The sequence below is a fragment of the Leptodactylus fuscus genome, chromosome 1 (genome assembly GCF_031893055.1).
Source record: "Leptodactylus fuscus isolate aLepFus1 chromosome 1, aLepFus1.hap2, whole genome shotgun sequence".
Classification (NCBI taxonomy): Eukaryota; Metazoa; Chordata; class Amphibia; order Anura; family Leptodactylidae; genus Leptodactylus; species Leptodactylus fuscus.
Genome location: NC_134265.1, coordinates 167,671,467 through 167,794,189, shown reverse-complemented (window position 1 = coordinate 167,794,189; position 122,723 = coordinate 167,671,467). Strand labels below are relative to the sequence as shown.

At 42.7% G+C, this 122,723-nt stretch overlaps 1 protein-coding gene across 1 annotated transcript; it reads right to left on the bottom strand.

The window, feature by feature from the left end:
• Nucleotides 1–29,208: 29,208 nt before the first annotated feature.
• Nucleotides 29,209–92,823, bottom strand: MOB3B (MOB kinase activator 3B). Its single transcript, XM_075279692.1, has 4 exons — nt 92,572–92,823; nt 84,383–84,913; nt 54,641–54,843; nt 29,209–29,761 (listed from the first exon to the last, which is right to left on the bottom strand). The coding sequence occupies exons 2-4, from the start codon at nt 84,798–84,800 to the stop codon at nt 29,732–29,734; spliced, it is 651 nt and encodes a 216-aa protein (XP_075135793.1). The 5' UTR covers nt 84,801–84,913; nt 92,572–92,823; the 3' UTR covers nt 29,209–29,731.
• Nucleotides 92,824–122,723: the final 29,900 nt, after the last annotated feature.

The window sequence follows — 122,723 nt, the reverse complement described above, 5'->3', positions numbered from 1 at the left end:
ATTGTACAATGTCCCCTCCAAATATGCAAAAATAGTATTCAGTTGTACTAAAAATAGAAGCGGCCATTGTGAGAGCTCAGATATGCTGATATTGTCCAGTTTCTTCTTCCCCTGTTCACAGTTGTCTTCTTACTCTGTTATGGATTGCGAATAAGGTCTGATGCTGTTTCCCTGTACATAGCAAGACTGCAGACTTCATAAATGCGGAAGGAGGCAAAAGTAGAGCCCACCATGCAGGTAGCACCAAGTACATACCACCAGTTAAACAGACCATAAGACATGCCCTTAACAATGCTGTATAGTCCAAAAGACATCATGATAACTAATGAGATGATCTGTAGACAGAGTGGAGGACCTCTGCTCAAACTCTGCATTGTGTCTTGGCAGCCTCAGGTATCCTTCAGATGGGAAAGAAGACACTTGAATTAACCTGCACCTGCTGCGTTCTAATGAAATTAGGTGACTCAGACCAAAGCAGACACATTTATAGTGAAATGTGTCCTAAAAGAAATAATGAAATGGTTGTGTAATCTAAAGAGCTGGAACAGCAACTCATTTTATCCTTGGATAATCCTTACTGCTTAAGAAGGTAGTTAAACTTCTTTAGCATATGCTACAAAGAAAACATTGGTTCCATCATCTTTTCATGATATGGTGATTTTATTGCTTTCTTAATAGGAAATACTGTATGAGTAGAATAGAAATCGCTATGTTAATAATTTCATATGCATCTTAATGGAGTGCTAAAATCTACTGGCATGTACGTAACAGGCTGATGACTTAATCGGCTTCTTACTAAATTGGCCTTCCAGTCTACAGTGTGTCTTCAAGATTCGAGGACTAAAATTGTAAGATCCGTTGACTATATAGACCCATCTGAGTGAATACTAAGTATACTAGAATTCTAGGTACACACTAGTGTATATGGACAATGTACTGACAACAGATACATGCTGGGTGCGGGCCTGAGGTTACGTGGCCACGTCACCTGGCGTGTGATGGAGTGGGGGGCGGGGTCTGCATTCCGGGCCTGCTAGCAGAAGTACCATAAGTACTTCTGCAGTTTGAAATGATATTTCTGAATTACCGTAATGACTCGAGTATAAGCCGAGGCGGACTTTTTCAGCACAAAAACTGTGAAAAAAAAGTACACCCGGCTCTGCAAAAAAAGACACGCTAAGCATCTCCGTACACGGAAATATAAAAAGTCAGACTATACTTCCTAAAACTAGTCTATGCCCCCCCCCCCAATGCGTGGTCAGACCATGATTTGGTAATGATAAACTTAGTCTTCCATCACCCATCTATTCAATGCTCTAACACTAATCCCTCCTGACTGACTCTGGTATCCTATGATGAACCACAGATGTTCTTACCCATTTCTTTGCTCTGAACAGATCATTGGACATGGACCCAGCTATTAACTGGGCGGCCCGCAAGGCCACAGTCAGAAGTTCCCTTATAGCGCAGGCCTCTCGCTTAAAAAGAGAAAGGACCAAAGTTCAGTCAGATTTACAGAATAACCTCCTTAACTTGAAACTGCTAACCAGCATCAATTTTCCTGGTACCTAGTGAAATGCATTAGGGATGTTAAATAAAGTTTGACTCCATCCTAGCTCACCGGACTGAAAATTGCCGTACTCAGGAGAAATGTTTTTGCTACACAAATAAACTTGACAAGCTATTAGCCTCTAAACTACGAGCACGTCAGCGGTTAAACTTGGTTTATGAAATATAGGAACCTAGGGGTGTTATGACCTCTAATCCTAAATCCATATATACGCTATTCCACCACTTTTACCAAAAACTCTACTCAGCCCCAGTGCCGCACCTCCCATGAGGCGACCTGAAGTGACCGCTTCAGGCGGCGCTATGCCAGGACTAGGGGGAGGGCGGCATTTTTGCTGACCTGGCTTAGGGTCACCATCACTGAGTGGTGGATTGGGGAGGTCGCTGGAGCAGCGCTGCTCTAGCGGCCACCCCTCACGCTCAGGCAGAGAGCAGGTCCTCTCCGTGCCTGCTCTCTGCCTGCTAAAGGCGATCGCTCCGCTTGACCCCGCCCCCTCCGCTCGGCCCCCTCCGGTGGGGGGACGGCTTTCTGACGTCAGCTTCAGGCGGCCGAAAGCCATGGTTCACCCCTGCTCAGCCCCCACTATGGCCCCCCCCCAGAGATTGCTTCCTTTCTCCATTCTCTAACCTCCTTTCTGTTTCATCTTCCCAGGCTGCGCTCCTTAATGGCTCCATCACTACAGAGGCGTTAGGTGCTGCCATTATCATCCTCAAAACAAAAATTAAAGAACATCCTCTTGCCCCATCTCCTTCAAATGTTTAATCTTGTCTTGCAGGGTGGTAAATTCCCCCAGGACATGCTCAGCGCTACCATCACAGTTGCAAAGAGTTGGAGTTGGTGGAGGTACTCTTTATGTTTCAGTCCGTGCATGGATAGATGGAGATGTACAGTTATATGGCATACAAACATAAAGTATATAGTATATTATTCTGGGCACACTCATGGTAATATGTATAACCACATGAAGTCACAGCTTCTCAGGCTTATGCTACTTTCATTTACATTACTTCAAGAGAGTTAATTAATCCCAATGCATTTGTAAGAATATTAACTTCACATTAGTTAATGAATGTTCTGTCCTAAGTACATTACTTTTCCACAAGTTATCCTCTGTCATACCAATTCATCAAAGCTTTAAGATGGCAATTTAAATTGGAACAAGGTTAATGAGTCAATCATCATAATGTGAAGCAAAGACGTCAGTAAATTGAGTTATCAACCAAAGAAGCTGAGAAGAAGCTCTCAATAACCTCTACTTTGGGATACTTCAGATAAAATATGAGGAAATTCCTTAATATACTGATATACTAGTAGTAATGAAATCACACCAATATTTGAACTTTATCAAAATGTAATTTCCAAGTCCCAAGGTACATATGTGCTATTAAATATATCCAAATACATGGAATTTGTAATTTGGGGGTAAATTATTTAGGGTGTATTTAGGAAGAGATTGTGTATTACAGGAGATATATCTATATATACAATACATATATAGATATTGTACGCTGATCAGGCCTACAACACTCCTAATAACAGAGTGATTACAAGGACATTACTGCTACCACTGCTTATACCATACCGCCGGCCCTTGACAAAGCCCTATTGGGCGAAACACGCGTCGGGTCGTGGGCACGGCGGTATGGTATAAGCAGTGGTAGCAGTAATGTCCTTGTAATCACTCTGTTATTAGGAGTAGTTTGGCCTATGTAGTCACTCTTTCATTATGGCTATACTTGTGTTTTATATTATGGAATGTGCTGGAATGATTGTGGGGTTGATATAATGTGGGATTGTGTCTCACCCTTTATGTTATTCCACCCATGTATTCATTGCTGCATATATATATTCATTTGGTACAGACAACTCCCTATTGTCATCTTCTTTTGTAACACTTACTGCAATATTTGCTGCAATACCTACCGTTACCATCTTGTGCCCATTTAGGTATTCCATTCCCTTTATATATATTTTTATATGTATTTGTCTTGTTATATGTTTTTTATTCAATAAAATTTTGTATTGTGTGGTAAATTAGTTATGCCTGGTGGTTTTCTATATTTTATGTATTAAATTACACCAGATGTTCTACCTATTTGTGGTAGTATATGTGACATTAATAATAATAATAAAAAAAAAATTATTTATATAGCGCCAACATATTCCACAGCGCTGTACAATTTGTAGGGTTCAAATACAGACAGATACATTACAAAGAAAGACATTTCACACAATGGGACTGAGGGCCCTGCTCGCAAGAGCTTACAATCTATGAGGTAGAGGGGGCGGCATTGCTTATGCAGAGGTCAAACACTTTTGTAATAGAGGTGACTGTCATTACATAAACATAAGACTTTATGAGCCGTCAACAGTCGTGTCCTTTAACATGTGGATGGAGCTTGGACCTATAAAGTTAGCATGAGATGACATCATATCATGTGGGGACATATGGGAGTGGGGACAGAGGAGGGTTAAGGGTTTATGTTAGAAATTGTGATAGGCTTGTCTGAAAAGATGTGTCTTTAGTTTGCGTTTGAAACTGTAGAAATTGGGAGTTAATCTGATTTCCGGGGTAGTGGGACAGGTAGAGGTTGGTAGTGGGACCTGTCATTCCACCCCCCTCCAGTTCACACTTTGGGGATGTTCCGGCAGCGACTCAGCTGCAGAGTCTCCTCGTCAAGGAAGCTTAAGAAGTTGTTCCAGCAGCAGACTTTGGCAGAGCTTGGCTGGAGAGCCAACAGAGAGGTCGGTTTTTGGAGCTGTGTCCTGAATTATTCAACTGGCTTTTGATTTCTGTGATTCTAGGTGAGGTAACCTATTCTATGTTTAGTTAGAGCCTAGCCGGGCAGGTATTTATTTTTGTATTGTTTCCTTTTGTTGCTGCACCATTTTGTTTTGAGTGAATATAAACTCTACCTTTGTTTGGACTAAAGAAACTGGACTTTTGTGTCTATGCCACCCCACCTAGCAACCCCAGACCCTGACAATATATATGTTTTTCTTTTTCCAAAAGGTATAGTAAGTGTTAAAAGTCAGAAGTAAGCAGTAGAAGTGACCCCCAAGTCACTACCATTTCAATGCTGTCTGGGTCCCAGCAGCTTCTACAGTTCCTGACTCTTAGCAGGGTCATATGACTGCTGTGTTATAGCGGAGTTTAGCCACATCATGGCAGCCCTGCAGCTAGCTGCTGGAAGGGCCTGCTGTCATAACACATAATGACCCCAATGTGATCCCTGAGACCCAATCACTGGTCACTGATGTCAGGCAGAAGCACCAAAGAGAACAGGGAGCTGCATCTAAATCTAGGGAAGGCGAATAACTATTATTTATGTTTTATCACCCCTCCTGGGCCTCCTTATTATACATACTGTGTGGAGAGACCACTATGGGACATTATTCTGTATGACAGAGTGATTTTCCACAAAAACCACAGGCAGTTATCCAATATAAATACATGCAAAAACGCACCATATGAACACAGCTTTACATCAAAGTGAAATTACCAGTGGACTAGGACTGGATTCAGCTATAGTTGCATCCAGATGCATAATACGTCACTACCCTGAGGGTGTTGCTACATTGTGCTCCTGCACATATACATTTACCACTATTTGGGGGCTGCACGTGTATTTTCATTGAATCTAATTGAAAAGCACAGATGCATGCCAGGAAATAGCAGTAAACACACGTGTCCAGTAGCATTTCTGTGTTATGGTTTGTGGTATATGACTTTAGTATAGGGGTCGTCTGCCTTACAATTATTACGTGGCACTCCAAGTACCTCATCTTTGATTTTTTTTTTTTTAAATTTAAATCAGCATGCCAAACAAAAGCGTCCTAGCGTATTGATTAGAGATGAGCGAACAGTGTTCTATCGAACTCATGTTCGATCGGATATTAGGCTGTTCGGCATGTTCGAATCGAATCGAACACCGCGTGGTAAAGTGCGCCATTACTCGATTCCCCTCCCACCTTCCCTGGCGCCTTTTTTGCTCCAATAACAGCGCAGGGTAGGTGGGACAGGAACTACGACACCGGTGACGTTGAAAAAAGTAGGAAAAACCCATTGGCTGCCGAAAACATGTGACCTCTAATTTAAAAGAACAGCGCCGCCCAGCTTCGCGTCATTCTGAGCTTGCAATTCACCGGGGACGGAGGTTTCCGTCCAGTTAGCTAGGGGTTAGATTCTGGGTAGGCAGGGACAGGCTAGATAGGAAGGAGAAGACAACCAACAGCTCTTATAAGAGCTAAATTCCAGGGAGAAGCTTGTCAGTGTAACGTGGCACTAACGGGCTCAATCGCCGCAACCCAGCTTTCCCAGGATCCTGAATGGAATACACTGTCAGTGTATTCCCGTATACCCGATATATACCCCGATACCCGTTCCAACGGTGTGCCCCCCCACCTTCACCCCAGAAATACCCTGCAAGTCCCCTAGCAATAGAATTGGGGCTATATACACCCACAATTTTTACTACTGGTATACAGTGCCATTGTCTGACTGGGAATTCAAAGAATATATTGGGGTTATAAATACCCTCATTTCTTGCTACTGCCATATAGTGCCAGTTTCTGACTGGTAATTCAAAGAATATATTGGGGTTACGTGCACCCACAATTTTTACTACTGGTATACAGTGCCATTGTCTGACTGGGAATTCAAAGAATATATTGGGAATACAAATACCCTCATTTCTTGCTACTGCCATATAGTGCCAGTTTCTGACTGGTAATTCAAAGAATATATTGTGGTTACGTGCACCCACAATTTTTACTACTGGTATACAGTGCCATTGTCTGACTGGGAATTCAAAGAATATATTGGGGTTATAAATACCCTCATTTCTTGCTACTGCCATATAGTGCCAGTTTCTGACTGGGAATTCAAAGAATATATTGGGGTTACGTGCACCCACAATTTTTACTACTGGTATACAGTGCCATTGTCTGACTGGGAATTCAAAGAATATATTGGGGTTATAAATACCCTCATTTCTTGCTACTGCCATATAGTGCCAGTTTCTGACTGGTAATTCAAAGAATATATTGGGGTTACGTGCACCCACAATTTTTACTACTGGTATACAGTGCCATTGTCTGACTGGGAATTCAAAGAATATATTGGGGTTATAAATACCCTCATTTCTTGCTACTGCCATATAGTGCCAGTTTCTGACTGGGAATTCAAAGAATATATTGGGGTTACGTGCACCCACAATTTTTACTACTGGTATACAGTGCCATTGTCTGACTGGGAATTCAAAGAATATATTGGGGTTATAAATACCCTCATTTCTTGCTACTGCCATATAGTGCCAGTTTCTGACTGGTAATTCAAAGAATATATTGTGGTTACGTGCACCCACAATTTTTACTACTGGTATACAGTGCCATTGTCTGACTGGGAATTCAAAGAATATATTGGGGTTATAAATACCCTCATTTCTTGCTACTGCCATATAGTGCCAGTTTCTGACTGGGAATTCAAAGAATATATTGTGGTTACGTGCACCCACAATTTTTACTACTGGTATACAGTGCCATTGTCTGACTGGGAATTCAAAGAATATATTGGGGTTATAAATACCCTCATTTCTTGCTACTGCCATATAGTGCCAGTTTCTGACTGGGAATTCAAAGAATATATTGGGGTTACGTGCACCCACAATTTTTACTACTGGTATACAGTGCCATTGTCTGACTGGGAATTCAAAGAATATATTGGGGTTATAAATACCCTCATTTCTTGCTACTGCCATATAGTGCCAGTTTCTGACTGGTAATTCAAAGAATATATTGTGGTTACGTGCACCCACAATTTTTACTACTGGTATACAGTGCCATTGTCTGACTGGGAATTCAAAGAATATATTGGGGTTATAAATACCCTCATTTCTTGCTACTGCCATATAGTGCCAGTTTCTGACTGGGAATTCAAAGAATATATTGGGGTTACGTGCACCCACAATTTTTACTACTGGTATACAGTGCCATTGTCTGACTGGGAATTCAAAGAATATATTGGGGTTATAAATACCCTCATTTCTTGCTACTGCCATATAGTGCCAGTTTCTGACTGGGAATTCAAAGAATATATTGGGGTTACGTGCACCCACAATTTTTACTACTGGTATACAGTGCCATTGTCTGACTGGGAATTCAAAGAATATATTGGGGTTATAAATACCCTCATTTCTTGCTACTGGTATATAGTGCCATTGTCTGACTGGGAATTCAAAGAATATATTGGGGTTACGTGCACCCATAATTTTTACTACTGGTATACAGTGCCATTGTCTGACTGGGAATTCAAAGAATATATTGGGAATACAAATACCCTCATTTCTTGCTACTGCCATATAGTGCCAGTTTCTGACTGGTAATTCAAAGAATATATTGTGGTTACGTGCACCCACAATTTTTACTACTGGTATACAGTGCCATTGTCTGACTGGGAATTCAAAGAATATATTGGGAATACAAATACCCTCATTTCTTGCTACTGCCATATAGTGCCAGTGTCTGACTGGGAATTCAAAGAATATATTGGGGTTACGTGCACCCACAATTTTTACTACTGGTATACAGTGCCATTGTCTGACTGGGAATTCAAAGAATATATTGGGGTTATAAATACCCTCATTTCTTGCTACTGCCATATAGTGCCAGTTTCTGACTGGTAATTCAAAGAATATATTGTGGTTACGTGCACCCACAATTTTACTACTGGTATACAGTGCCATTGTCTGACTGGGAATTCAAAGAATATATTGGGGTTATAAATACCCTCATTTCTTGCTACTGCCATATAGTGCCAGTTTCTGACTGGTAATTCAAAGAATATATTGTGGTTACGTGCACCCACAATTTTTACTACTGGTATACAGTGCCATTGTCTGACTGGGAATTCAAAGAATATATTGGGGTTATAAATACCCTCATTTCTTGCTACTGCCATATAGTGCCAGTTTCTGACTGGGAATTCAAAGAATATATTGGGGTTACGTGCACCCACAATTTTTACTACTGGTATACAGTGCCATTGTCTGACTGGGAATTCAAAGAATATATTGGGGTTATAAATACCCTCATTTCTTGCTACTGCCATATAGTGCCAGTGTCTGACTGGGAATTCAAAGAATATATTGGGGTTACGTGCACCCACAATTTTTACTACTGGTATACAGTGCCAATTTCTAACTAGGAATTCAAAATGCGCAAGGCTCCCGGAAAGGGACGTGGACGAGGCCGTGGGCGAGGTCGGGGGAATGGTTCTGGGGAGCAAGGTAGCAGTGAAGCCACAGGGCGTCCCGTGCCTACTCCTGTGGGGCAGCAAGCATTGCGCCACTCCACAGTGCCAGGGTTGCTTGCCACATTAACTAAACTGCAGGGTACAAACCTTAGTAGGCCCGAGAACCAGGAACAGGTCTTGCAATGGCTGTCAGAGAACGCTTACAGCACATTGTCCAGCAGCCAGTCAGACTCTGCCTCCTCTCCTCCTATTACCCAACAGTCTTGTCTTCCTTCCTCCCAAAATTCCGAAGCTTTACAGAACAATAACCCAAACTGTCCCTGCTCCCCAGAGCTGTTCTCCGCTCCTTTCATTGTCCCTCAACCTGCCTCTCCACGTCACGATTCCACGAACCTAACAGAGGAGCATCTGTGTCCAGATGCTCAAACACTAGAGTCTCCTCCATCTCCGTTCGATTTGGTGGTGGATGACCAGCAACCCACCCTCATCGACGATGATGTGACGCAGTTGCCATCAGGGCATCCAGTTGACCGGCGCATTGTGCGGGAGGAGGAGATGAGACAGGAGTTGGAAGAGGAAGTGGTGGATGATGAGGACACTGACCCGACCTGGACAGGGGGGATGTCAAGCGGGGAAAGTAGTGTGGATGTTGAGGCAGGTGCAGCACCAAAAAGGGTAGCTAGAGGCAGAGGCAGAGGTCAGCAGCTTAGGCGAAGCCAGGCCACACCCGGAATCTCCCAAGATGTTCCAGTTCGTACCCAGCCCCGAAAAACTCCCACCTCGAGGGCACGTTTCTCGAAGGTGTGGAGTTTTTTCAAGGAATGCACCGAGGACAGATATAGTGTTGTCTGCACAATTTGCCTCTCGAAATTGATTAGGGGCTCTGAGAAGAGCAACCTGTCCACCACTTCAATGCGCCGTCATTTGGAATCCAAGCACTGGAATCAGTGGCAGGCAGCAACGGCAGGACAAAGGCCGCCTGCCGTTCACGCCACTGCCACTGCCTCTGCCACTGCCTCTGCCTCTGCCACTGCCACTGCTGACTGTGCTGGCGATGCACTCCAGAGGACGAGCCAGGACACCACTTCATCTGCCTCCGCCACTTTGTTGACTTCTACCTCATCCTCCCCTGGTCCTGTCTTATCTCCTTCTCCTGCACCATCAAAGGCACCATCAGGCGTTTCTTTACAACAACCCACCATCTCTCAGACATTGGAGCGGCGGCAGAAATACACTGCTAACCACCCACACGCGCAAGCCTTGAACGCCAACATCGCTAAACTGCTGGCCCAGGAGATGTTGGCGTTCCGGCTTGTTGAAACTCCCGCCTTCCTGGACCTGATGGCAACTGCGGCACCTCGCTATGCCGTCCCTAGCCGTCACTACTTCTCCCGGTGTGCCGTCCCCGCCTTGCACCAGCACGTGTCACTCAACATCAGGCGGGCCCTTAGTTCCGCGCTTTGCACAAAGGTCCACTTGACCACCGACGCGTGGACAAGTGCATGCGGACAGGGACGCTACATTTCACTGACGGCACACTGGGTGAATGTAGTTGAGGCTGGGACTGCTTCCCAAACTGGCCCGGTGTACCTCGTCTCCCCGCCTAACATTCCTGGCAGGGACACGAGAAGAACACCCCCCTCCTCCTCCTCCTCTACCGCCTCCTCCTCCGCCACCGCCTCCTCCTCCGCCACCGCCTCCTCCTCCGCTGTTAGATTGACCCCAGCTACGAGGTGGAAACGTTGCAGCACTGGCGTTGGTAGACGTCAGCAGGCTGTGCTGAAGCTGATCAGCTTGGGGGACAGACAGCACACTGCCTCCGAGGTGAGGGATGCCCTCCTCGATGAGACGGCAATATGGTTTGAGCCGCTGCACCTGGGCCCAGGCATGGTCGTTTGTGATAACGGCCGGAACCTGGTAGCAGCTCTGGAGCTTGCCGGACTCCAACATGTTCCATGCCTGGCCCACGTCTTCAACCTAGTGGTGCAACGTTTCCTAAAGAGCTACCCCAATGTTCCAGAGCTACTGGTGAAAGTGCGGCGCATGTGCGCCCACTTTCGCAAGTCGACAGTAGCCGCTGCTAGCTTAAAATCTCTCCAGCAACGCCTGCATGTGCCACAACACCGGCTTTTGTGCGACGTCCCCACACGCTGGAACTCAACGTTTCAGATGTTGAATAGAGTGGTTGAGCAGCAGAGACCTTTGATGGAATACCAGCTACAAAACCCTAGGGTGCCACAAAGTCAGCTGCCTCAGTTTCACATCCATGAGTGGCCATGGATGAGAGACCTTTGTGACATCCTACGGGTCTTTGAGGAGTCCACAAGGAGGGTGAGCTCTGAGGATGCGATGGTGAGCCTTACAATCCCGCTCTTGTGTGTTCTGAGAGAATCCCTGATTGACATCAGGGATAACTCAGATCACACAGAGGAGTTAGGGATAGCATCCGATCCGTCACAGCTGGAGAGTAGGTCCACACATCTGTCCGCTTCACTGCGTTTAATGGAGGAGGAGGAGGAGGAGGAGGAGGAAGAAGAGTTGTCCGATGATGTGATGGTGATACAGGAGGCTTCCGGGCAACTTCGAATCGTCCCATTGTTGCAGCGCGGATGGGTAGACATGGAGGATGAGGAGGAAATGGAGATTGAACTTTCCGGTGGGGCCAGAGGAGTCATGCCAACTAACACTGTGGCAGACATGGCTGAGTTCATGTTGGGGTGCTTTACAACCGACAAGCGTATTGTCAAAATCATGGAGGACAACCAGTACTGGATCTTTGCTATCCTTGACCCCCGGTATAAAAACAACATCTCGTCTTTTATTCCGGTAGAGGGGAGGGCCAATCGCATCAATGCTTGCCACAGGCAATTGGTGCAGAATATGATGGAGATGTTTCCAGTATGTGACGTTGGCGGCAGGGAGGGCAGTTCCTCCAGTAGGCAACCAAGTTCTCACCGGTCCACACAAACGAGGGGCACACTGTCTAAGGTCTGGGACACCTTGATGGCACCCCCTCGCCAAAGTGCCGCCACGGAGGGTCCTAGTGTCACCAGGCGTGAGAAGTATAGGCGCATGTTGCGGGAATACCTTTCCGACCACAGCCCTGTCCTCTCCGACCCCTCTGCGCCCTACACGTATTGGGTGTCGAAGTTGGACCTGTGGCTTGAACTTGCCCTATATGCCTTGGAGGTGCTGTCCTGTCCTGCCGCCAGCGTCCTATCTGAGAGGGTGTTCAGTGCAGCCGGTGGCATCATCACTGACAAGCGCACCCGTCTGTCAGCTGAGAGTGCCGACCGGCTCACTTTGATAAAAATGAACCACCACTGGGTAGAGCCGTCATTTTTGTGCCCACCTGTGTAAAGCACCCCAACATGAAACTCCATGTCTGTACTCAACCTCTCCAATTCCTCCGCATCCTCATACTCATCCACCATAAGCGTTGCACAATTCTGCTAATACTAGGCTCCCTCCACCCTGATTTCCACCAACTCTGCTGGTTAGAGGCTCCCTCCACCATGAATTTGCCCAAACTGGGCTGTTTAGAGGCTCCCTCCACCATGAATTGGTCCAAACTGGGGTTTTTAGAGGCTCCCTCCACCATGAATTGGTCCAAACTGGGCTGTTTAGCGGCTCCCTCCACCATTAATTGGTCCAAACTGGGCTGGTTAGAGGCTCCCTCCACCATGAATTGGTCCAAACTGGGTTTTTTAGAGGCTCCCTCCACCATGAATTTGCCCAAACTGGGCTGTTTAGAGGCTCCCTCCACCATGAATTGGTCCAAACTGGGCTGGTTAGAGGCTCCCTCCACCATGAATTTCCCAAAACTTGGCTGTTTAGAGGCTCCCTCCACCATTAATTGGTCCAAACTGGGCTGGTTAGAGGCTCCCTCCACCATGAATTGGTCCAAACTTGGCTGTTTAGAGGCTCCCTCCACCATTAATTTGTCCAAACTGGGCTGGTTAGAGGCTCCCTCCACCATGAATTTGCCCAAACTGGGCTATTTAGAGGCTCCCTCCACCATGAATTGGTCCAAACTGGGGTTTTTAGAGGCTCCCTCCACCATGAATTGGTCCAAACTTGGCTGTTTAGAGGCTCCCTCCACCATTAATTGGTCCAAACTGGGCTGGTTAGAGGCTCCCTCCACCATGAATTTGCCCACACTGGGCTGGTTAGAGGCTCCCTCCACCATGAATTTCCCAAAACTTGGCTGTTTAGAGGCTCCCTCCACCATTAATTGGTCCAAACTGGGCTGGTTAGAGGCTCCCTCCACCATGAATTAGTCCAAACTTGGCTGTTTAGAGGCTCCCTCCACCATTAATTGGTCCAAACTGGGCTGGTTAGAGGCTCCCTCCACCATGAATTTGCCCAAACTGGGCTGTTTAGAGGCTCCCTCCACCATGAATTGGTCCAAACTGGGTTTTTTAGAGGCTCCCTCCACCATGAATTTGCCCACACTGGGCTGGTTAGAGGCTCCCTCCACCATGAATTGGTCCAAACTGGGTTTTTTAGAGGCTCCCTCCACCATGAATTTGCCCACACTGGGCTGGTTAGAGGCTCCCTCCACCATGAATTTCCCAAAACTTGGCTGTTTAGAGGCTCCCTCCATTAATTGGTCCAAACTGGGCTGGTTAGAGGCTCCCTCCACCATGAATTGGTCCAAACTTGGCTGTTTAGAGGCTCCCTCCACCATTAATTGGTCCAAACTGGGCTGGTTAGAGGCTCCCTCCACCATGAATTTGCCCAAACTGGGCTGTTTAGAGGCTCCCTCCACCATGAATTGGTCCAAACTGGGTTTTTTAGAGGCTCCCTCCACCATGAATTGGTCCAAACTGGGCTGTTTAGAGGCTCCCTCCACCATGAATTTGCCCAAACTGGGCTGGTTAGAGGCTCCCTCCACCATGAATTGGTCCAAACTGGGCTGGTTAGAGGCTCCCTCCACCATGAATTTGCCCAAACTGGGCTGTTTAGAGGCTCCCTCCACCATGAATTGGTCCAAACTGGGTTTTTTAGAGGCTCCCTCCACCATGAATTGGTCCAAACTGGGCTGTTTAGAGGCTCCCTCCACCATGAATTTGCCCAAACTGGGCTGGTTAGAGGCTCCCTCCACCATGAATTTGCCCACACTGGGCTGGTTAGAGGCTCCCTCCACCATGAATTGGTCCAAACTGGGTTTTTTAGAGGCTCCCTCCACCATGAATTTGCCCACACTGGGCTGGTTAGAGGCTCCCTCCACCATGAATTTCCCAAAACTTGGCTGTTTAGAGGCTCCCTCCACCATTAATTGGTCCAAACTGGGCTGGTTAGAGGCTCCCTCCACCATGAATTGGTCCAAACTTGGCTGTTTAGAGGCTCCCTCCACCATTAATTGGTCCAAACTGGGCTGGTTAGAGGCTCCCTCCACCATGAATTTACCCAAACTGGGCTGTTTAGAGGCTCCCTCCACCATGAATTGGTCCAAACTGGGGTTTTTAGAGGCTCCCTCCACCATGAATTGGTCCAAACTTGGCTGTTTAGAGGCTCCCTCCACCATTAATTGGTCCAAACTGGGCTGGTTAGAGGCTCCCTCCACCATGAATTGGTCCAAACTGGGTTTTTTAGAGGCTCCCTCCACCATGAATTGGTCCAAACTGGGGTTTTTAGAGGCTCCCTCCACCATGAATTGGTCCAAACTGGGCTGTTTAGCGGCTCCCTCCACCATTAATTGGTCCAAACTGGGCTGGTTAGAGGCTCCCTCCACCATGAATGTGCCCAAACTGGGCTGTTTAGAGGCTCCCTCCACCATGAATTTGCCCAAACTGGGCTGGTTAGAGGCTCCCTCCACCATGAATTGGTCCAAACTGGGGTTTTTAGAGGCTCCCTCCACCATGAATTGGTCCAAACTTGGCTGTTTAGAGGCTCCCTCCACCATTAATTGGTCCAAACTGGGCTGGTTAGAGGCTCCCTCCACCATGAATTGGTCCAAACTGGGTTTTTTAGAGGCTCCCTCCACCATGAATTTGCCCAAACTGGGCTGTTTAGAGGCTCCCTCCACCATGAATTGGTCCAAACTGGGCTGGTTAGAGGCTCCCTCCACCATGAATTTCCCAAAACTTGGCTGTTTAGAGGCTCCCTCCACCATTAATTGGTCCAAACTGGGCTGGTTAGAGGCTCCCTCCACCATGAATTGGTCCAAACTTGGCTGTTTAGAGGCTCCCTCCACCATTAATTGGTCCAAACTGGGCTGGTTAGAGGCTCCCTCCACCATGAATTTGCCCAAACTGGGCTGTTTAGAGGCTCCCTCCACCATGAATTGGTCCAAACTGGGGTTTTTAGAGGCTCCCTCCACCATGAATTGGTCCAAACTTGGCTGTTTAGAGGCTCCCTCCACCATTAATTGGTCCAAACTGGGCTGGTTAGAGGCTCCCTCCACCATGAATTTGCCCACACTGGGCTGGTTAGAGGCTCCCTCCACCATGAATTTCCCAAAACTTGGCTGTTTAGAGGCTCCCTCCACCATTAATTGGTCCAAACTGGGCTGGTTAGAGGCTCCCTCCACCATGAATTGGTCCAAACTTGGCTGTTTAGAGGCTCCCTCCACCATTAATTGGTCCAAACTGGGCTGGTTAGAGGCTCCCTCCACCATGAATTTGCCCAAACTGGGCTGTTTAGAGGCTCCCTCCACCATGAATTGGTCCAAACTGGGTTTTTTAGAGGCTCCCTCCACCATGAATTTGCCCACACTGGGCTGGTTAGAGGCTCCCTCCACCATGAATTGGTCCAAACTGGGTTTTTTAGAGGCTCCCTCCACCATGAATTTGCCCACACTGGGCTGGTTAGAGGCTCCCTCCACCATGAATTTCCCAAAACTTGGCTGTTTAGAGGCTCCCTCCACCATTAATTGGTCCAAACTGGGCTGGTTAGAGGCTCCCTCCACCATGAATTGGTCCAAACTTGGCTGTTTAGAGGCTCCCTCCACCATTAATTGGTCCAAACTGGGCTGGTTAGAGGCTCCCTCCACCATGAATTTGCCCAAACTGGGCTGTTTAGAGGCTCCCTCCACCATGAATTTGCCCAAACTGGGCTGTTTAGAGGCTCCCTCCACCATGAATTTGCCCAAACTGGGCTGGTTAGAGGCTCCCTCCACCATGAATTTGCCCACACTGGGCTGGTTAGAGGCTCCCTCCACCATGAATTGGTCCAAACTGGGTTTTTTAGAGGCTCCCTCCACCATGAATTTGCCCACACTGGGCTGGTTAGAGGCTCCCTCCACCATGAATTTCCCAAAACTTGGCTGTTTAGAGGCTCCCTCCACCATTAGTTGGTCCAAACTGGGCTGGTTAGAGGCTCCCTCCACCATGAATTGGTCCAAACTTGGCTGTTTAGAGGCTCCCTCCACCATTAATTGGTCCAAACTGGGCTGGTTAGAGGCTCCCTCCACCATGAATTTGCCCAAACTGGGCTGTTTAGAGGCTCCCTCCACCATGAATTGGTCCAAACTGGGGTTTTTAGAGGCTCCCTCCACCATGAATTGGTCCAAACTTGGCTGTTTAGAGGCTCCCTCCACCATTAATTGGTCCAAACTGGGCTGGTTAGAGGCTCCCTCCACCATGAATTTGCCCAAACTGGGCTGGTTAGAGGCTCCCTCCACCATGAATTGGTCCAAACTTGGCTGTTTAGAGGCTCCCTCCACCATTAATTGGTCCAAACTGGGCTGGTTAGAGGCTCCCTCCACCATGAATTTGCCCAAACTGGGCTGTTTAGAGGCTCCCTCCACCATGAATTGGTCCAAACTGGGGTTTTTAGAGGCTCCCTCCACCATGAATTGGTCCAAACTTGGCTGTTTAGAGGCTCCCTCCACCATTAATTGGTCCAAACTGGGCTGGTTAGAGGCTCCCTCCACCATGAATTTGCCCAAACTGGGCTGGTTAGAGGCTCCCTCCACCATGAATTTGCCCACACTGGGCTGGTTAGAGGCTCCCTCCACCATGAATTGGTCCAAACTGGGCTGTTTAGCGGCTCCCTCCACCATTAATTGGTCCAAACTGGGCTGGTTAGAGGCTCCCTCCACCATGAATGTGCCCAAACTGGGCTGTTTAGAGGCTCCCTCCACCATGAATTTGCCCAAACTGGGCTGGTTAGAGGCTCCCTCCACCATGAATTGGTCCAAACTGGGGTTTTTAGAGGCTCCCTCCACCATGAATTGGTCCAAACTTGGCTGTTTAGAGGCTCCCTCCACCATTAATTGGTCCAAACTGGGCTGGTTAGAGGCTCCCTCCACCATGAATTGGTCCCAACTTGGCTGTTTAGAGGCTCCCTCCACCATTAATTGGTCCAAACTGGGCTGGTTAGAGGCTCCCTCCACCATGAATTTGCCCAAACTGGGCTGTTTAGAGGCTCCCTCCACCATGAATTGGTCCAAACTGGTTTTTTTAGAGGCTCCCTCCACCATGAATTTGCCCACACTGGGCTGGTTAGAAGCTCCCTCCACCATGAATTGGTCCAAACTGGGGTTTTTAGAGGCTCCCTCCACCATGAATTGGTCCAAACTGGGGTTTTTAGAGGCTCCCTCCACCATGAATTTGCCCAAACTGGGGTGTTTAGAGGCTCCCTCCACCATGAATTTGCCCAAACTCTGCTGGTTAGAGGCTCAATCCATCCTGATTTTCAAAACAAATGTTGGTGCCAACCTCAACTTACTACAAGGGCCAAATTCACTGCTGGTGACAAGCTCTCCTCACTGCAAGTGCCAAATACACATGTTTCAAGGTGTTTTCCTACTGTCAGAGAGGTGGTATTGAGTGTGTAAAGTGTGTAGTTGTTAGGCAGTGATGTTGGGGTAATAGAGGGTCTTTGGTGTGTTAGATGCCCCCAGACATGCTTCCCCTGCTGTCCCAGTGTCATTCCAGAGGTGTTGGCATCATTTCCTGGGGTGCCATAGTGGACTTGGTGACCCTCCAGACACGGATTTGGGTTTCCCCCTTAACGAGTATCTGTTCCCCATAGACTATAATGGGGTTCGAAACCCGTTCGAACACACGAACATTGAGCGGCTGTTCGAATCGAATTTCGAACCTCGAACATTTTAGTGTTCGCTCATCTCTAGTATTGATCACTAATTCAATACACTGTAAAGCTAGTGCATTATTGTATTGAGAAATTTCTGTACTTCTATTACAGGCTGCCTAGCGCAGACTTCGTTCAAGACATGCTTGAACCTAATTGAGAGCATGGCCAGAAGGTTTCAGGCAGTGTGGAAAACCAAATGTAAAGTTAAAGAATAATAAAAAATACTGCATATCTAACCTACATGGCTTGCACATTCCAGTGAGCGCCCTCTATTGGTTTGCAATACAGAGGCAGCATCTGACTTCCTAATTACATCATGGAAGACAGATTTGCATATTCTTCCCATGATCCTTTGCAAAGTGGAGTGCTAAAGGCTTAATAAGTCTCCACACACCTATATGGTGGTCTCTCCCTAAGGAGTGACAATATCCCCTTAACCTTATCTAACCTACTAAATAGTTGCAAGTCAAATTTATGTATGAGATAGCTAAGAATTCCACCAATGTTTGTGATTAACCCCACTTAACCCCTTGCTGTATGGCCGCTCCCATTCATTCCTATGGGAGCGAGGTATTCGAAACTCTAGTTTCGAATACTATTCGCTCATATCTATTTGTGATGACAAAACCTTATTAACTCCTTGAGGGTTTTTTTTCTTTTTTTTTTTTTCACCATCTTCCAAAATCCATAAATTTTATGGTGGCTTGTATTTTATGGGTCAAATATTTTTTTAGGGCTGACATTTAATGTTCCATCTAATGTATTGCAAAAAATAATGGGTGGGGTGGGAAAAAAATGCAATTTCACCATTGTATCATGGGTTTTATTTTTACACTATTCACTGTGTAGTAAAAATTGCATTTCACCTTTATTTTGAGGATCAGTATGATTACAGCCAAAATGTTTTCCTTTCCATCTCCATATTCTGCTGCCCATAACTTTTTTCCTATCTATGGAGCTATAAAAGGACTTGTTATTGAACTCAGTATCTGATGGGTAGGAGAATATTCAAGACTCTGACAGCTAGTCCTGGGGCTTGGCGGTGTCATACAGTTGAGATGTGATGCCAAAGGCACACCTCCTGTGCCCGCAGCATGAATGTATCTCTGCTTAAGCCATTGATTCTGAATTACTTCTCCTACCAATACTCCTTTCCACTTTGGTGCTAGAGACGTTTATGAAGCAAAAGACATCCTTTCTACTTGGAAGGGTTTTGGTACTGAGGAGGGATCTTGGAACTCAGCAAAGAATATTGAGGCTCCTGTCATCTTCAAGACAATCTTGCTTCATTTGAGACCAAAGAAAAGGGGACAAAATAATGGGGGTTGGGGGGTGAAGGAATGTAACACCAGTCTACAATCACCATTGTACTACTAATCCCAGCAAGCACTCTCCCCTTTTTACCTTGGTTTCTTGCAGTGCAGTTTGTGCTTCTCTGTCTCAGTATCCAAGGAATATGTTATGCACCCCTCTAAATGGCTTGTGGACAGGATAAACCAATGGTCAATAAGATGTAAAGTCCCCAACACTCATCATTCTTTCTTGTACGGTATTTTATTAAAGAATCATAAATAAATAGTAGTTCTTGCAATATTATATAGATTAGGGGATTAGTGGTACAGATGGCAAATATGAGTCGAATGTTTCAGTCCTTTATAGGACCTTTATCTGTTATACAAAACACAACTACACAACCCATACAGGATGCAGTCATTTTTCATTTTTTTTATTCCCTGCATTCCAAAAGCCATAACGTTTTCTTTTTTTCATTTGCGTAGTTCTATGAGGGCTTATGTTTTGCTTGACAAGTTGTACTTCCAAATGGTACCATTGATTATTCTGTACAATGTACTGGGAAGCAGTGCCACCATTTTCTTACAGCTTTTGATTTTAAGGCTTCTACTGTGCGGTAAAGATACAATGTTAGCTTTATTCTTCGGGTTGGTGCAATCAAGGTAATATCACATTTATATAGTATTTTTTCATGTTTTAAAAACTTTTCAAGAATTTTAAATTGAGAAAAACAAAACAATTCAGATGCCATTGAAGTTCAGACTTTCAACTTTATTTCAGTTTGTTGAACAAAATGATTGCATATAAATGTGAAGCATTTTATACTGATTAATCCTTTCATTTCAGGGGTTGAAAAGTAATTGGACAAATTAAATAATTGTAAATGAAATATTAATTTCTAATACTTGTTTGAAAACCTTTTGTTGGCAATGACTGCCTGAATTCATGAACCAGATACCACAATGTTTCCTCCTTTTCAAGCCTTAACTACTATCATGGTGTATATCATACACCGTCCAATCTTTGTTCCCCCATAATTCCACATCCCAGTATCTGACAAGAAGCTCCACCCACATACCTTTCAACCAATAGAAACAGAAAGTGTGGTGTTTATTTGGTGGAGATTTGTTCAGTGCTTTGTTAGTTATGATGACATGAAGATCCACCGGTGCCTCAGAGACTTTTTTTTAATGATTATGGACATGCTGCATAACTAATCAACTCATTTAATTAATCAATTAATTGTCTTGCAAACATTAAGACCTCATTTTTTTGAGAGCAGAAAAATAAGAGTTATGGGCTTTGGAAGGGGGTAAGTCCAAAACAAAAATCCAAAAATGCCCATGGCGGCAAGGGGTTAATATGTATTGTATTATATAATTGTATTATGAAATAGTTCTGAAGAAAACAGTGGCATTATCGCTCCTCATTCCAAAAGTCCAACATCATATATATATATATATATATATATATATATATATATATATATATATATATATATATCTGGTCACATAAGGATCTTCAGGGTGGTGCTCAACATCCCAAAAAAAGACAAAATAGCATACATTTTATAGAGGAAAAAAAGTGGGGGGCACTCACCCAATTGATGATCTTTTTCTTAAAAAATTCTTTAAACTTTTATTGAAGCATAGTATTTAAAAACAGAGCCAGAAGGGAGAAGTGACATACAATGGCGTTGGCAACAGCCGTTTCGCACCAATACAGGTGCTTTCTCAAGCCTAGTATATGACTCATACTAGGCTTGAGAAAGCACCTATGCCAACGCCATTGTATGTCACTTCTCCCTTCTGGCTCTGTTTTTAAATACTATGTTTCAATAAAAGTTTAAAGAATTTTTTAAGAAAAAGATCATCAATTGGGTGAGTGCCCCCCACTTTTTTCTCTATAAAGTTTATGCTATTGTATTATGAAACACCGACCAATCAGTTTGGCTGCATTTGGCTGGATTTCAGCACACAGTATGTCTCCAAATACATCAGAATTAATTTGGTTGCTCCTGTCCTATGTCACATCATCAATAAACACTAGTGACTCAGTGCCACTGGCAGCCATGCACCCCCAAGCCATCACACTGCCTCCACCATGTTTTACAGATGATGTGCTATGCTTTGGGTCATGAGCTGCACCACACCTTCGCCATACTTTTTTCTTTACATCATTCTGGTAGAGGTTGATTTTGGTTTTATCTATCCAAAGAATGTTCTTCCAGATCTGTTCTCGCTTTTTTAGATTTTTTTTAGCAAAGTCCAATCTAGTCTTTTTATTCTTGAGGCTTATGAGTGGCTTGCATGGTGCAGTGAACCCTCTGTATTTACTTTCATGCAATCTTCTCTTTATGGTAGATTTGGATATTGATACGCCTACATCCTGAATAGTGTTGCTCACTTGGTTGGCTGTTGTGAAGGGGTTTCTCATCACCATGGAAATTATTCTGCGATCATCTACCACTGTTGTCTTCTGTGGGCGCCCAAGACTTTTTACATTGATGAGTTCACCAATGTTTTCTACAAGACATCTCACAATTTTTGACTTTTCGGAGTCCGTCAAATCTCTCTTCTGACCCACTTTGCCAAAGGAAAGGAAGTTTCCTAATAATTAAGCACACATTATATAGGGTGTTGATGTCATTAGACCACACCCCTCCTCATTATAGAGAAGCAAATCACCTGATTTACATAATTGGTAGTTGGCTTTCAAGCCTATACAGCTTGGAGTAGGACAACATGTATAAAAAGGATGATGTGATCAAAATACTCATTTTCCTAATAATTCTGCACACAGTGTACTGTGTGAAGGGGCCACTAGGTACATTGTATTGTGTGGACGGGCCACTCTAGGACATTATACTAGTTAAAGGGTCCACTGTGGATCATTATACTGTGTGGAGGGGCACTCTGGGACATTATACTGTATGTAGGCCAATATGGGGCATTATTCTTAAAAGAGTTTTCCAATTAGATAAACTCTGAGGAAACTAAGTCAGAAGTAACATACACAACCTCAGTGGTTGCTGGGGAGGAACTGATGAAGTTACTCACATGTCACCGGTCCCTTTCCAGCAACTGCTGAGGCCGCTGATGGCCTCAATGGTAATGTGGGGCACAGGGCTTCCGGGGTCTGATGCATGATGTGCAATGGAACAGGTTTTGGCAGCACAGGTGAGTTTTTATTTTTTATCTTACACCTGCCCATGGCTCACCCATTCCTCTGAGTTTCTAACTTTGGGGGCGTGAGGTTTCAAAGCGCCAATTCAATGTCTGACTTAGGCAGTAGATAAATCTGAATTGGCCCTCATAAGAAGAATATTTTTAGGCTGAGGCCCCATGTCACAGAAGTGTAGCACAAAAAAAACCCGCTGCATTTTACAGTACCAGCAAAAAGAATTTTGGTTAATCCCATCTACACATTGCAAAAAAAAAAAAAAAAGCTGTGGAAAAGCTGCATTTATGAAAAACTCATCATAATTTTAGTTTCTGAAACAGAAGTGTATATAGGCTTAAGGGAAGAAAAAACATTAAAAACACAATGCGTTTTTTAGTTGCAATTCACTACTGGGGCTTTAACCTTAGGCTAAGGCCCAATGTAGAAGGACACAGCAAATAAGCGATGTGGGAAAAACCAGAGCGGCAATGCATTACAGTTTTTCTGCCATTGCTTTTCACAGAAAGTCCGCAGAGGTTTCCTCTGCGGACCATCTGCTTCCATTATATCTTTAGGGAAACTGTCAATGTTTCCATAGGTACAGGGTTAGGCAGGCCGGTATGGATGAGTTGAATGTGGTGCCACGCAAGGTGGGAATAACCTTGATGGATAAAGAAAGGGGGTTTCTGCTCGTCAGGAGCCGCCATTTTAGTAGCAATGGAGATGTGGTCGATAGAGCATCGTGTGCTCGTGTACAAAACCTTTATTGAAACGGACCGTTCTGTCATTCAAACACAGAGACTTTTCCGGAATCATTTCAATGTTGGCCATCATGGTCGTGTTCTGAAGTTTGACACGATAATGAAGTGGGTGAATAACTTTCAACGAACCAGGTTCTTCAAGTGGTTCACGTGAAATGCTTCAGAGGAGTATGGACAACTTCTCACAACGTCTACAGGAGTGTATCGACAAAAACAGATGCCGATTAACAGATGTAATTTTTCATACGTAGTCAATGTTTTAATTTATTTTTTTCTTTTGTTTTTCTTTGATTTTTGTAATGGCACCATCCAAGCTACACATTGAAAAAATAAAATTTGAGTTTCGTTGAAAAATGAGTGTGTAACTATTATTTCAAATCATCCATACCCCCCTGCCTAAGGGAGCGTTCACACTAGCGTCGGTATCCGCTGCTAATGTCCGTGCAAAATCTTGTGCGGACATTAGCATCGGACACTAGCTGTGTCTGTGACATTTTGCATTGATATAAATGGAGATTGTGTGCGTTCTTTTACAGTTCGTGTCTGTCCTTAACTGTCCGTTCCCAAAGATGTCCGACTTTTCAAGCGGACAGCAAAACCCGACATGTAGGTTTTTTCTGTCCGCTTGAAAAGTCGGACATCTTTGGGAACGGACAGTTAAGGACAGACACGGACAGTAAAAGAACGCAGCCGATGTCCATTTAAATCAATGCAGAATGTCACGGACACAGTGACGGTCTGCTGCTAATCTCCGCACAAGATTTAGAGTGGACATTAGCAGTGGACACTACCTGTCGGACACTGACGCTAGTGTGAACGCTCCCTAACCCTGTATAATTGACAAATTTGCAAAATAACGGCTTTGGAAATTGCAGTGTGTCCGCTGTGTGTATTTTTTCGCAATGTGTGAATGGGATTTGCTAGGCTATAAAACAGTGTTGTTGTTTTTTTGCTATTTGTTGCAGAAATTTCTGCTACTGTCCTATTTATCTGAACAGAACTCACACATTTCACCTCTATCTAGCAACTAATTTTCAGTCACAAAAATGTACACAACAAATTTGTGACATGCAATTTATTGTGGAACTTCACTATTATCACTGTTTTCATGTTTTCTTCAGACACACAGCAGTCCCATTGATGGCTTACAACATATGTGAGTTACAAATACTTGAAGCCACATGCTTCATTAATTTATTTTATTGGTTATAAATCTTTCTTTTTCATCTCATCACTGTCATGTTAACCATTAGTCACCAAATTTTTATTAATCTAACAATCTCTCTATAATCAAGTTCTAAATAGAAACATTTACTAACATCTAATTAAAGAAATGTACTGCAAAAAAATGCTTGACCGAACATATACCATTTCATTAGAAATCCTACTTTGCATGTAAAGCTACAAATTGCAGCAGCCAGGCTAAGAATTATTTACAGCAATTTCTCATGGGAAAATAAAATAATTAACAAAATGTGACATGGCATCAAGATAATAAATAACAATTTCATTGTATTTGTTCAGAAGATTAGGAAAAAGAATAGCATACCTAGGCCACTAATCTCCATTTGGTTAAGCACTGACACACTTTGTCCATGTCAGATTGGATTAGTGGAGGAAGTCACTCCATGTAAAATTGGTGAAATGATTTCCTTTAATAAATGCAGCGGGGCTGAGCAATTTGCATGGATTGCCGCTCAGTTTATGTTGTCTTGTGTACAAGATCTGTTAAAAATTGTTTCGGGTTATTAGTCATTCTAGGGAGGCTGCTACACTGCTCACACTAAAATAAAGAAATGTGCATTATGCTGGAATTGTGGAAAATAATTGTAGATAAATCTAGTTCTGAAATCAAATTTTGCTACACATCTGAAAATTGCACAGTTTTTCTTAAATATACATTTAGAAAATCATTCAGTTTATTCTGGTACTACAAAAGACAATTATTCGGTGGCAATCATATTATTTTGTATATGAATTATCTTAGTTTATATGAAATATAGACTTACTAATCACACTCTAATAAAGAAAAGACTGAAGGACATTTCATACACTGAGGTATATTTATAGAAGGTGGCTCTGACTAGTGTTTGTTCTGTTTGTATAATAGTCAAACATATACATATGTATAATGGCTCTGTTCCATATGGTCGTAAAGGGGTTGCAAGGGGCTGGATACAGATAAATCCATATACTGTATAATGGCAATAGAGGCTGAGCTGCAGTAAGAGTGTATACAGTGTACAGAGCTATCTGCTTCCAACACTGTGTACTGTGTCGTACAGGGATTAGCTGAAGCCCCAAACAGCTGATCCAAGTGGGATTCTGGCTGTCTCCTCCACACTGATCAGATAGTTATGGCCTATTTCAAGGATAGGTTATAAAAAAGAAAAATGGAAAACACTGCATACTGTACTCATTGTACTGCTGTATTTCTCTATTTTCATAAGGAGGTATGCAGAAGATTACCTCTGTTAGATTCTGGTGAACTTGGAAGCAAGTGGTCAATTTACATGCAGCACTACAGCAGAGTAAGTGAAGTATTACACAGTACCCAATGACATCAAAGGGCAGTCTGTGGAATATATATGGACATGGTGGGTTCTCAAGAACAAAAGTCACTCTTTAGGGGCTGTTCACACATAAGAATCTGACTTTTAAGCAGGCCGAAAAAATAAGCATCCTACTCATTCTTCTGGGGAGTTCCACCTGAGAACTCCCATTGAAATGAATGGGAGGCAGAAAATACCCCTTTTCCGTTGGCACAGAATTTGTCAAAATCCACTTGTGGAATTCAGCCCTGTCCAATAAAGTCAAAATAGGCAGAATACAATGGCACTCTTCTCCAAATTCATTGTCAAATTCTGTTTCAAATACAACATCAAAATCCTTGTCTATTATTGATAAGCAGAAAAAAATTTGCTTAAAATTCCTGAAACAGAAATGTTCTGCATGAAAAATTTAGTGTTGATCCTATGTGTGAACACCCCCTTAGAGCTCAAAAGAAGACCAACACTCAATGACACATCTCTCTCCATAAGGCTGAGACCCCACATTGCAGAAACACAGCTTTTTTTGTTGCAGATTTTGACACGGTTGTTTGAGCCAAAGCCAAGAATGGCTACAAATAGGAAGGGAAATATATAGGATGCTCTTATATTTCTACCATTTGCTCAATCCACTTCTGGCTTTGGCTCAAAAAACCGCAACAAAATCTGTAACAAAAAAAAGCTGTGTTTCCGCAACGGGGGTATTCCCATCTCAAGGATCATATCTATACTGGTAGCTTATGTAAATTCAAGAGGTTTCCTAAATATATTGCTTTAGCAATTCTGGTTTGTTTGCCTGCTATGTTAGATTATTCTTCCCACTGTTTACACAGCGTTTCTTTGGTGCATGGCCTATAGCTGATAAGACAGGACAGAGGAAGAGTCAGTGCTCTCTGGGGGGGTGGTTAAAAATCCTCCCATTGATTTCAATGTGTTACGCGCGTAAAACGAAACCCATTGAAGTCAATGGGATTCTGTTTCGCAGGGCTGATTCTTACGCAAGTTATCGTGCCAGAATCAGCGCCGCGTTACTCCATGTGAATGCCCCCTAACCTTGCGTTTTACATTACCTGAAAAGTGAATGAGATTCTAACTAATCCTATCCACGCACTGCAGAAAAAAATTTGCAGTGGAAAAAGCTGTGATTTCAAAACCGCTCACATTTTCGAAAAACACAGAATGTCAATTATACCTATGGAAATGTTCGCAGACTTTCTGTGAAAAACACTGCAGGAAAAAAACGTGATGTGTTTCCACTGTGGTTTTATTTCACCGCATGTTTTGGCTGCGGATTGCTATGTGCGGCCAGCGCCGCACCTCCCATGAGGCGACCTGAAGCGACCGCTTCAGGCGGCGCTATGCCAGGGCCACGGGGAGGGCGGCATTTTTGCTGACCTAAGCCAGTCCAGGACAAGCTGTCCAGGACTGGCTTAGGGTCACCACCACTGAGCAGTGGATTGGGGAGGCCGCTGGAGCAGCGCTGCTCCAGCAGCCGCCCCTCACGCTCAGGCAGAGAGCAGGTCCTCTCCCTACCTGCTCTCAGTCTGCTAAAGACGCTCGGTCCTGCTTCCTCCGCTCGGCCCCGCCCCCGCTTTCTGATGTCCGCCTCAGGCAGCAGAAAGCCATGGTTCACCCCTGTGTGCGGCCTTATCCTAAGAGCTCATTGGTAAACTGATTTCCTGGCCAGACGACCCTTTTACATTGTACACAATGCAGTAATCTTTCCTCACAGCTACTTATCAGTAAAATCAGTTTCTGAAGGTCTGACAGGTCATACAATGTGTACACTGATTAGTCAGTGTATGGCCCAATTCACATATACAACAGTCCTATGAATTTGGTTCATATAATATACAAACAACCGTGACTGAATTTTTATAATTGTACCCTGCTGGCTACATTATGCTTTCCATGTATCTTTTTTTGAAGAGGAGAACTTAGATTACAGTACAAATAAAGAAATATATTATCCTGAATATATAAAAATTCCATATCTCTATGGGATCTAGTTCCAGTTGTTAATAAAAAAGAACAAATGTAAGATGTGGAATCTACAACATAAGCATGTGGTGTGGAATAAGACTTGCGCTACACATCAAAGTTACCATTATTTTCCTTAAAAAGTTAATGACATGTTAATGATGTTTGTTTGTTTTTTTTAACAATTTAAGGCTCTATTCAGATAACGTTTTTTACATCCGTTTAATAGATGCAAAAACACAGATTCAAAAAAATGGCTGAAAACCAATGCAAATGGATAGCCTGCTTTTGTGGTCTGGTTTTTTGGACAGACACAAAAGTATGGTGTTCTACGTTTCCGTATCCTTCAAAAAGACAACGGACAGCGACGGATCTGGGTTTTTTGCTTCTCATTTATGTCTATGTAAACAGATGGCCATCATAAAAAAACCTGATCTGAATAGAGCCTAATAGATAGTAAGAAGCAGTAAATGTACCCTGAGTGCCCTTGTTTCTTATATAGAAAATATAGTAGTAAGCTCTTTTGAGTTATATTACCGGTATAGATTCAATACAAAAGATGTATTAAAACGCTCTAAAAGAAAACTATCTTAGTTTCCCATAGCAACCAATCACAGTGGAGCTTTCATTTTGTATTCTACTCCTGGAAAATAAAATCTGAATTGCGATAGGTTGCTACAGGGAACTGAGACAGCTTTGCTATTAGACCGTTTTAATAAATCTGCTCCATTATGTCTAGAAATGCATAGCAATTGTTCTCTTTGGTTTATTTTGCCTCACTTGTTTCAATGTCATGGTAATGAAAAGCAGAACACATACCAAGGCTGGCCAGTATCATGTAAGAGGTTGTCTCTTCTGTTCTAGTTATACTGAACACAAGGCATTCATTTCATGGTATACTGAATAATACCGCAAAAGTGTCTTTTCATAGGAGGTGGAGGAATATACAAACCATTCATTTCTATCTAATCACAATGTATCTGACCTCTGATTTATTGTGTTCAATCACAATGGGCTTGTGTTTTATCAATCCTTCTTTATGTCATGGCACGAACTTCACACTATTCATGGCTATCCTTATTTTTATACCAGCATATCTGATTTAGGCTAAGGCCCCATGCAGCAAATCACTGCAAAAAACTGCAGAAAAGACCGTGGCAGAAATATACTGCGGTTTTGTCTGCAGTGTTTTTCCTATACAGAAAACACCAGTGGTATCCCAGTTATTACAAGTTAGCCCCTATCCACAAAATGGGAAATATCAGTCTTTACTGGCAGGGGCCAAAATAATGGAAGAACAGGTCCTGTGTACCATTTATCTAACTGGGGCCTTAGCATAAATCTGTTCTTAATCTTTCTACATGAAATAACCAAAGACAAAAGGCATAGCCACTGAAAGCACAGCAAGAATTCACAAATAATTACAAAACATTGCGGATCAGGCATTAAACCTATTGATTTGTGGACTAGAATTTTACACTATATACTTCTATTTGTATTAATGACCCTTTAGTCTATGTTGTATATATAAGACTGGCTTGTATTGTATGGTGGGTCTCATCAGTCTGTTGTTACAGTTTCGTCCATGGTGTTTTTAATAAATACATATTTGTCAATTCTTGGTTTACATTCAGTGGCTATGTCATGTATGGTTTTAAAAGTATGATCTGTCTTTCCCAGGCTGTATTTATTTATTACATTATTGGTGGTGGTGCACATTCACATTGCCAACACATACAACTGTAAGAGAAATTGTCAATTTGTAAATCTAGCTTAAGAATATGAGTTCCCTTAAAGACTTGTCATCTTCAATTAGTAGTAATTCATTAATAACACCAAAAACGTTTGGGTCATCCAAAAATTCTACTGATGCTCTGTGGCAAGCATTCTTTTTGATACATATTAATAGAACATCCCATTCACAAGGACAAGTTTTGCTTGATTTTCCAGTTACATCAACTTCAGAACTTGACTAGCAGCATCGTTGAAGCTTGGCCCATAAGAGACAGGAACAGAACCTCAATCCAATTGGCCATTCACATATGTTAACATTTGCCAAGTGTTAACTGGACAAAGCAGGTGGACGTTTGTGTCGCCTTGTCTTCTTGATCTTCTCACTTCACTGGCACATTCGTGATGTCATCTCTTTCTGAAAAAGTAATTAAATGATAACATTGTAATTTAAGATGATATTGAATTGATTTCTATATCAGGCCTTGTACACATTAGTGTAGCTGCATTTGTCATTATTCTGTTGTTCCTTATATACATAACCCCATTAACAATCATCATAACTGACTGAATAGGATAATGTCCACCTCCTGGTGACCCAGAAGAGTAGCATCTATTAACCAATAACTCATTGGGAAAGTGTCCTCCTGGTAGGTTAGAAGTCACTTGTCCATTTCCTGCTGATAATGGATCAAGGATCTATATCAAAGATATTGGTGGATAGATTTCATGTCGCAGTGCGAATGCATGCTGTGATTTATACAATATGCAAATTATCATTTTTGTCATATTGTGGAATACCTAAGCATATAACAGTGAAGTCTAGATATGAAGGTCTTTCCCAAGCTGTTATTTATTTGCCACAGCTTTTTTTATTGTGGATATAACATCCAATGTAATAACTGATATGTCACCGGATGAGACGGATTAGGTACATCTTAGCACATTTAATGATCTATGGATCTCTGGCGTATCAAGGTGAAAATCCACTGTAGATATCCATGGGTCAGCATTAGATTTATACTGTGGATTGCACAATAAATTGTTCCACATGACAACGCTGTATGAACATACCCTTACAGTGTAGACTGATCCCTAGTGATCTACTAGAACAGACAAAGTAGCCAGGACCATTGAGAAGAAAAACGTTCTATTTATTATTATCGCTATGACTGTATTATGGCAAAACAGTGCTCTGATCGCAAACAAATAGGACAGTGATTTGTTGTACACTGACAATGGTAGAATAGTGAAGCAAAAGTAAGTGAAACAACATTTTGTTCTGTTTCTTAGTGGAAATAGTTTTTTTCCTTTACTGTCACTCATGTGAGTGGACTGGGTGGTATAAGTTCCCCTCTTTTCTGGACAACCCTTTGATTTTGAAACAGAACCTTTCTACCTTTGCACAGCATTTTCAGGAAAATCCACTAGGTGTCAGCAGAGCAATACTGTAATGCCACCATACGCCACACAGCAAACAAATAAGACACCAATTTATCTTCATAACAGTTAGCTGCAACATGTACAATTGTGTTCTGCAGAACAACAACAAACCAATACAATACTGGTTCACGTTGTTCTTTACTCTTCATTACTTGGGGAACAGCCATTGATACAGACATAAGAACCACATACGATAAACGTAAGAACCTCTCCCACCACCCTATTGATGCTTGGAATTATATTAAGTCTCCCTAGTTTGCTTTTCTTTTTTGTTCTGTTAATTGAATTGGTTATGTCAGTGTTATACAGAATAACAGTGAGTCAGAGCTGAACGTGGATTTGAGTCAAACACCCCAAACCCACTTGGATCCTCTTTGCTTTATGTATCTCTTCTACATATTTCTATAGCTTTTTGTATTCCATTCAATAAGAATTTTAAAAGAAAAGAAATTATATTGAGTCCCTTGTGTATTTGAGATATTGCAGCAGCTAGTTTAGATACTTTACTGAAGTTTTAAAAACCAGAAAAAAAGCTTAAGTGACAGCCTAAAAGGCTGAAATACAACAAAAAATAAGATTTCTAAAATGCCGCTTTACTAGAGACACCTGCCCTTTCATGATTGGAGCATCTCTGTATTGAATTTAGAAGTGTAATGTGTCCTTGGTACATCCTTGGTACTGGGTTACCTGTGGATGATACTGCTTTATGCCATGACAGACCACTGCATCTGAAGGTCCAGGGCCCTACTCAATAGATGTATTTAAATGGGCTCTATCAGCACAATTATGCTGTATGAGCCCCACATATGCTTGAATAGCCTTTAAAAAGGCTATTCAGGCACTGCTAATCTGATTTTAAACCCCCTGTCCATTTTCAAATAAAACTATAAAACCATATATGTAAATCATATCTGAATGTGCACGCTGGGCGGTCGTGCACGATCCGACGTCATCTTCGGTCCCGCCTTCCTCTTCTTTCTTCTTCCAGTGATGTCCTCCTGTCCTGGCTCTTCTCCGTCTTCATCTTCTGTTCTTCCGGTGGGTTGTGATCAAATCCTGCGTGTGCGCAGTAGCGCTTCATCCGGAGCACTACTGCACACGCACCGACGCCATTTTTATTGTAGTTCTAAGTATCCCTTAGAACTACGCAAGCATGTGCAGTACGCTCGCGAACTTCTTCACACTGGAAGTAAAGAAGATTAAGGCGGAGAAGAGCCAGGACTGGAGGACGTCGCTGGAAGAAGAAAGAAGAGGAAGGCGGGACCGAAGATGAAGTCGGATGAAGGTATAATTTACACATATGGTTTTATAGTTTTATTTTAAAACGGGTGGGGGGTTTAAAATAAGATTACCGGTGCCTGAATAGCCTTTTTAAAGGCTATTCATGCATATGTGGGGCTCATACAGCATAATTTTGCTGATAGATCCCTTTAATAAAATGAGCATTCAGTGTATATTCAGCTTTATAAGAATATGAACTTTGTTCTATATTATGCTAGAATTTAGCATCTAGAATATAACTTTCTAGCCACCAGACCCAGAAAGCATCTAGAACACAATAACAGCATCATCCAAACTCATATAAGGAAATATAGTAAACCTATATAATAGCTGAAATCTCCATATATGCACCTGAAACCAGATTCTACTCAATCAATCTTTTATGACAGATGTCTGAAAATCAATTGTTGGCTGGAATTGCTGTCGGGCCGTGTAGTCTTCAGCATGTTATCACTGTCATACTTGTAAAGAATTGTACAGCAATAATAACAGTGGCTTGGTAATGGATAGACTGTATGTAGAATGTAGAAAGGATGAGGGAATGTATATAACAATGTCTTGGCTGAAGAGAATAAGGTTCTCATTTGTTGGAGAAAATAGTCATGTTTTAAGGATCTGTTCATTTCATAAGCAGCAAAAATCTGATAGTAAGCTTCTGGGACTGCAGTGAATACCCCAGGAAATATGCTTATTTATTAACAGAATGCAGGCTGTTGTTTAGGAGAGGAGACATAGACATCGGAAAACAATATTACCGGTATGTCAAATTTATTTTTATGACTTTCCTACTTAGATAGAAGAGGACTTTTTCATCAGTGAAAGACATTTTTAGAATAGCTGTTTGTATTTTGGTTTCCCCATATTTTATATTTTATGAGGACATTTTGTGCCCAAGCTGTGTTCTCCGTTCACTCAATGACTTAACACTTACATCCTCTATTATCAGAACCTCTCATGCTCGTATACAAGACTTCTCCCGAGTTGCAGCACTTCTCTGGAATGCTTTATCCTGGACAATCAGATTAACTCCCAATTTCTACAGTTTCAAGCACAAACTAAAGACACATCTTTTCAGACCGGCCTATCACAATTCCTAATGTAAACCCTTCCGTACCATCATTAGAATCCCTCCACTGTTCACGCTCCCATATTACCCCACATGATATGATGCTCTTTCAGACTAACTTTATATATCCAGGCACCATCTGCACGACTGTTTTATGTTTGTGTAATAACAGTGAACTCTATTACAAAATTGTCTTGACCACTGTATAAGCAATGCTACCTCTGATGCCACCCCTGCTACCTCTTGTGTCACCCCCTCTACCTCATAGATTGTAAGCTCCGGTGAGCAGGGCCCTCAGATCCATTGTGGGAAGTGGCTATCTCTTTGTAAAGTATCTTTTTGTCTGTATTTGAGCCCTACAAATGCTGCGGAATATGTTGGCTCTATATAAATAAAATGTATTATTATTATTGGTAAATAGCATTATGGTGAAATATCTTTTACCTCACTTCTGAAGTCCTTAGAGAGTTCCACAAACTTCTATAAAATGTTGTTAAAACTGTTGCACAAATCGAAATCAGCTATAACAGCATGATAAGGTATCACTAAGATCTAAGGCCTCCTAAAGTATTAATGCAAACCAGAAATGAATAGCGAGTAATTGTATGTGTAAATCATAGCACTGGGTATGAAAAGTCACTATATAACCTCAATACCAGACGTGTCTGACGGAAATTGTGTATAGCTTCGCAAATCAATTTTGTTTAGGACAAGTGCCACTTTCTCACTGTTAATCTTTTCTAGTGATTTAGGTAGTGAGCTAAACGCATGAATAAAAGCATCACACCCCAGTACCGCATGATATCCCAGAACTTATGTCTAAGAAAATCGATTGTGACACAAGGCAACATAAGCCCAGCCATAAATTGTTCACCTCAAAGCTGTTTTATTTTTACTTACTACTCTTCATATTCAATGGTGCAGAAAGCTTCGACCTATAAATGGATAGAATTACACATAAAGGGATACTACAACACAGAAAATACACAAAAAATTAAAACTGAGAAATACTGCATCTTCTTTATGTGTCTTACAAGGGCAACCATGTACCTCTGGTCCTCCTGTTAACCCTGTGTCTGGCTGCAGCAGGAGCCTCCCCCCAGCAGTGGATTAGACCCGAACTTTGGCCATGTAATCTCCGGTAAAGTTCATATTAACAACCCAAGTTTTTTTATGTCATTACATTTTTTCATCTTAAGTTACACATCAGAGCAAGTGTTAGGGAAAAGATGTGCTAAAAAGAACAAAAAGCTAATAATCAGTACATTTATATGACTGCATCTATTGAACGACAGTCTTGTAAATAAAGTCATTGTCAAGCTTAGGCCTAAGGCTCAGAACATTTGCAGACCAATGACACACAGTGCACAACCAGGGCCATGGAGTCGGTAAGCTAAAATTATGACTCCTATATTTTTCCACAACCCAACTCCTGGTCTGACTCCTTTATAAATGACTTATACCTGTGGTCAGACAGAAACTAAAAATAAACTTGTCTAATTTGCGAAAACATTTTTCCAGGCAAAAAAAATGTTTTTTAAAAAGTGTCTGTTAGCGCTATTAATGGGTTAATAAATGCACCCATATACCTTTAGCAGTGTTTTGAGTGATTTCTGGGTGCCTGTGGGAGCTCCTGGTATCTCCTGCATTTATTTACATGCTTCTGCTTCCTGTTACGTAACTTCCTCACTAACCCCTCTAACCTCACTCCCTCCCTTCCACACTCCCCTCCTCCCATACTCCCTCACCCTGTCTCTCTACCTACCCCACTCTTCCCTTCCTACTCAGCTCAACTCCTGACCCATATTATATACTTACTCTCAATGCTTCTTCTTGTGAGACCAACTGACCCTCCTCCTCTTGTACTGATTCAGTCTGTGCATGTTTTTCTCCTCCAGCGATGATCCACCTCTACTGCACATGCGTGGATGCTCAGTAGAGGTGAATTACCGTCAGAGGCACGCACAGTAGAGAATAGCATTCACCCTGCAGAATCATTACAGAGGGAGGAACCGTCTCGACGGAAGAAGCCTGGAGGGTAAGTATAATGGGGTGGATCGGGGAGGCATAGTAGTGACAATTCGTTTCCGGAAATGGATTGTCACTGGATAATCAGAAAATGTAACTATGGCTAACTGTCCATTTTTTGTAAAATCATGCTATTTAGAAAGTAAGAGGGTGTTTAGATTAATGTAGGGATTTCTAGTTATCCCGGACAACACCTTTAAATAAAAGTCTTAAAAATCTTGAATAATGTAAGTAAAGATAATGAATATATTTACTTTCAAGTTACAATGAGAAACTTTTTTCCACCCAAAACTGGCCCTGACTCAAATTCTGACTGTATGACTACACAGCCCTGGGGCAAACACCATTAAAAAGTTTCCCAGGGGACGAATTTCCTTCTGTAAGGTTGAAATCCAGAGGAAGAACCTAAAGCAATAATGCACATGCTGTTTAAACTTTGTGCTGCACGTCTTAGTTGCAGTGTGTGTTTGAGATTTCTTTAGTGCCTGGGCTACAATATAACTTTTTGTAGCATTACTAATTGAATTTTACTCCTAAGTGACACTTGTCCATATGACCTCAATGACTTGTATGCAATCTTGTAGGCCTCAGTTAAAATAAATAAGTGGCCCTACAAAATGTTGCGCTGTTGACCTAGCTTTAATCTTAACCACAATGCTGGCAATGTAGATCACAGCAGTCTAGCTGCCAGGCAAGGTTGCAATATCAATTCACTGTGATCATGCCCCATATGGACCTCACCAAAGAATTTTGTTGTTTTTTTTTTGCTCTGATTTTGAGACATTTTCTAAGTTAAAAAAAGAGTAATATTCTATCTTCAAGTAAATTCAGTCCTTAAAATACTATATATTCAATGTCATCTTAAAATTGTGAAAATCTGCCTTAGGCTAAGCCCCCACAGGACGATCCGCAGCGTTAAAGCACTGCGTGAAAAAACGCAGCAGGAATGCATCGCAGTTCTTCCCACAGTAGATATAATTGACATGCTGCAATTTCCAAAACTGTGGCTTTTACCGCAAAGTGGGCATGGGATTTGCATGAATCCCATCTACTTTGCTGTTACTGTATAATGCTGTGATTTTTACCAGCGGCGTTTTGGGCCTGTGGGGCCTTACCTTGGAAAGCATTCATTTTGGCACATTCAGTGTCTAATTTTTATGCCAGCAAAAAATTTTGTATGAAATTATACCAAGATTACTTTTTTTTTAGCACATTCAGCTAGCAATATCTAGAGATCCAAAAGAAAGAAACCTTGAGCTATATGGACAATTTTTAGTAATAAATACACAGCAAAAAGTCAGGCTGAAAATACAGATAAAGGTGAATAAATCCTTGCCAAGAAGCTCCAGCTCCTACAGGAGGAAGAGGCAGGCCCCTGTTGGCTGGTCCAACCAAATCAGTAGGATCGGCCGTCTTTTATCTTATACACTATGTACCAGTTATTTTCTTTTAGGTGAATATTCTTCTAAAAGTATCGTTAATACCCTGTCCTTGAGATTGTTTCCTCAATGTTTCCTTTTCTTGCAAGCTGTCGTTAAAATATTTTATTTATATAGCTACTTCAGTGATCTTATGTGCAATTCTGACTTTGAACGTTCCAATGGGAGATTTAATCATTCATATTGAAAAAAATAAGGGAACATAATCATAAATAATGGGTCATTAATAAATGATCAATCCGCTGGTCTACACCCGCACTTTTGGTATTCGGAATCTCTGCTTCCCACCCTATCTGGCATGCTGCTTTTTACTCCTCATTAAACTGACTGATATAAGCCCAATAGTTCTGCAGCCGGCTGTGGTGTTTTAGAGCTCTGGCTTTGATCTCCAGTTTCTTCAAGCATGCAATGAATTATGACTGCAGTGATAAGCACTTAACACAGAACTGAGTGACTGGGTTGCACAACACATAACTTAAACCAGCATGGCTCCATTATACTTTCATTCAGTATTCAGAAATTGCCTATTTGTGAGAAGAAGGGGAAAAGAGCAAGGAAATGTCTCTGGTCATACGTGATTAAAAGTTCTTTTTTTGTTGCTGAGAACAATGTCAATTATATGAATTAGCTGTAATGGAAACAGGAACAATGGACAGCAAAAGATACATTTAAAGCTGAAACTGGTATAACCTTTTTTCTCATGCATGATTTATATCTTCTATATATTAAAAAAAATGTATTGCCAGGATTGACCCTTTTTAAGGGAGCACATCTAAAGGCCACCCTAGGACATAGAGACGGAGTGCCCAAACTGCAACCCAAAACCTACTAAATTATCGCACCGGATTCCCCGTTAGTGAGTGATCAGGGCCACGGTGCATGTGCCAACAGAGAGGGCTCTGAGTGCCCTCTCTGGCACACGTTCCATAGGTTTGCCATCAAGGTCCTAGGGCATTGCCTATACTACCCAACACATAGTGGCTGAGGAGTGGAGGCAAATTGAGTGAAAACTGCCCCAACAAATAAATGTAGGTTTTCAGTAAACAGCAGGTTTACCCACAAAACCATATGGCTGGTAAGCAATTATTTATTTTTTATATATATATATATATATATATATATATATATATAGTAAGCCGATGGCTGGTCAGGTAATGGAGGGGGTGTAGACTACTAAGGTGGGTGAGTTGAGAAAACTCCATAAAGAACGTTTCTCAGCAGATAACTATTGTCTGCTGAGGTTTATTTCAGAGTTCTGGTTATTGGGCTGGATTTTTAGGAATGGCAGGTAGGATTGGTAGTGGGACCTGTCATTCCACCCCCCTCCAGTCCACACTTTGAGGATGTTCCGGCAGCGACTCAGCTGCAGAGAGTCTCCTCGTCAAGGAGGCTTAAGAAGTCAACTCCAGCAGCAACACTTTGGCAAAGCTTGGCTGGAGAGTGAAAGAGAGAGGTCATATTTTTGGAGCTGTGTCCTGAATGACAAAAATATGACCTCTCTGTCAGCTCTCCAGCCAAGCTCTGCCCAAGTGTCGCTGCTGGAGCTGGCTTCTTAACCCTAACCAAAGTGTGGACTGGAGGGGAGTGGATTGACAGGTCCCACTACCAACCTACCTGCCATTCCTAAAAATCCAGCCCAGTACTGAGCATTTACCAAAATGCTCAGCAGACGAAAGTTGTCTGCTAAGAACAAACATTCCTGGAGTTTTCTCATCCCCTCCATTACCTGACCAGCCATCGGCTTACACTTTATATATCAAAGTTGCAATTTAATGGCTTCCACAGAGATCACAAAACCACAGAATATTGCATAGGCTATGTGCATATTTATATCAGAAGTTCAGTTAAACCTCTCTGTTGCATATTACATTAAAAAAAAATCCTTTATACATAACTATTTACTCCAGCAAAATGCCAAACATCGTAATGGATTATAGTCAATGGGTCCTAAAGGATCTGTTTGTGTCTGCAATAGAAGGGATTTGTCCCAGTTAGGATTTATGTTTCTGTATCTATAACGGAAACAGAAAAATGGTAATCCCGACAGAGTTGTGAACATAAGACTATATTCAGTCAACACTTATTGGCACTACAAAATGATGTACAAGAATGTCATATCGGCAATTCCAAAGTAATTCCTGACAGTCTAGCTGGGCTGTGAGCAAACCCCCCTGAGAATACTCTGTCCTGTACTGTCAGAGGGGACTTTCCATACCGCCCAGCTATGACGCGAACCTGTGAAGAACGCCCCCCAATACTAGTCTATGGACGAGTACAGTCAGGGGGGTTGTTCCTCACAGCCCAGCTAGACTGTCAGGTATGCCCTTCTGACAGTGGGTTGAGATCATCGTCGCTATAACCTCAAGGATATATCCAGCCCTGTGGCAAATAACGGGAAAGCTGACAGGTCCACTTTAAAAGGGTTTTCTCATCTCCCTGTTTCAGCAGCTTTGCCTGCTGTCTCTTCTTCTCACTTCCTGTATTTTACCCTCCCCGCCTCCCAGCTCAGACACTATGAAGTATCACAATACTTATGATAACTAGAAATCTAATATAAATGCAAATCAGATAACATGCAGATGCTTGTAGAGAATGGGCCTCAGTGTTATCTGTGTGTTTACATATAAAGATAACAGACAGGACTTTATCAGCAAACTGCAATTAGCTGATCTGATTGTCCTGCCTGCGAGGCTGTAGATAACAGTGAGTGAAGTCACTTGTCTTATCACACAGGTCCGGCGCTATGGAAACGCTGTGTAAACAATGAGAGGAATAATTTCACATAGCAGGAAAACAAAGCAGCATTGCAAAAGCAATATATCTAGGAAAAGTCTTCAATTTACATAAGCTACCAGTATAGACAGGATCCTTGAGATGGGTATACCCCGTTAATGCTCTGTTGACATGTACATGGTGGTTTCTGTTTGTAACAAAAACAACGATGCAGTGCATGTCCGTCATATGACAGACACCACAACACCTGACTATCCTACTGTTTAACAATGTGAATTGACAGGTTCCACTATGCTTTTGCCATAAATGTTTATAAGGAGAATTCCGACAGCCCAATCTTTCTGGCTTTCTTCCTGCTACAGAAAAAGAGATCTACACTTATGGTCAACAGATTGTATCATCTGCAGGTTGTGGAAACAGAATCCTATTGTTCATAGTCTGTATAATGCATCTAGGTACAATTGTAATATTCTGACATTAAAATCCAGAATATTATACCTGTGTCCAAAAGTAAATCTGTGTTACGGATGTCAAAACATGATGATACAGACATCTGTTTCATCATTTTATCTGAAGTAGGAGTATGTTGCCCTCTTCTACACCGATAGCTTCCTTCCTACTTTTCTTTCATTCTTTCCTTTCTTATCTCCTACTACTCTTTCCAGACTAAGCACCCCCATTCTACCAGCTACATACCATCACAATACATTTTCTGTCTACTCTTTAAGTAGTTACAAGTTTTGTGTAGCTAAAAAAGACATATATGCATCCCCCTTGCCTGAATATGTCTAGATATGTGTGTTATGAGATAGCATTCCTAGAGAACAGCGTGATATTGTATCACAAAGTGATATCTTGTATTTTTCTTTGTTTTGCGAAAGTGTATCCTTTCAAGTTTTTTTCTTAAATTTTGTTGCAGTATTGTAATTAATTGGTTTCATAAGAAATTAAAGTCATTATGCATATTCAAGATAAGTTATATAAGGGTGGACAAATTTTTATGTTTAACTTGCCAGTGGGAGAGGGCTAATTTAACCCTTTCCTGACATCCACTGTAACAGTACAGCAGATTCGGTGTATTTAATTACTGCAGCCGCTCAAGAGCTGTGTGGCCACATAGCCGCCAGGTCTCCACTGTATAATAGAATGCCTGCAATCAATGCCCACACTGATCGCTGGCATTAATGCCTCACCAAATTCCATTTTCCATGGTTCATTGACCCCAGGAGTGAGATCCTGGGCTGGCAAACCATTACTATGACAGCCAGGAGCCTATTGAAGGCTTCCAGGCTTGTCTCCTATTAACTTCTATTACAGGCTGCTCTATGCACCCTGAAATAGAAAAGCCGTCTTTTTGCAAAACATTAGCAATATAATGCATTGCATTAGTGGTCAGACCCCTGGGGGAGTCTAATAATTAAAGCTGAATGCTGTAGCGGGAGAAAAATTCAAAACGCCTGTTTTTTCGCTGTTTTTCTTCCCATATAAATTAGAATAAAAAAGGGAAAAAGATGTGCAAAAAAGACCTCCTATTCATCCCCGTTAATGGAAATATAAAAAAGTTACAGGTGTCAGAATATCGCAACTCCAACAATTTTTTTTTCCAAGTTTTGAGTTTGAGGGATTAAAATTAAAAAAACAAAACAAACTATAACTTTGGTATCCCTGGAATTGTTCCAACCCATAGAATACATTTGGCATATCAATTTGACTGCATAGGAAACATCATAAAAACTCGTAAGAATGTTGCACACATACAGTGTTTCTCCAATTCCACCTGATTCTGATTTTTTTTCCATCTTCCTAGTACATAATACAGAACAATAAATGATGCCATTACAAAGTACAGATTGTCCCACAAACATTAAGCCCTCATACAGCTCTGTGAACAATAAAAATATTTTTAAAACGTTATGATGTTTGGAAGTTGCAGAGTCAAAAACAAAAATCGAAAAATGCCTGCGGTGGGAAGTGGTTAAAATACACAATAGTTGAGTTTCTCTTTTAATTTTAGTTACGCTTTTGTAACACCTACAAGGCTTTCCATATGTAAGCTGATACCCAATACTGAACTGGATATTTAAGAAGAAGACGCTGAGTACAAAAGCTGTTTGACAAATGAGAGCTTAGTGAGTCTCTTGTCATTTATAAAATTATAATATACAGTAGGGTCTGCATTATTAGCGATATTATACATAAATATTGTAAGTATACAATGATATCCTTTATTTTCTGTCTCCTATAGTGCGTCTTTTGTAGACTGCACAGTGTATGTGTTGTTGAGTGTAACAGATAGTTTTGAAGTGTGTAGGCTGGAATTTAATACATATATTTCAGATGACCACAGTAGGCCTTGTGGTGGTAGCATAATGTAAGCATAGCTCCCTGAATTGTTTCCCACTCACACAATTATGCAACAATAAACGTCTAATTTTCTTTCATTCGGCTCTGTGGGCAGCTCTACTGCATTCCAAACACTGCGGGACTTGTGTCAACCATAAAGCTGTACAAGAGAGTGGTGGAGACTTCTCATGAGCCAGCGAAATGAATTACATTCCAGCCTAAAGTTCTGTAGACCTGAATTAGAAGGCATTGTGAGCTCTATTTATATTGTCCTGCTTTTCTGTATTCTGTGTTAATATTAGCAGATAATTGTATTAAATTGTGCTTTTGTCATTTCCAGGTTTTGTCAGAGGAGCCAGGCATTACACAGTTTTGAATGTATTGTATCTTCTTCCCATCAGCACAATAACACTGCTACAAAGCATTATCGGTATCATGGGGGGCTCCTTGTGGCTGGCTCATAACAAAATGACAACATATGACTACTTATTGATTCAAAGGCATATCAGAAAATCAGTTAGCGTAAATGGACTTAACTCACATTATTAATTTCTTATATACACTATGTAACATCTCTGCCTGTTCGGGCCCCTGCGCCGCCCTCTGCTCGTGTGCTGCGGCGCAGGAGGCGCGTGCAGTTTGATAATCTGCGTAAAGTTTTTAGTTGCACTGTGTGAACACGGCTCTAGTCCTTGATTGGATTTGCACCACACCTGTCTTCTGCCTAGGTTGCCTCTGTCCATTTAGTGGTTAATCTGGCCTTGCCCTTTGATTGACAGCCTGCCTTCCTGTGAACTCCATGGGCGGGTTCTTCCTCCCTATTTAGCCTTGGTTCCCATTCACACCAGTGCTTGTTATTGCCGTGCGCATACCTGCTCTTACTGTCCCTGTTTGCTTATACTATTATACCTGACCTGTGGCTTTTCTCATTGACTATTCTCTTGACTCCGATTTGGCACTGCATCGCTCTCCTGTTACCGAACCCTGGCTAGCTGACCTCCCTTTGTTGTTGTTTGTCTTGTCTGCGTTTTGTGTTTCACGTATTCAGGGAGGGATTGTCCTCGTGGTTGTCGCCTATTACCTAGGATAGGGCCTGGCAATAGGAAGGGAAAGAGGGGGGCTTCAGCTTAGGGCTCACTGTCTCTTGTGCCCCTCCCAGGGTTTAACCGTTCTGGGAATTGCTGTCTTAGCAATTCCATTACATAATAACAAGCCCAAAAACCTACATCCATTGCTTCCCTACAGATAGCATGGATCCTATTCAGTGCTTTGCAGCCAAGTTGGAGGGATTGACAGGCCTGGTAGCTGAGCTTGCTAAACAGGTTCAGACCCTAACTGAGGCTGCTGCATCATCCCCAGCTGTTTTGGCACCTTACAAGGTCAAGATGTTACTCCCAGATCGTTTCTCAGGGGACCGTGAAAAATTTGAGACGTTCAGGGAGTCTTGTCGCTTGTATTTTCGGATTAATCCACATGTGACTCAGGCCCAAATGGTGGGAGTGGTTATATCTCTGCTACAGGGGGACCCACAAGCTTGGGCCCTTAAACTCCCTGCTGAGGCTGAGGAGTGGGTTGATGTGGAAAAAATTTTTAAGTCCCTGGGCTCTATCTATGCTGAGCCAGACCACATTGCGCTTGCGGAATCTCAACTCCTCACCATGCGGCAGGGAAAACGCTCTGCAGAGGAGTATTGCGCAGAGTTCCGTAAGTACAGTGTAACTGCAGGTTGGTGTGAGTCAGCGCTAAAGGCTCACTTTAAAAAAGGTTTGTGTGACCGTGTTAAGGAGCTCTGGGTTGGTCACCCAGATCCCCTTACTCTTGAGAAGGCCATGACTTTGGCGGTCCGTATTGACCGCAAGATCCGAGAAAATTTAAAAGAGAGAGTAGGGTCTGTTGCCTCCAAGTTTTCTGTCTCTTCCTCTCTCTCCTCTGAAAAACCTACCTTTCCTCCCATCACTTCTGGTGAGGAACCCATGCAACTGGGAGCTATGGACGCCAAGACACGACGAGAGCATCGTCTCAGGAATAACCTGTGCCTGTACTGTGGTTCCTCTGGTCATGTCATCCGAGACTGCTCTATCAGACCCTTGTCACCTGCGCAAAGACTTCAGTGCCTGAGTGGTAATCAGAAGAACCACTCAGGCAACCAGGTATTTGGGGGGAATAACAATAAGATGTTGTTATCTGTGTCTCTGTCCTCTGGAGACAGATCTGTTTCTGGCAAGGCCCTAGTTGACTCTGGGTCTGCAGCAAATTTTGTTAAATATTCAGTTGTTGAATCTTTGGGCATTGAGCTTTTGCCACTGGACTCGCCTATGTCTGTTACGGGAGCGGATTCTACTCCACTGGCCAGGGGTAAAGTCAGTTTTAAAACCCCCTTGATCTCTTTGCAAGTGGGTTCTTCACATTCAGAGGTCATAAGCCTTTTTGTTATGGAGAATCTCTCTGCTGTTATTTTGGGGTTCCCCTGGCTGAAGCTCCATAACCCTATTTTGGATTGGGGTAAAAAGGAGTTGGTAAAGTGGGGAGATCATTGCTCATCTCACTGTATTGCTTTACATTCTGTAGATTGTGTCAGTGAGGAGAAGGTCTCAGCTACTAAAAGTTGTGAGTGCCCCTCTGGTATTAAAACCTGGTGGTATCAGAAGCGCCAGGTGAATAAAAAATGTTTGCCTGGTTCTCAAGCGTCTGTGGTTCAAGCAGAACCAAAATACAAGGCAGGGAAAACTCAGAATCCCTCTAGAACTGGTTTGTCTGGTGAGGGTCCGGTGGCCCCTCATAAAAGGGGGGGTACTGTAACATCTCTGCCTGTTCGGGCCCCTGCGCCGCCCTCTGCTCGTGTGCTGCGGCGCAGGAGGCGCGTGCAGTTTGATAATCTGCGTAAAGTTTTTAGTTGCACTGTGTGAACACGGCTCTAGTCCTTGATTGGATTTGCACCACACCCGTCTTCTGCCTAGGTTGCCTCTGTCCTTAGTGGTTAATCTGGCCTTGCCCTTTGATTGACAGCTGCCTTTCTGTGAACTCCATGGGCGGGTTCTTCCTCCCTATTTAGCCTTGGTTCCCATTCACACCAGTGCTTGTTATTGCCGTGCGCATACCTGCTCTTACTGTCCCTGTTTGCTTATACTATTATACCTGACCTTTGGCTTTTCTCATTGACTATTCTCTTTACTCCGATTTGGCACTGCATCGCTCTCCTGTTACCGAACCCTGGCTAGCTGACCTCCCTTTGTTGTTCGTCTTGTCTGCGTTTTGTGTTTCACGTATTCAGGGAGGGATTGTCCTCGTGGTTGTCGCCTATTACCTAGGATAGGGCCTGGCAATAGGAAGGGAAAGAGGGGGGCTTCAGCTTAGGGCTCACTGTCTCTTGTGCCCCTCCCAGGGTTTAACCGTTCTGGGAATTGCTGTCTTAGCAATTCCATTACATACTATATATAATTCCACTTCTGTATCTTCTCATCCTATAAGATCTGACATGTCAATGCATAGACTAGGAGACTTATGAAGGTGTCCCGACAGCAAATCAATCAGTAAGTCCAGTAAGCGGTGAGGTAACCCTGCACAGATAAGACTTCTTTTGCCACCATATTTCACAAATTGAACAGCTTAACATTTGAGGGGCTTGGAGGTCATAGAAATCCGTTGAGCTCTTTGTCATGTTCTTCAAACCACTCTTAGGCCCGGTTCATATCTGCGTTCAGGTCATTCCGTTCCCTTCTTTGCATGAAATATGTGGAGAGAAAAGTCCTGCAAGCAGCACTTTTCTCTCTGCATTTTTCCTGTGGAAACTGAGCGGAAACCACGTGGACTCCATTATAGTCCATGGGGTCCGCGGGATTCCTAAGATGACTGCTTTTTTATGTGGATAGGTTTTCATTCGGGAGGTCCCCAAGCGGACCCCCGAATGTAAACCCATGCACAGATGTGAACCGGGTCTTAAACAATTTTGCAATGTGGCATATTGTATCATCCTGCTAAAAGAGCTCACTGCTTTTAGAGAATACAGTTACTAATAATAAAAGATTTTATTTATATAGTGCCAACATATTCCGCAGCACTTTGCAAATTTTAGGATTCAAGTACAGACAAAAAAGATACATTACAAAGAAAAAGTCAATTCACCCAATGGGACTGAGGGCCCTGCATACACAGTACGCTCGTATAAGCGTCCAAAATAACAAGGCCGCACAGACATGCGCAGTCGGCTCTTCCCAAAGCCCTATAACAGAGCCGACTGCGTTAGCATGGGATTTAGATCTCGAAGACACCAGTGCTGGAAGAAGACATTGCAGAGGACGTGGCGGAGAGATGTGCCAGTAGAAGATGGAGGCGGCACTGGAGAGTTTTCAAGCAGCACAGGGGACGCCACCAGTGCTGTCTGAGCACAGGAGAACGCCCCCAGTGCTATCTGAAAACTTATTAGCAGCGAAAACCGGGATGGCGGCGCGGGGAAGAATTCTAAAGGTAGGAGAAGAATAGCAGAACTATTTCCTTTAATAGTTCCTTTAATGGTGGAACTATTAAAGGATTATTTTATCTTAGAAGTCTGCTTCTATAGCCACAACTTCCCGAGCAATGCTTATTTCTGGTATGCATCACTGTATGCAAACATGTCCTTCTGTCTGTATGCTGATTGCTTCAATTTTCTGTGTCATGACCTGCTGCTCTAGTTTCTGCCTGCCATGTGTGGATGCATCTATTCTTATGTAAACTATGGATTCCTCTATAGATGCAAATGTCCTTCTGTTATGTATTCCTGTGTAGACGTGTATGCTCTTCTGGCATTTTGCATTTCTGTTACTGTTTTAGGCACTGCTGACATTGCTTTCAAAGTTAGAAATGTTAACAGTTTAGTTTTGGCAATTAACAAAATTAATTGAATTAAAAAAAAAAAAAGAGAAATGTAAAACACATGAATATTTGGTGTGACCTCCCTTTGCTTTGTAAGCAGCATCAATTCCTTTAGGTACACACCTGCACGCAGCTTTAGAAGGCGCTCAGCAGGGAGGATGTTCCAGACATCACGTAGCGCTAACCACACATCTTCTGTGGATTTAGATTTGTTCAAATCCTTCTGTCATTTCATGTAACCCAACACAGACTCCAAGATGTAGAGATCTGGGCTCTGAGGGGATCAAACTATTTCTTCTGTTCAGTCAATTAATTTTATTAATGGACAAATCTAAACTATTGAAACTTCTATTTTTGGAAGCATTCCTACTTTGAAGCATCTTTCCACACCTTGCCTGAGGCGTTTGCACTGTAATGTATATCCTTCTGTGTGTATGTCTTGTACATAATTCACTCGGAGCCCTGGATATAGACTCATATTCAATCTCTTGTTCCTTATCTATGTTACGTATCCTGTCCTAAGGCCTGGATTTGGGCTTATTACTTGAATCACGTATCCCTTTTCCTGGATTCAATCTCTATCACTAGATCACTTGTTTCTGTCACGTACTCCTGTGTTCAGTTTATACCTCTGCTACCGGTCCTTATGTTATGTCTTGGATTTCTGTACATCACTCAGCTTCTCTTATCTGTTTTTCCCGACCTGTTCCTGATTCAGTATCTCTGATTCAGTCCTGTGCATGTTTGTTGTCTGTTCTGAATGTAGCTTGTATTGATGCTATGTGTATACCTGATTCTGTGGTGCACTGCACGACAGTCTTTCACCTTCATGCTATACGTTTATATATATCATTCCACCTCCATCTACTCTTCCTTGTAAAGTGTAATACTTGTGATAAATAGTGAGCCACGAGAGGTAACGCAAGTCTTACATGTCACTCTGCCAAGTTGAGATCATTCTGAAGAGGTAGTGACTTTAGCGCCAGCGTAACCTGTACCCATAATGAAATCCCAATTAGCACATTTTAGGTGTAGACACTAGCAGTTAAGATTTTCATGTTATTTTCAATGGCACCATACCATGTTGATACAGACTGAGCTAATTCCTGGATCTTATGGCATGACATAACATTTCTTTTCTAAGGCTGTGCTCAAACATCCCACTTGAACAAAACAATTCCCCAGACACACATCCTCATAAACATTCACACTTGCCATCATCTGCTGGCCACTGACGTTCCAATCTGTGCAGAAGGGATTTCTGATGTAGCGCCGGAGCATATGTTGTTTGTTTCCTCTTATTTATTTTAACACAGCAAATTACTGACCCACGCCATAAAAAAGCCACGGCTATTTTGTAAAGCTTCACACAACAGTTACTCGAAAGCCCAATAACATTTAGTATCCATTATTTCAAACTCAATGACTCTGAAAGGAAACCAGCTGTGGGGGAAAACTGGTCCGCCACGCCTGCCCTAGACATACAGCTGGTTAGTCATTACAGCTCCAGATGTGAAACATAAACTGTAATTATCCCAATGACTAACCAGCATTTCTACACTAAATATATGCTTTGTTCATCTGTTTGAAGCTTGTAGCTAAACATTGCATGTGTATTATACTGGTTAGGCTGCTAGAGACATGCCAAATTAAGAGTTACTGTGTAGCTGCTGAAGAACCTTATAGATTTCCATTTACTGACTATTCTGGCCACACACAGAAGGATGAAACACATGGCAGTTCTTATGTAGACTCAGATAACTGTATAGATCTAGTCCATAGTAGCTCAAGTATGAAAGTACAAACAAACCATGTCCGTACAAGTATCATGTGCATAACTGATGTATAATGTCTACTATGTTAGAAAAATACAACACAAGTAGTATACAACTACAAGTTCATGATTGTCAAAAAAATGTCTCAAGCATTAGAGACTGTTCACATTGTGGAAAATTAATAGAAATTCATCTTCATTTTCCAGCCGCCAACTCCCCAGAGCATTGGCACTCCGTAACGGCTTTCCTCTGCTGACTAGGCCCAGATGAATGAGCTTAACCAGAAGGGATACTCGAGCCACGACAAGATCAAGCAGGACACATCGCTTAATTTATCTTGCAAAAGGGACCCCGAGCATTATAGTTTTATATAACACCTCCTAGTGGACATCCTATCCAGTACTGATTATAGTATGGGACAGTGTGTCTCTGGGAGGCAGGGACTCCGAGCATCATATATAACTATAATGCTAGGGTCCCTCTCCCATGCTAATAAATCTGACACACACATGGACCCAGTTTCATGGGTGAAACGAGTAAGAATTTATACTAAAAGTTAAAAATATGATCAGTTTATGGAAAGAGTATTGAAAAACTATGAAAAACCAACCTAGAAAAAGTAGTATCAGGAGTTTTTACAATGATACATGGACGGATCAGCTGATGACAGCCTTAATCTAAGAAGTCCAGCCTCTAGGCACCACTAGTCATGCATATCACATTGAAAAGTAAAAGAATGGATTGAAATATGATCATTTAATTTTTGGTAATTCAAAGTGTAACTAAACTTTCAGACAACTTTTGATTTCTGGCAGTATTTGTGTCATTAATACATTTTGTAATAACTAAGTCATTGCAAATTTTGGATCCTGCATTTTTTCCCTCGTTTCTGCATTGAGAGCTGTTCCTGCCTCTCACTGAATGTTACTGTGTATGGAGTACAGGGTTGTGTAAGATATAGAGAAAATTAGGTTATCGGAGGATCACTTCAAAACAGTTATATCTCGGAATTTATAAAACTTAGATGAGATTCTGCAGTGATATTTCAATTAATTCCAGAGATATCACTGAAAACACAGCCGAGGATAGGATATTTATAGGCAGTTGTATAAAATATATACGATTTAAAAATCCCAATCCTGACTGTGTTTTCAACCAGTGATATCTCTGGAATTTAGATATCCTTAGGACTAGTTCACACAGTTTTTTGGTACGGATATTCACATTGTCTGGCCGTGAGCGCCTGTGAGCATTTTGTGGTTTCCGCAGCGAAACCAGGTTTTTTTTTTACCAGACACAAAGTCCTGCATGTCCGTACTTTGTGTCCGATTAAAAAAAAACCAGTTTCGCCATCGAGAGCACAAAACACTCACGGCCGGACACTTTGTAAACCCATTCCAGTTTCTTGGGCAGAAGACGGAAGCCTGAAAGTGGAGACCGGGAGCGCAGATGTGAACCCCCCCGATCCATAATTTGTTAATAAAGTATATTAAAAAAATATATTAATGACACAAATGCTGCCAGAAAATCAAAAGTTGGCCGAAAGCTTAATTACGCTTTAATATGTGATATCAGGATTTGTACTTGTGGGTGGGGTCAGCAATGACATATTTTACAGGCTCCAGCAGCTACAAAAGTCCAAAACTGTTTATTTTTCAAGCAACAGCACAGTGGCATCCTACTTTAACAGTCACTTGTATAAATCTACGGCAAGAGAACAGAAAACCTGCCCATCCGGCTACTAACTAAACAGAAGTTACCTTACCTGGATACTTCACAATACACGGTGGGATCAAAATTTGCACAGTACATACAGTGTCCAAGCACCGACCCTTTCAGGCTTGTATGTATTGCCTGGTAATGAGACCAGTAGCTTCCCCAGGATTCAACTCTTATGAGAAAGAGCCGTACTGGAGTAAGGGAGGGAATGGCATGTCCCACTGCAAAGCTATATACTATTCCATAAAACTCCAGCACATACAATACTTTACAGAAACAGTGTCTTAGCAACTATGCAGTGCTGAGACAGACAGCTTTCTTGATTTTTTTTTTTACCTCACAGCTGAGAATTCTGGGTATGAGATACATGCATAATGTTACAGTGAGCATTGATCCATCCACCTGAAAAACACAGAATCTTCCCAAAATCAACATCTGTGAGCTGCACGTCCTGATCAGTTGGGGCAATGTGAAATTCTATATTTATCTAATTCTTGTTAGGCTGGATTCACACAACTGAGTTTCATCCGAGACAGTATGTTTCTAGCATGAAGGAACTCCTAGAATCATAGATAACTATAATACTAGGAATCCAGCTTCCAGCAAGAAGGTCAGGCAGTAAATCCAGCAAACATATCTACACGGACACACCGGTGAAACTCAGTCCTGGGAATCTAGCCTTAGAATTGTAGAAATCCACTCTCAAGCATTAATAAATGAAGAAACTGTGCTCATCTCTAATCTTTATAAAACAATGGCAGTCATTGCCAAGCGATAAAACTCTATCACATTCCACCAGGTCAAAATGTTTGTAAACCACCTAGAGTTTTATGATAATAATAAAATCATCCTTATGAACTCTTTTAGATAAATATTCAGTTAGAGCAAGAAGATGTGAAGAAAGAAGCTAATGTGGAACAGCAGGGGAAGAAGCTTTGTTTTGTAGAGAATGCCATGTGCACTGCTCCTGTATCTTACCACCTGCTGCAAGTGACTAGAAGAGGTCAAGCCATGTGCACAAAGCTGCGCTCATCTCTTCTGTCCTTCTTTGTCCTGATTATGAATTATTCACATCAGTTTATTAATGATCACTTTGCCATAAAGGGAAGGCACAACCAGAGATTGACCTATTTTTAAACCAAATTTTGATGTTAACATTTTTTAAAGGTTTTTTTTTTTTTTAATTATCTATTTTTTTTTTATTTTTTTTTTAAAGTACAAAATTGTACAATTTTTTTTACCCAGGCTATTAACACCTATTTCGCCTCTATACATAACACTAAATAACACACATTGTTGAGCCCACTACTGACAATAGTCTGTCAAAGGTCACCTACTCCTCCTGCCTATAGAGAATGTCTAGAAAACTTTCCCATGGATCTAGTCTATTGCTGCCTATGGCTACGACAATGCAGTAAATGATGTTATCAGAGAATTAGATTACAAAAAGTGGTATATTTCACTGTCTGGTTTTAATAAATCATAAAAAATGGTGATATTTCCATTTAAGATTTGGCTGTGGCGCTACACAGTCTTCAAGAAAGTCTTCTAAACTCTATTTGTGATAACTGTGAAAACACTGCCCATGAGTGTCAGTCAGTCTGAACATCATAGTATTTTGGCCATTGTGTCACAAGAAATGTAATATCAAAATGATGTTTGTAGAAAATGCTAAGGGTGGGCTTGCATCCACTTCAAATCCAGTCACAATCATTTTTATCGTCCTGCTTTTATCTCTGTCTTTCACTGGCAGGGTGGAACCTAACAACTCAAAATCGGTACCAGATTTAACCCTGTGGATCCAAGAAACAAAATTTGTCGCAATAGAAGTGTCTTCACTGAAGATATTGAAAGCTATTAAAGTTTTTCTTCATTTTTTGGCTTTGTACTAATGAGCACCAAATAATTATCATTAGGAAAACTTATCAAGTCATTGATGTTGTGAATATGTTAGTTATGACATGCAGACTGTAATGTATTTTGCAGTGGTTAAAAAATAAACATATATTTAATTCCGAAGGGCAATGTGAATTATTTTAGGGCCTTGATATCCGAAGATGAGTTGCTCAGCTACAGCTTAAAGGGAGTCTGTCATCAGTTCTCCTACTGTTCTATGTTGTTGATCATGTAGCTTCCATGACCAACAAATCCATATTTTTGTGCCCAGATTCCAGGAGGCAGCCCCTTTCACTTGCAATGTCCAGAACTGAATGCCCTAGACTCCATCCCTCTGCTCTCCTGATTGGATGCTAGTGTCATCACTCAGAGAATAGGGGAGGAGTTGTGTCCGGTTCACATTAGCGTTTGGCTTCTGTTTGGAAGGAGTCCGCAGGAGGACCCCCCCAAACGGAATACCAACGCAACTGCAAGCGCTGTGCAGTTAAGTACACTGCCACCATTATAGTCTATGGGGACTGTGTGCTTAACTGCACGGCGCAGTTGCGTTGGTATTCCGTTGGGGGGGGGGGGACTCCTTCCAAATGGCTAATGTGAACCGACCCTTAGGGAGATAGACACAGTGACCTTCAGGGCCTAAAACCAACATGAACTCCCTGTTCTCTATATAATGGGGTCAGCACAGATTCTCCTCACACATTACACTGGGTTCACACCAGCGCCTGAACTCCGTTTTCAGGTTTCCGTCTTCTGCATGTAGAAGACGGAAACCTGTCATGCCGAGTCCGGCCGTGAGCACCGGGGAGTGTTTTATGCTGCATGTCCGACTCTGTGTCCGGTTTAAAAAAAACGGTTTCGCCACGGAGCGCATAAAACGCTCACCGGTGCTCACGGCCGGAGACTTTTCAAGCCCATTCAAATGAATGGGATTGAAAAATGGTTTCCGTCTCCTACCCATTTTGTGCAGGAAACGGAAACCTGCAGAACGGTGAACGAGCCCTTATAATGTATAAATGCACAGGAAATTAAAGCAAAATAGTATGGCCACTCAGACATCTTTTTGGTTCAAATGACTTCTATTTCTAGCAGAAAGCAAACCAAGATACTAGTAAGAGAAGCAGACCGCTGGTGCTAGACACTTCTAATGAGAAGTTAGGTCTATTTCCTGAGCAATGCCCTGCATACTGAAAGCTGAGCTATGTGTGAGAACACATGAAAGAAGAGGAAGCCAAGACAACACCAGTGACTTGCGGCGCTGTCCTCCCCCCAGGACTTCACTTCGCCCATTAATAATGATGTACTTCTTAGCTTTATGACTGATTAAGCTATCACCTGTCACATCTGATGCCTCGGGAGCCAGATAATGATGATACAAGGCTTTGCTCTAAAACAAGGACTTTACACAATCTCCTTTCATGTTCCACAACTCATTTCCAGGGGTGTCTAGCATGCAATATTTATTTTCATGTTTATAGGAGGAATACCTGCCGTAAGAAGTCTAAAAAGCCGCAAAGCAGCTTCTCAGCATAATGTGCAGAGCTCCTTTTCCTGGAAAGAGCCATATAGTGGTGCTGTTAGTAAACCAGATAGCTCATACTGATGCTGATCTGATTGTTATGTGTCTGCGTGCTCTGACCGCACCATAATGACTGCATGGAAAATACAAGTGCCTAATGCTGCATGTCTGTTCTCATTTCCCTTGTGTATATGACATCCTCAATTATATCTGCCAGAAATCTTTAGAGACAATAGATTTCTGAGTCTCCTACCAGACCCCAGGATATCAGCCCAGCCCTGCAGATAAATAGGTTAGGGTCACCTGAATCAAATGGTGTTTTCCCTTTGTGAAAACATGCAAGTGAGCTTTTTGGAGCAATGAGGGCATTTCACTTACCTGTTTGGAGCAAGAGCAACACCCTCATTGCTCCAAAAAGACAAAAGAGGTTAGATCTCAGCAATGGACACATTAATTCAAGAGGGAGAAAACATGGTTTGAGTTAGATGACCCAAACCTATCTATCTGCAAGATGGGTTTCATCTCCTAATGAAAGTACGGTATTATATACTGCTAGAAAGTCAAAAGTGCGCTGAATTGCCAACTTTCCAGATATATGCCCCGGTGGTGGAGATATCAGTTCAGGTAGTTTCGGGACGACAACTCCCCACTGGCCTGTGAGGTACGCCTCCCCCCAACAGTACTCTAACATAGCCTTGCACTGTCAGAGAGGGCATTTCTTACTGTCCAGCGATGACGCTGAGCTGTGAGGAACGATTCCCTCCAGTACAAGTATATGCCTCAAAAGATAGTGTATGTATGGAGAGCTCTTCTGTCCTATAAGTAGTTCCTGTCAGAGGACTGTAACTGTACGTATGGAAACACAATATAGCTATAGTTGTTGTATGCATGGAGCTTTAGGCTGGGGCCCCAGGTTGCGGAAATACAGCAGATTTTATTGTTTTGGGTTTTTTTGAGACAAAATCAAGAGTGGAATGAGAAATATATAGGAAGTACTTATATTTCTACACACAAAGTGGGGCCTTAGCCTGAGACTATTACATTCACGTGGCTTCCAAAAGTCTGTCCTCTATGACAATGCTAAATCACCAAGAAAACCTTGTCAACCGGATTAAACAAGGTGCTCTCCTGTAAAAACGTAGCAGCTGATAAAACAATAAGATGGATTCATGATGAAAGTGCATGATAACATTTCATTCAAGCTTACCAGTGGTTCTAGCTCCTTGCGATCTATGAGGTTCAGTTCCGTTACAAAGTAATAAAAGTGCTTGTAGCAGGTATTAACATGTGCTTCTGCTCCCATGAGTATGATACGGTCAAAGTGATGAATGTACACATGGACAAACACACGGAATAGTCTGCACAGGATTTTCTTGCAGATCTGGAGGAAGTTCTTTGGGAAAGGGACTCCTATCAAGAAAAATCAATATAATTCATGGTTATTATGGCATCATCATGGTATAATTTGGTGATCTGTAAGATACATCTATAGTTGGCATTTTACTTTTATTCTAAACATCAAACGACAAAAGCTAAATATATGTATTTGTGAAAACAGACAACCACTTTAATATAGGAACACTGAAGTGATTATCTGATCGTGTCTGGTTTTGTTGTAGAAAGTTTATCTCTGATGTTCACTTCCACATTTAAGTCCCACGTAGTGACCCGCAGAATAAAACGGCTGTGGAAAAATACGCAGTGGAAACACATCATGGTTTTTCCCACAGCGCTTTCACAGAAAGTTCATAGAGTTTTCCTCTGAGAACTTTCTCTTCAATTTTACTATATAGAAAATGCCAGCGTTTTCGTCGGTATAATTGACATGTTGCGATTTACAAAAACACAATGGTTTTTTACATTGCAGCATGTCCTCTGCAGATATTTTTCTGCAATTTGTGGATGGGTTTAGTCAGAATCCCATCAACTTTCCAGGAGCTATAAAACACTGTGGTTTTTGCCACGGTGTTTCCGCAACAACAAAATTGTGGTGTTTATGCTACGTGGGGCCTTAAAGAGGTTGTCTGGGCAAAAAAAAAAAAAAAATTTAAATAGGAAATAGCGGAAGTAAAAAAAATAAATCATACTCACCTGTCTCTAGTGTCCTCCCAGCATGGTCTGGGCTTTCTGCTGGGCTGTCTTCTAGAAGTGAGACACCTTGCTGTCTGTGATGTCCCAGATCCCTTCTGCTGAAGCCGCTGATTGGCCAATGGTCACAAGACCACTGAAACCAATCAGCAGCCTCAGAGACGCTGGGACGTTTCAGGTAGTGACCTCACATGCCCTTTGATGAGACTGCTGATTGGCCTCAGTGGTGACGTGTGGCGGGGGACTTCCACTGGAAGACAACAATGGACAGGCAGGATCGGACCATGCTGGGAGGCAGCGGAGGATTTGGGAAAGGCAAGAATGATTTTTTTTTTTCACCTCCCCCAGCCTATTTAAAATATACAATTTTTGCCTGGACAACCTCTTTAAAGAGACATAGGGAGTGATCACAGTGGGTTAGCTGCAGAAATTCACCAACAGCTAATCTGCTGCTATCTACAGTAGCAGTATAATGGATGAATACAAAGTGACCCGCACTACAGGTTTTCATGCAGCAGCATGTCAATTAATGCTGCAGGTTTTATCTTCAGCTCTCAGACTCTTTAATGCAAATGTTGAAAGTCGCTGACAGACATGCAGAGAAACCTACAGGTGGGCCACAGCAAAAACCTCCCAATTTTGGGTGGTTTTTCAACTGCGATTTGTAGGACAACACACTGTAGAATCTCCCTAATGGAAATTCTGCAATGTGTTTGTTTTATGTGGCCTCAGCGTAAAAAAAAACAAAAACGATCGAGTTAAACCCTTGTTAGCTGTTCCGGAAATTGACTCATTGCTGCTGATCTTGCTTTTATAACCTGCAGCAAACACAGGTATTGCTGCAAGAACCTGTAACCAGCCATACTCTGCAGAGAAAATAAAGTATTACATGCTAGCCATTCTACTGTAAAAAATGGACGTATAGGGTCATTCTGCATTGGGTAAGGGGGAAGAGAACATGGGAATAAGGGTTTGCATTAGGGAAACAACATGTTAAATATAAAATCCTGAAAAGCATCATCACTTGTCTTTCAGCATTTAACGTCTTTTCCATTTCAATCTTTCTTTCTGCCAGACAGAAAATAGCTGAAATAAAACGCACCAATGATATGGAAAAAAATCGACAAGGCCTAAGCTTATCACACGGTTGTGTATTCAGAAGAGATCAATACAGAATAGCTAGTTTGTCAGAGTAGAATTTCGTGACATATAAAATGACCCTGTACTAGTAATGAGCTGAAAGAACTTATAGGATTTCCAATGTTATAACTAAAATGGTGAAGTCAGCAGAAAAACAAGAGCAAAAAGAAACAAGACATGTTCCAACACAGCTATTACTTTCCGTGACTTGGTCTATAAATCATAGAAGAGTTCAATTCAAACTTGCTTAGAATGGAATTGAATAATGCTGAATATAGAAAGTAGACACACCAGTAATTCTATCCCCTTTCAATTAGAAGCGTCCACGTACAGATATCACAACCCCATCTGTTCTTTATGTTTGTTTTCAAACCGCACACAAAAAAAAAAAATCTATTTTATTTTATTGGGCTGTTTATTAGTGCTTTGTAGCTAGTTTTGCATTTGACTTCTATATTTTTTTAGTTCTTCCTGGCTTATACTGGCATTGTGTTATTTGTGACTTGATGTCTCTAATGGTAATGCTACTTGTAATGCGCTTTTTAATATAATCAGAAGGATATACGGTTGCTTTTGCCACTGCAAAAGTTTTACATTGAACTGTCCACCAAGGTAGCACAGTTAAAACCACATATAAAAAGTATTTAAAAACTATGGCGAAAACACCATACACTGCAGTTTTGAGGAGTAAGTGTTGTTTTTGACATTGCTACTTTACAGATAGTCTGGCCTTTAAAGAGGACCTTTCATCAGATTGGGCACAGGCAGTTCTATATACTGCTGGAAAGCTGACAGTGCGCTGAGTTCAGCGCACTGTCGGCTTTCCCGATCTGTCCAGCTCGTCCATAGACGAGTGTTATCAGGAGAGGGAGGGGGGAGTTCCTCCCCGCTCACACTGTGCAGCGCGATAGGCGCTGCTGGGCAGGAGGGCGTCCCTGGCTAAGTGTCAGAAACGCCCTTCTGACTATAAAGCGCTACGGTACCGGGACCGATAGCGCTTTACCCCGGGCACAGATTGGGAAAGCCGACAGTGCGCTGAATTCCAGCAGTATATAAAACTGCCTGTGCCCGATCTGATGAAAGGTCCTCTTTAATAGACTTAAATATGTCTAATAGTAATAAATATCTAATAATAATCAACAAAAGTGTATGCTAAAGCAGTTCTACTAAAAGAAAGGCTATTATTTGCCTGTCTGGCATCACTAATAAGAAGTGTGGGCTATTTTTTATTAATATAATGATTATTATTGATTAATATAGCACCATTAAGCCGGTTGCACATAACCATTTGCTAACTGGCTGTCATTAATGAACAGCACGGGCGGCGCACGGGGGATACACGGTTGTTCCCCGTGTGCCACCCATGCGCTGGCTGTGCTTCTGCGGCCAATTTCATTCAATGAACAGGCCGCAAAATCAGACAGCAATACAACCTGTTCCATATTTTGCGTCCCAGACAAGCGGCCATTTTCTCGTGGCCTGTGGGCATGCGCAGCCTGCTCTGCCCGAGGCCTAGAAGTTACAAGACACCACTGGAAGAAGAGGATGAAGAGGACGCTGCTGACGAAGATGGAGGCGGCACTGGAGAGAGTTCTCTCGCAGCATTGGGGACGCCCCCAGTGTTGTTTGAGCAATGGGGCCCGTCCCAGTGCTGAGAGAGAACTCATTTGCATACCGACAAGAACCATGATTCCTACGGAACGGTGGCGTGGAGAAGACAACAAAAGGTAGGAGAAGAATAGCATTTCTTAAGGCTATTCCTACGTGTTAGGAAGGAAAAAAAAGGGTTTGTATGATAGGATCCCTTTAATACATTTTCCAATATACTTTATTTACAAATTTTAGCTCCTTTTTTGTGATGTCCTGCATCTCTTTATTCTTTACTTTCCCTTTCTATTTAGCGTGAACAGACTTGTGTGTAATGAAGAGAAAATGAGGGTAGAGGAGGGTCACTTCAAGAGTTATATCTTGGACATGATAAAATGTAGAAGCTTGCTTTTAGTGTCATATGATAAAGGAGATTATTATCAGATTCTTGCAGTTCTATATGTACTATTTCCAGAGATATGATGTTTGAAAATACGCTCGGAATTTGGATATTTATCATACAACATCAGAAACACATTACTATGTCTCATAATTTGCAAGATTTGACTCAAGATTTGATGTTTGATGTGAATCCCCCACCCTCATTTTCTCATCGATGTACACAAGCTGCTACACTGTACAGCGTACAGCTCTCAATACAGTAGCACGGAAAGAATAAAGAAATGCAGGATTTCACAGAAAGGAGCCAAAATTTGTTAATAAAGTATATTACAAAATGTATCAATGACACAAATACTACCAGAAAATTGGAAGTTGTTCAAAAGTTTATTTACGCTTTAAAACTTTTTTCTTCATAGGGAAGAGAGGGATCATGGAATCCCAATAATAAGATGCTCTGCTTACCATAAAAGATCCCTTTATTAATCTTCATGTCATGTGTGGCGTTGGAGATTAATAAAAGGGTCTTTCCTGGTAAGCGCGGAGACCTTCTTTTTATTCAGTTTCCATGATCCCTCTCTTTCCTTTGATACAATATTTATCTGGAGCGACGCCTTGAGGTTCTGCTGCTACCCTACACTAATTATATTGGTTCAACATCTTCAAAACACTCTTCTACAACACCAAAATATCTTTTACACTATGTACCACTAAGCATTTTTTTTCTGTTAATAACTACTAGAACATTAAATTTAAATTAAATTTTTGGTCAGTATTTTGGTAGTTGTGATAGTAAGAGATTTTCACCTAAGTATTGCTTACATTATATTATGTTACTTCTCCTGTCAGGCAAGATAAAGTAAATAAGGCACATAAGACAAAGGGGAGCTACAATAACATATTAAAATAAATGCTTGGACGCTTTGTGCTTAGCATGTGCTTGGAAAAATAAAGAAGCAGGTTAATCTGAGATTATGCGTTTGTGCAGGTTCTTAGTGTTCCAAATCACTTTGAGCAAGAATGCAATTTGGTGTCTACAAGTTGTAAATCAAGAGCTTGTTCAGAATTAAAAAATATTTTTTTAAAAATGCTCTGAAAAGGGTGACAACTACTTTACTTACTGTGAATAAGACCTTTTCAGTATTTAACCCTTTTGCTGACAGGGGTTTTCAGATACTTTGCACCTCTTCAGCTTTGAGATGGACAAATAAAACCTAAATTTCAATGTTAAAAAATTATACTAACCCCCCTTCCCCACACCTATATATTTTCTGAAAGTAGACACCTGCAACATTGTCAAAATGCCACTTGGTACTGTATACCAACAGGCACCTTCATGCAATTTTGATTTAAAGTGTATGTTTTATTAATAAAAAAAAGGTAAATAAATTGAAATTAGTTGCTGAAAGTGGGAGATATTTTGTGAGGTTTAGGCAATAGAGAAGGAACGTTTCACTCTGCCCCTACAATCAAGTTCCTCAAGTTTTTCCCACTGCCTCCCAACAAGACCAGGTAACACTGTTCCTCTTTATAAGCATGCTTTGGTTACTGTACACCATTTTTTAAACACTGGATACATCCAACAACGTGATTATGGATTCCTCTTTTAATTGTTTATTTAGCAAAAGTTAAGTTTTATCATTTTTTCATAATCTGTGATCCTTTGATTAAATCTATGTGCATGCTATACTTTTGCTCTCTAATTCATAGGAGAAGATAAAATGTCCATGCTACCCCCCCTTCCCCCCAGTCTACAGCTCTGCTCCTTTCTTCTTCACACAGCTCATTCAATGCTACCTGAGGCTGGAGGAGGGGAGTACAATTTAAAGCCCCATTTCTCAGGATCCGTTAGGGCTATGAAGATGATCTGAGATTAATTTTAAAGTTGAGAATCTCCAAAATAATCAGGAGCGATTTGCTGTTAAAAACATTGTTGGGAATTGAGATCTGCATTGGGATCTCCATGCCGAACAGCATTTTCACCAGCTTATCACTGTAGACCAGTAAGGGCTATCATGAACATCTTGGAATCATTTTAATGATGACAAAGATTCAAATCTTTAAAATTAGAACCCCTACAATCAGCTGTTCAAAGATTTACAGGCCAGTGACATCATGTTCTTTGATCAAATGGGCCACTTGCAGTTCAGATAAAGGAGGCTGAGCTGAAGTGCCAGGCACAGCCATTATACAATGTACAATATACAACATGTACATTATACAACATACCACGAGCCGTGCTACTGTAGACTTCAGAGGGACAGCACCGTAGTACCTCACTGCATCAATTTGTACAGCAAGTGAGCAGCACGGTGCATGGTATGTAAACATTACTAAAAGATGGGCTTTCTTGGTGCAAGTGATCTGAAGGGTTCCATAATACTAGAAATCAAATAAGCCCTTTAAGTCTACCTGACATGTTAGAAATTGAGGAACTAGTAGCAGAAGCAGGATATGAGGAATGTGCATACCATGTGGATGCCATGGAATGTGCGTGCCTTTAACAGTGCATCAACTGTTTCTTTTACAATGTGGAGGATGTTCTAAGACAAGCCTGTACAATTCAAGAATTGTAATAACCCTATAAAATTCAATTGTACTACTCATAAAACTGTAAAAACAAAAATAGCAACCTAACAGCACAATTGCCTTTATGAACTTTTCAATGTAGACACCACTGCTAATGGAAATAAAATTTTGCCTCTTCCACTGTCTATGCTAGAAATGATATACTGTATGGATTTTTCAGGTTCACAGATGGTTCTCTGGCAGCAATCTTATTTAATCATTGAGGCAATTAGAAGAATTGTATAAATGCTTTACTAAGTTTGTCAGAAGATGTCACTGCACGTTATTCATAAGCACATTGTTGCAATGCACTGACTGATCATTCTCATAAAATAACAGCAATTGTTATGAGATATCGAAGGAGTTGTCCAAGATGATAAATTGAAGGTCCATCCATCCTGTAAAAACCACAACTGCATCAAAAGCAGAAGCAAAAATGCATGCAGCTTTCTGATACACTTTTTTTTTTTTTTATGATGCAGGTAGGCAGACAAATATAAATAAATGAGCAGGGGTCCGCAACCTTCTGCTCTCCAGTTGCTGTGAAAGTACAACTCCCAACATGCTCCATTCACTTCCATGGGAGTTTCAAGAACAGCAGAGCAAGTATGAACGTTGGAAGATGTAGTGTTACAACAGCTGGAGAGCCAAAGGTTGTCCACCCTTGTGATAGAAGCTGCAGCCCCTTCAAACTACTGATCAGTCAGGTGCCAAGAGAGGGACCTCCTGCCAATCTGATATTGGTGACCTATACTAACAACAGACAATTAATATTTTGGTAACTGAACCCCCTTTTAAGGGAAATGCATCACCATTTTATTCATTAAAAAGCCATAGTGGAAATGTTACTTTCTTTTATTCTTATTTTTCTGCAAATGACCTAGGGGCTGCCATCTTGCCTGAGCTTCTCTTGTGCTCTGTTAACAGCAATTTACTGATATGCTTTACAGCAGTCTCATGGGCATAGGCAGCAATAGACTGGATAGTACTCATTGAGATCTACGAGAGAGCTTTGTTTCTACGCTCTTTAGAGGTTGGAGGAGTAGATAATCTGTGACATCATTTATTGTCAATAATGGGTGCAATGATGAGTCAGTGGTGTTATCTACAAAGATGTTATGTTATACTGTAATTATGTGTGTGTGTAATGTAAATAAAATTACTACTTGCAAAAAACAAAACAAAAACAAACTACCAAGTTGACAAGTGTTAGTTTAGTATTAAAATAAGTGGTTAAAACATATTATTTGTAAATGTAGAGTTATGTGTAGCATAAAAACCTGGTGTAAAATAGGTCATTTTAAGTTAACTCTACCTTTACAACGTAACTGCCATTTTACCCTTTTATTTTCACTATTGTGTAGGGAGGGTTTGATAAACATATTTGTATTATACTTTATTAACCTATCTTACCTCCTTTCAGTAGAATGCAAACTCGGTTCTCCATAGCAGTTGTCAAGGTAGGAAGAAGGGTCACTTCAATAGTATCTATGGTTTTATACTATTTAAAGCAGTGGTTCTAGTGTTATATGTAAGCTGACATATGTAGAGAAAACAAATTTTGCAATACTGATTTAGTTTTGATCGCAGGTTTCTACTGTAAATATATGGCAAAATTTACCATTTGTATCAAATGCAAAATACATGACGGATGTGTAATGGTCAGTGGGTTGTGGACCTACTGTGTAACCAAACCAGTGTGGCTTTGGGTCATTACTAAGTAGTCTCCCTGGTTTTCACCTGACAGCCATACTGAGCTATAAGAAGTAAAGCTCCTCTAGTTCATTGAATTCCTATGAAAGTAAAATCATTTTATTTTGAAGACAGAGTTGGACTTTTTCCAAAGAGAAATGCTCCCCTTACAGCAGTGCCTGAAGAGAAGGAGAAGAAAAAAGTCACATGAGACAGCAGTGTGATGCCTCCACCTTATGTGCGGGAAGCTGGTAAGTAAAATCGGCAACCAGGCGGGGATTGCTGATCAGAACAAAAGTCCAGCAAGCACCAACCCTTACGCTAGATCAGTGGATCTCAACCTTTCTAATGCCAAGACCCCGCAATACAGTTCCTGATGTTGCAGTGACCCCATTCAGTTTAGAACACGCGTCCATAACGGCGTGCGTTCCAGCTGAATAGCGCTGCTGCAGACAGTAGCGCGGCTTCTCAGTGGCTAAAGCCATCAGAAATATGTATTTTCTGATGGCTTTAGGCATACCTCATAACTTTTGAAGATTAGAAAGAGGGAGAAAATATGCGGCGCGCGCATATTTTATGTTGACTCCGCCCATTCTCATTCATTTTTCATGTGCTCCCACACAGTATAATCCTCCTACAGTCACCCGTACATTATGTCCCCCCGCCATCTCTCCCCCAATTTCATATAACCCATTCATCTGCCCCCAGTTTCATGTCCCCCCATCTCTGCCCCCAGTTTCATGTCCCCCCATCTCTGCCCCCAGTTTCATGTCCCCCCATCTCTTCCCCCAGTTTCATGTCCCCATCTGTTCCCCAGTTTCATGTTCCCCCATCTCTGCCCAGAGCTTCATGTCCCTCCATCTCTTTCCCCAGTGTCATGCCGTCCCCCCCTTCATCTGCCCACAGTTTCATGTCCCTCCATCTCTGCCCAGTGTCATGCCGTCCTTCCCCATCATCTGCCCACAGTTTCATGTCCCTCCATCTCTGCCCAGTGTCATGCCGTCCTTCCCCATCATCTGCCCACAGTTTCATGTCCCTCCATCTCTGCCCAGTGTCATGCCGTCCTTCCCCATCATCTGCCCACAGTTTCATGTCCCTCCATCTCTGCCCCCAGTGTCATGCCGTCCTTCCCCATCATCTGCCCACAGTTTCATGTCCCTCCATCTCTGCCCCCAGTGTCATGCCGTCCCCCCCCCCTTCATCTGCCCCTTCATTATGTTCCACCTTAATGTTTAAAACAAACAAAATAAAAAAAACACTTACACTCACCTTCCAATGCTCCCCTGCTGCCCGCTCAGTCTCGCTCACTCATATAGTTGTAGCCGCAATCATCGCACACAGACTATAATGGGGTCCACTGGGTTTCCGCCCAAAAAGGCAGAAAAATGCGGAGAGAAAATTGCAGGACTTTTCTTTCTGCATTTTTTAAGCAGATTCGGGGAAGGAAACCAAAGACACCGGGTGCAGGTGTGAACCTACCCTTAGTGTTATAGAATGTATGAGTAATGAAATGATAAAATGTCGCACCTACAAAGAATGAAACATCCAACCTGATGTATGGAATCGCACAGTTTTGAAAACATTTGCACTTTTAGTGCATCTTTGTAATGTATTATACAGCAATCTTAGGGGGCATTCACACGGAGTAACGCGGCGCTGATTCTGGCATGAAAACTCACGTAAGAATTGGCGCTGCAAAACAGAATCCCATTGACTTCAAAGGGTTCCGTTTAACGCGCGTAACACATAGAAATCAATGGATTAAAGAGTCTCCCATTGATTTCAATGTGTTACGCACGTTAAACGGAACCCATTGAGGTCAATGGAATTCTGTTTTGCAGCGCTGATTCTTACGCGAGTTATCGTGCCAGAATCAGCGCCACGTTACTCCATGTGAATGCTTCCTTAAACCAAAAACTGCTGAATACAACATCTGCTGAACACAATAATAACACTGACATCTGTCCTCACATTGTTTACTCACATCAGTTTTGTACAAGCTAATCACCTTATATCAGGCGTACACAAAAGCATATATTCAAGAGGCATTGCGTTGTTTATCCTGCAGCAGGAACACAGACAACAGACACTAGGACCACAGTACTGCAAAGCAAAAGGGTTAAGCACTGCGAGCGGTTACTAAAAAATGCAAGTGTTTAGGAACCCCAGCAACTCAGTCATGAAGCAACAGGCCATGTAACGTTACACAGCCGGGTTACAGAGTGCTCAGTCACATAGTGCATAAAATTCACCAACACACTGCTCTGTTACAGAACTCCTCTGGCATCAACATCAACACAAAAAACTATGCACCATAAGCTTCAGGCATGGCTTTCTATGGCTAAGAAGCAGCATGCAGGCGTTACACCAAGCAGAATGCCAAGCGTTGGATAGAGTCAGCACTTAAGTTTGGCTGTAGCATTGGAAACGTCTTTTGTGGAGTGTCGAATGTACTTTGCAATGTATTATACTGCAACCTTATATTATTCTGCAGTCTGTTGAACAAGTTTGAGTTTGCCTTATGCCAGGAGAATGTTACCTGTCAAAGATAAAGTAGAGGAGGTATAATTCCTTCAATCTCCAAATTGTTCAGGTCACAATTAACTGCTCCCCTTCCTGGCCCAAACTTCCCAAAAATGGGAACAGCTAAACAGTGTTGCTCCAAGCTGTTCCTGTAATTCCCATAGAATTAATAGGGCGTAGTACAGCTGAGCTGTTTCTGTATCTGCACAGTCTTGGGAACAGTTACATGTACTATCAGAGGTCGATGTATTGCCTGCACAGGACGTATTATTATTCCTGACGCTTTTCACTGCTCCTTTATGATCGGCTGAGAGAGAATTTATTTTTACCAGGGCTAGACAGGAGAAATTCAGATGTCTTTATTTTTAAGGACATGTGCAAAAGAAAAACAAAAATACACTGGATGCAGTTCACACTAGAATCCGTCAAAGGCATTGTGATGACTTAAAAATATATGTCCAGTTCCAACAAGACAAAAAACTTAGGCTGTAGCACATCTGCTAAAATTTATCACAAGGACCCTTGTAACACTGGTGTTAAACCCCTTCCATCCAAGAACCTAACTGCTAGAACCTATTTTCTGCCAACATAGCTGTACAAAGGCTTGTTTTCTTCTTTTTGGTGGGTGGGCGGGCCCAGACAAGTAGACAGCAGTGCTATGGAGATTTCAGGTCTGAGAGAGAGATGGTTCTGGGGCCACACACCAGTGTTCTCAGTGGGGCGTTCACACTACCGTCGGTGTCCGACATGTAGTGTCCGCTCCTAGTGTCCGCTCAAAATCTGTCACGGACATTAGGAGCGGACACTAGCTGTGTCCGTGACACCTGTCATTCATCTCAATGGGCATCGGGTGCGTTCTTTTGCACTCCGTGCCCGTCCTTCCCTGTCTGCAAGTGAAGATGTCCGACTTCTCAAGCAGACAGAAAAACCCTGCACTTGCGGACAGGGAAGGACGGGCACGGAGTGCAAAAGAACGCACCCGATGCCCATTGAGATGAATGACAGGTGTCACGGACACAGCTAGTGTCCGCTCCTAATGTCTGTGACAGATTTTTATTTTTTTTTTTAAATGTAGATTGTGAGCCCCACATAGAGCTCACAATGTACATTTTTCCCTATCAGTATGTCTTTGGAATATAGGATGGAAATCCATGCAGACACGGGGAGAACATACAAACTCCTTGCAGATGGTTTTATGCCCTTGGCGGGATTTGAACACCAGGACTCCAGCGCTGCAAGGCTGCAGTGCTAACCACTGAGCCACCGTGTGGCCCCTTAATGTCCGTGACAGATTTTGAGCGGACACTAGGAGCGGACACTACATGTCGGACACCGACGGTAGTGTGAACGCCCCCTTATAATGAAGTCACATTGCGGCCAAAGTCATCATGTAGCCCTAGCCTAAATGATTAGATCCTCTATTAACTCATTATCCTACATATTACTTTGTGCTCCATTTTGGCTGAAAATACTACTCCTTGATAAAAAATACATAATCTAATGGAAGTGTGAAGTACCTTTGTAGAGCTGAATGATGTGTAAGGAAGAGTAGGACTTTTGCAACTGAGTTTAAAATCAAAAAGCCTATGAACACTACCGTGATACGGCTCAGTGTTTATATGCAGCTGTAAAGGGGCTTACACAGAAGTGCGTCTGTATTTTACTCCTGTATGCCTAAAATACATATCTTTTATCGTCATGGCGTGGTTCATTCAATAGCATGGAAGCAAAGAATGTCTCTGTACATACAGTACCATACACTACCCATAATAGGTAGTCAAGCAGCCTATCGGCACCGATATCTCCAGCCCTGGGGAACATAACAGGAAAGCCAACAGTATGCTGAATTCAGTGCACTGTCAGCTTTCTGGCGGTATATAAAACTGCACGTGGCTGACGACATGAAAGGTCCTATTTAAGGTGTGTACAGTATTCAGTATTCCAGCTAGAAACATTATTATGGGGGTTACCAAAATAGCCAATTGAAACTGTCATATCCCACATATCTGATATTTTGCTTTTTGATGGAATACGTATATGAAGATGTTTTCTGAATCATAATATTGATGGTTTGTCCTTAGGACAGGCCATCCATTTCAGATCAGTGAAAAATAGGCTTTCAATGTTATGAAAGTAGAAAATTTGCTTATAAACACTTAGTGGAATGTACTGCTTTTATCAAAAAAGAAATGAAAAAAATAATGTTAGAAAGATGCGAGTTTAACAGAGTTCTATAATACAGGGACTATTAGGAGCAGATGACAGAAGAAGAAAGACGTTAGAACTTTGTCTGGCATTCTGACGATATCTCATGTGCATCCGACCAGATGAGCAAGTATAAACTTGGTAGCATAATGAGGATAACGCAATGCATGTGTCATTACAAGTGGTGAGAGAATGAAAGGAACCTTACTTGTTTGTAGGGATGATAATTGGAGGCATGCTGGGATTTGTAGAACGGTGTCACCGGTAAAGGAGAAATACTCCAAAGAAATAGAGACAGATGAGAGCATGAAGCTGCTCAAGAACATCCTTTAATTTTCACTTCTGAAGCAAAGATGAGCCCGAACAGTGTGATGTTAAAGGGCTGTAGAGACATTTTATTAGATGAAGGGGTTTTTTTTCCCGGATTAAGTTCGACAAGAGATTTACCTTTACTAGAAATCTGATACTCGCAAATACCAAAGATGCATTTGGAAAACACACATGTAAATGTATAATGAAATGTATTCACCAACCTGGGGTATATACCGTGGTGGAAGAGCATCATCTTTCTTATGTTTGTACCACTATGAACGCTGTTTTGATCAATACAGTCAATTTTACAAAAGTAAAAATGAAAAATTAAGCATACAGGAAACTCTATACTCCTGATGTTTGGATTGTCAGTGTTTAGCAGCACTTACATGATCATGCTTAGTATATCAGATACAGATTTCATGTCATCAGGACAGCCAGTGGAAAAATGAAGTACACAGCTAACCCCTTGTTCACATCTGCATTTGGTAATCCGTTTGGGGAGTCCACATGGGGACCCCTCCGAACGGAATACTGAACGCATTGGCAAGTGGTGTGCAGTAAAAGCACACGGACCCCACAGACTATAATGGGGTCCTTGTGCTCTCCGCGTGCTGCCTGCACGAATCATGCGGACATGAAAGTAGATCACAAAGTACTTTTCCGTCTGCATGTTCCGAGCAGACACCGCACAGAAAACACACGGACCCCATTATAGTCTATGGCAGGGGTGCTCACATTTTTTCAGCGTGTGAGCTACTTTATTAGCTGACCAAGGCAAAAGATCTACTAGGGCGGGGCTGGGGCTGGTCTGTGGGCGGGGCCGAGCATGTGGGCGGGGCCAGGCAGATCGTGAATGTAGGAGACAGCGGCGTTCTGTGGCCGCCCAGGGATGCCCGCTGCCTGTGTGTTCACAGCGCAGGCTGAGAGTTATCTCTGGACACTGGCAGGCTGAAGATGATTCTCAGCCTGCACTGTGAACAAGCAGACACCGGGGATCCCTGCATCCCGCGATCGACCCATACGTCCTTTGCGATCTACCAGTAGATCGCGATTGACGTATTGGGCACCCCTGGTCTATGGGCTCCATGTGCTTTCATTGTACACCCCGCTTGCCAATGGACGGATTACCAAATGCAGATGTGAACAAGGGGTAAGACTTCATGGGTTATTTGTGTCAGACTTGAGGATATCTATGGTAGGCACAATGCTATGAGGAATGTGTATCTTGCACTCAGGAACTTTTGGAGAAGTACAAATGGTCTTTGACAATTCAGCATAGGCCAAAAAATAAAAGCGTTCCTTAGGCTATAGCCCCATGCTGTAAAATGCAGCGCCAAAAAAATGTAGCGACCCGAAGAAGGGAAATGTAATCTGCTTAAAAAGCAGTTACCTGCAGAAACCCATGGACCTCATAGACTATAATGGGGTTCCGACAGGTTTTCCAACCAGTTACCGCCCGGAAAATGCGGAAAAAAAATGGAGATTCGAATTTAAGCGGATTCGGAATCAGAAACCTTGAACGGAATCCAGGCACAGGTGTGAACGTAGTCTTAGCAGCAGCTGTGATAGGTATGGCAGTATTGTCCCATTTAATTCAATAAAATTTACGGAGATGCAAGTAACTGCAAGAACTCAAGGAGATGTAGGTGCTGGCATCAACTTTAAGACAGGGCCAGTCCTGTTTGAAGAGATAAAGCAGCTTGGTAATACAGCAAGCAGCTGTCCTGGCACCAAGGGTGTCAGGCAACTATTCAGTCTTTTAAGTACTTTGTAATCAGGTAGCAGAATTCTGGCATGGAGGAGATAAGGCCCACTTTATATCACTTTCTCTCTTTCTTTTTGGCTCATCCCTCATTAAAGGGGTTGTCCCATCACAAGGATCCTATCTATACTGCTTGTTAATGTGAATGTAAGACTTTTCCTAAATACATTGCTTCAGCAAAACTGCTTTGTTTGTCCACTATCTTACTTTATTCATTTCTTTGTTGACACATCCCTTGATATCTGGTCAAAAGTCAAGTGATGTATCTGCCTGCTGCCAGGGGGAGGGAGGAGGGGCTAAGTGCACTGGAGCGAGCCTGGAGGGGCGGGGTAATTTACACTTTGGGGGAAGGGGCCGCCAATACAGACCCAGCATCCGCTGTAATAGAAAGGCGGATGCCGTGGAGGGTTAGACGCCAGCACAGGTGCCTGCGACATCGCTACGCTACTGCAATGCATGAAGCCAGCAGCGGCAGGAGCGATGCTGCTATTCCGGAGGGGGGGGGGGGGCGGAGGAGCAGAATAGCAGCATTGCTCCTGCCGCTGCTGGCTTGATGCAGGGCAGGAGCGTAGCGATGTCGCAGGCACCTGTGCTGGCATCTAACCCTCCCCGGCATCCGCCTCTCTATTACAGCGGATGCCGGGTCTGTATTGGCATTGTGAAGGCTGGAGAACTGACTGGTCTCACTATCTATAAGCGCGCACGCAGGGCCAGCGGCATAGAAGCGATGTCATCTCGCCGCTGGCTTTGCATATGTAACCCCGTCCACCAATGACGCAACAAAGCAGGAAGAAAGAAGATTTTACAGCAGCGAAGACTGGTGAGTATGCAACGTGGGAATACCCCTTTAACTCACTCAATGCCAGACCTTTGCATCTTGTACCCTACAAGAATGGTGTAACATTATAACATAACAACAGGGGAGTAGCCAAGATAGCTCTCTCCCTACAATATATATAAAACATTGTGCCACCACATTTTTAGTCATGCGTATATACTTGTTATGTTTTACATTTAGCAGCTCCTAGGAATGAGCTGAACTGTTGCTGTTCTGCTTTTTTTTATGTCTATATAAGAAATGTGGCAAGTCTCAGATAATGTGATATAAGCTGTTCCAGAAGGCATCCTTGTTTGAAGTCATTTGTTTAGTTCTCCAACAGAAGCCATACAAAAAGCTTGCACGTCTAAAGATTTCTACTGACTGTCTAAACCTTCTGCTCTGGAAAAACAGTTGCGGTTATGAACACAAAGTCTGTGGTCATAGGGCACACGCAAGTACAAAGCATAGCTGTAAGTGGCTAGCTTCATACACATGCAGACAAATGGGCCTCCTGAGGACACAGGAGGAAGCACTTTAAGGATGAATTTTTAACCCCTCGAAAAAAAAAGTATATAATGTAATCATGGGCAAATATTTGCAAGCTGCAGTTACATTTTCTTTAGCTACACTGTATATATATATATATATATATATATATATATATATATATATATATATATATACACAGTATATATATATAGTCCAAGCGAATATAAGAAACTATGTAGTATATTTTTATTAAAGAAATGTTGAGTTGTTCTCTACATAGAGAATATGGAGAGGGTACAAGGGGAGGCAAACATTGGAAAAGACACACAAACAAGGCAGCTTCGAAATTCAGGGAGTACTTTTGACATTGCTGTATCAGTGTAGATAAGGCTCTACAACTGCGGAAATGACACTAGGTTCACACTAGCCTTGGTCTCTCCATCGTTTGGGTCCATATGATGATCCGAAAAACGGAGAGCCCTTTCACTAAAAAAACGGTTACCCGTGGATTGGGCTCCGCTGGATTCACTTATTGCCTCGGGAGAGGTTCACAACGTTGTTGGAGTCTCCTTAGGAGAAAAATTCCTGCACAGATGATTTTCAGTTTCACACACTCAACAGACCCCATTACAGTAAGTATAGGAGAACTGGCTTACTGCACACAGTCAGTATAGGAGAACTGGCTCTATATATGTCTCTTTTTCGCTCAGAACAGTCCCAAGACCATGCAGAGAAGTAGTGATGTGAGTAAAGTGTTTTGATTGTGATAAAAACTCCTACTGAGTGGCAACATATAACTAAACCTTTCTTTGCTCTCTCACCTCCTGTACTTCTTGCTCACTCCTCTCTGATTCCTTCTCCCCAAATTGTGTAATCTAAATAATATGACTTGCAGTCCATCTCCAGTGACCATGTAAAGGACAGTCTCCAAAGAGCCTTCTGAAGCACCGGAGGGAAAGGACTACCATATAACTACATGTCAGTGCCATATAGACACACACAAAATGTTAAAGACCATCCCTACTATTAGTCGATTGTGGTTATACTGTATTGGATATGCATAGTTCTGCTTATAATGCATACTTCCTATACTACACACATAAACAAAACTAGACATACAAGTGTTTGTAATGAACACATCCTCTCTCATTGTGCAATTCAATGGTTAGTCTTTAAAAATTCCTAGCCACAAAAAATACAGAGAACAGGATCTTGAAAGTAAAAACATAAGGCTGACTTAACATTTGTGAAATAGCAATGTTTCCTTATAAGATTGATAGTTTTATACTGTCCATGTTTAGAATTTTTTTTATTTTAACCCCTTGCTGCACCATGACTTAACAGCAGTGTAATGTCCCCAACATGACATACTATGGTGTCATGGCAATAGCATCCACTCAGGAGCTGCCTTAAGAAACAGCTGCAGTTAGAACTAAAGTCAAATTGCGGGTTTTAAGCTCTAAAGGTAAGTTCACACAGGGTTTTTTGGTCAGGATTTTGAGGCCGTATTCACCTGTAAATCCTAACCAAAAAGACGGATCCCATTGAAATCAATAGCAGCCGGTCAGTTATTTTTTTCCGGGAGCCGTTTGTTCCTGCTCCTGGAAAAGAAGCGACATGCTCATTCTTTCAGGCGGATTCGCCTCACAACATCCGCCTGAAGATACTCCCTCCCGACTAGGCCCATTCATTTGTGCCTAACCAGGAGCAGAATTCCGCGACTGGATACTGGTGCGTCCAGTTGCGGCTAGGTGTTTTTTGGACTGGAATCTGAGGTAGCCTAGCCTCCACGTCAAATTCCGGTCCAAAAAACTCTCATGTGAACTTACCCTAACTTTGCTGCCACTCTAAATAGCAGTGGTTTTTCCGCTGCGTTTCCACAAAATGGGGCCTTAGCTTATAAAGGAGCTTTCAAGTAGGTATAGAGTTTTACAAACAGCTCAGAATGGATAAAAAAAATAAAACCCCTCATATCGAATCACTCGCACGTTCATGTCACCTCCACCTCAAAAACATCTCCAGAATCTGCCCTTTCCTTACCAGACACTTATTGTCTCTCTGATTCATTCTCGCCTTGACTACTGTAACTCCTTACTAATCGGTCTTCCCCTCACTAAACTCTCCCCTCTACAATCTATTCTGAATGCAGCGGCCAGGCTCATCTATCAGGCTAGACGCTACAGCGATGTCTCTGGTCTGTGCCGGTCGCTACATTGGCTGCCTATTCATTATAGAATAAAATCTTAGCACTCTCATCCACAAGGCTCTCCATAATGCCGCACCTCCCTACATTTCCTCCCTCATCTCTGTCTACTGCTCAACCCGTGCTCTCCGCTCACTCAATGACCTAACACTTACATCCTCTATTATCAGAACCTCCCACGCTCGTATACAAGACTTCTCCCGAGCTGCACCACTTCTCTGGAATGCTCTACCCCGGACAATCAGATTAACTCCCAATTTCTACAGTTTCAAACGCAAACTAAAGACGCATCTTTTCAGACAGGCCTATCACAATTCCTAACGTAAACCCTTCCGTACTATAATTAGAATCCCCAAAACTTAACCTTCCTCTGTCCCCGCTCCCACATTACCCCACATGATATGATGCCGTTTCAGGCTAACTTTATTTGTCCAAGCTCCATCCACATGTTACAGGACACCACTAGTGACGGCTCATAAAGTTTTGTTTGTGTAATGACAGTCACCTCTATTACAAAATTGTCTGAATACTGTATAAGCAATGCCACCCCTGCTACCTCTTGTGTCACCCCCTCTACCTCATAGATTGTAAGCTCTTGCGAGCAGGGCCCTCAGTCCCATTGTGTGAAATGACGTTCTTTGTTATGTATCTGTCTGTATTTGAACCCTACAAATTGTACAGTGCTGCGGAATATGTTGGCGCTATATAAATAAAATTTATTATTATTATTAAATGAAGCAATACTTACCACACCAATCCCCCACTACTCCCATTTTGAAGCTTCCCAGTTCCCTGCTGGTCTCTATTTTCTATTTCCTCTGAATACACAGGGCATGATGCTCAGCCAGTCATTAACTGAGTCGGTCAGCGATTGGCTCAGCAATCATTTCTATTGATTTTTATCATACGTTTGTGGGACAGTGCAAACTAAAAAGATAGCCATTAGTGTGTCATGCAGTAAAGTAAATGGTCAACAGAATATTAGTTTTAAGGTGAGAGCTACACAGTGACTTGTGTGACTTCAAGTTGAATATATGGAGTTAATTTACAACTTTGTGTAGCTGCAAAATGATACATGCAAATGGCATTTAATTTTTCACAATAGACTCCAACAGACGTAAATAAGATTTTACAGTTTTTTACAGCCAAATCACAGCATAGAAACTGTGGTACAACAGTAAGTTGCAGGCAAATGAAACAAATGTTTTGGTTGCTGTGTAGCTATAATCTAAGGGTAAATTCAGCACCAAATAAAGCGCCATTTTTCTTCATCCTGAGGTGGATTCCTGCATCAAAATCCGGTCCAAAAACCCTGTGTGAACTTACCCAAACATATAAAGAGTATTTTCACTTTTAATCCTTGGATATTGGACAGTTTTTGGAGTATCGACATTCAGACAAACCCACTACTTATTTTCCATAACAGAAAATCAGCAGTAAAGTTGACCATGTGGAAATACTCTATGGAAGTATTAAAGGGGTTGTCCAGCCCCAAATTGATTTTTCATACTGATGACCTGTAGGCAGATTAGTTTTTGCAGCTTCTAGGTATTGGATGGGGAGCACGTGCAGCACCGCTCCTATTCAAGCAATAGAAGTGATGCAGCAGTTTCCCAGAAGCACTGATATGCAGTGGAAAGGAATGCTGCATTTCTCCTATTACTTGAATAGGAAAACCCCTTTAAAATCCTATAACCACTATGTAAGTAATTATACCGTCAGATAAAACATCTGCAATCTAGAGGTGAAGTTTGCCAGTAAATCCTATCATTAGTATTCCCCATATATCTATATTTTCTAAAACAGACAGGTCCAGTACTGTACAATACTGCACAGTACTATTCCAGTACTCCTGACATACAAGTTGAATTAAACACTGAATATGTATTTCATATTAAAAAAAAATCAGCTTGATACACAATTTCTTATGGCTGTGCTTTGTACCAATCTCACATGTACAGTATATGCTAAACAGTCATGTCAGTAACACTGACAGGTTCTCTTTAACCCTTACGTGCACCAGGATGTACAGTTACAGTGGGGCAAAAAAGTATTTAGTCAGTCACCAATAGTGCAAGTTCCACCACTTAAAAAGATGAGAGGCGTCTGTAATTTACATCATAGGTAGACCTCAACTATGAGAGACAAAATGAGGAAACAAATCCAGAAAATCACATTGTCTGATTTTGTAAGAATTTTTTTTTCAAATTATGGTGGAAAATAAGTATTTGGTCAGTAACAAACAATCAAGATTTCTGGCTCTCACAGACCTGTAACTTCTTCTTTAAGAGTCTCCTCTTTCCTCCACTCATTACCTGTAGTAATGGCACCTGTTTAAACTTGTTATCAGTATAAAAAGACACCTGTGCACACCCTCAAACAGTCAGACTCCAAACTCCACTATGGTGAAGACCAAAGAGCTGTCAAAGGACACCAGAAACAAAATTGTAGCCCTGCACCAGGCTGGGAAGACTGAATCTGCAATAGGCAACCAGCTTGGATTGAAGAAATCAACTGTGGGAGCAATAATTAGAAAATGGAAGACATACAAGACCACTGATAATCTCCCTCGGTCTGGGGCTCCACGCAAAATCTCACCCCGTGGGGTTAAAATGATCACAAGAACGGCGAGCAAAAATCCCAGAACCACGCGGGGGGACCTAGTGAATGAACTGCAGAGAGCTGGGACCAATGTAACAAAGCCTACCATCAGTAACACACTACGCCGCCAGGGACTCAGATTCTGCAGTGCCAGACGTGTCCCACTGCTTAAGCCAGTACATGTCCGGCGCCCGTCTGAAGTTTGCTAGAGAGCATTTGGATGATCCAGAAGAGTATTGAGAGAATGTCCTATGGTCTGATGAAACCAAACTGGAACTGTTTGGTAGAAACACAACTTTTCGTGTTTGGAGGAAAAAAAATACTGAGTTGCATCCATCAAACACCATACCTACTGTAAAGCATGGGGGTGGAAACATCATGCTTTGGAGCTGTTTCTCTGCAAAGGGGCCAGGACGACTGATCCGGGTACATGAAAGAATGAATGGGGCCATGTATCGTGAGATTTTGAGTGCAAACCTCCTTCCATCAGCAAGGGCATTGAAGATGAAACGTGGCTGGGTCTTTCAACATGACAATGATCCAAAGCACACCGCCAGGGCAACGAAGGAGTGGCTTTGTAAGAAGCATTTCAAGGTCCTGGAGTGGCCTAGCCAGTCTCCAGATCTCAACCCTATAGAAAACCTTTGGAGGGAGTTGAAAGTCCGCGTTGCCAAGCGACAGCCCCAAAACATCACTGCTCTAGAGGAGATCTGCATGGAGGAATGGGCCAACATACCAACAACAGTGTGTGCCAACCTTGTGAAGACTTACAGAAAACGTTTGACCTCTGTCATTGCCAACAAAGGATATATAACAAAGTATTGAAATGAAATTTTGTTACTGACCAAATACTTATTTTCCACCATAATTTGAAAATAAATTCTTAAAAAATCAGACAATGTGATTTTCTGGATTTGTTTTTTCATTTTGTCTCTCATAGTTGAGGTCTACCTATGATGTAAATTAAAGACGCCTCTCATCTTTTTAAGTGGTGGAACTTGCACTATTGGTGACTGACTAAATACTTTTTTGCCCCACTGTATGTCCTGGTGCACGTACTAAATATGGCATCCTGTTACAATAGCAGCTGGGAGCTTTCTGAAGGCTCTCAGCCCTGCCATAGTAATGTAACTACTGAAGCCTGCCTTACATAGTAAATCTGCTATAGAATGCAATACAGTACAGTATTAGTACAGTAGTATTGCAGTCTATGGCACTAAAAACTACATAATGTCCTGCAAAAAAAAGGCACCGTACGGGTTAAGGAACTTGTGCTATATAGTATATGCACTGGAAAAATCACCAAGAATAACCTACTGTACTGTCCACATAACCATGAAATAACAAGACAGTAATCCCTTGTTTTTTTGTGATATTAGTAAGTCTCCACAAGAACAGAAAACTATCAAAGCTCCAAAAATAAACATTAACTTAAGCATGAGTCTGTGGTTTGCTTCTTCATGCTGTAAAAACTACCAGATTTTTATCTGAAATTAGTGTAATACAGAAAGAACCTGAAAACACGCAAATACATAACTTTATGGGAAACAGAACATTTTTCTAGTGATAAAGAATGTGAGTCAGGTTTATTCCAGACTAGTAGAATACCTGCGGCTTCGCTCGCGGAAAATATGTTACATTGTTGGTTATGCTAAAGTAACATTTTTAGTGTCACACTGTAATTGACATTCTCAGAGCGCTACAGTAAGTCTTTTTTTTTCCACTTTAAATTTTATTATTTTGGCATTTTACTAATTTGTCATAACACTGATGTCAACAACAACTTTTTTTTTTTTTTTTTAATTTCAATATTTTTATTGATTTGACATATTCAATACATAGTTTATTTAATTATTTATTTATTTAATTTATGTAGTATAAACTATTACAACAATTGAAGTATGGCGACCAGAGGCAAAAATGGGTACTCAGAAAGATGCTGCCACACGCCTTAGGATAAATCATTGAGATTGGTGGTGCTCCATCTCCCTGCCACAACTATGAGTGTAGAATACAGAGCTGGATGAAAAAGAGCTATGTGAGCTATTGCAGCTGAACTTCATCTGCAATACCACAGCCAGACAACTGCATCTACGAGAGGTCATCCATTTTGGGTCTTGGATAACCCCTTTAAATATAGTCAGCATGAGTGCACCTTGATACAAAAAGGATGAGTTTTTGATTTTTAAAGTTTGACCATAGGGACCCTGAATTGGGCCTGGGTCTCCTATTTGAATGGACCAGCAATTGAGTCAGATTATTGCTGTTTCATTCACCTCTTGGAAACACCAGATATATCCAAGCTTTCTTCTAAGTGTTTCTTCTGAAGTCTCCTGAATATAAATGAAATGACAGTGCACATGTCTGAAAGCCAATCTATTCAAATGTGGAACATTGCTCTCTTCGGCTGAGAGGTTGCTCCACTCCATAAGCTCCATAAGCTGTCCGACAAACTTCAAACTCTGCCATGTCTCAAGCTGATCTCCCTGTCTACAAGCAGCTCCACTTTCATGTTATCCCACGCACACAGAGTGCAGAAAAGATGCATAACGCCCGACATCACTGTCACACCACAGGGAGCACCAAACAACCTCATTAATATACTAGATTGCTGAACACTCAATCACCTGCATTATATAAAGTGACAAGACATGACGAAATACCAACATCTCACAACATATAATACAACTGTCCATTTGCACCAACCTGGAGCACTGCCATCAATGTGCAGGCAATCTAACCAGAAACGTAAACATTCCCATGCCCATGTCAAGCAGGGGAAAAAGCCAATTGGTGGCATTTACAGCATCTTACCGCAAAATGAAACCTAACATGAAATGTGACTTGAATCCTAACAGCTACAAGCTCCTAAAATGTATTGAGACAAATATGAATTTACATTTTTAGAAAAATGATTTGACTGCATAATGAGTGTTCATGTGAGGTTGTTAGTTGACCTGTGTAACATCTGCTGTGCTATTTCTTAAATAGCATCAATGACCCAGTGAACCATGGGAATTGGGCCTCAGCATTTGCTTTGTAGGCCTGACTAGAGAAGATGAGTAATTAATGGCCTGGGTTGACCATCTGCTTATACAATTAACAATTGTTCCAAATGATAATTGTGTCAAGTGCATGCTAAATATGCAATCCTTTTTACAAAAGGCCAAAAGACCTGTAACAGCTGCAAGATGGACATTCAACAAAAACCCAACATGCAAACTGTAATCATCACAGCAAAGGGATTACACTTTAAGATAAGATAAGAGATAAGATAATGCTTTAATAGGCCCACCATGGGGAAATTTCAGTGTGTTGCAGCAGCATGATAATACGGATACAGGATATAAACTACCCAACAAACCTAAGGGCCCCTTCACATGGAGTTTACGCTTCGTGTATTCTGTCTACGCGCGTTATATGAATATGCCATTGAACTTAATAGCTAACTACATTTTACACGTGTATTTTTACACGTGTAAAATGTACAGAATACACAGAGCATAAACTCTGTGTGAAGGGGCCCTAAGATTGTGGTAACAGAGCGAATCCTGTCCGCATGATTCGTGCGGGCAGTGCGCAGCAAGCACACGGACCCCATTATAGTCTATGGGGTCCGTGCACTTTGACAGCACAGCGCTTGAAATTGCGATTGTATTCCGACCAGGGGGTCTCCATGCAGACTCTAACCAGATGGAATACATACGCTAATGTGAACCGACCCATAGCTAATTAGGCTCATTCATCTAAGTCTGATCTAAGAGTAAAAGTTGTGGACTAAAGCCAAAAGGCCAGAAAATGGAGAGGAATTTGAGGGAAAAGTCTGCCTCAAATTCCTCTTCACTTTCTGCATTGTGAATTTACCTTCAGTAGGGAAAAGTAAATAGGAAAGTAAAAGTACTATTCTATACAATGTGTGGGGGCTGATGTAAAATATCATATCAGAAAGTTGTACAGTAGACTGGAGGTAAACCTGCACTGCAGGTCGTGTTACATGCAGATTTTTAACAATCTCATCCACTAAGTTACAACTGTAGGAGGGCATTTACACATTGCAGACATTTCTGAAGCTAAAAACCAGTTGCATACAACTTAATGGAGCTTTGTAGAAATCCATGTCTTGTCTCCAAAACAAGAGAGTAAAACACGTTCAGAATAAGCGGCGTCTAAAGCAGCTCCATTCACTTCAATGGGACTGCACGGAGTGAAAGAAGCAGCCCATTCATTTCTATGGGGAGCGCTCGTATCTCCGCTCCCATAGAAATGAATGGAGCTGCTTTAGACGCCGCTTATTCTGAACGTGTTTTACGTTCAGAATAAGCTAGCGTTTACTCAGTGTGAATGCACCCTAAGGGTGCATTCACACTGAGTAAACGCTAGCTTATTTTGTAGAGTAAAATTACACTTGTAAATATTGCTATCCCATTGACTTCAATGACATTTTACAGGCGTATTTTTACAGGCGTATTTTTTACAGGCGTATTTTTTACAGGCGTATTTTTACACTTGTAAAAAAATATCATTGAAGTCAATGGGATAGCAAAATTTACAAGTGTAATTTTACTCTACAAAATAAGCTAGTGTTTACTCAGTGTGAATGCACCCTAAGAAGTGATGAATGTAATGTGCTTTGCATCACTTTCACCAGGCTTACGTCCATATTTTATTTAATTAATTATAAATCTTCCCCATTATGTTTCTTTATTCCAGCATCCTTTTTACTTGCAAAATGTTTCAATCTGATGCCCATTTAAGAAAACTAAAAACGTAAAATTATGTAAGGCCAAAGCCCCACATGATGTAGATGCTACGGAAAAAAAATGCAGTGTTTTACAGTCCCTGCTTAGCAATAGTGAATTCCATCCACACACTTGAAAAAATACACGCAGCAGACATTTCAGCATGCCAATTATATCTACGGAAACGCCAGCGGTTTCTCTATACGTATAATGGAAGCAGAAAGTAAACCTCTGCTGACTTTCTGTGATAAGCACTGTGGTAAAATGCATGATGCTTGGCCACCATGGTTTATCCCGCAGCCTTTTTATGCTGCAGTAGGCTACGTGGGGCCTTAGGGTGAATTCACACTACGTAATCGCCAGCTTATTCTGAACGTAAAACACGTTCAGAATCAGCGAGTATAAAGCAGTTCCATTCATTTCTATGGGAGCCGGCATACGAGCGCTCCCCATAGAAATGAATGGGCTGCTTTTTTCACTACGAGCGCTCCCATTGAAGTGAATGAGAAGTGCCGGCGTATACGGCTCGGCATGAGCAGAGCTTACCGTACACGCCAGCACATCCCATTCACTTCAATGGGACTGCTCGCAGTGAAAAAAGCAGCCCATTCATTTCTATGGGGAGTGCTCGTATGCCGGCTCCCATAGAAATGAATGGAACTGCTTTATACGCCGCTTATTCTGAACGTGTTTTACGTTCAGAATAAGCTGGCGATTACGTAGTGTGAATGCACCCTTAGCCTTAACCAGGTTTTGGAAATAAGTCATGAAACTCCTCATAGGCCAGGTCTACACTGACTTTTTGTAGTGCTACTAATAGATTTTAACTATTGACAGACTGCTGCAGCCACTGGATTGCATACAAGTGGTCATTTGGACTTCAGATGTAGCTCAATAGATAAAATCAATTAGTAATGCTACAAAAAGTTGCAGTGTAGCCCTGGGCTTAAGGAATAAATTTTAAGCATCATAATTGAGACATGCTGTTCTGAGATGACCCAAGAAGGTTTGCACTTGTCATTAGCTAACTACATGGCTAAATCCTATAAACAATTGTAGTCGTCTTGGATTTACTGCTCTTGTCCATATGTTCAGTTAGGCACCTTGGCTTGTTTTGTTATTTTCATTTAATCTATATATGGCTTACTGCCAGCTATAGAAATACAGATGTGGGAGAAAGAAGAGAAAAGAACAAATGTTTATTGTGTAGGATGACCCTGTGTAACTTGTTCAGTGGGATTCTTCTTTAGTTGTGCAGTCATCCGTCTCCAATAAAACTCCTCTCCCCACCCCTCGATCTGTATTGCCTGGGGAACACGCTGGATAAAAGCACTCTCAGAACCCAGAGGAGAAATGTGACACCCGTCAATAGGGTAACTGATCATACTTACTTTCCTATAGTGAAAATGATGGGCCTGTATGTGTTAAACCCACTAAAGAAAGTCATACACGATAGCTGTAGTGACACCCTTATTCTGAATGGGACAGGCAGACAAGCTGCTGTCCACTCAGACAGCAGCTTATCTCCTGGTACAAGTGCAGTGTCTTGCAAATGTATTCATACCCCCCCCTGAACTTTTTCACATTTGTCACCTTACAGCCATGTTTTATTGAGACTAAGTGATACATGATACAAAACTGATACACGGTTTTCAAAATTTTAATCACATAAAAATCTGAAAAGGGTGATGTGCAAAAATATTCAGCCCCCCCTGTACTCTGATACCCCTAAATAAAATCCAGTGCACACAATTGCGTTCAGAAGTCACTTAATTAGTTATTAGAGTCCACCTGTGTGCAATTTAGCCTCAGTATAAAATCCACCTATTCTGTGAAGGCCTCAGTGGTCTGTTAGAGAACGCTAGTGAACAAACAGCATCATGAAGACCAAGGAACTCACCAGACAGGTCAGAGATAAAGTTGTGGAGAAGTTTAAAGCAGGATTAGGTTATAAAAAACATATCCCAAGCTTTGAGCATCCCAAGGAGCACTGTTCAATCATCATCCAAAAATCCATCATTTTCAATGGAAAACCTATCAAGACATGGCTATCCACCTAAACTGACAGATGGAGCAAGTAGATAACTGGTCAGAGAGCCAGCCAAGAGGCCCATGGTCATTCTGGAGGAGCTGCAGAAATCCATAGCTCAAGCGAGAGAATCTATCCACAGGACAACTACACTCATCGGCCACTTTATTAGGTACACCATGCTAGTAACGGGTTGGACCCCCTTTTGCCTTCAGAACTGCCTCAATTCTTCGTGGCATAGATTCAACAAGGTGCTGGAAGCATTCCTCAGAGATTTTGGTCCATATTGACATGATGGCATCACACAGTTGCCGCAGATTTGTCGGCTGCACATCCATGATGCGAATCTCCCGTTCCACCACATCCCAAAGATGCTCTATTGGATTGAGATCTGGTGACTGTGGAGGCCACTGGAGTACAGTGAACTCATTGTCATGTTCAAGAAACCAGTCTGAGATGATTCCAGCTTTATGACATGGCGCATTATCCTGCTGAAAGTAGCCATCAGATGTTGGGTACATTGTGGTCATAAAGGGATGGACATGGTCAGCAACAATACTCAGGTAGGCTTTGGCGTTGCAACGATGCTCAATTGGTACCAAGGGGCCCAAAGAGTGCCAAGAAAATATTCCCCACACCATGACACCACCACCAGCCTGAACCGTTGATACAAGGCAGGATGGATCCATGCTTTCATGTTGTTGACGCCAAATTCTGACCCTACCATCCGAATGTCGCAGCAGAAATCGAGACTCATCAGACCAGGCAACGTTTTTCCAATCTTCAATTGTCCAATTTCGATGAGCTTGTGCAAATTGTAGCCTCAGTTTCCTGTTCTTAGCTGAAAGGAGTGGCACCCGGTGTGGTCTTCTGCTGCTGTAGCCCATCTGCCTCAAAGTTCGACGTACTGTGCGTTCAGAGATGCTCTTCTGGCTACCTTGGTTGTAACGGGTGGCTATTTGAGTCACTGTTGCCTTTCTATCAGCTCGAACCAGTCTGGCCATTCTCCTCTGACCTCTGGCATCAACAACGCATTTCCGCCCACAGAACTGCCGCTCACTGGATGTTTTTTCTTTTTCGGACCATTCTCTGTAAACCCTAGAGATGGTTGTGCGTGAAAATCCCAGTAGATCAGCAGTTTCTGAAATACTCAGGCACCAACAACCATGCCACGTTCAAAGGCACTCAAATCACCTTTCTTCCCCATACTGATGCTCGGTTTGAACTGCAGGAGATTGTCTTGACCATGTCTACATGCCTAAATGCACTGAGTTGCCGCCATGTGATTGGCTGATTAGAAATTAAGTGTTAACGAGCAGTTGGACAGGTGTACCTAATAAAGTGGCCGGTGAGTGTATAAGTCGAGTATTCAATAAATCTGGCCTTTATGGAATTTATTGAGTGGCAAGAACAAAACCATTGTTGTATGAAAGCTGTTTTCAGTTTGCCACAAACCATATAGGGGACCCAGCAAACATGTGGAAGAAGGTGCTCTCGTCAGATGAGACCAAAGTTGAACTTTTTGAACCATTCACACATTGTAGAAAAATATGCGCAGTGGTTATGCTGCGATTTCCAAAACTGTTGTGTTTTTGGAAATTGCAGCTTGTCAATTATACCTATGGAAATACTGGCAGTTTCCATACACGTGTAATTGAAGCAGAAAGTTACCGAAGGAAAACTCTGCAAACTGTATGTGAAAAGCGCTGCCAGAAAAACTATGTGGGGCCTTAGCCTTAAGGTTATTTGTTCCTTGAAAGGGAGATAGATTATTAAAATGTTTACTTACCCACACTTGTAGGGAATATATCTTCATTGTTAATTTGTACTTCAATCCAATCCATGAGTAGGTTCATATACTGAGGTGCTGGTAAGGCAGTAGGTTTCTTGTATTTCATGTCATCTTGCCATCTATACTCATATTTTGGACCTCCAGACATAACAGGACATGTCCTTTCAGTGCAAAAGTCACATATGGTACCATAAATGAGGTTAATCCTATTGAAAAAATCCACCACATGAACAGCCACCCAGTCATTGAGATCTTCTCCACTGGGCAATTGAACTGTGGCTTTCAAGTCAACTCCAGAACTTAAAGATGCTTGTGCCCGTTTATGTAGTTCAAACCTTTGTGTGCCAGGATCAAATTTTCTTTTAGGTCTGAAAGTCTTGTCTTTATTAAATACCTGTTTTAGTCCAATAGACATGTCTTTTATGTGTTCTATAGACTTGTGATCATACAAAGTGAATTGGGTTTGTGCAAGATAGAGGAATCCAAACAAAGTAAAAGTCTGCCTACTTCCTGGGAAGCTTCATTTTTCTGGGAAGAAAAGCAAATCAGATTAATGGTCAGTAAAACATAATTTTATTATCCAGAACCATTAACCATAGCACGACTACATTCTAGGAAAGCTAAGCAACCTCTTTATTGCCTTCAAGTGATGTAAAAATCAGGACTTGTTTTGCCACTCTTTGCTTTGGCTCAAAAAACCGCAGCAAAAACTGAAACAAAAAAGCAGCTCCCCCTCCCACCAACAATTTAGCGTAAAGGATTATTTTAGCTGGAAACAGTGGCAATGAAGTAAAAAAAAATGTACTCACCTCTCATGAAGCCAATCACAGGCCTCAACACTCACCTATTCAAATATCACATGTCACTGCTAAGGGCAATCAGTCTTGTGCCACGTGTCAACTGACAGGTAAGCAGCAGCACATAGCAGCCAACTGAGTACATTCTTTATTGGCACTATGGCACAAAGTCATCATTTAGAAGGATGGAACTCCCCTGCAGGCTAAGGCCCCCCATAGCCAAAAAGTGCTGCAGGAAAAACTGAGGTGGAAACGCATCATGGTTTTTTCCGCAATGCTTTTCACAGAAAGTCTACATTGTTTTCCTCTGCTGACTTTCTTCTTCAATTAGGTTAGTCAGAATCCTATCCACTTTCCAGATACTGCAAAACGCTTCAGCGTTTACCCTACGTGGGGCCTTGGCCTTATAGAGATATTCCAGATAATTTTTGGGGAGTTTCGTCAGTGTTAGTTCAGCTGAGAGTATATGTTTGGATCCCTAGTCACTTCACCCAATGGGACTGAGGGCCCTGCTCAAAAGAGCTTACAATACATGAGGTAGAGGGGGTGACACAAGAGGTAGCAGGAGCGGCATCGGAGATTAGGATACTTACGAGCAGCCACAGATATCCATACAGTCATGGCTGTAAGTGTTGGCACCCATGAAATTTTTCTAGAAATTGAAGTATTTCTCCCATAAGATGAGAGCAATTACACAAGTTTTGACACGTTTATTTCCATTGTGTGCATTGGAACAACACACACAAAAAAAAAAACCTCAGGAAAAAAGGGCAAATTGGACATAATTTTACACAAACCTCCAAAAATGGGCCAGACAAAATTGTTGGCACCTTTTCAAAATTGTGGGTGATTAACTTTGTTTCAAGCACACAATGCTCGTTCAAATTCACCTGTGGCAAGTAACAGGTGTGGGCAATATAAAAATCACACCTGAATCCTGATAGAAAGGAGACATTGACTCAGTCTTTGCATTGTGCGTCTGTGAGTGTTACACTAAGCATGGAGAATAAAAGAGGAGAAGAGATCTGTCTGACGACTTGAGAACCTAATTTGTGAAAAAATATCAACAATCTCAAAGTAAAAGTCCATCTCCAGAGATCTTGATATTCCATTGTCCATGATGTGAAACATAAGCAAGAAGTTTCCAATCCATGGAATTGTAGCTAATCTTCCTGGACATGGACGGAAGAGAAAAACTAAGTTTCTCTATTTTATAATGCCAGAGATATAGCTGTTTGACGTGACAAATCCCATTACTGCGCATTACTGCGCATGTCCAAGCACCATTTTGTTGTAGAGAACTGTACTATACACATACTACAGTTCTTTACAACATAATGGCACTCGGACATGGAGCGTTATTGCACTTTTTTACAAGCGAGCAGTAAAAAATGTTACACTTTTTTTCAGAATGGGAAACTTTGGGCTATGTATTACAGACTAATGTGCAGTGCATAGGTTGGACCCTTCATTCAGATGCATATGTCAGGAGGATTTTCTCCAACTGAAAGCAACATCAAAATGTGAACATGCATATGGGTCTGTGAGGCACCCCTTTGATGTCTGACATGGAGGAGACATTGCTACCAATACTTTGCTACTGTAGGAGATAAGCACAAAGGAGCCTGATAGTGTATTACTTCCTATAACTTCCTAACCATGAACACTTGGCTGATTTATGTCATGATATTTATGGGGTAGTCAGGAGAGATAGGGCTATATCTTTTTATGTGCACATGTGAAGCAATAGCAGTAAAAAATGCCCCTCAGATCTTAGTTCAAATGCATGTGGCATGCACTATGTACACACTGTATGCGACACAGAGGTCATCCCAAGTTAAAGAATAACTAGACCAGAAATCCATATAACATATCTGCTCTTATGTCATAAGTCAGATAGCTCAATATCATAGGCAATTAATCAGAGAGTAACAGAGTAACCCACACCCCATTACAAGACAATACGCAAAGCCACTTCCAGAACTTGCTGAGAAAACCTCATAGTCACACGTATAATCTATTCCAGATAACAATGACTTGTATGTACATTGGGCTAGTCAGATTCTGCCTCCAATCATACAGACATTACAAGCCAGTTACTTACACACAGTAATATTCTGCTGGCAGGGAAACAACTGATGGGACAAGGCTGCTATTCTCTATATTGAACTTTTCAATCCTATGCGTGCAGCCACATGCCGGATGAAGCTCTTCATCTAGCGTGCAGCTGCATGCATATACTCTCTGGACCCACCAAGTTTGCAGATGTGACTTGACAAGGACCCAAATGCTTTGAAACATTGAATTATGAACCATGCAAGTCTATACTTTCCAAGTAGGTGGGTACAAATGTTACAGGACTGTGTTACTATCTAGACACAACTTAGTATCCATGTTCAGAAAAAAAGAACAATTGCAGTGATGTCTAATGTGTATCAATAGGGAAGCTGAAATGGAGACCAAACTTCAGGAAGACTAAAACACCCCCCCCCCCCCCACACCCACCCCAAACCACTTCCTTCATTTGTATAACACAAAACGTAGCAATTTACTTGCAAATGGAGAATCAGAGCTGATAAGTCTTGTATATTTGAGAACTAACGCTGCATAATATTGGGCTGAGGCCCGGTTCACATCTGCGTTTGGGCCATTCTGCTCCCCTCTCCGCATGAAATATGTGGAGAGAAAAGTCCTGTAAGGGCTCGTTCACATCTGCGCCCCGGTCTCCGTTCTGCAGGTTTCCGTTTCCTGCACAAAACAGAGGCAGGATACAGAAACCTGCCGGAGTCTTTCTCACCCATTCATTTGAATGGGTGAGAAAGCTGTCCGGCCGTGAGCGGCGGTGAGCGTTTTATGCTCTCCGCCGCCAAATCGTTTTTTCTAATCCGATGTAAATGCAAAATGCATTATACAGTCCCTGCAGAGTGATTCCAGCAAATCCCATCCACACATTGCAGATAAATACGCAGAGCAGAGACGCAACACTTTTGCAAATCTCAGCATATGAATTATACCTACAGAAATGCTGGCTGTTTCCCTATGAATATAATGGAAGCAGAAAGTCTGCAGAGGAAACCTCTGTGGACTTTCTGTGAAAAGCACTTTGGGAAAAACCACAATGCCGCTGCAGTTTTTCCTGCATCGCTTTTTTTGCACACACCTCTCATTCATTTCAGTGGGAGTCAGTAGCTGATTTTTTCAGCTAGATGAGACATGACCTATCTAAAGATGAATTCCACCTTGAAAATCTGACCGAAATTAATGGGAGGCGGAAAAACCGTGATCTGTTTTTTTTTACACGATTTTTGCAAAAACTGCGTCAAAAACTACTAAAGTTTTTTTAAAGTGAAGTTTCTAGGTCCATACAGTGTGCTGGAGTAAAAAATGCATCAAAAAATGAATCATGTAAAATAAAACACATCAAAAAGCATTGATATTTTCAGCCTGCAAAAAACTCTTTGTGAACATACCCTTATACATCCACAAGTCCACAGTTATTTCTTTTAACACTGTAGGCTTTGCACTTTTGACCTTGTACTGTGTTATAACTGGTATTGTGACCAAGCAGCATTCCATAGATAAAATCTAACTATAATATTTACCCCAGGCTGCTCTCTTTAGAGCCGTGCCCCAATAAGTAGACATGTCCAGATGTATTTTAGTAAAGTGTATAAAAAGTCATTTTAGGCAAAGACCCCACATAGCAAAATGCAGCAAACAAAATGCTGCGGAAAAAACGTGGCACGTTCTTCATTGCGATTTTGCAGAGTTTGCAGATCTTCTGCCCCTATTACACCTATAAGGAAAACGCCAGCGAATCCATAGGTGTAATTCACATGCTGCAATTTTCAAAAACACAAATTTTTTTTAAAACGCAGCTTTTGCCGCTGCAAATTTGTTTCTTCAATGTGTGGATGGGATTAGCCTGAAACCCATCTACTTTTCAAGTACTGTAAAATGTAATGTTTTTACCGTATCCTTCAGCCTGACAGCCGCCTGCACTCGGCCGTGAATTAAAGGAACGGGTGGCGGACCAGTAGCACACAGATGTCCCCAATGTGTCACCTGTGAATGAGCCGTGCTTCCACAGCCTCTTCATTAAATGGATGAGCCATGGAAGCAAGGGCCACAAAATAGGACAGGAATAGGACCTGTTCTATATTTTATGGCCCGGACTGTCAGACTGCACACAGGACCGTGTAATTCATGGTCATGTGTACGGGCCCATAGAAATGAATGGTTCAGTGTGCTATCCGTGACATGACTTACCTTTAGAAAGATTCTGCCTAGAAAAATACAATGAAATCAATGGACGGCAGGAAAAACGCTGCACATTTTTTTGATGCGGTTTTTGCATAAACCGCATTAAAAACTACTGGCATATTTTTTAAGTGAAATTTCCAAGTTGAATCAGTGTGCTGGAGTAAAAAAAATGCATCAAAAAACACTCCATGAAAAAAAAAGATGCTTCAAATTCCTAATCCACTAATTCCTGAAGCACTTTCCTGCCATTCCTGCTACTAGTTGTCTCCCTTCTAGCTGATTTGCAGTTCACTCCCTGTTGCTAGCCAAAGGCCATACATAGATACATTAAAGGGGCTCTATCACTAGGAAAAGTCATTTTTAACTAATCACACCTTTGCATAGCCCTTAGAAAGTCTATTTCACACCTACCTATAGTATGTAGATTGCCTCACTGGTTTCTGAATAAGTCCGTTTATATTCATATGCTAATTAGACTAGTGCAAGATAGATGGTGCACACTTCTCTCTGCTGTTTTCTATGGGAGGCTGCTGCTGGGGCTGCTGATGACTCAGCTTCCTGTTTGCTTCACACACATAGAAGATAATGGGAGAGAGGAGGCTGCTGGGAACTTCCTGAGCTGGCTGGAGGCTCATTAGCATATGAATAAAAACGGACTTATTCAGAGACCACTGAAGTAATCTACATACAAAAGGTAAGTGTGGAATAGCCTTTCTAAAGCCTATGCAAGCATGTGTTTAGATAAAAATGACTTTTCCCAGTGATAGAGCCCCTTTAAATAAGCAGGATGTGATTACAGTGAATAGGAAGTTGAATGGAGTGAATGGAATGGGTCTATTCTCCTCACAGACCGCACACTAGCCTCTGCAAAGTGTTCCTCTGTGCAAAGGACTGCAAATCTCACATCTTATGATGTAAGGAAAATCCTCTATGTACTTCTGTGATTACAGAGAGGATATTATTCACAGAAAGCAAGCAGCCTTACTGACTGTACTCATTTTCTGGATAAGTCTAGGTTCACACCTGTTCCCGGTTTCCACCAGGGGATTCCATTGCCCATTCTGCTTTAAAAATGCATAGAGAAAAGTCCTGCAAGCAGCTTTGTTCTCTCCACATTTTTACGCCCTTTTCGGGTGGAAACCTGAAGGACCCCATTAAAGTTTATGGGGTCCGTGAGTCTCCTCCAGCGGACCCCTCAAATGGAAATTCGTATGCAAGTGTGAACTTAGCATAAGATGCTTGTTCCTGAAACTCCTATATTATGGTCACTTTCTCAGCTATTTGTTTGCTATTGTACAGTTACTCCTGGCACAATTACATATAAAGAAACCAGTACCATGTATAGGGCAGACCATTCCTCTTTGTACAGGCCCACAGCCTCAAAGACAAATGTCAATGAACATCAGCCATAATGTGATTATCAGCAGACGCAAAACTGAAAGGACACCACTAGAGATGAGCGAACACTATTCGAAACATCCGTTTCGAATAGCACGCTCCCATAAAAATGAATGGACGTAGCTTCCATTCATTCTGCTGTTCCGAATAGTGTTCGCTCATCTCTAGACACCACAAAAGGCTTATACAGTCATAGAACAGACCGCCCAGAAGTACCCTGCCATATTTTAAGTTTTAATGAAAACCCAAGTACCCTTTAACACACTGTCAAAAAATAGATGATGTTTAATTTGTTTCTGTTTTTACGAATCTCTCAATACACTGAAAAAAGACTCCCATTGACTTCAACGGGATCGCTCTATAATCGCAGTATTTTCAGCTAGCGGAAAATTCCACGAGTATAAAAAAAAATAGGACATTGAGGTCAGTGGTAATCTTTTTTCAGTGCTGATTCTTTACTCAAGTTATTGTGGCAAAATCATCACCACAAAACTCTGTGTGAATGCACCCTTTGAGTCCATTCACACGGAGGAAAATGGCGCTTTATTTGTCGCTGAATTCTCAGTGCTGAAAAAAAAGCCTCCCATTGATTTCAATGGGTTCTGCTGTTTTCGCTAGTGGAAAAAAAAACTAGCAGCACCCATTGGGCTAGTTCACACGGGGAAATGAGGCAGATTTTGACAGCGGATTTCGCCTCAAAATCTGCCTCCATACAATGGTGGTCTATGGAGACTGCTAGCTTTCATTTTTCTGCTAGCAGTTTTTTGCTGCTAGCAGAAAAAAGAAGCGACATGACCTTTCTTCAGGCGGATTACGCTTGAGGAGAGCAATAGAAGTGAATGGGAGGCAAAAAACGCGTCACGATTTTGGCGCGTTTTTGTAAAAAAAATGTGACCCAAAACGCGGCGCGTTTTTTTACAGTCCTTTCACTTTTAGGAGAGGGGAAAACCGCCTGGCATTTTCTGAAGATTTTAGCAAAAACTGCTCCAGAATACGCTCCAAAAAACGCCTCAGAACCAAAATAAGCCAGGCGGTTTTTACGTGTGAACTAGCCCATTGAAGTCAATGGGAGGTGCTTTTTTTAGCGCAAAGTAGAGTGCAATTTTGCTCTGTGTGAATGGACCCTTAAATTTGAAAATAGGCGCCCCTTGGGTGTCCATTTTTCACAGCTGCTTTACACAAGTTTTATGTGAATCTAGCCTAATACTTCACCAACTGGTAAGTGTAGTAGCGGAGACCTTGTTATAGTTTTACTTCTTCTTGTGCAAGACTTTGATAAAAGAACTAAGAAAAAGGAAGAATAAACCAAGACATGGTCCCCTTTCCTTGAGTCCTCTAGTTTATAGGAGACGCCTTCATAGTACATAGTGAGCACTGTCCCTGCAGACATGGATTACACCCCCTCCACCCTCCAGATGTCCTGTGCACAGTGTGTGACCTAGCTGGAGAGTGACAAAGCACACAGCCTGCAGCACGTACAGGAGACTACATGTACAATAGCTGACTAGATCTGTGTCTGGTCACAACTTTGGGACACTTTACAGTTAAATGACTCCTTGAACTCTGCTCCATCACTACACGTGCTCTGAGGCTACTAGTGCTTACTAACCCCAGACATGATGACAGCCTCAGACTAATGCCACACAAGGTCATGCCCTACTGGCCACTCACTGGGAACTTTCCTCAGCACTGCTCACCTTACATGCTGTGCCCACCACTCTGCATTACCTCCTGTCCATGGAGCTCACGCCAGCTGCCCGTGACGACTTCTCCAATCCGTGTGCTGAGGGGAAAGTTCACTAAACCCGTGATGCGAGCAGCACGGAACTCCGGCACAGGGTGAAGTGAGTGAGCAGCTCAGGAGGACAGGGACATGCCGCGCCAATGGGAGTTCCAGTCACACGGCATTCTACACTGCAGCCTGCTCCCCCTGCCGGTGACTCGAGGAACTGCGTCCCCCTCAGGTCCTGGCAAACAAAAGGCAAGCTGTGATCTAGTAGTGAATAGTATAGCCCAAATCTGTACTCAGACTGCTTCAGGGGATGCACAAAGTACATGCTGGGCACCTCTGCTGGGCACGTCTTCAGATAGATTTGGGGTTCCAGTTTAGTAATATAGTAATGAAATCAGTGGCGTAACTAGGAATGGCGGGGCCCCGTGGCGAACTTTTGAAATGGGGCCCCGACCAACGCCGAAGACCTCGACCGACCCCCTCCTACGCATTCTTGCGCGCTCTATTATGCCCGTCCCATAGTGGCCCCTGTACACAGTATTATCCCCAATAGCATACCTCCCAACCGTCCCGATTTCCGCGGGACAGTCACGATTTGGGTGACGTGTCCCGCGGTCCCAGTTGGAGGGAGGTATGTCCCGATTTCAACTCAGATCTGCGTCCAGAGGACGCAGATCTGAGTTGAACACATATGCGGCTGAAGGAAGGAGCTGACACAGGTCAGCTCCTCGCTTCGCCGCTGCCCGCCTCTCTCCCTGACACATGCGGCTGAAGCTGCTCGCGTGCTCGCTTCGCCGCTGCTTGTCTCTCTCGCTGACACATGCAGCTGAAGCGAGGAGCTGACCTGTGTCAGCTCCTCGCTTCGCTGCTGCCGCCGGCTCCTGGCTTGTAGACGCGATGTACAAGCCAGGAGCTGGCGGCAGCGGCGAAGCGAGGAGCTGACACAGGTCAGCTCCTCGCTTCAGCCGCATGTGTCAGCGAGAGAGAGACGCAGCGGCGAAGCGAGCACGCGAGCAGCTTCAGCCGCATGTGTCAGGGAGAGAGGCGGGCAGCGGCGAAGCGAGGAGCTGACCTGTGTCAGCTCCTTCCTTCAGCCGCATGTGTCAGTGAGAGAGGCGGGCAGAGAGCGGCGAGGGAGCGGAGGAGAAGGTAAGTTTAATGTGGAGGTGGAACGTGAATCTGGGGGCAGATGAAGGAGAGGACGGCATGACACTGGGGGCAGAGATGGAGAGGACATGAATCTGGGGGCAGAGATGGAGGGGACATGAATCTGGGGGCAGAGATGGAGTGGACATGAAACTGGGGGCAGAGATGGGGGACATGAATCTGGGGGCAGAGATGGAGAGGACATGAATCTGAGGGCAGAGATGGGGGACATGAATCTGGGGGCAGAGATGGGGGACATGAATCTGGGGGCAGAGATGTGGGGACATGAATCTGGGGGCAGAGATGTGGGACATGAATCTGGGGGAAGAGATGTGGGGACATGAATCTGGGGGCAGAGATGGAGTGGACATGAAACTGGGGGCAGAGATGGGGGACATGAATCTGGGGGCAGAGATGGAGAGGACATGAATCTGAGGGCAGAGATGGGGACATGAATCTGGGGCAGAGATGGGGGACATGAATCTGGGGGCAGAGATGGAGAGGACATGAATTTGGGGGCAGAGATGGAGGGACATGAATCTGGGGGCAGAGATGGAGAGGACATGAATCTGGGGGCAGAGATGGAGAGGACATGAATCTGGGGGCAGAGTTGGAGGGACATGAATCTGGGGGCAGAGATGGAAGAGGGACATGAAACTGGGGGCAGATGAAGGGTGTATATGAAACTGGGGGAGAGATAGAGGGGGGACATATAATGTACGGGTGACTGTAGGAGGATTATACTGTGTGCGGGCACATGAAAAATTAACGAGTGGGCGGAGTCAACACAAAAGTGGGCGGGGATAAATTTGCCGCGCCGCACATTTTGTCCCTCTTTCGGTTCTTCAAAAGTTGGGAGGTATGCCAATAGTGACCCCTGCACACAGTATTATCCCCAATAGTGACCCCTGCACACAGTATTATCCCGTCCCATAGTGGCCTCTTCACACAGTATTATCCCTCATAGTGGCCCCTTTACACATTATTAGCCCCCATAGTGGCCCCTGTACACAGTATTATCCCGTCCCATAGTGGCCCCTCCATACAGTATTATACCCCATAGTGGCCCCTGCACAGCGTATTGTACCCCATAGTGGCCCCTGCACACAGTATTATGTCCCACTGTGGCCCCTGCACACAGTATTATCCCCCATAGTGGCCCCTGCACACAGTATTATCCCCCATAGTGGCTCCTGCACACAGTATTATGTCCCACTGTGGATACCCATAAACAATTATTATACTCTGGGGTCTTTTCAGACCCCAGAGTATAATAATCGGAGACCCGGGGGGAGAAAAACATAAAAAAAACTCTGTTACTCACCTATCTCCCGTCTCCTACGCTGTCGGCCTCCGAAGTAGTCCATCTTCAATGACGTCAGACGTCACATGACCCGGGACGCAGGCTGGGGTCATGAGACGTCAGACGACTAGGCCAAAGTCTGCACGGATCGTGGAGAGGTAAGTAACAGTGTTTTTTATGTTTCTTACCTCTCCCGATCCGCCAATCATTATACTCGGGGGTCCGAAAAGAAATATTGTGAAAATGCCCTGTAATGTATACCTGAAGAAATGGCTTACAGCATATGAAGGATAGGGGCCACAGTTATTGTCCTACATTTAAGGGTCTTATTTCACTCTGGATGAATGAGGTATGAAATAAATCTCAATGAATAACCTTTCCATGGTGTCCAAGTTTACTTGGCTCTGAGCACACTCTCAATGGGATGGGTTTATTAACAATGGCGTTTTCTACACTAGTTTTATTAAAGGCCCCAACTGGCGAAGGGAACAGATGATTTATGAAGAGGAGTCGGGATCAGCCTCACGTCTCAGCACCGGAATGGAAATATACAACTGTTAGGGACTGGTGTAGATTCCTATTATAACTCATACCAGTAGGCTGGGATAAGTTTTAATGAATATGTCAGCTGAGGTGTTCCTTTCACTTTCCCGCTCACATTATCACAGGTTGTGGCATACATTTGGTACAAGTAAGGGCCTTGCTCCAAATGTGTGCCTCAATATCCTTCCTCTACACCAGAAAACTGATTAATCTGTACCAGTAATGTCCCTTTAGTCCCCCAAACAGTATAATGCTTCCTTTAGTGTCCCCAACACAATATAAATTTTCTAGGTAGAAGGTGATTTAAAAAACAAATAAACAAAGAAACCAGGACATATAGAGATAGCCCCAGAAAATTTGGTGCTCTGTCTATCCACTCCTTGGCACACTCTTCTGCACTAATGGACTAGGCCTCTGGTTCCTAGTGACATGGTAACTGTTTCCTGAAACAACTCAGACTGAAGCACCAACCAGACTGAATGAACACAACTGCCTCGGAAAAGGCTTGGAGGCCTCTCTTATACAGTGTGCCTTCATCCTAGCATAATATAAGCATCATGCCGCAGCCAGTGCAGGTCGTACCATGGGATTTACCAGTGTAACTCCTACTGTGATATAACACCTAATTGCAACTACAGTTCTGCCTTACACAATGCACCCGCAAGCAAATCAAAGCAATCAAAACATTGTATTAATATGGCAATAAAATACATCCCTTGGTTGGGGAATTTAGCATGCCATCAAATAAACACTCTGTAATATATCGTTATACAGGGGTTGCTAACCTGTTTTGGGCAGTGACAATGTACATAGTTTTCTACGTCACCCACCTAAGATTGCCAAAGTAAGTAGGTTAACTTCACCTTCTTATATCTTCACCCAGATACCCCATTGTCATCCCAGAATTGGTGACAAGAGGAGCAAACTTAATCTTTGATTCCCTTTCACCCATGGATTACTACATCAACCCCTTTAAAGAGAACTAAAAAGATATATGAAGGTAGTGGCACCCTTCTGTGTTAAAATACAACACCTCAATGTATATACGGCAACAAGGTATGAATAGCAGGCAAAGTGATGTGGTATATAGGTGGTGCTCACTGTTCAAAGGATATATAAAAAAGTCTTGGGCAAAAAATTGTAAAGGCAAACAGGGCACTCACCAACCAAAAGTAAAATTTTCAAGCTTTAATTCGTCATCATTAAAAAAAATGGCACTTAGACAGCATACACAATCGGAGATGGATTAAATGGAATGCAGAGACAATGAAGCAACGACCGTTTCGTGTCTCTGCATTCCATTTAATCCATCTCCGATTGTGTATGCTGTCTAAGTGCCATTTTTTAATGATGACGAATTAAAGCTTGAAAATTTTACTTTTGGTTGGTGAGTGCCCTGTTTCCCTTTAAAGAGAACCTTTCATCAGATTGGGCACAGGCAGTTCTATATACTGCTGGAAAGCTGACAGTGCGCTGAATTTAGCGCACTATCGGCTTTTCTGATCTGTCCCCCGGGTAAAGCGCTATCGGTCCCGGTACCGTAGCGCTTTAAAGACAGAAGGGCATTTCTGACAGTCAGTCAGAAACGTCCTTCTCCACAGCAGCGCCTATAGCGCTGCACAGTCTGAGCAAGGAGGAACGCCCCCTCCCTCTGCTCACAGTACTGGTCCATAGACGAGCACTATCAGGAGGGGAGGGGCCATTCCTCCACACTCAGACTGTACAGCACGATAGGCGCCGCTGTGGAGAAGAACGTTCCTGACTGACTGTCAGAAACGCCCTTCTAACTGTAAATTGCTATGGTACCGGGACCAATAGCGCTTTACCCAGGGCACAGATCGGGAAGGCTGATAGTGTGCTTAATTCAGCGCACTGTCAGCTTTCCAGCAGTATATAAAACTGCCTGTGCCCAATCTGATGAAAGGTCCTCTTTAAGTATCCGTGTGCTCTGGTATTACACTTCTGATGCACTATCTTTGTGATACCCCTGCTGCCTTTTGGATTTCTGACTCCTGTCTGACCTTAACCTCTCTCCTGGAATAACTGTCTGGTGCCACTTGGGTTTGACCCAGATTGACCTGACTAATGTTGCTTGATGATTTCGGGATTCATAATGGGTTTTTTTTTGCTTTTGACCCAGATCTGATCCTGACTTTGTTTTGGTGTTTTACCCTCTACATTTATTTGTAGAGACCTGGGCCAGGTAGTTGAATTTTAGAACTAATGTAGGGGGTTGGTAGCACAACTTTAGCACGAGAATTGCTCTGCTTTCTTCTGCTACAACTAGTACTAGTATTAGTAGTAGTACTGCTCTACAGACACTGTGTTAAACTTCTAGTATGGGCAGTAACTTGTACTTCACATTACTATGTAGGTACTGCCATGAGTATCTTTACTGTAGAGTCACACATCACTTGGCAGCGCAGGGCTGGTTGATAACCCACTCAGCTCCTTAATGGAAAACTTCTGATCCCAGTTCCTTTATTCTTCTCTGTTTCTGAGCTTTCTTCTTTTCTGTAACTTTCCAGTCAACAGCTGTACAATACAATACTAGCTATAGAAGAAATAAAAGTGAAGTGTACATGTTGCAGCTATCTAAAGCATACACCAGCTTCAGCCAACACAATAGGGCTATTATTTACCTAATCATTATAGAAGTCAATAGGGGAGAGTTGGGTATTTTTGCTTTATAATGTCCTTTATAATGTCACTATTCATTGCACTCTTTCAGGATGAATATACATACACAGTGCAATGTAAAAATAACCTGCTTCCATAAACATGATATAATCATCATGCAAATACCGTATATATTTATTAAGAATAGTAAACTCACTCATCACAGGATAAACAGAGGAGTCATTATAACCACTGGTTACTTGAATGGGCCTAGCTGCTGCTGTGCCACGTGACCAATGAATGTGACGTTATGGAAGACGCCGCAATGCTGGCCTCTTTGAACAGCTGATTCTTGGTGGGGCCTAGGAATCCTAAACTCGGTCATCAAAATGTAGGTCCCAGAAAACCCTTTTAAGGCTAAAGTCCCACATTGCGGAAATGCAGTTTCTTTTGTTGCAGATTTTGTTGTGGATTTTTGAGCCAAAGTCAGGAGTGGACTGAGCAAAAGGGAGAAGTTTAAGAACCTATATATTCTCCTATATATTCTCTGTTCCCTCTGTAGCCATTGGCTTTGGCTCAAAAAAATGCATCAAAATCTGCAACAAAAGAAGCTGCGTTTCTGCAGTGTGGGGCCTTAGCCTAACTGTGATTAAAAAAAAACAAAACATAAAAACAATTACAAGCTAATTCTACACAGACACTGACATAGATTAGAGATTGCAGGTAGGTCATGTGCAGGAACAGGGATGGATAAGTAAGACCGCGGACCCGCGGCAAGAGTATTTGTTGACTGAACCCCAACAAATACTGCTATTATTATGCTAAAAGAAATCCCAGAGCATAATGATCGGAGGCCCAGGTGAGGTGAATGAACATAAAATCCGTTAATACTCACCTCTCTGGCATGACTCCAAGCTGTCTTCAGTCTCTGCAGTGACGTCACATTGGTCAGGTTGGTATCGCAACATATAATGACACTTGTGTAGCCCACGTCTATGAACAGGGGTTTAACTACCGGGATAGCAGCGGTAGCGGCTGCCACAGGGCCCAGGATATTAGGGGGCCCGGCGGCAGCCACTGCATATATATATATATATATATATATATTTTTTTAATACTCCGTTAATTGCGAGAGTAACTCCAACAAGTAATGGGCCCTATTTATTTACTGATCGTGTCTCCTCACGGCTACTGGCGCTTCTTCTTCTGCAAGGCTGTGAGCAGGAGACGGGATCGGTAAGTGAGGCCACGAGTCTGCAAACTCCACAAACACTATAATTTTACTTAGGGGGTCATGACGCAGGCCCGTATCACGTGACGTCTGGTCCATCATTGAAGCTGGCCGACATCACCGAGGAATGCGCTGGAACCAGGAGCATGTAAGTAACAGTATTTTCTATGTTTGTCACCTCCCTGGGTCTTCAACTACACCGTGCAAAAATGATTTTGCTACTGAGAGAAAAACATGATTTATACTAAAGAGCATGCTGATTATGAATATGAACTCGGAATTTGTCTGACACATCTAGATTTTAAGTTATACATGTAAAGCTTCAATTCAATTATAATATTAATGCATTATATATTGGAAATATTCCAATAGACATAACCAGACCTGTCCAGCACCAAAACTTCACACTTTAGCATCGACACACCAAGTTAGCTGCAACCTGTTACAGAAGAGGAAGTCTCCCAGCTACTTTCTTCATCTCGCCCTACAACCTGCAGTAGTGACCCCTTCCCCTCTCATCTTCTCCAATCTCTGTCGCCTGCTGTCACCACTCACCTTACTAAAATATTTAACCTCTCTCTCTCTTCTGGAATCTTCTCATCCTCCTTCAAGCATGCTGTTATAACTCCGCTATTGAAAAAACCCTCCTTGGACCCGTCCTGTGCTGCTAACTATCGACCCGTCTCTAACCTCCCCTTCATCTCTAAACTCTTGGAACACCTGGTCTATTCTCGTTTAATCCGCTATCTCTCTGCTAACTCTCTTCTTGACCCCTTACAATCTGGTTTCCGCGCTCTGCACTCTACTGAAACGGCTCTCACAAAAGTCTCCAATGATCTCCTGACGGCTAAATCCAATGGCGATTTCTCTCTTCTTATTCTTCTGGACCTCTCTGCAGCTTTTGACACTGTTGACCATCATCTCCTCCTCACTATGCTCCGCTCAGTCGGCCTCAATGACACTGCGCTCTCCTGGTTCTCCTCTTATCTCTCAGACCGCACTTTCAGTGTAACATTTGCGGGCTCTGTTTCCTCCCCTCTTTCCCTTGCTGTTGGGGTTCCTCAGGGCTCGGTCCTAGGCCCTCTGCTCTTTTCTCTCTACACAGCCCCCATTGGACAAACCATCGCCAGATTTGGCTTCAGGTACCATCTTTATGCTGACGATACCCAATTATACACATCTTCCCATGACATCACCCCTGTACTCATACAGAACACCAGTGACTGTCTTTCTGCTCTCTCTAATATCATGTCCTCGCTCTATCTGAAACTAAATCTCTCTAAGACTGAACTACTACTGTTTCCACCATCTAATAGATCTGTCCCTGATATATCCATTGCAATCTCAGGCCTTACTATAACTCCTAGGCAGCAGGCCTGCTGCCTCGGGGTCATGTTTGACGCAGACCTTTCTTTCACCCCTCATATTGAATCACTCGCACGTTCATGTCACCTCCACCTCAAAAATATCTTCAGAATACGTCCTTTCCTTACCAGAGATACACTAAAGACACTTATTGTCTCTCTGATTCATTCTCGCCTTGACTACTGTAACTCCTTACTAATCGGTCTTCTCCTCACTAAACTCTCCCCTCTACAATCTATTCTGAATGCAGCGGCCAGGCTCATCTACCAGGCTAGACGCTACAGCGATGCCTCTGGTCTGTGCCAGTCGCTACATTGGCTGCCTATTCAATATAGAATTAAATATAAAGTTATCACCCTCATCCACAAGGCTCTCCATAATGCCGCACCTCCCTACATTTCCTCCCTCATCTCTGTCTACCGCCCAACCCGTGTTCTCCGCTCACTCAATGACCTAACACTTACATCCTCTATTATCAGAACCTCCCATGCTCGTATACAAGACTTCTCCCGAGTTGCACCACTTCTCCGGAATGCTCTACCCCGGACAATCAGATTAACTCCCAATTTCTACAGTTTCAAACGCAAACTAAAGACGCATTTTTTCAGACAGGCCTATCACAATTCCTAATGCAAACCCTTCTTGATGCCTTTTCAGCCTAACATATTTGTCCATGCTCTATCCACATGTTAAAGGACACTACTAGTGACGGCCCATAAAGCTTTGTTTGTGTAATGGCTGCAACCTCTATTACAAAATTGTCTGAACACTGTATAAGCAATGCCGCCCCTCCTACCTCTTGTGTCATCCTCTCTACCTCATAGATTGTAAGCTCTTGTGAGCAGGGCCCTCAGTCCCATTGTGTGACATGACGTTCTTTGTTTTGTATCTGTCTGTATCTGAACCCTACAAATTGTACAGCGCTGCGGAATATGTTGGCGCTATATAAATAAAATTTATTATTATTATTATTATTACTATGCAATGAAAAGCGAGGTCTGTTTCTGTACTGATGTAACTGGTCTTATGATGGAGTTAGATGCTACACATGTTCCTAATGATTGGAGGCTAATTGGAAATGACCAAATACTCAGATCATAAATGGAAAATTTGTGCTGACCTGAAAGTGGTAGCACTGCTACTTGGCCTACAGTTAGGGTACACAAAGCAGATGTGTTTCTTGTGACTATAGAACAGACGTGATGACATAAATCATTACAAAATGAGACAGTGGTCTCTCAGAGTCGCGCACACAGTTGGTCAGTACAATATACAACACAAACCACTGGTTGATCCACTTCAAGTTTATCTTCCACCACTTCACATTAAACTTGGTGTAATGAAAAATGTTGTAATTGCACTTGATCGTGATAGAAACAGCTTCCAGTATTTGAAGGATAAGTTTAGCACACTGAAAACTGAGGCTAAAATAAAGGACAGAATTTTTATTGGCTCCGAAATCAACATACGAATACATGATGACACATTCAGAACAAAACTCAACCCTCTGGACCTTGCAGCTTGGGATGTATTTATGCTGGTAGTGCAGAACTTCCTTGGGAACAGATGATCTGAGAACTATGCTGAATTAGTAGACAACATGCTTACAGCATATGAACAACTTGGCTGACGAATGTCATTAAAAATGCATTTCTTACATTTGGGTGACGTAAGTCACGAACATGGACAGCAGTTCCATAAAGATATTTCTGCAATGGAGAACAGAAGTCAAAGCCACTGGAATCCCAACATGATGAGGGACTACTGCTGGTTTTTGCAACAGGAGAAATATGACCATTCACAAACGCAAAAGCAGATGCCTGAAGTACTTTTAAGGGTTCATTCACACGGAGGAAAATGGCGCTTTATTTGGTGCTGAATTTTCAGTGCTGAAATAAAAGCCTCCCATTGATTTCAATGGGTTCCGCTAGCTTTTTTTCCCACTAGCTAGATGTCAATGGGAGGTTTTTTTTCAGCGCTAAAAATTCAGCGCCATTTTCCTCCGTGTGAATGGACCCTCACAGTCTTGCTCAAGTAACACTTTTAAACTGAAAAATGAGACTTTTTGAAATGTTGTTATTCCATTACGTTTTCATACACTGTTTACTATGAAAACTTTGTAGATCAGGGAATTGTTGGAGTAAAACTTGTTTTGTTCAAAATTGTTCAATGCTTTCCAAGTGCTTAATTCATTTAGGCATACTTATGCATAGCCAAATTTTCTGACGTGTTACAACAATTCTGACTTCGGATTTGTAATCCACACACTAAATTTAATATAGGACAAATGGCTTTTGCCCAGTAGCAGACGAAAAGTGTTTTTTTTTTTTTTTTTGTATGGTGTTATTATACTCTGGAGTCTGAAAAGACCCCGAGTATAATTATTGTTCATGGGTGGTCCACATTGGGGCACATTGTTTATCTCACTTCTCAAAAACAAAAAGTAATAAAAACTGATGAAAAAGTCTAAGGGAGCGTTCACACTACCGTCGGTGTCCGACAGCTAGTGTCCGCTCCTAGTGTCCGCTCAAAATCTGGCACGGACATTAGGAGCGGACACTAGCTGTGTCCGTGACACCTGTCATTCATTTCAATGGGCATCGGGTGCGTTCTTTTGCACTCCGTGCCCGTCCTTCCCTGTCCGCAAGTGAAGATGTCCGACTTCTCAAGCGGACAGAAGAACCCTGCATGCAGGGTTTTTCTGTCTGCTTGAGAAGTCGGACATCTTCACTTGCGGGCAGGGAAGGATGGGCACGGAGTGCAAAACAACACACCTGATGCATGCAGGGTTTTTCTGTCCGCTTGAGAAGTCGGACATCTTCACTTGTGGACAGGGAAGGACGGGCATAGAGTGCTAAACAACGCACCTGATGCACCTGAAATGAATGACAGGTGTCACGGACACAGCTAGTGTCCGCTCCTAATGTCCGTGACAGATTTTGAGCGGACACTAGGAGCGGACACTACCTGTCGGACACCGACGGTAGTGTGAACGCTCCCTTAGACTTTTTCATCAGTTTTTATTACTTTTTGTTTTTGAGAAGTGAGATAAACTAGCGGACACTAGGAGCGGACACTACCTGTCGGACACTGACGGTAGTGTGAACGCTCCCTTACATAACCACAGCATGCAAGGTTTCATAAAGCTACATTGAAGTAAAATGTAAAAAGTTATGAAAGCTGGAATGCAGAGAGGGATAAAATGTTACAGGCATAAGGCTAATGCTAGGTTGACACCTGCACCTGGTGTTCCATTCTTTAGGTCCGTTTGGGGTCCTGAAGAATGAAAACCTAACCCGCTTAAAAATCTGTTACACACGGAAACCTACGGACCCCATAGACTATAATGGGGTCCACCAGGTGTCTGCTCGTTTCCTCCCAATTTTTTAAGTGGGTTTGGGGATGAAAACCCTGAATGTAATACAGGTGCAGGTGTGAACCTAGCCTAAATATGGTGGATCACGTAAGAGTTAAAATGCACGTGAGGAACAAGATGGTATGTGCCAGTAATAATTTCAGCCATAAATTCAAAAACTGCAATAAAAGAGTGACAATCTATGAGGGTTTTTTTAAAAAACAATTTCAATGTGACTGATAGATGGTTAAATCAATCTGTAAAGTGAAAAGTTACTACTGCTAAGATCAGCGTTGCACATGAGCGAAGACTGATAAATGCAGATACAATAAAGTATGTCAAGTATGTCAGGGATAATCATGTCATTGCCACGTGAAGCTGTAATGAAAGATACCACAAGGAGAAGTCATGTGATGTTTATTTATGAATCCCATGTCTTTTATGTGAAGTAATGGTAACCTCGTAGTCATTCATCAGAATTAATCATAATGTTTCATCTTCTACAGATAAAGTTTGACAGTTTGACAGAAACGCTTTGTTGGCTTGAAGCTTAGAAAAGTAGTTTAGCTTTATAGTTTGCAAACAGTATTTTCAACATTCAGGTAAACTACTTTTTTGATTCTTATTCAAATAATTATTGGCAAAACCTAAAAGATTCCTTCTCTTTTAATGGGATCATTTAGGGTTTTCGAAACTAGCATGCAAGAAAAGCGCTTGCTGGCAAAACTACCAGAAAGGTTGCTCAAGCCTGGGTGGATATCCATAATGCAGGTGTAAACGGAGCATATCTTGGTAGTTTATACCATTACAAGTTTGTTTATGTATACCTATATTTGTTGCTGAAATGTTGAATTTAAGCTGGAAAATATTCACTGATATTGACGTGAGTATAAGCCGAGGCGTAATTTTTCAGCACAAAAACTGAACTCACCATTTTCCTCCATGTGAATGAACCGTAAGCTTAAGTTCACACTTACGGCCTCAAAACCCTGACCAAAAAGACGGCTCCCATTGAAATCAATGGGAGCCGCTCAGGCCTTTTTTCCAGGAACCATTTCTTCCGGCTCCCGGAAAAAAGAAGCGAGGTGCTTATTCTTCAGGCCAAGTCGCCTCGCGATTCGGCCTGAAGAAACTCCCTCCTCCGGACTAGGCCCATTCATTGGCCCTAATCCGGAGCAGAGTGCGCAACTGGATGCTGGTGCAATGCACCGGCTTTCAGTCGCAGCTACGCGGTTTTTGGATCGGAACTTGAGGCGGCCTCCGCCTAAGATTCCGATCCAAAAAACTCATTGTGAACTAAGTCTACTACAGCTTATGTGCAGTTGCCATTCTTAAATACTAATTCGGCAGGGTTAAAGAGCAACACTTTAAGAGAGGAGAAGGGGGCAGAAGTATTGTCCAACACATTCTTCGTATTACAGAATTGCCACTTAAGCAAGTCCCAGTAATTGCATTGATTTTTAAGCAATTTCCAAAGACACTGCAGCAAATTTTACAAATCAAAGATATCAAGCAAAATAAGATGCCTATATCGCAACACTGTTCTGGCACATAGAGTCTAAGGCTAACCGTGAGGTTTTCATCTGAGTTTTTACCAATCAGGGACTCCAGGTTGCCACACCAAATCTTATGTCAGAAAATGGGTGCACTTGCAGACAAAGACCAGATCATCAAACCAACAGCAGGCAGAATGTAACGTACAAGCAGGTCGAAACCAGGAAAGCACATGGGTATCCAAATTGGTAGCCAAAGAATAAGACCCCACACTTATGGCTAAGTCTAAATATCCTATTTGAGGTCAAGCTTGAAGCAACACTCTGATTGGCTCAGCAATTCAGAGTTTACTTGTAGGCAGAGCAACATTATATGCATGGCTATGAACAGTACTGGACTGAAATGTATGATGGACAATAGTATGAAAACACATAATGAGATACCTAACACTAAGGTCACCGCATGTACCGATTAATCTGTAGATTGTACCAGGAACTTCTGTGTGAACCAGAAAGTGCATATTATATTTGCTTTGACTTATTAGTACTACATCCATAGGTTTAAATTCAACTTTGTGATCTATGTACAAATTCTAACATGAACTGTATCAATTATAACACTGGTACTCCTCTATGTGGCAGAGTGGATCACTGTGCTACATCAGGCACTAGAACTGCACTAAAGATACAGATATTGTGTGCTCTGAAGCTATAGTATAACATGTGTAAGAAGGAAAAAAGTGAAGCGGCACTTGCATTACAAACTTCTATTCCTTTAATGGTAGCTTAATGCAGGACAAACATTGTACAGTAGAATCATGCCATAGACACAAACTGAATGGGCAATGGCTGTTTCCCCTTTCCACGCTTCTTCTGGTTATAGTATGCCACTGAACTGGCGTTATGACCCTTTTATTTTCAGTGGGAATGGGCCACTAGTTAAAACTGATTATATTGTTAATAAGAAAGAAATAGAGGTCAAGGATTAAAGAGGACCTTTCATCAGATCGGGCACATTTAGTTCTATATACTGCTGTAAAGCTGACAGTGCGCTGAATTCAGCGCACTGTTGGCTTTCCCGATCTGTGCCCGGTATAAAGTGCTATCGGTCCCGTTACCGTAGTGCTTTAGTGTCAGAAGGGCGTTTCTGACACTTAGCCAGGGACGCCCTTCTGCCCAGCAGCGCCTATCGCACTGTACTGTGGAGCGGGGAGAAACGCCCCCTCCCCTCCTGATAACACTCGTCTATGGACGAGCTATGTGAGCAGAGGGAGGGGGCGTTCCTCCCCGGTCTTAGAGCACAGCGCGATAGGCGCTGCTGGGCAGAAGGGCGTCCCTGGCTAACTGTCAGAAACGCCCTTCTGACACTAAAGTGCTACGGTAACGGGACCTATAGCGCTTTACATCGGGCACAGATCGGGAAAGCCGATAGTGCGCTGAATTCAGTGCACTGTCAGCTTTCCAGCAGTATATAGAACTGCATGTGCCCGATCTGATGAAAGGTCCTCTTTAAAAGAATAATATTGCAGTAACAGTTTGGGCCTAGTTCAGCTTTATATATGTGCAGTTTCCTTTTTGACCAATTAGTTATTGACTGTTGTAATTATTTAGATATAAAACTAATCATAAACATATTACTACATTCACAAAAACGTATTAAGTGATCAGTGCTGCATTTTGTTGCTATAATCTCTTAAAACACCCGTCTGAAGCAACTAATAAGCAAACAGCATGTCGCATTAGCACTACTAAGCTAATAAATACTCTGGTAAGGATTGCGATATTCTGTTATATATGATGTACACCGCCATCTCCAGAGAAAACAAGCAAGCTCAATGCACCTGGGACAAGAGAGAGTAAAAAAAACATTACAGGCATCCAGCTGCTCAGCTTGCTAGGTGGATAAAGTGTGTGTTGTCCATAGTCTAAGATGATGTTGATCCTAACCAAAACCTATTATCTGCTTCAGTGGCCTGGAACGATTGCGTTCTACATGCTGCAGTGTTTTGAGTCAATTACAGGCAGCTCTGGGATGGTACCCTTGCATGTGATGACTGCTGCCTTCTCTACCGTTTAGTTCTGTCTTGCTGAGCAAGGAGATGAATATTGCCGCTTAAAGGGCCAATTGAATTTGTATAGTACCGATTCTATGTATTTATCAATGGGTGAAGTCTATGTGCAGCGTTGGCTCTCCATAACAGCGGTTACGATTCAGTTCTTCTATATTTCCAACTGCATTATCCTTGCTAAAATCTTACAAATCAATTTGTTATACAGGTACATTTCTACATATGACTGATGCGTTCACTGTGAGTTTGACTGACACACAAATATGCTTGCTTTACGGAAAACAGAACATTGCACAATGTAGTAAAATAATACTACATATAAAAGCTACATCAAACGGATTGTGTAAATAAAACCCAAATGCAGTATAATAAAAGGTTATAAAACTTCTCCATATATTTCTATTTTAATCCCTTAAAGAGGACCTTTCATCAGATTGGGCACAGGCAGTTCTATATACTGCTGGAAAGCTGTCAGCTTTCCCGATCTGTGCCCTGGGTAAAGCGCTATTGGCCCCGGTACCGTAGCACTTTACAGTCAGAAGGGCGTTCCTGACAGTCGGTCAGGTACATCCTTCTCCACAGCAGAGCCTATCGCGCTGTAGAGTGTGAGCGGAGAGGAACGGCCCCTCCCTCTGCTCACACAGCTCGTTCATAGACGAGTATTATCCTCCCCGCTCACACTGTACAGCGCGATAGGCGCTGCTGTGGAGAAGGACATACCTGACTGACTGTCAGGAAGGCCCTTCTGACTGTAAAGCGCTATTGCACCGGAACCGATAGCTCTTTACCTGGGGCACAGATCGGGAAAGCTGTAGGCTTTCCAGCAGTATATAGAACTGCCTGTGCCCAATCTGATGAAAGGTCCTCTTTAAGGACACATCATTCATTTCATTTTTTCATCATCATATTGCAATAGACATAACTTTTTTATTTTTATGTTGAGTTATGTAGGCTTGTTTTTGCAGGATTAGTTGAATTTTTTATCAGCATCAATTTACAACACAAATCATTTAATAAGTTTTTTTTTTAACTCTTTCTGGGAGAGAATGGAAAAAAACAGCAAAAACAATTTTGCCATTGATTCTTGCACTATAAATTTTGTGCTGTTTATTCTATGGTAAAATAATATTCTTTATTTATTCTGTGGGTCAGTATGAGTTTTGAATTAGTTTTGAAGTCAGTATATTTGGAAACCCATAACTTTTTTATTGTTCTCAATGGAGCTGTGCGATGTTTTATTTTTTGCCAGATAACATAAAGATTTCATTGGTATCATTTTAGCATTTGAGTGACACATTGATCACTTTTTATTCTGTTTTTTAGATAGCGGTATAAAGAAAAATGGTGATTTTGGCATTATGTTTTTACTTTTATTTTTTATGCCATTCATCATGTGGTTGAAATATTGAAATATTATATGTCAGGTTGCTAAGGACATGGCAATACCAAATATGTGTACTTATTTTTATTTTTTATTTTTTAAGATATGAAAAATATTTTAATGGGGAAAATGGGGTTTGTGATTTTTTTGAGTGTTTTTTTTTGTTTTTGTTTTTTTAATTTATTCATTTTATTTTTACTTTTTTTTTTTTTTAAAGTCCCCCAAGGGTACTTTACCACTATGGTACTTGATCATCTGTCCAATATACTACAATTCATGTGTACTACTGTGTATTGCGCCTGTTAATTGTAATAGGTATTCTATTATGACATGCCTCTAGCAGGTCCTAATAGAAAGTCTATGATGGCAGACACAGGGGCCATTGTTAGTTCCCTGGTTGCTATAGCAACTTATCGGCACCCCGTGATTGCATTGTGGTGGACTGATAGGAGTGTCAATATCACTGACAAACACCTAAGATGCTGTGGTTGCTATCAACCACGCAGTGGTGTAACTAGGAAAGGCGGGGCCCCATGGCGAACTTTTGACATGCCCACCTCCCTCCTAACCTACACCAAAGACCTTGACCGACCGTACCCCCCCCTTCACATTCCTGCGCGCTCTAATATGCCCCACAGTGGCCCCTGCACACAGTATTATGCCCCATAGTGTCCCCTGCACATAGTATTATGCACCATTGTGGCCCCTGCACACCGTATTATACCTCATAATGAACACCCATGAACAATTATTATACTCTGGGATCTTTTCAGACCCCAGAGTATAATAATCGGAGACTGAGGGGGGATACAAACATAACAAACACTGTCACTTACCTATTCCCGGCTCCGCTACAGTCCTCGGTGGTGTCGGCTATCTTTAATGACGTCCGGATGTCACATGACCCGGGATGCAGGTCCCGGTCATGTGACCTCAGGAACGTCACACAACTAGGCCCGATGCCTGTATAGAGTGCGGAGAGGTAAGTAACTGTGTTTTTTATGTTCCTTACCTTTCCCGGGTCTCCAATCATTATACTTGGGGGTCTGAAAATAATAGTGTTGTGGGGCCCATGGCGTCCTTACCGATCCCGGCCCCTGCCCGGCCTATTAAGAAAAAACAAAACGCTGCTACCCCTGTAGTTACGCCACTGCGACAACGCCATCTAAAAGGTTAAACAGATACAGCTGGGCTCCCAAGGTGATCATATGGGCTCTGCTCTGAGTTCACTCGATCACCATCATGTACATGTACGTGGGAACACAATAATTACCCACATTCTCTGATCTACATGTATGTGAAAATGCGTGAGCTTAATTCCTAAAAGTTATCAAGACCACAGCTTGATGTCAAGAAAGTATCAGCTGTTTTCTGCTGTGTTCTGCAGTGACATTGTTAGTATGATGGTATGGACAGGCCATCGGTGTTGTGCACAAATGAGCTAAGTCTTCCACATCCAAAAAACATACATTTCAGTATCAGAAAAGCTGCAATTATACATTTTCTCTATTTAATTGTCATATACCACATTGTTTTGGACTAAAGTTTGGAGTAAATCTTATAATGGCCTATTCCCACTGCTGTATTTTAAGACCGCACTTTCCATTTTAACTTTGCTTTTTAACCAACAGCAACAACTTTTGGAATAGTGAACACAGAAAACTCCCACTTGTGTTAATGTAAACTGTAAAGGCAATGTGTCACCTATGCAGCAACCTGTTGGAGGGAAATGGAGGCTGGAAGTAGTATAGTAGCAATGATATTAGTTGTCAATGGTGGCCCGTAGACTCAACTACTTTCTTCAGCTCACCTCCTGCTGGTGCAAAACTGAGGGGGTCTGTAGAGTATCTGATGGTGGTGGTAGGGACACTTCCTAATGGTCTTCAGTTGAGCCATTTGGAAGGGCCCTTGATGGTAATTGAAGGTAATAGCTCAGGAGACACAGGTTTGCAGGTGAAACAGGTTTGAACTTTGCTGTGAAGCAATGCAAACAGCAACCAAAGCCTAGTGATGGTTTATTCAGTAGTCTACGCGCAATATAAAATAGATAGACGCCAGTCTTTCTCTCTGACTCATTGTATACCCAAAGTAGCCCCGTTAATCTTGTAGCAGAACAGGGTCTCAATTCTAAGGATGGAGTTCACCTTAGGGTTAGTTCACACGCAAATATGCGTGTGCTTTTTCCGACGCGGCTGCTGCGACGGGATGCCGATGCAGTGCACAGCATCCCGTCGCGGCTTTCCACTCCGTATTAGGCCCAAATGAATGGGCCTAGTCCGGAGGAGGCTGTCGCGAGGTGGACATTGTGGCTGATTCAGCTGCAGAATCCGCCTGAAGAAAGGGCAGCTAGAGGTCTACACAGACTACCATTATGAGGGGGCGGATTATGACTTGGATTCCACGCCAAAATACGCCCCCTCTTGCCCCGTGTGAACTAGCCCTTAGATTGCACTCCGAAAATCACACAATTTGACTTGGATCTCCTCTCAGTAAATATCAGCAGCTTACTCTTTCCTGTCACAATGCTGCAATATAAGTTTAATGGAATGATCATCTCTAGGAGGCTGGATGAAGACTTTCCGCACTCATAGTAACTGGATGAACACTGACTAGTCTCCTCCCACAACCAGAACGAAAGATTGTGAATGACAATCTGTTTTCCCTTAGCCCAAACAGCAGCACAACTGGGGTAATCCTGCCCCTATGAGCTGTTAGGAGAGGTGGAATATTTAATTACCTAACAGCAATCAACCCCTATAAGAGGTCAGAGGACCAACTCCCCTTTATGTTAGTAACAAGTAAAGTTTTAGACATCTATTTAACAGAAGTAATATGACATAGTACAAACAAATAGTACAAATACAGCATAGGGAGGGAGCCTTGTGCTGCTGTTTGGGCTAAGGGAAAACAGATTGTCATTCACAATCTTTCGTTCCCCCTACGCCCAACAGCAGCACAACTGGGGATTTAGCAAGTATCGCTTTACCCTAGGGCGGGTGATCCTGGCAAGCTGATGCCAATACCGAATGTCCAAATGCTGTGGACTCCCTTGTTCGCCACTCAAGTCTATAATGTTTGGCGAAAGTTAGCTGAGAACTCCAAGAAGCCGCTGCACATATCTGTTCCAAGGAAAGAAAACGTCTCTCGGCCCATGATGTCGCCACTGCTCGGGTGGCATGGGCACGGATAAGGTCTGGTACCGGGAGGTCCTGAGCACGTAGGGAGCAGATAATGGCTTCTCTAATCCATCTTGATAGAGTTGGTTTGGATTCTTTGGTCCCTTTGGTGTGGCCAAACACATTGATCAGCAAATTCTCTGCCTTCCGAAAGGACGCAGTCCGCTCTAGATAAATCCGCAACGCTCTCACCAAGTCCAACTTGTGCATCCTTTCCTCCCACTCAGAGGTGGGAGAGGGGAAAAACGCTGGTAAGACGATTGCCTGGTTAATATTCTGAGGCGTGGGTACCTTTGGCAAGAATCCTGGGACGAACCTCAGTTGCACTCTGTCTGGAAAGAAGGTTATAAATGGCTCAGAGGCCGCTAGGGCTTGTAGCTCACCGACCCTCTTGGCGGAGGTTATTGCCAACAGGAAAGTTATCTTGTATGCTAGGTACTTCAAATCCACCTCAGATAGGGGCTCAAAGGGGGGCGCACAGAGTCCCTGCAGAACTGCGGCCAGGTCCCAGCTCAGGACCGGTGGCTGCACCTGAGGACGAAGTCTAGTAGCCCCTCTTAAAAATTGCTTAATCAGAGGATCTAGTGCTAGCCGGGTCTCCAGGAGTGCGGACAGAGCTTAGACTTGGACTTTCAAGGTAGCAGGTGCTAGCCCCTTCTCCAGGCCGTCTTGTAGGAACTCCAAGACTGCATTCCTATCAGGGTCGCGCTGGTTACTCGAACACCAGTTCTGAAAGATTCGGGCGACCCTCCGGTAGCTCTGGTTAGTTGACTCCGCTCTTGAGTGCGCCAAAGTTCTTAGCACTCCCTGGGATAATCCTCTTTCGCCAGCTAAAGGCTGGCTAACCTCCAGGCAGTGAGGTTGCATCTGTTCAGGCCTTGATAGGGCCGACTGTTCCGGATTACCAGAGTTTACACTGGTGGAAGCCTCCAGGTGTTCCTCCGTCTCATGAGAGTGAGGACGGTGAACCATGCCCTTTTTAACCAGAATGGCGAGCTCCATGCCAAGCTCTGGTTCTGCCTGCGTTTTGTCAATACCTTCCGAATCCTCAGTCGATGAGGGTAGACGCACTTCCATCTGAACCTCCCTGGTATTGACAGGGCATACAGCGCCGGAGGATTGTCTTCCCGAACTGGGTAACAACGTTCCTCTATTGCGGCGCCGTTTGAGGTGGCCATCAGATCCACCTCGGGGAGACCTCATCCTTTGGTAGGATAGTGGAGAGCACCCTGGTCTGGGGATGACCTGGCTAAGGTCATCCGCATTCTGGTGAGTCAGTCCCACAGACTGTAACCTGGAATTTGAACCGCTGGCCGCTGGGAGATTCATAGATCCGAATAGATGAGGATCCTGGCGTCTGGTAACGTGGAGAGGGCTCTCATCCTCTGTCCGGAATGACCGTAATCGGCTGTGATCAGGCTGTCCGTCCTGGTCCTTTACTCCCGAAATTGTGGAGTCCACGTCAGAAACTTCACTAGAGCTCTGATAATCTCTCGCCAGCTGGGTAAGCGCGTTCTCTTCAGGTAACGCCAGGTGCTCTGTACCAGGGTCTTCCCCAGATGAGCTCCCCTGGACCGGGAGGCATCTGTGGTCAACAGGGTCTAGGTAAACCTGACCGAGGACCTGCCATCGTGAAGATGGGTCTGCCAGGCCAATCATGGCAGGGCACTGATGGTTCACTGGATAGGCTTTTTAAGTCCCTAGGGACAGCGATTCCGGACTCGCAGCTTCTTGACACAGAGAAGGTGCCTCCAGGTAGGAGAGTCCCTGATGAATCCCCGGAACTGGATTCTATTTGATGGAATCGTAAAAAATCTTAACGGGTCTTCCTTGATCCTGGCTCTGAGAAGCCTTCTGTCCCCCTAAAGGGCTCCCCAGCCTTACTAGGGGGCTGGGGGAAGACCTGTGGATACTACTTCCCTGGAAATAGGGGGTGCTGAAGTTCTGCCATCTGGGAGGGTGGAAACTTGAGGACAAGGTTTCCCATCTTGGTGTTCGTCCCTTTGATCTAAGGTCCTGGGCCGAGCTATGAGAGATCCTGCGAGTATACCTGGCCTGAAGGTCTCTTAAGGAAACCGCATCCCGTGGCAGAAGCGGTCTAGGTCGAAGATGAGCCTGAGTCCTTCGCCCAAGATTCTGGAAACCAAGAAGCCTGGAGGGAGATCCTTCTGGACGGGTACTCAAAGATGAAGTTGTTTGGGGCCCTAAAAAGGGCAAGATGTTCTCTCGGCCGGTGGAGCCTTGATATAGCGAATGACCCTGGGACCTTTGCGTCGGGGCCCTAGATGGACGGGCCCGATTTCTCCCAGGATGGCAGACCACTGATGGGTCAGGGATCCTTCTTACGGTCGTGGAAAGTGCCGCGTCCTCTACCTCTGCCCTGGGGGGCGGAGCGTCCACGCCCCCTGAAGCCTCTGGTGGAGGACCCTCGGCCCTGAAAGGCGGTTCTTCTCCTTTCTGGCGGCTGCGGCAGATTTTTAGTTTTAGTGTCCGCCAGATCCTCCATGATCTTGTCCAGGGCTTTGCCAAAGAGCCTACCTGGCTCAAAGGGCAGGGTACAAAGCCCTAGTCTGGAGGCGTTGTCCACCCTCCATGGTTTAACCCACAACGGTCGCCTGGCCACAGTGGTGAGGGCCTTAGATTTGGAGGCGAGTTTTAGTTGCGACCTGGAGGATTCAGCCAAGTGGTCCACCAATAAATTAATATCGGTCATAGCCGATAGGAGGTCGTCCCGGTGGACCCCCGTGTCTATATCCCTAGCAAGGGAAGATAGTTCGGCCTGTAGGGCAGAGACCACCTCATTAGCTGATATGGCCATGGAGGCCTGCAACGAGGCGACAGAATATGCCCGCCTCAAGGATCCCTCTACGCGGCGGTCCAACGAGTCCTGCAGGCTTGAGCCGTCCTCGGCTGGCAGGACTGTACGGCGGGATAGTTTGGCAACTGCCACGTCGACTTTTGGTGGTGGTCCCCAGGCACCCTGCTGGGACTCTGACATAGGGAAGAGTGCCCTGAACCTAGTGGAAGGTGTAAATGCTTTCTCGGGACGCCTCCACTCGCCTTCCATTACCTGGACCAGGTCAGTATTAGCTTTAAAGGACTTCACCCTCCTGCTTGGCCCTTCCCCTGCCTCCCGATCACATGATCTGAGGACTCTGAAAAGTCTGCCCATCTTTTCGAGGGGAAATACCTCCTTCTCCACCTCCACAGGGTCTTCCTCTGAAGACTCAACCTCCCCGATGTGAAGCTGCTCTAGAGGCGGGAGAGAGGGCTCAGAAGCCTCCAACCGAGGCCTTTTGGCGAGGTGGGAAATGGTCTCATCCACTTTCCTCATGGACTGGGACACGAAGTCCTTAACCCAGGAGACCATTTCTCTGATTGGGGTAGCTTCAGAGGGAGGCGCTCTACATCCCTGGCAATACCTGTATTCACAGGCATCAGGGAAGGGGATCTTACATCGGGCGCAAGACAAATGTCTCCTCTTCGCAGTGGTTTTCCTCCGAGGGAGGGTCGAAGAGGATGAGGACATACTAAAAGGAGGGAAGAAAGAGTAGCATAAAAACAGAAAATCCGGACCTCAGCAGCAACCCCAGCCCCCCTCCCCTCCACCAACCTTGATAGCACGCAATAGAAATTCCAGCTCTTGAGCTTCTAAATCCTGAGGCAGCAATGCTTCAGAAGTACCTACAACCGGAGCGACAGGTACCATCTTGTGGTGGAGGGGGGGTTTAAATAGGCCGGCTGGGGGAGGGACAGGGGCGGAGCCACGCCCCCTTCACCTGGGTCTGAGCTCTTTCTAAGTTCATAATAACTCGCCCCCCCTTCCCAAGCACGAGGGGTGGGGTGGGTTGGGACACATTACCAGCAATCGCTTACCTGCTGTTCTTTGTTTCTGCCTGCCGCGGCACCTACCCTGGTCGCGCGGCCTGCGCATCCGTGGTTTCCTCGGAAGCGGTCCCTGGCTCAGGCGGAACCTGGGAACTGAGAACTAGTTCCCAGCCACTGCCGGCAGACAAAAGTTCCTACCCGCCGGCACCTGCAGCATCCGGACGTCCGCGATGCCGCCGCTACTCACTTGCTCCAGCAGGGAACCCGGACCGGCGCAGGGAGAGACCCCACGCAGCAAGGTACAATCTTAGGGGGGGAGAGGGGACCCTTATAGGAGGCCAAAGCACCTCTCCCCCGCCCACCTGTCCTGTCCCACAGGACAAAAAAAAACACAAAGGGGAGTTGGTCCTCTGACCTCTTATAGGGGTTGATTGCTGTTAGGTAAATATTCCACCTGTCCTAACAGCTCATAGGGGCAGGATTACCCCAGTTGTGCTGCTGTTGGGCGTAGGGGGAAATGTTCTGACTGGACTCAACCACAAACGCATTTCACACTCAAGTTCTACATGAGTTTGCAATGGATAGGGATCTCATTCAACACTGATACATATATGTATATTCACATGACAGTTTTTTCACTGACCCTTCAATGAGAAGATTGCAACAAGCTCTAATTTTGTATGACGCTAGGTTCACACTAGCGTTGGCCCTACATTGTTGGAGTTCATCGGGGGGACTCTGACAATGGAGAGACGGCCTGTTAAGTCAGTGGTTACACACAGAGCCCGACAGACTCATTTACTATAATGGAGTTTATTGAGCGTCTGTCGTTTTTAAACTGAAACTGGCCAAGAAAAAAATTCTCTGTGCAGGACTTTTTAGAGGACACTCTTCTTTAACAATAATGTCCCATAGTGGCTCCTTCACACAGTATAATGTCTCAGATTGGCCCTCACACAGTATAGTTGAAGGGCATTGTACTCTACGGGTAGAATAACTATGCATTATACTTTGGAGACGCACTATAGAGCATTATACTGGTTGGGGATCACCATGATGAATTGTGCTGTGTGGGGCCCATGTGTATATGGAGCCTACTATTTTACCTCCTAGCAGATCACCCAGGGCATATATGAATACGACTGTAATATGGACATACTTTTTTCTCTGTGTTAATAATATTAATAATTGCTTGCCACATAAATGAATAGTGCAGGTAAATAGAATAAACTTTGTAATATATCATTTTTAAGAAATCTATTTCCTTCTCCATTTATCAAGCTGAGTTACTTTTTACATATTTGTCTATGGAAAGTGTAAGGAGGAGAAAGAGGCTTCTGGAAAAGATACGCAAGTAAACAAAACAGCCTGAGTGAAGATATATTTAATAAGTTGAATAACAAAGTTTCTTATATTCTCCTACAGTATTCAATTATGAAAAGAGGTTTTAAAATTTGAGGTGCGCTTTAAATCAACACACTACTGCAAAGCTAGGCAATCTGTATTGCACAAACCTTCTTGCCCTGAGAGTCACCTACAGGCAAATTCAAAATCCAAACCGGATTTCCTCCCAGTCCCAAAATACACTATACACTGTCTACCCATAAGTATTTGGACACCCATGCAAATGAAGATATCTGTGGTCATGATGTACGTCATGCCTTCCGCCGTTAAATAGGAATCAGCATTAGCATTAGTGCATTGGCATTAGTCGCATTCAAGATGCCACGAAATGAAGAGGTGTCCAACTTCAAGAAAGGGGTAATTGTCGGATACCACAGTAATGGTCGATCCTTAAGGGACACTGCAAGAGAACTGAATTACCCAAAATCGAGAGTGGCCTATGTGATTACAAAGTGGAAGGTGAACAGTGATTGTTGGAATGTTCCCCGAGTCGTCAGATCCCTGAAACTGGGAGATAGAGACCAACGAGTGCTGGCCAGAGAAACCGCACCCAACCCATGGCTCACATACATCAGGAGTTTCATCAGGCATCCAGGAGTATTGTGTCTATCAATACCATCCATAAGGAAGCATCTGCTGGGTTCTACCAACTATTGAATATGAATAAATGTTGTTTTTCTATTCTACCACAGGTGTCCAAATACTTATTGGTAGACCGTGTATTAAGACACACCAGTTCATCACCGAATTCAGGTGTTTCATTCAGGCCTATTGCCACAGGTATACAAAATTCATTACCTAGCTATGCAGTCTGTTTGTACATACATTTGTGAAAGAATAGCCAGTTCTAAACATCTCAACAAATTCCAGCATGAAACTGCAATGAGATGCCAACATTATAACAAGTCAGCTCATGAAATGTTTTCCTTCCTAGATATTTCATCATCAATTTAGTGTGTATTATTGAAAATTGGAAGCGCTTAGAAACAACAGCAATCCAGTAAAGAGAAATCTTAGTGCTTCAGCATACCAAGACATTTTGAACAATTATTTTTTTCCAACTATGTGGAAACAATTTAATGAAGGTCCTTTTTTGTTCCAGCATGGCTGGGCACCAGTGCACAAAGCAAGGTCCATAAAGGCATGATTGGGTGAGTTTAGTGTGGAAGAACTTGACTGACCCTCACAGAGCAGAAATGCAGCTTTTTTGTTGCAGATTTTGCTGTGGTTTTTTGAGCCAAAGCCATTATTGGATTGAGCAGAAGAGAGAAGAATAAGGGCTACCTATATACACTGGCTACCAATAAGTACTTGGACACCCATGCAAATGAAGATATCTGTGGTCGTGATGTACGTCACACCTTCCTCTGTTAAATAGGAAACAGCATTAGCATTAGTCGCATGCAAGATGCCATGAAGTGCAGAGTTGTCCAATTTCGAGAAAGGGGTAATTGTGGGGTACCACAGAAATGGTTGATCCTTAAGGGACATATCAAGCAAACTGAATTACCCCAAATTGACAGCGGCCTATGTGATTATGAAGTGGAAGGTGAGCAGGGATTGTGGGAATGTGCCCCGAGTCGGCAGCACCCTAAAACTGGGGGACAGAGACCGACGAGTGCTGATCACAGAAACCGCACCCAACCGATGGCTCACATAAACCAGGAGTAAGGAAGCATCTGCTGAGTTTTACCAACTATTGAATATGAATAAATGTTGTTTTCCTATTCTACCACAGGTGTCCAAATACTTATTGGTAGACAGTGTATTTCCCATTCCCTCTATAGCCATACTTGGCTTTGCCTCAAAAAACTGAAGCAAATATGCAAGAAAAAAAGCTGCGTTTCTGCAACGTGGGGCCTCAGCCTTTGAATGAACTAGAATGGAGATTACAAGTCAGGCTTTCTCGTCCAACCTCAGTGTCTCAACTCACTAATGCTCTTCTAGATGAACGAACACACTGTAAAATCTTGTACTTGTATCCTTATAGTGCATATTGATGGCTCATTTGGACAATCCTTGAGACTTGTGCAGTAATATCCGTATACAGTCGCGATGAAAACATCAATACCATGTAAGTAACAGGATAAAACAAAATGTTACAGTCCATTATGTTGTCCTATGCATGTTTAAAATTCATTCATAGGGTACGTAAGTGGTTATAGTCTCATGGTCATGTAAACAATATTTATTTCAGAATATTAGAAAGAGTTCTGAAAAGTCCTTTCCACACTATTACATCTAAATTGGTTTGGATTATTTGGGTCTGGCATGCTTTACAGTCATCCAAGTCTAATGGAAAGGAGAACCTTTTATCTTCTGCCAAGCACCCACAAATAAAGAGCAGCATATGTTAAATGCAGAGCAGGACATCTAATGAATAACTTATTGATTTCTATAAAACCACCAAGAAAGCAATCTCAAAAACAACCATAAGAACAAGAAAAGGCTAACAAAACCCACCCTGTTTTATAACTGTGAGATATTATAACCTTTTAAATTGCATTTAGCTATTTTTATATGTTACAATCAAATCCATTCTTTTAATAAACGTTTGCACATCCTTTCTATTGCAATCTAACCTTTTAGGCCAACCTTTTGTTGTTTTTTATTTTGTAAAATAATAAAATAAAATAAACCAGTAATAATATAAAGTTCAAAATCTGGCTTTAGCCAACATATACATGAGCTTATAAAAGTCATGTGCATACATACAGGCAGTCGATATATCCTGGAATCAACAGCAAGCCCTGCCTGTATAAGGCTGAGACCCCATGTTGCGGAACACTGCTTTTTTTTTTGTTGCAGATTTTGTTGTGTTTTCTTGAGCCAAAGCCAAGTATTGCTACAAATGGAATCGGAAATAAATACACACGTGGACAAAATTGTTGGTAACCCTCGTTTGATGAAAGAAAAACCCATAATGGTCACAGAAATAACTGGAATCTGACAAAAGTAATAGTAAATAAAAATTCTATGAAAATGAACAAATGAAAGTCAGACATTGCTTTTCAACCATTTCAATACAATGAAAAAAAAAATAAAATTAATAAAACTCATGAAACAGGCCTGGACAGAAATGATGGTTCCTGTAACGTAATATTTTGTTGCACAACCTTTTGAGGCAATTGCTGCAATCATACGATTCCTGTAACTGTCAGTGAGACTTCTGCACCACTTAACAGGCATTGTGGCCCTCTCCTCATGAGCAAACTGCTCCAGTTGTCTCGGGTTTGAAGGATGCCTTTTCCAGACAGCATGTTTCAGCTCCTTCCAAAGATGCTCAATAGGATTTAGGTCAGGGCTCATAGAAGGACACTTCAGAATAGTCCAATGTTTTTCTCTTAGCCATTCTTGGGTGTATTTAGATGTGTTTTGGGTCAATATCCTGTTGCAAGACCTATGACTGAGATAAGCTTTCTGACACTGGGCAGCACATTTCTCTCTAAAATCCCTTGATAGTCTTGAGATTTCATTGTACCCTGCACAGATTCAAGATACCCTCTGACAGATGCAGCAAAGCAACCCCAGAACATAACAGAGCCTCCTCCATGTTTCACAGTAAGGACAGTGTACTTTTTAAGATATTCTTCATCATTTTTCCATCTGTGAACATAGAGCTGATGTGCCTTGCCAAAAAGCTCGATTTTTGTCTCATCTGTCCGTAGGACATTCTCCCAGAAGCTTTGTGGCTTGTCAACAATTTTTATTCATTATACTTTTGGCAGATTCAAGTTATTTCTGTGACCATTGTGGGTTTTTCTGTCATTAAACAAGGGGTATCAACAATTTTGTCCACGTGTGTAAAGGAAGTCTTTATATTTCTAACTTCTGCTCAATTTAGTCCTGCTTTTGGCTAAAAAAAAAAAAAAAAGGAACAAAATCTGTAACACAAAAAGCTGTGTTTCCGCAACTTGGGGCCTCAGTCTTAGGGCTCATTCACATAGGTAGATATTGAATTGCCATTGTCATTTGCCTCCATTTAAATGTGGCAATCATTGCAAGAATGAAGACACATACAGCAGTGTCTGACATTCTCTGAGTACACATTATTGTTATTAACTTGCCCATGTTACCAGCTACACGGTTTTGCAGGTTTACTTGCATTTAACAGTGTTTAATATAAAACACTGGACGCATGCAAGGCTCAACTATGTATCCCCCCACCCTGAGTATGTTCAGAACAACAATTGTTTGTCCATTCATTGATTGTTTTCTGGCATAGTCGTGTGCATCCAGCTTTAGGACGAGACCCCGTGTTGTGGAAATGCAGTTTTATTGGTTGCAGATTTTGCTGCGTTTTTTTTTGAGCCAAAGCCATGTGAAAAAGGTAGAGATTTCAGTACCTATACAGTTCCCATTTCTCATGTAGCAATTCCTGGCTTTGGCTCAGAAAACGCAGCAAAATCTGCAACAATAAAGCTGAGTTTCTGCAACATGGGATCTCAGCCTCAATGGGCTAAATGAACATATTGAAAGAAACTGAAATCCAAAATTTTGATTTTGTTTTAATGTCTGTGAAATACTTATTGATTGTGGGGATAACGTCTATCCTTAGGGAGAGACCACCTTCTCAGGTGTGTGGAGACTTATACAGCCATAGTTGCTCCACTGCAAAGGAACATGGGAAGAATATGCAAATCTGTCTCCCAAGATGTAAACAGGGAGACAGTGCCTCTGTTATGCTGCCCTCTATAGCAAGCACCCTGAACAACATGCCCGACTTCCCAGAAGCCTTTACTGCATGATGCGAGGTTATAACTAAATCAATTTCTCAGCTATGGATGGCACCGTTTCTGTCTCTTTGGACTTCATCAGCGCAGCCTAGAGAGAACTGATTTGGTTTAAGTGAGAGGCTGAGAGACCAGATTGTGGGGATAACGTCTATCCTTAGGGAGAGACCACCTTCTCAGGTGTGTGGAGCAAAATACTTATTGAGTTAAAGAGGACCTTTCATCAGATCGGGCACATGCAGTTTTATATACTGCCGGAAAGTGCGCTGTCCAGCAGTATATAGAACTGCATGTGCCCGATCTGATGAAAGGTCCTCTTTAAAAAAGTTCCAAAATGTTTTTCATGTTTTGAGAGGTGTAGATTAGAAAATAGGGTGATACATTTGGGTTTTATTATGTATGCCTTTAAAAGCCTCTTCAGAACTAAGTTGGTCCCTAAAAATTGGGCTTTGGAAATTTTCTTGAAACTTTGAAAAATAGCTGTTAGAATTGTAAGCCGTTA

Bases quoted from the DNA above. Each gene is read 5' to 3' on its own strand.
- MOB3B (XM_075279692.1), bottom strand. From the start codon at position 84,800: ATGTCTATTGGACTAAAACAGGTATTTAATAAAGACAAGACTTTCAGA. The intron at 54,844-84,382 runs GTAAGTAAACAT...TTTTCTTGATAG, and splicing joins TATATTCCCTACAAGTGTGG to GAGTCCCTTTCCCAAAGAAC. The intron at 29,762-54,640 runs GTAAGCTTGAAT...TTACTTTTTCAG, and splicing joins GCAAGGAGCTAGAACCACTG to AAAGAGATGACATCACGAAT.